This window comes from Geotrypetes seraphini, chromosome 9 (assembly GCF_902459505.1).
Source record: "Geotrypetes seraphini chromosome 9, aGeoSer1.1, whole genome shotgun sequence".
Taxonomy (NCBI): Eukaryota; Metazoa; Chordata; class Amphibia; order Gymnophiona; family Dermophiidae; genus Geotrypetes; species Geotrypetes seraphini.
Genome location: NC_047092.1, coordinates 62,357,855 through 62,479,750, shown reverse-complemented (window position 1 = coordinate 62,479,750; position 121,896 = coordinate 62,357,855). Strand labels below are relative to the sequence as shown.

Below are 121,896 nucleotides of genomic sequence, written 5' to 3'. Positions count from 1 at the left end.
AATGCAGAGTAATGCATTTGGGGATTAATAATCGGAAGTAACCGTATATGCTGGGAGGAGAGAAGCTGATTGCATGGACAGGGAGAGGGACCTTGGGGTGATAGTGTCTGAAGATCTAAAGGCGAAAAAACATTGTGACAAGGCAGTGGCTGCTGCCAGAAGGATGCTGGGCTGTATAAAGAGAGGTGTAGCCAGTAGAAGGAATAATAATAATAGCAGCTTATATACCGCAATACCGTGAAGTTCTATGCGGTTTACAAAGATTAAGCAAAGGTACAAATTGATTGAATTTAAGAGGGGAGGAAGAAAGAGGGTTAATAGGACAGGAAATCCATTTTTGAGGAGAGAGTGATCAATAGAACAAGTTAATCGCTATAGAGGGGAGAGAGAAGAGAGGATCAGTTGTCTAGATACTTTAGGAACAGGTGTGTTTTCAGACGTTTCCTAAATTCCTCATAAGTAGTGGGCGAAAGCAATTGTTCTAGGTCTTTACCCCATGATGCTGCTTGGTGCGAGAGAAGATGTTCATGGTGTTTTTTCAGTTTACAACCTCTCACTGGGGGGAAACGAAGTTGGAATGTGAGCTTCTCTTGTGTCTGTTGGCTGAGAAGACGAAAAGGTCAGTTATATATTTAGGGGCAAGTCCGTGTAGTGCTTTGAAGCAGAAGCAGGCAAATTTAAACTTTACGCGCGCCTCCATTGGCAGCCAATGCAGTTGCTGGTAGTAGGGTGTCACGTGGTCAAACTTCCTCAGCCCATAGATCAGTTTGACCGCTGCATTTTGCATCAATTGTAAACGCTGCATGCTCTTTTGGGAAATTGCTAAATAGGCGATGTTACAGTAGTCAAGTAGACTCAGTACAAGGGATTGGACTAGGGTTTTGAATGCCACTGTATCGAAATAAACTTTAATGGATCTGAGTTTCCAGAGAGTGAAAAATCCCTTTCTGATCAAGGAGTCCACCTGGTCTCTCATGGTTAGGCACTGATCCAAAGTTACACCTAGTATCTTTATGGTAGGTTGGATAGGGTAATTAAGAATATTGATACATAGTGGTGATTTGGTGTCAAGCGGATGTGGCGAAGCAACGAAGAAAGTTGTCTTTTCTGAATTAAGTTTGAGCCTAAAGGTTGTCATCCAGTGCTCCATCACGTTTATGGCTTTTGAAGCTTTAGGAATAGTTTCAGAGATAGAATTAACGAATGGGATGATGATCGTAAAATCATCCGCATAACTAAATAGTTTTATCCCTAACTGGGTTAGCTGCGTGCCTAGTGAGGACAGGTAGACGTTGAAGAGCAATGGAGATAGCGGAGACCCTTGTGGCACACCGGATGGATTGCTCCAGGTATCTGAAAGTTCATAATTAAAATGTACTTGATAAGTGCGGGACATAAGGAAGCCTCAGAACCAATTCAGCACCTCGTCCCTGATACCAATGGCGTCTAGGCATTGCAGCAGTTTCCCGTGGTCTACTAGATCAAAGGCAGAACTCATATCGAATTGCATAAACAGGGCATTAAGGCCCTTACTAAACAGTAGGCGCAGATTGTCTAAAATAGCCGCAATTACTTTCTCAGTACTGAATAATGGTCTAAAACCGGATTGAGTTTCATGTAGGAGAGAGAACTGATCCAGATAATCCATCAGTTGGGTGTGTACCAATCCCTCCATAATTTTTACAATAAACGGAATGGATACTACTTCTCTGTAGTTGGATATTATAGCTGAAGATTCTTTTCGATTTTTTATAATTGGCGTTATTATTATGTGACCATTATTAGAGAGGAACTTCCCAGTTTTTAGGTTATGAGCCAAATATTGCATCAACGATAGTTTAAATACTAAAGGTGCCGCTTTCATGATTTCTGGAGGGCATGAGTCCAGAAAGCAATAGGATTTAGAGTATTTGTTATATAGTCTGTTGTAATTGTTCCACTCTAAATCTTGAAAGGAGCTCCAGATCATGTCTGCCGGTGTATCATTTCCTTGGGTGATAGGTATCGGATGATCACTAGAGTCGTTTGTTGAACAATGAATTCTAAGGTTTTTAATTTTCGAATTGAAGTGTAGTGCTAAGTCATTTGCAGAGGGTAACTTAGAGTTGTGTGTGGGTGTGGTGTAGCGAGCGGTGTCAAATAAATTTGTGATCAGGTTGAATAGCTCTTTTGTATTGATTCCTTGTGAACCATTACAAGATGAGTTGATTTTAATTGAGTAGAATGCTTTACGTTTGTCTTTTATCATTTGTTTGTAGATTTTTATGTTAGCTCTCTATTTGTTACGGTCTGTTAGTTCTCCTGTTTTTTTCCAAGTTCTTTCTAGTCGTCTAGCTAGTTGTTTCAGTTTTAGAAGTTCAGTGTCAAACCATTTGTTATATTTATTTGCATTGCTTTTGCTATTGCGTATAGGGGCGATTTTATCTAAAATGGATGTGCTGGTTGTCATCCAGTGATCCCAGAAATCGATTCCTTCTTCTATCGCTGATTGCAATTCATATTGTGAACAGAAATCTATTGGATTAATATAGCCTCTGGTGTGATGTTTTCTTTTTATTATTGGGCGTGTTTTAGATTTAGAATAAGACCAGATTAGCTTGAAATAATAAGTAAAATGATCAGACCAGATATCATGATACCAGGTGCCTTTACGTATAGAGATGGCAGGGTTTGGGATGTCCTTTGTGGACATGGCTACCATATCTAGCTGATGGCCTTTTTCATGTGTTTGTGTGGGTAAAGGGAGGTTGTAAAAGAAAGCAGACAGTTGATTCTCCCCAGCGGACTGCGGGGGGGGGGGGGGGGAGCGAAGCTCAGACACCCGGCAGGATCGGGTTGATGGGCTCCCGATAGTGGTGGCTGGTCCCTCTGCTTGTTTTTAAAAGAAGAAGGTGTTGATGCCCCTGTACAGGTCATTGGTAAGGCCCCACTTGGAGTATTGTGTTCAGTTTTGGAGCCTGTATCTGGCAAAGGACATAAGAAGACTTGAAGCGGTCCAGAGGAGGGTGACGAAAATGAAAGGAGGCTTGCGCCAGAAGACGTATGAGGAGAGACTGGAAGCCCTAAATATGTATACCCTAGAGGAAAGGAGAGACAGGGGACTTATGATTCAGACGTTCAAATACTTGAAGGGTATTAACGTAGAACATAATCTTTTCAAGAGAAAGGAAAATGGTAAAACCAGAGGACATAATTTGAGGTTGAGGGGTGGTAGATTCAAAGGCAATGTTAGGAAATTCTACTTTACGGAGAGGGTGGTGGATGCCTGGCATGCGCTCCCGAGAAAGGTGGTGGAGAGTAAAACTGTGACTGAGTTCAAAGAAGCATGGGATGAACACAAAGGATCTAGAATCAGAAAATAATATTAAAAATTGAACTAAGGCCAGTACTGGGCAGACTTGCACAGTCTGTGTCTGTATATTGCCATTTGGTGAAGGATGGGCTGGGGAGGGCTTCAATGGCTGGGAGGGTGTAGATGGACTGGAGTAGATTTTAACGGAGATTTCGGCAGTAGGAACCCAAGCAAAGTACTGGGTAGAGCTTTGGATTCTTGCCCAGAAATAGCTAAGAAGAAAAAATTAAAAAATTTAAATTGAATCAGGTTGGGCAGACTGGATGGACCATTCGGGTCTTTATCTGCCGTCATCTACTATGTTACTTCTTCCTTACTACCACTTTTGTGGAGAGGGACCACATCTGCCCTTCTCCAGTCCTCCAGTACCACTCCCAACTCTAGAGAAGCATTGAAAAGGAGTTCCTTCAGTATCCTTGGATATACACCATCCAGCTCCATTGCTTTGGCCACCTTTGGTTTAGCTAGCTCCTTACGAACATTATCCTCTGAAAATTGATCAGGTTCTAGCACACCTCCAACCTTATTTGCATTTGTCTTCTGCGGTCCCACTCTGGCACTTCAGTTATGCTACTGAACTGAGCATATGTGGGAGTGTCAACGTTGGTGGCTGAAGCATGCCATCAACTTTCTCACTACTCAAGCAGCACAGAGGAGGCTCAGGCAACAGACTGCTCCAGCTGGCAAGGTTTGGGCATGCCTGCCAGCCACTCCACAGGTGGCACAATTCTGGAGGGGACCCAGGCCCTGGTGACTATGCTACTACTACTACTGTACTGTGTGACATACTTAACACACATTCATTTTAATTAATGTTATGTTATGCACGTCATTTGAGTTAAACCCATGCTCAACACTGTTACTGCACTGCTCTCTGCCAGTTACTGTGTGGCTGAGCTGGTGGCAGCTTTCCACATCAGCCCCTAAATGAGCTTTGTAAATATTAGGGGGTGTTTGGCACCCACTGGCATTCACAGAGCCAGTTCCTATGATAACGTGAAATATCCATTATTAATGCATTTTATCTCAAGGCCATCCTTCAGGGTTGGCGTGATCACTGAAGGACTCGCCCCCACAATAGCCAGGCAGCTTGCAACTCACCACAGAATCTCTGAAAAGGAAGGACTTATGTTAAGAATCTGCCTGGGCCTTTTCATTAATACTTAGGGACCAAGGGTGCAGTGGCGTACCTACATATGCAACACCCGGGCCCATCATTTTTTGACGGTGTCAAGTCAAAACCGCGGAAGACAAAGGCATGCGCCGACAACTGAGCGCAGCGCAGAGGTGCGCGCTGAAGAAAATAACTGTTTTTAGGGGCTCCGACGGGGGTGTGTGTGGGGGAATCCTCTCACTTTACTTTATACAGATCGTGCCGCGTTGTGGGGGGCTTGGGGGGTTGTAACCCCCCACATTTTACTGAAAACTTCACTTTTTCCCTAAAAACAGGGAAAAAGTTAAGTTTACAGAATAATGAATAAATAATCTTTTTTCTACCTTTGTCTTCTCTGGTTTCTGCTTTCCTCATCTTCTTGTTACTCTCTTCCTTCCATCCACTGTCTGCTGTCTCTCTGCCCCTATATGGCATCCTCTCTCCTTCTATGCCCCTTACAGAAACTGTATGCCCCCCCTTCCATCTCTCCTTTCACCCCCATTGGTCTGGCATCTCTCTCCTATACCTCTCCTCTGCGATCACTTTCCCTATTTCCCTCATTTTCCTTTTCAATTTATTTTCTGCATCTGTCTAGATTACGTTCTTACTATCCTGTCATCAATTTCCTTTTTTACTGTCTACCTGCAGCTTGCCACCTCTTTCCCTCACCCCTCCAGTAGTTCGCTAACTCAATCCTTTCCCCCCCACCACCACCATGTGCCCTCTTTTTATTTATCCCCTCCTTCCATCATGTGCCCTCTTTCTCTACCCCTTCCATCTAGTACCTTCTCTCTTCTGTCCACTTCCATCCAGCATAGGCACCCCTCTACCCTCCCTATTACCATCCAATATCTGCCCTTTCTCTCTCCATCCACTCCTCTTCAATTAGCATCTACCTCGTCTCTCCCTTCCCCCCACTTCCGTCAACATCTGCTCCCCTTTCTTTCCCTCCAATCCAATTCCATCCAGTATCCTTCCCCACAGTGGCATACCAAGGGGGGGGCGGTCCGCCCCGGGTGCACAGCTGGCCACCCACCGGGGAATAGCCTGCTGCCAGAGAAAGGCTTCCACTGCCGTCATCGGGAACAAGCCGGCCGAGTTCTCCCTTCTTTTCCCTGCAGGGCCAACCAACTCTCGCCGCCCGACGTCAATTCTGACGTCGGAGAGGACATTCTGGGCCAGCCAATAGCTGCCTGGCTGGCCCGGAACGTCCTCTCCGACTTTAGAATTGATGTCGGGCAGCAAAGAGTTGGTCGGCCCCGCGGGGAAGAGAAGCAGGCGAACTTGGAGCGGGCCTGTTCCCGATGGCAGCAGTGGCAGCCTATTCCCCAGCGGCAGTGGCAGCATTTTCCCAATGGCAGTGGCATAGGGGAGGGGAGGGAGAAAGAAAGAAATGGGGGGACGACGACGACAGGGAGCCAGAAAGAAAGGGGGCAGGATGAAACAAAGAAAAAGAAAAAATGGGGCACGGAGAGAGAGAGAGAGAAAGACAGAGAGAAAGAAAGGTGGCATGGAGAGAGAAAGAAAGAAGGGGGCAGGGTGAAAAAGAAAGAAATGGGGCACGGAGAGAGAGAGAGAAAGACAGACATACAGAAAGAAAGGGGGCATGGAGAGAGAAAGAAAGAAGGGGCAGGATGAAAGAAAGAAAAAGTTGGGGGAGGGAATGAGGTCTGGTGGAGAGGAAGCATTCAGGAGGCTGAAAGGGAAGAAATATTGGATGCACAGTCAGAAGAATAAAGTGCAAACAGAGACTGATGAAATTACCAAAAAATGTAGGAAAAATGATTTTATTTTCAATTTAGTGATCAAAATGTGTCCGTTTTGAGAATTGATATATGCTGTCTATATTTTGCACTATGGCCCCCTTTTACTAAACCGCAATAGCGTTTTTTAGCGCAGGGAGCCTATAAGCATTGAGAGCAGTGTGGGGCATTCAGCGCAGCTCCCTGCGCTAAAAACCGCTATTGCAATTTAGTAAAAAGGGAGGGGGTATATTTGTCTATTTTTGTATAGTTGTTACTGAGGTAACATTGCATAAAGTCATCTGCCTTGACCTCTTTGAAAACCCGCGGAATATAAATGATAATTAACATTTTCTCTACGTACAGTGTGCCTTGTGTTTTTAAAATTTTATTGTTGGTAGATCATTTTGACGGCCACGAAGATAAGGGGGAGGGAGGGAGGGAGGGAAGCTGCTGAAAGACATCTAGTAATCCTTGCAGGCTTGACTGTGCAGGGAATTATTTTTGTAAAATCATGTTTTGTTATGTGACTGGCATTATTTAGACTTTAATTTTTATGAATGAATAGAATGAAAATGATATAAAATTACTTGCTTGTTTTTATGTGCGTGCGCTGAAGGAAAGTGGAGAGAGAGTGGGCTGAGGACGCTGAAAGGAAATGGGGAAGAGAGAGTGGGGAGAAGACGCTGATTTATAAATTGACAATTGTACAGAATATTGTTTCTTTTTATACTTTAATATAATAAGTTCAATATAAAACAATTCAAGGCTTGTGTGGATGGAATCAGGTGGTTTGCGGGGATGGGGACCGAGCTTACGGGGATTAGTCCAATAAAATGGTATTTTCTTATTTCTCATTATTTGTTTTATTTTTATTTGTTAATTTTTTTCAAATTTACATCTACTGTCTTTATATTTTGCACAGTATTAGAGGGCATGTATTACTGTTTTTGTGGTGTTGTAGTGTTGCATTGTATGCAGAGTCTGGTTTCTTGGCGGTTCAGTTTAACTTTTGTCTACATATTTCTATTTTTAGTTTGTGTGATTATTCCATATTGGGCAAGGGTGTATCTGTCTGTGTGTATGAAAGGGACATGGCTTTCTGATAGCATTGACTGTACAGGATTAATTGACTGTACAGGATCTGGCTTGTTTAGTTTTACAATGTATGTGTTGGTGTTCTAGTGCTCACTGCAGTGTCTCTCTCCCCTTTCCCTGCACACCAATTCCATCAGTACCATGCTTCCATACCACCCTGCCCCCTTTCTCTCCCTCCACCACTCTTCCATCCCAGCAGTCCTGCTCCCTTCATGCAGCAAGGGCCCGCTGATGACTGTAGCTGCTGGTGTACCTCCTCTGACCTACTTGTTCTGGAGTAGAGTCGGCAGCTACTGCTGAGGTGCAAGGAAGGTCCCGCGATGTCTGCCCGGTCCACCCCTTCCGACCTAACTTACTGCTTCCAGAGACAGACCTAGTCATCGCGGGACCTTCCTGCACCTCAGCTGCGGCTGCCGACTCTACTCCAGAGCAAGTACATCAGAGGGGGCAGCCGCGCCGAGGTGCAGGTCCTGTTGCACAATAGGGCAGGAAGTTCCGGACCTGGCTGGCTAACAACCTCCCCCCCCCCCAAGAGCGTGCACCCGGGCGATCCGCCCCCTCCCTCCCTCCCTTGGTACGCCACAGCAAGGGTCAGTTTTAGTATGCAATGAAAAACAGTGCTGTGCCTACAGAAAAAAAAGCCCTGTCCATTACCATACCTTGTTTGATCTCTTTTCTTCTTTCTCCATTACATACTATATCGTGTTTTAACGCAGAGAGATCAGTTAGATTTCTTAAACTTCCTCTTCACCTACGATTCTAGTATGAAAAACTAAAAAGCCATCCACGTACCTCTGCGCTTCATCTCGCTCTCCTCCAATTCCACTCCCCCTTTTCTCCTGGGACGCCGGAGAGCTGTTGCTGTTCACTTGGCGGCCACGAGCGTGTGTAGGGTAGTTTTACTACAGCGATACAGCTGTTGGAGCGGAGCTAGGCCTCTCTTGTAGTAAACCGATCTAGGGCCGGCGCGCGCTTTTTCGCTGGGCGGCTGCAACTATTTGCGTCTCGCACCGCTCCCGCCTGCCCAGTCCGAGCCCAGGGCGACCAGCCAGTGGCTAGTCGGACATGCGGCGCCGGGTGCGGCTGGTGCTGCTGTGTTTCGTCTGTGGTTTCTGCTCTCTGCTTTACGCTTTCTCTCAGCTCTCAGACTCCTTGGAGGAGAGGGAAAGTGGCATCAAGACGCCGCGGTCCACAGCTGCTCTTAGGTCGGGGCGGCGAGCTAGAAAAGGAGCAGGAAGTGTAGGCCTTGGAGAACGGCGTCAGTCGAGCAGGTAAATCAAACTTTATCATTTGATTGATCTTCACCATTGGATGGGGCGGCTCTTACACCCGCGCGGTTGTATTGGGAACAGCCGAGTTAAAGATGTTGTTAAAAAGAAATGGTAAACTTTCTCCCTTATCCTTTTAATCTTTATTTTAACGTTCAAAAACTTCTCTTTCCTTGAACTGGGCTTCTTTCCCCATTGCGCTTAAAATATTGGACACAGGAGGAGGATTTAGTATCCTGCATAATTAGATTACCTCTGTTTCAATATAGGGGTTAACTCTGTATAACTCTAATCCTGAGATCAGGGATGAAGTAGTATGATTACTGCACAGCAGTTTGCTTGGATGATCTTACCAAAGGTTATTTTTTTAGTTCCTTTTGTATGTATGCTACTAAATGAACAAAAATCTATGATGCTTTCAAAAGATAAAGCCAAAATGTTTGGTTGAATGGCTTTTTAAATTATTACTGAGAAGCTTTTTTGCTGACCTGTAGTTATTTACTATTTCAGTAGACGTGACAGTCCTTGAGGGAAAGAAAGCAGATATGATCATACAGGTAGTAGGGCCAAGTGAATATTTCATTTGTTGCCTGCTACTATTTAAAAAAAAAAATGGCTTTATACCAGAAATAACTGAGCAACATCTGCAGTAATTAGTAACAGCTTGTCAAGGTATAGGACTTTGGAAAAGTCTACCTTGTTTGGTGGTGTAGCTGTTTTCTGTCAACAAGCAGGATTGAATTAGGAACACAAGTGAATGCTGTCACTGGGACAGAGCAGCTCTCCTGGGGGCTAATGCTCGAAATTACTACTGATGTTAACTTGCAGTTAGTGCTGGGTTTGCACACATACTAATTTGCAGAGAATGCTCAAAATGGTTTCAGTATGGGTGTTGAAACAGTTACCGCAGACTGCATTTAGATCAGCGGTCTCAAACTCAAACCCTTTACAGGACCACATTTTGGATTAGTAGGTCATTGGAGGACTGCAGAAAAAATAGTTAATGTCTTATTAAAGAAATGACAACTTTGCATGAGGTAAAACTTGTTATAGTTTATAAATCTTTCCTTAATTGCTTCTGATAATTTCAGCTATACACAGCTGAAAGCAGTGCAACATGCAGAAAGTGAAGTTTAGATAGTTTTTCACTTTCTGTATGTTACACTGTGTATAGCTGAAATTATCAGAAGCAATTAAGGAAAGACTTATAAACTATTTTTTTTACCTCATGCAAAATTGTGATTTAGATTCTAAAATTATCAACTGTAAGAGACAAGATTTTGGTGTAGTCCTCTAGGTTTTTTTGTAGAGGGGAGAATCAATATCCGACTTGTGCCTGGAAAACTTGTGCCTTAAGTGTCCGGTGGTCACGTCTGCACCCGTCTTCAACTCTCACCTCCTCCAGCACGAGATTATGTACACACGCACAAGCTGCATTGCCTCCAATGGTTACCTTAAGTTCTGGAAAGTTGCCCGCCTCACTGCTGTAACCTCATGCAAGTGCTTTCCTGCGTCTGTACACGATTGTCCTCTCCGCTGCACCTCATAATTGAGTACAGACGCAGGAAAGCGGTTGCATGAGGTTACAGCAGTGAGGCGGACAACATTCCAGAACGTAAGGTAATCACTGGAGGCAGTGCAGCTTGTGCGTGTGTACATAATCTTGTGCTGGAGGAAGTGAGAGCTGAAGGCGGTTGCGAACACGACCACCGGACACTTAAGGCACAAGTTTTCCATAAAGAATCTTTATAATACCGAGGGTCTCCAAAGAGTACCTGGCGGGCCGCATGCAGCCCGTGGGCCACGAGTTTGTAACCACTGATTTAGATGTATTGGTGGCAATAGTGGTCATTTTTCTTCCCCTGGCTACTGTTTTTTCTAAATGATTGGTGGTGCTAACTCTCTTCCCATCCCTTTCCCTCCTCCCCTCCCAGCAGCATCTCTCCTTCTTCTCACTTCCCTCCTCCCTCTATCCAACATTAACTCTCTTCCCATCCCTTTCCCTCCTCCCCTCCCAGCAGCATCTCTCCTTCTAACTCTCTCCAAGTCCAGTAACAGCTCTCCCTTTATCCAGCAGCTTCCCTGCCTCCTACAGTGGCTGTCTCCCCTTCCAGCAGCTCTCAGTACTTGACTGCAGGAAGTTGCCGGTAAATCACTGCCCTGGCAAATAGGAGAGCTGGTGGGAGGGGAGACAGCCACTGTGAAGGCTCCCCAGGATCTTGCTCGCACATGCTGACCATCTTCCTCCACCTGCACCTGAATCTGCAGCTCTCTCCGTTCTAATCGCAACTTCCCCGCGGCCCTCTTCAGCAACTTGGCAGGGGTGGCGATCAAGACAGGCTGCCGACGTTGGGACCTTCACTCTCTGAGTCCCGCCTATTTTGTTTCAACTTCCTGTTTCCGAACAGGCAAGACTCACAGAGGGAAGGCCCCGACATCGGCAGCCTGTCTTGATCGCCTGAGGCTGGGAGGAACATTAGTCAGCAGGAACCACAGTCGGGAGGAGCCGCAGTCGGCAGGAAATTTAACTGCCGACTTGATCTCGCCGGCCCTGCATGGACCGGCAGAAATTTTCTGCGGACCAGCGGTTGAAGAATTGTGCACTAGAACACCAACACACACATTGCCCTTTCCATCCAGTGTCCGCCTTCTCTCTTCCTTACGGCATCTTCCCTCTTTTTATGTCCCTTCAATAAACTATATATCCTGTGCCCTTTCTCTCCTTTGTACATGTTTCATTTCAGCTTCATCCCTTCTCCATTTTTCTGTCTCCACCCCCTCCCCTATGCTCTGTCATCTCTCTCTTCTCCTTTCCTTCCTTCCTTCCCACTCCACCCCATGATCTGGCATCTCTATCAAATTCTCTTCCTTCCCCCCCATGCCCTGGCTCTCTCTCCTCTCCTATCTCTTTCTCATTGCTCTGGCACCTCCTCTCCTTCCTTTCCCCTGTGGTCTGGCATTTGTCTCTTTAGTTTCCCTTCCCTCCCCTTGCCCTGGCATCTCTCCCATCTCCCCTCCATAACTGGTAAACTTTTCAACTGCCTAAATTGACAAAACTAGAGAAACTTTTGAGTAAAATGCATGATACTTTTTGTGAGTTAGATCCCATCCCGTCACAATGGCTATCGTGCTCTAGATATAGGCTATTGGCTTTGGCTTTAAATATGATACATAACAGTTTAAATAAGGGTGAGGTCCCAGTATGCTGGAAAAAGGCAGTTATTAAACCTATTTTGTTTAATAGGTCAATTTCAAATCTTTGCTTTTTAGTAAAACTGACAGCAGATAGTTTTAGAGCAATTGGTCTCTTATATAGAGTCAACAAAGGTTCTAAATCCAAGACAGGCAGGATTTCAAACTATACACAGCAGGTTTCCTTAGTGAAGTTCACTCTATCTTGAATCACGGGAACTTCACAATGGTAATATTTTTAGATCTAAGCTCAGCATTTGATCTAGTTGACCATGAACTTCTATTGAGATTGCTCCATGAAATAGGTTTAATAGGAGTGGTTTGGGATTGGTTTGCAGCCTTTCTCCGGGATCGTACTTTTAAAGTGATAGCTTATTGGACTGTGGGGTACCACAAGGCTCAGCCCTTTCACCTATTCTGTTTAATATATTTTTGAATCCTCTTGCAAGATGAAGTCAGGAATTAGGAATCAGTACATATATCTATGCAGATGATATTTTGTTGGTATATGATTTATCCCCTTCAGCATTGGATCTGAGCCCTCTTTTGGATGGTTTGGATAGGATAGAAGAATGGTTGGGGGGAACATGTACTAGTATTGAATATGTCAAAAACAGTAGCATGTTGTATTTCCGGTGACAAGGTAACACCACAACTACGTAAATCTTTCACTACACCATCAGCATGTAGAGATAGTTTTAAGTATTTGGGAATTATAATTGACTGTCATTTGAATTTTGAGAAGCAGATTTCATCTACAGTTGCGAAGGATTTGGGGCATTAAGACAACTTAGAGCTATTCGAGATTTCCTGGATGAGAAATCGTTACATAGTTTAATCCATGCTTTTGTTCTATCTAAATTAGATTATGGCAACTTGGTATATGCGGGAATAACAGTAGGGCAACTGAAATGTTTACAAACGGTACAAAATGTGGCAATTCGGCTGTTAGGTTGCACACACGTCTTTGATCATGTAACTCCATTTTATTTGAAATTCCATTGGTTACCAATGGAATTTAGAATTAAATTTAAAATCCTGATGCTGGCACATAGGGCATTATTTGAGTTACAAGCATTAAGGGCTCCTTTTACTAAGCTGCGATAGCAGTTTTAGCGCACGCTTAGCATGCACAGAATTGCTGCACACACTAGACACTAACGCCAGCATTGAGCAGGCATTAGTTTTAGTCGCGTAGTGTGGTTTTAGCGTGGACTAATTTTCTGCACGTGCTAAAAGCGCAGCTTAGTAAAAGAGGGGGTATATCTCTTTAATCTAGTGTTATTTTACACACCTAGTCGCTTGTTGAGATCTTTAAATGACAATAGAGTAGCTGTTCCCCATATTTCAAAGGCTCACCTTGCCTCAACCAGAAATGGGTAGCAAAAATAATGTGAAATAATCACTCAATTGTAGATAATCCAATGTATGTAAGTGTATACAACTGATAACCGAGTTATATGCTCAGAGAAATGGAGGTGATAACAGGGATACCCCAACACTACCACCTCACCGCCCAATCATCGCATAGTTCGTACAGTTGATTTTGGAACTTGTCACTGTTATAGATGTATATTTCAGTGCTCAAGGCTACTACTTTTCAAATAAGTAAACATTATATTGTTAGTTTGCAGTTTCAGACTAACAATATAATGTTTACTTATTTGAAAAGTAGTAGCCGTGAGCAATGAAATATACATCTATAACAGTGACAAGTTCCAAAATCAACTGTACAAACTATGCAATGATTGGGCGGTGAGGTGGTAGTGTTGGGGTATCCCTGTTATCACCTCCATTTCTCTGAGCATATAACTTGGTTATCAGTTGTATACACTTACATACATTGGATTATCTACAATTGAGTGATTATTTCACATTATTTTTGCTACTCATTCTAATCACTCTACTCTCGATTTTTTAGAGCGGTGTTTTGCCCCATTGTTGTTTATTTGACTCAACCAGAAATGGTGCATTTTTCTACATGGTTCCAATATTGTGGAACAATTTACCAGAGTTAAGAAAGGAAAAATCATTTCAAAATTTTAAGAGACATCTAAAAGCACTTTTTTTTTTTTTCAAATGGCTTTCCCGAATTGAATAATGGAATGGGGATCGCAGTCTGCCTTAATTTGTATTAATTTGTACTGATTCGTGTTGATTTGGGTTTATTTATTTCATATAACAGTTTTAGTGGATATGTTTTAGAAATGTTAATTTCTTTGATGTTCTCAAGCTCTGCCAGTGACAGATCTGTGAAATGTGCTATGCCAGTAGTTGTATTAAGACCTGCACTAAAGTATGACTGTTTGCTATCAGGCCACTCCAGAGACTTTTCTATCTCTTAAATTTGTTTTATTTTATTTTTTATTTTTTATCTTCTTTCATTCTTTCTATTTTCTATCTCTTTGATTTTTGATCTTGGAAATGTATTATATGTTGTTATTACATATTTTTAGTTTATCAGGTACTTCAGCTAGATTGTGAACCTTTGGAACAAAAAGGGTAGTTTTTCTCAAGTACCTAATTTTATTTTAGTTTGACACATTGTAAACTGCTTAGGTCAGTAAAATGCAGGAGCGGTATATCAAATCTTAAATAAACATAAACACTCCAAGACAACCTGCTTCACTGATGGTACCAGCTGTTCAGCCATCAGTATCGGTGCCTTTTTTTAGGGAGAAACTTGATGAGTTCTTCCAGAGAGAGCTCGGTAATATATTCAAATTGTACTGCATGTCGGTGCTAGCATCGACTCCCTTGGTACTGGCCCAGCCTGAACATAGCGTTACAAGGCCTCAAGGTACTGCTGTCAGCTATCCATTGGATAATCAAATTCCTCAGGGATCTCCTGTGAGACATCTTCATTCTTCTTCTAGACGATGCTCAAGACATTGATGTTCTTGCTTGTCTCACCAACGCTCTTCTTCGAAGCATCATTCCTCTACTTTGAAGCACCGACATTCTTCAGAACCTAGAGGAAAATCTCCTTTAGAGAGACTTTATTTTACTAGATACATTAGACAGCTGGTCAAAGCCCTACCTGTCAAATTGGAAGCTGACAATGGTCACAAGGCGGAGTACTTGGAGACCTTAGACTATGATGAACCTCCCAAAGAACTCCTCAAGTTACCATTATATGGCATTCTTAAAGAGATATTTCTCAAAAATTGGAAAACACCTTTAACAATTATAGTGGCTCCAAGAAAACTTGATTCCTCATACAGAATCATTTATTGTCCAGCCAATTGCTGCCTGGCTGGCCCGGAACCTTCTCTCCGATGTCAGAATTGTGAGTTGCTGCATGCGCCCTGGCCTGTCCCTGTGTGGAGTTTCTGCTAGATGTTGCTGATGGAGAGTTTCGGCTCTGGCGAGGTGGCAGGGTCGGCTTCAGGGGTGGGGTGTAGCAGGTGTGCAGACGGAGGTAGGGAGGGATCCCCGGTGGCAGTGGCTTCAGCGGGGGCAGGCAGGGATCCCGGCCAGCGGTCAGGTCGTGTACCCCCAAGGGTATGCGTACCGCATGTTGAGAAACACTGATCTATAGGACCAGTTAGCCAACATTCCATGCTTAGGAGATGAGTTTTTCGGTGACTCCATCGAGGCAGCTACACAAAAGTTAACTCTGCATGAAACAAGTTGGAATTCTTTGGTCAGAACAAAAACTAAACCTAAAACAAAAACTAAAACTAAGATAAGCAACCAAACCTTCTTATTTCTATCAAAGGCGATATACTACTAAACCTTCTGTTCCTAGATCGCCACTACAAAAGAAACAAAAGCAACAGTAGTCTCAGAAAGCTCAGATAGCAGCTCCTCAGAAGCCTAGTCAGTCATTTTGACGCGCTTCTTGAGAACATAGCTGCTGTTCCCATATCTGAACCTCTTCCTTATCCAATTGGAGGTCGTTTGCAAATCTACCATCAACGTTGTATTCTTATAACAACCGACTTGTGGGTTCTCAAAATCATCAAGGAGGGTTACACTCTTCATTTTCTCACCATTCCTCTAGATCAGAGGTACCCACACTTTTTTGGCTTGCGAGCTACTTTTAAAATGACCTAGTCAAAATGATCTACCAACAATAAAATTTTAAAAAACACAAAGCACACTGTACGCAGAGAAAATGTTAATTATCATTTGTATTCGGGGTTTTTTTCAGAGATCAAAATATGCAGTGTCACCTCCGTAACAACTATATAAAAATAGACAAATATATGCACTGAATGCCCCTTGCAGCTCCCAACGCTCATAGGCTCCCTGTGCTAAAAACTACTTTTGTGGTTTAGTAAAAGGGGAGGGGGCCATAGTGCAAAATATATCAATTCTCAAAACGGACACATTTTGATCACTAAGTTGAAAATAAAACCATTTTTCCGACCTTTTTGTCTAGTGATTTCATGAGTCTCTGGTTGCACTTCCTTTTTCTGTAAATCCAATATTTCTTTCTTTCTGCTCCCTCCCCTTTTCTTTCTGCCTTTCTTTCTTTCTCTCTCCCCCTGTCCCCCTCTTTATTTCTGCCTTTCTTTCTCTCTCCCCTTGCCTGCCTGTCTTTCTTTCTCTCGCCCTCCTGCCCCCCCCCCAAGCCATCGCGCCAATTTCTCCACTTCCCTGATTCTTTCCCTAACCCCCCAAGCCACCACGCTGACTTCTCCCTGCTTCCCCGAGCCAAGCCTGGCACGTACAAGTGCTGGGCCCACAAGCCTTCACCTCCGATGTCAATTCTAACGTCGGAGAGGAAGTTCCAGGCCAGCCAAGCAGCGATTACCTGGCCCAGAACTTCCTCTCCGACATCAGAATTGACATCGGAGGTGAAGTCTTGTGGGTTCAGTGCTTGTACGCGCCTGGCCTGGCTCGGGGAGGCAGGAAGAAAAAGATCGCAAAGGCAACGCGATCGACTCATGTTGCCTTTGTGATCTAGTGGTTGATTACGATCGACCATTTGGGCACCCCTGCTCTAGATCATCCTTCAAGAGAGTTCTCTTTAAACCCGCAGCAAATAACTCTCCACGTTACAAGGCTTCAAAGAAGGTTTGGATAGGTTCCTAGAGGATAAAGGAATTGAGGGGTACAGATAGGAGTAGCGGTAGGTTATAGGGATAGTCTGGGACCATTGCTCAGGCAATGGGCCTGATGGGCTGCCGCGGGAGCGGACCACTGGGCGAGATGGACCTCTGGTCTGCCTCAGCGGAGGCAACTTCTTATGTTCTTATGTTCTTCTTCAGGAAATAGAGGCTCTGCTTCTACTAAATGCCATAGAGGTAGTTCCACCCCCCCCCCCTTCTCAGAGAAATCAGGGGTTCTACTCCAGGTATTTTCTCATCCCAAAGAAGACGGGAGTTCTACATCCAATTCTCGACCGCCGAGACCTAAACAAGTTCCTATTCAAAGAAAAGTTTTGAATATTATCCCTTGGAACTCTATACCCATTATTGGATCAAAATGATTGGCTATGCTCTTTAGATCTAAAAGAAGCCTACACCCATGTCCCAATTCATCTGACTTACAGAAACATAGAAACATAGAAACATAGAAATAGACGGCAGATAAGGGCCACGGCCCATCTAGTCTGCCCACCTTAATGACCCACCCCTACCTTTCTCTGTGAAGAGAACCCACGTGACGATCCCATTTGGTCTTAAAATCCGGCACGCAGCTGGCCTCAATCACCTGAAGTGGAAGACCATTCCAGCGATCCACCACTCTTTCAGTGAAAAAGTATTTTCTGGTGTCACCGTGCAGCTTCCCTCCTCTGATTTTCCACGGATGCCCTCTTGTAGTCGTGGGACCTTTGAAAAAGAAGATATCTTCTTCCACCTTGATGCGGCCCGTGAGATATTTGAACGTCTCGATCATGTCTCCCCTCTCTCTGCGTTCCTCGAGTGAGTATAGCCGCAACTTATCCAGCCGTTCCTCGTATGGGAGGTCCTTGAGTCCTGAGACCATCCGGGTGGCCATTCGCTGGACCGACTCTAGTCTCAGCACATCTTTCCGGTAATGAGGCCTCCAGAATTGTACACAATATTCCAGATGGGGTCTCACCATGGATCTATACAATGGCATAATGACTTCAGGCTTATGGTTGACGAAACCCCTACGTATACACCCTATGATTTGTCTAGCCTTAGATGAAGCCTGCTCCACTTGATTGGCAGTCTTCATGTCTTCACTGATGATCACCCCTAAGTCCCGTTCTGCTACAGTCCTTGCTAGGATCTCGCCATTAAGGGTGTAACTTCTGCATGGGTTTTGGTTGCCAAGGTGCATGACCTTGCATTTTTTGGCATTGAAACCTAGTTGCCAGATCCTAGACCAGCGCTCCAATAGGAGTAGGTCGTGCGTCATATTGTCGGACATTGAGTTTTTGATCGTTACACTCCTTTCTACTACATTGCATAGCTTGGCGTCATCTGCAAATAACGTTATTTTACCTCGAAGCCCTTCTGCTAAGTCTCTTATAAAGATATTGAACAGGATCGGGCCCAAGACCGATCCCTGCGGCACTCCACTGATCACCTCTGTCATTTCAGAGGGGGTGCCATTCACCACCACTCGCTGAAGCCTGCCTCCAAGCCAGTTCTCAACCCATTTTGTCAAAGTGTCACCCAATCCTATAGAACTCATTTTGTTCAACAGCCTGCGGTGTGGTACGCTATCGAAAGCTTTGCTGAAGTCTAAGTATACGATGTCCAGGGGCTCCCCAACATCCAGCTTCCTCGTCACCCAGTCAAAGAAGCTGATCAGGTTGGATTGGCAGGATCTCCCCATAGTAAATCCATGTTGACGGGGATCCCGTAGATTCTCCTCGTTCATGATCGTATCCAATTGATGTTTGATTAGAGTTTCCATCAGCTTGCTCACTATTGATGTGAGACTCACCGGTCTATAGTTTGCAGCCTCCATTTTGCAACCTTTTTTATGGAGTGGAATGACGTTAGCCGTTTTCCAGTCCAACGGGACTATACCTGTACTAAGGGAGAGATTGAAGAGCGCGGATAGTGGTTCCGCCAAGACATCACTCAATTCCCTGAGCACCCTGGGGTGCAGGTTGTCTGGCCCCATCGCTTTGTTAACCTTGAGTTTAGACAGCTCACAGTAGACACTGCCTGGCGTAAACTCGAAGCTACTAAACGGGTCTACTGAACAATCCCTCGTCTGTAGCAGAGGGCCAGATCCCGGCTCCTCGCGGGTGAAGACCGAGCAGAAGTATTCGTTTAAAAGTTTAGCCTTTTCCGAGTCCTCTTCTACATAGTTCCTGTCTGGTTTCCTAAGGCGTACTATCCCGCCTGTGTTTCTGTTTCTGTCGCTAATATACCTGAAGAAGGATTTATCGCCCTTCTTGATGTTCTTTGCTAACGTCTCCTCGTTTCGGAATTTGGCCTCTCTAACTGCTGTTTTGACGGCTCTTGCCTTGACCAGGTAGTCTTCTCTCGAGTCCTGGTTCCCTGATTGTTTGTAAGAAATGAACGCTCTTTTCTTTTCTTTTATGAGGCCCGAGATCTCCACAGAGAACCACTGTGGCCTATTGTTCCTTCGCCGTTTACTTACTGATTTTATATATCGGTTGGTTGCCTCCTGTATGGTATTTTTCAGAGCTGACCACATTTCTTCTACGTTATCTGTTACCGCTTGGTTTTGTAGCGCTTGATGGATGAATTCCCCCATGTCCTCGAAGTTGGCGTCCTTGAAGCTTAGGACCTTGGTCAATGTGTTAGCTTTGGCGAACCCCTTTTTGAGATTGAACCATACCATATTGTGGTCACTGGAGGCCAATGCCTCGCCCACTGAGACCTCTGTGACACTCTCGCCATTTGTAAGTAACAGGTCCAGTATTGCCTGCTTCCTTGTTGGCTCCAGTACCAGTTGTTTCAGTCTTGCTCCCTTTATAGAGTTCAATAGCCTCCTGCTGCTGCTGGATGCAGAGGAAAGTGTGTTCCAATCCACACCAGGCATATTGAAGTCACCTAACAGTACTGTATCCCCACGCAAGGTGATATTCTCTATGTCTCCGATCAATTCCATATCCAGGTCCTCCTGTTGATTTGGGGGTCTGTATATTACGCCAAGATACAGGCATTTGTCTTTCCCCCTGGCCAAATTTACCCAAAGGGATTCCCCTGTGTACCTGACATCTGCAATTCTGGTGACTTTAATGTCATCTTTAGTATATAGTGCTACACCTCCTCCCATTTTGCCCTCCCTGTCCCGGCGAAGTAAATTGTAGCCTGGTATGACCATGTCCCACCCGTGGGAGTCCGTGAGCCAGGTCTCAGATATCGCCACCACATCCAGGTCAGCGTTCCTCATTTCAGTCTCTAATTCTAGGATCTTGTTGCCCAAACTGTGGGCGTTGACGTACATGGCTTTCCATGTCGCATGTTCGCTTTTAATGCTAGTTTTATTGTGAGTATCTACCCCAGACACAGAAATGTGTGTACTCTGTGGGGGAATTCCCGCTTGAGCTATTTGGACTCTTTTGGTACAATTTGCAAGGTGTGTACCCTCCCTAGACCCCAAATCACAACATGTACCCACCCCAGTCTTGGAAATGTGTGTACTCGCCCTAGTCCTGAACCCAGGATTTCTGTGTCCACTTACCCCAGTCTCCAAAAAGTGTTGGCAGCCTAGCTCGCCAGGTGGGTTGATTGAGCCTGTACCCTCCCCCAACTTACCTAGTTTAAAGCCCTGTGAAGTAGGTGGGCTAGTCGGTGTCCAAGGACGTTTTTCCCTCTTCTTGTCAGGTGTAGCCCGTCTGATCCCTGTAGTCCCTGCAGCGTCTCTCCATGGTGCAGAAACCCGAAGTTCATCTCCCTGCACCATCCTCGCAGCCAGTCATTAGCCCTCTGGATGCGCTCATCTCTGGCTCTACCTTTGCCCCTCACTGGAAGGATCGAGGAGAAGACCACCTGCGCTTCCATCCTCCTCAGCCTCTCACCCAGGGCTCTAAAGTCTTCTTGTATGCTCTCATGGGTGTTCCTTGCAGTGTCATTAGTTCCAATGTGGATGAGAAGCATAGGGAAGTGGTCCTGGGGCTTTATGAGTCTGTCCAGGCAAGCGGTTACATCCCGAATCTTAGCCCCCAGCAGACAGCAAACCTCTCTTGATTGTAAGTCTGATCTGCAGATTGGTCCCTCGGTGCCTCTCAGTAGCGAATCCCCTACCACCACCACTCTGCGCTTCTTAGGGGTGGGACGACCTGTTGTCTCCGGAACTGGGGCCTTCTGCTGAACAACACCCTGTACCTCGTTGTCAGATACTTCCTGGAGTAGCTGGAATCTGTTCTTCAAGGTGATTTGCGGGGTCGATGTAGAACAGCCCTGTATGTGAGAGAAAGAAACAGAAGATGAAGAATGTTTTCTGTGTTTTCCTGTGGAGGAAGTTACGAGCTGCCAGGAGTCAGCGTCTTCAGTCTCCTCCTGTATTCCGGTGGTTGGTCTCAAGGTAGCAGGGTTGGTTGCTGGCTTAGTTGCTTTGGGTGTTGTGGGTATGGATTCCTGATTGGTGATCTGGGATAGCTCTTGGATGACTCCGTCGATGAAGGTCTCGTCGTCACGAATGCTTCGTAGGCGCTGGACCTCCTCTCTCAGGTTCCTTAGCTCCTGCAAAAGGCTGTCATCTAGCTGCTCCATTGCTTCCGTCTGTGTGGAGACTGTAGACAACTTTGTGGGGGGGGTGGGGATGGCCTCGGTCTGTACAGAGACCTCTGCATTTCGTCCTGGTTTCCCCTCTGTCTGAACGAGTGCCGTAGCCACCCCCTGGATACCCTCGGTGACTGGACAGCCTGACTTGATTGAAGTCTTGTTGCTTCTGGTCCTTCCTGCCATGATTAATAAAAAAAAAAAGATTATTTTATAATTAACTATATAATTTTATTCTAATTTTTTTTTTTTTTTTTTTTTTTATATTTACTGTTAGGATGGGGGTTGATAGTTTTATATTAGATAGTGTGGAGGTTAGAGGGATAGAGGTAGTCAGTTAGTTATTGGTCAGATAGTGTTAAAGTTTGAGGGATAGAGGTAGTCAGTTAATTGTTTGTTAAGGCTGCCTGTTTACCAGTGGACTAGAAGGGGCTGCCTGATTGAAAGATATGAGGATAGAGTGGTCTGCCTGGTTAAAAGTTTGAGGATAGAGTGACTGGTGATGTCTGCCTGGTTAGTGTGAAAGTTTTGGGTGCTTACTGATTAGGTAGAGAGTTAAAGGATTTGGTGTAGGTTGGAAGTTAGACTGAGGTTAATTGGTTGATTAGCTACTTGTAGAAGTTGAACTACCGACTAAGTTAAACTACAGACTTATTTAAAAGTTCCTCCTTGAGGCCCTTCTTGAGGCTCTTCGCGAAGGCGATCTCGCTAAGGCGAGCGCCTTTGCCGCTCGCCTTCGCCGCGCGCCAAACGGCTGTGCGCCGTTGACTCGACCCCTTTTATGGGGGAGATCGGCTGTGACGTCGGGGGGTGGGCGGAGCTACCACCCGCCTCGTCCTGCTCCCTTTGCCGCTTCTCTGCTCCTTATTACTGCCTCCTCCGACTTCCTTCTAACTTCTCCTGCCTTCCGCTCCCCTTAACTGCCTCCTCTGCCTCTCCGATTCACTTTCTCCTGCCTCGCCGCTGTGTCAGCCCTCTCAGCCCCTGCAGCTGCTGGAAACAAGCACACTCACAGCACCTCCGATTCTCCTCAACTCCTCCACGTGCTTGCCCAACAGTTCCCCTCTGGCTGGCTCAGCGTTTCTGAGATTTTGAATTGCCTACCAACACTTTCAATACAAAATTCTGCCTTTCAGCTTAGGCTCCTCTCCAAGTGTGTTCACCAAATTCCTTGTAGTAGTGGCAGCAACTTTAAGGGATCATGGACTTCAAGTTTTTCCCTATCTCAATGACTGACTCATAAAAAACGCCTTCCCTTGGGGTGCTCTCAGTAACACAGTCCACAATCCTGTTTCTTCAACAGTTAGGGTACGAAGTCAACCTTCTAAAATCTCAACTTCAACCCCCTCAAACTCTACGGTTCATCGGAGCCCTGCTCGATACCGTTCAACTCAGGGTGTTCCTACCTCAACCAAGACACGATAACCTAATTCAGTTGTGTAGTCAAGTATACCATCTTTTGTCCATCTCAGCCAGACAAATCATGAGACTATTGGGCCATATGGCGTTTAAGGTCCACGTTACCCCCTTAGCAAGACTTCATCTCAGAACAGCTCAGTGGTCTCTGGCGTCTCAATGGTCTCAAGCTTTCAATCCATTCTCACAGAGCATTACAATCACATCATCGCTTGGTCAATCTCTTCAGTGGTGGATGAATTTGTCAAATCTTTTCAAAGGTTTGCTGTTTCAAACTCTTCCACATCAGAAAGTCCTGACCACAGACTCGTCCATGTATGCTTGCGGAGTTCACCTGGACAGTCTCCGAACGCAAGGTCACTAGTTTGCGCAAGAACAGAAGCTCCACATAAACCTCTTGGAACTCGGAGCGATTCACAATGCTCTGAAGACTTTTCAACACAATATATCTGATCAAATCGTCCTGGTCTGTAGGGACAATCAAATCACAATATATTACATAAACAAGCAAGAAGAGATGAGTTCTCGCACTCTGCCAGGAAGCAGAGTAGATTTGGACCTGGGCAATTGCTGAAAACATATATATCAAAGCTGTTTATGTTCAAGGAACACAAAATACACTCGCTGACAAACTCAGCAGATATCTTTGACCGCATGAGTGAACTCTCTACTTCAGAAGTCTTGCGTCAGATATTTTCTCTTTGGAGGACTCCTCAGATAGACCTATTTGCATCCCCCAGCAATCACAAACTGCCTCAATTTTGTTCCAGGCAATACTCTCCTCAGCGTCTGAACATAAGAACATAAGAACTGCCATCTCCGGATCAGACCTTCGGTCCATCAAGTCCGGCGATCCGCACACGCGGAGGCCCTGCCAGGTGTACACCTGGCGTAATTTATAGTCCACCATATCTTTATATGCCTCTCTTAAGGAGATATGCATCTAGTTTGCTCTTGAAGCCTAGGACGGTCGATTCCGCAATAATCTCCTCTTGGAGGGCATTCCAGGTGTCAACCACTCTCTGAGTGAAGCAGAACTTCCTGATATTAGTCCTGAACCTGTCCCCCCTTAGCTTCATTACATGTCCTCTAGTCCGTGTCAAATTGGACAATGTAAATAATCTTCTCTGCTCTATTTTGTCGATTCCTTTCAGTATTTTGAAGGTCTCGATCATATCCCCACGCAGTCTCCTTTTCTCAAGGGAGAACAATCCTAGTGTTATAAGTCTATCCTCGTATTCCAGTTTCTCCATACCCTTCACCAGTTTTGTTGCTCGTCTCTGCACCCTCTCCAGCAGTTTTATATCCTTCTTTAGGTAGGGAGACCAATGTTGGACGCAGTATTCCAAGTGTGGTCTGACCATTGCCCTATAAAGCGGCATTATAACTTTCTCCGATCTACTTGAGATTCCTTTCTTTATCATGCCCAACATTCTATTTGCCTTCTTTGCCGCTGCTGCGCATTGTGCCAACGGCTTCAGGGTCCTATCTATCAGTACACCCAGGTCCTTTTCTTGTTCACTCTTCCCCAGAGTTGCACCTGACATTGTATACTCGTATTCCTTATTCTTATTGCCTAAATGCATTACCTTGCATTTCTCCCCATTGAACTTCATCTGCCATTTCTCCGCCCATGTTTCTAACCGACACAAGTCGCTCTGGAGTTCCTCTCTATCCTCCTGCGATCTGATTGCCCGGCATAGTTTTGTATCGTCTGCAAACTTGATAATCTCACTGGATGTTCCTTCCTCCAGGTCATTGATATAAATATTAAAAAGGATCGGCCCAAGTACCGAACCCTGGGGTACACCACTAGTCACTTTCTCCCAGTCGGAGAACTTCCCATTTGGAGGCAGATGCCTTCCTCCTGGATTGGATGGGTAAGCTCCTTTATGCTTTCCCTCTGATTCCTCTCATTCTCAAAACACTGGTCAAGCTCAAGCAAGAATCGGCTACTATGATCCTCGGTGGGCCAGACAACCGAGGTACTCCCTTCTACTTCAACTCAAGGTCAAGATCCAATAACCCTGCAGATCTTTCCATCTCTTCTAACTCGGAGTCAAGCGTCTCTTTTACATCCCAATTTACAGTCATTGCACCTGACAACTTGGTACCGCCACCCAGACTTCAACAGAAGCTGATCTCTCTAATTCAGTTAGGTTCATTTTAGAAACATCCAGAAAACCTTCTACATAGCAGTTCTACCAACAGAAATGGACATAGTTTTTAGCGTGGTGTGATCTTCATCAAGATGCTTCATCTTCCTCCATACCTTCAGTGTTGGAATACCTTCTGCACTTATCCAACTCAGGTCTTAAAACCACTTTTCTAGCAGGCCAGGGCCAAGGACAATTGACGGAGGCTGTGTTGTTGGCTTGCATCGGTGGAGCCTGCCTGGATGGTGTGCAGTGGATTGGTGACAGCTCAGATGACCTTCCGTGGCATGCCTTTTCTTCCTGGTTTCTTTGTCTTCTGCTCATGGCCCAGATTGCAAACGTTGATTCCTTCTCTGTGTCAATCCTTCCTTGCAGATGTGGAGTTCTATTAGACCGGATTGATAATTAGATTTAGCACCAGATTGGAATTTATTTTGCTCAATTTCCAATCTCTTAAACTTATTTGTATATTTTAATTTTATTCTTTTTATTTCTTTTATCTTTATCTTTTTTTATTATTTGAATTGTACCTTTCCCTCACAATTCTTGGAATTTTGTAATATCTTTTCTATTTTAATAATTGTTCAGCTAGATTGTGAGCCTTCAGGACAGATGGGGAAGTTCTAATTACCTGCATTTTATTGTAAACTTCTTAGATCTGTAATATGCTTAAACGGTATATCAAATGTTAATAAAGTATAAATATAAACTTGAGTCAGAGTTCACCTTAGTGCTATCAGTGCTTTTCATATTCAAGTCAACAATAAATTATTTGCAGTTCATCCTCTTGTTTCCAGATTTATGAAAAGTCTTTTTAACGTCAAACCTCCTCTTAAACCGCCTCCAGTAGTTTGGGATCTTAATGTGGTTCTCTCCAGATTAATGAAACCTCCATTTGAAGCAGTGCCTTCTGCTCATCTTAAATATCTCACTTGGAAAGTGATATTTTTAATCTCCATCACTTCTGTACATCGAGTGAGTGAGCTTCAAGCGTTAGGAGTGGACCCACCTTTTATAGTGTTTCACCATGATAAAGTTGTTCTCTGCACTCATCCAAAATTCTTACCAAAAGTGGTTACGGAATTTCGTTTGAATCAATCAATTGTGCTTCCAGTTTTCTTTCCGAAGCCTCATACTCATCCTGGAGAAGCAGCTCTTCATACCTTTGACTGCAAATGAGCATTAGCTTATTACTTACAAAGGACTCAGTCTCACAGGACATCTACTCAACTGTTCATCTCCTTTGATCCCAACAGATTGGGCTGCCCAGTAACCAAGAGAACTATTTCCACATGGCTTGCGGCCTTTATTTCCTTCTGCTATGCTCAGACTGGGCTGCAGCTTGGGGGGCATGTAACGGCACATAAAGTCCGATCAATGGCAGCTTTAGTTGCATTCTTGCGTTCCACTCCCATTGATGAAATCTGCAAGCTACTTGGCCCTTAGTTCACACTTTCACGTCTCACTGCTGTCTGGAATCATATTCCAGATGAGAAGGGTGCTTTGGCCAAGCAGTTTTACAAAGTTAATTTTCTTAAAGGCCAACACTCCCTCCTTCCCTCTGTAGTAAGCTAGGGAGTCCCATATGTGAGAATATGCTGCCTGCTTGTCCTAAGACAGGGGTGTCAAACTCAATCACATAAGGGACCGAAATCTAAAACATAGGCTAAATCGCAGGCCAAATTTTTTATTAAAATACTTAGGGGTCCTTTTATTAAAATATGCTAATTGATTTAGCATGCGCTAAAGATTAGTACACACTAAATGTGCACCTTAATAAAAGGGCCTCTTAGTCTTAGTAGAAGTATAGGGTTACAACCTCTCCAACCCCACGCTGACTTTGTGATGTAAACAAAATAAATAAAAAATACTTTTCCTCTCTCTTTTAGGTCCTAGTTCACGCTTGCTGTCTAATACCAGCTCTGGCAGATTACACATTTCAAATCTGACATATTGTAATCACAAAACAGAAAATAAAAATTACCTTTTGTTGTCTGGTCTTTATTCAAATCATATTGGTCCCAGGTTCTGGTTGTCTTCTGATAAGTCGCTTGCCAGGGTCTTCTGCCCATTCGTCATTTCTTTCTTTCTCCATGCTAACTATCCATCTTCCATCTCTGTTCTCCCCTTCCGTTTCCCTTCCCTCCCCCGGAGGTCTGGCATCTTTCCTTTTTTTCGTCAACATCCCCGCAGCTGCAACGATGGACCCCACCATCCCTATATCCACCATCTCTTCTCAACTACCTTTTCATCCAGCATCTCTCCCTCCTTCCCCACCACCCAGGGTCCACATCTCTCCCTTTCTCTTCCCAACTACCCTCCTATCCAGTATCTCTATCCCCTCTTCCACACCATCCCATTGTCCACCATCTCTCTCCCTCTCCTCTGTTTTTAGACCCATTATTTTTCCCTTCCCCCAACCCTCAGTCCGGCATATGCATGTCTCTTTGGACCCCTCCTTCTCTCCCTCCGTGTACTTCTATGCCAGGGCCTACCCCCGACGACCTGCATGGCCGGTCGGCTGTAGCGTTCCTAGCAGGCTGCCTTTGGCCTCCACAGCACGTTTCCATCTGCTGCAGTCCTGTCCCTCCTCTGACATTCAGGACCACAGCAGGCTGCTTTGAAGGTGCAGGCTGCTTTGAAGGTGAGACCGGGAAGCCAGTTGAGAGATGGAGGGAGGGAAGGAACAGGGTATTTTCTCATGGACTAAATTTATTTACCCTGCGCGCCAAATTTGGCACGCGGGCCTGAGTTTGACACTCCTGTCCTAGGATAAAGCACAGTTACTTACCGTAACAGGTGTTATCCGGAGACAGCAGGCAGATATTCTCACAACTCTCCCATCTCCCCTGAATGGCTTCTTAGCTTGCTAACGGAACTGAGGTGTTGTAAACCTCTACGGGTGGGAAGGCAGTTGCGCATGCATAGTGCACGCAGTTGCAGAGTTTCTTAAAACTTAAAGTGACAGTTCACTTTTCATACTGTCCATACTGAGCTCCGTGGATTACGTCACCCATATGGAGATTATCTGCCTGCTGTCTCCAGATAGCAGCTGTTATGGTAAGTAACTGTGCTTTATTTTACCAATAAAGTTTGATAAATACAAGTATAACAGCTGAGTTTGCTCCAACAATCCACTGATTACTTACATTCAAATAGAGATCACTAGGCATGCACACTAGTCATAGGTATAATGTCTCCGGTGATTACATTCACACGATAACAGAAAACAAACTGTTTTACAAGTCATAAACATCAAAACAGTAATGCCAAGATATGAGCATATTACCCCATATCTCTGACTACTGCATTGGCTACCAGTTGTATTTAGAATCCAATATAAAGCAATTATGCTATGACATCAATTTCATATGGCATGATTTCCGAATTTTTAAGAGTTTGATGTCTGGTTACCAACCATCAAGATCATTACACTCTGAAAATTCAGCATTGATGAAAACAAAGGCCAAGCCCAAGTATGTAGAAACGAATTCTATGACCTTTTCATGTGCAGGAGTAACTGTGAAATGGCCTTGTTGGTCAAATTCTGAAATGTAGTGATAGGAGTTCATTCAGGAAACTACTGAAAATGCAATTATTTGGTGATGCATTTCTTTGAGCATTTAACCTATTGTAAGGATTGAATCTTTCTGCTTTTGTTTTTATTTGTTCTGTCCTGTTTCAATATTTTATGTATGTAACCTTATTGTAAACCTTTTTGGAATAAAACGGTATAGAAATTTTAAAAATAAAAAAGCTTATTTTTGGATCTGAGACCAAAACTCAAAGCTCTGGGAGCGCAATATGGCCTGTTTTACCCAACCAGAATGCGAGTTACTTTATAAAATGTCATGAAAAATTATAACAACCCAGCACTATTGCAGAAATTATTACAATCGGTCTGTGCATGTGCCTTGATTTATGCAATAACATGTAATATGTGCATTGTTTGGGGCTGATTTGGCTTCTAATTGCATATATGTTCTGAAGTATAGAGAGGTTCTGTCTTATTCCTCTGCATGCACGTGACCTCGATTATACAGTATATTTGTTCATGGTGTTTATTGTACTGGCTCAGCATCTTCTATCTTTTAAAAGAAAGAAAATCCTTCTCTATCTTAAAAAAATACAATCAGCCTTTAAATAGATATAGAGAAATAGACTGCTACAGAACAAAGATCTCCAGATAAGTTCTATTGTATTCACGCAGTACTGTTTGAAAATATATATTCTTCTGTGCGTGTACCCGTTAGGAGGGTTCATACTTTAGTAGCTAACTGTAGCTATTAAGAGATTGGCTTATGTAGTGAAATCCGAAGTATCATCCTGTTGATGAAGATGTGAAAAGTCATAAGAACATAAAAATATCCTTACTGGGTCAGACCAATGGTCTGTCAATCCCAGTAGCCCATTCTCAAGGTGGCCAATCTAGTTCACTAGTACCTCGGCCAAAACCCAAGGAGTAGCACTATTCCATGCTACCGATACAGGGCAAGCAGTCTATTTGAAAATATGAAAGACTGATGAAAGATATTTATGTGTGGAGTTTTTTTCAAACCAGTGATAATACAGACGGCTTAGGGTACAGTGTAGTCCTGGCTGTCTGTGTATGAGGTTTGTTTTTCTCAACATTTTGTATTTTTAATTTATTGTTATTTTTAGGGGATTTTTTGGTATGGATGACTGAGCTTACCGGCAGAGCTTATTCACAGTGTGTTTTTTTTTTCTTCTTTTTTTGTGTTGCTTTCTACAAGAAACACATCTTAGGGCTCTGTGGTGTAAACAAAATAAATATTATAATCACAAAACAGAAAATAAAAATCTGATGACTTCTGGTATATTGGATATATCCTCTTCTGTAAATACAGATGTCAGTGATGGCTTTGTCCTTCTTTAGTACTCCCTTTATTCCATGGTCATCTAATGGCTCCACTGCTTCCTTTGCTGGTCGTTTCCCCTTAATATATTGAAAGAACGGCTTAAAGTTTTTGTCCTCCTTGGCTATTTTTTCCTTTTTTTTTTTTTTTTTTTTTTTTTTGTTTTTTTTTTTTTTTAGTTCAATAAATTTTATTCAGTATTTTAAAAAATACAAGGAGCAATTCAAATACATAAAAGTAGTATAACATTTTGCATTAATATACAGTTAATTATAAAGGCCCATATTATTAAGAAAAGCTCAGAGTTGTTTTTGGATTTGTTTGTGGTGATGTATGACAATAGAAAGTGAAATAGGACAAAGTAAAAATTGAAAGAGAGAGGAAAAAAGAAGAGAGAAAGAAAAAAAAATATATATATATATAATTTTTAAAGAGAGGAGAAGACAGGAGTGTCTACATAGTAGAATGTACATATGAATCTAAAAATGACCAGGGTGATTTTTTGTTTTTCCAATTCATGGATTTATGGAGTGAAATTTTATTTTCATATGCATATGATTCAAATCTGTGGTACATACATAGAGAGTTCCACCAAAAAGTATAATCTAATAACGAAGATGATTTCCAATTTTTCAGAATATGCATGAGAGCAGTCACAAACATGGTATCAATAAGTTTAGGAGGACAATTTGATTGTGCGAACAGGGGTGTTGGCTATTTTTTCCATATAGTCTCTTTTGGCCCCTCTTACTGCCTTATGGCACTTGTTTGATGTTGTTTGTGCTTTCCAGTTTTCGTCCGTTTTTGTACTTTTCCATTCCTTAAACAAAGTCTTCTTGTCTCTGATTGCTTCCTTCACTGCTACAGTGAGCCATGCCGGTTCCTTGTTCTTCTTCCTCTTGGAACCCTTGTTGATACGTGGTATATATAGATTTTGCACCTCTGTGACTGTGTCCTTGAAAAGGGACCATGCTTGCTCTAGTGTATTTATAATGCTTATCCTCTTCCTAATCTTCTTCCTAACCATGACTCTAATCCCTTCGTAGTTTCCTTTCGGAGGTTCAGTGTCGATTTTTTGTTCCTGTGTCTAGGTTGAAGTAGATCATGTTGTGATCACTGTTTCCTAGCGTCCCTTCTACTTCTGTACTTTGTGCCGGTCTTCGTAGTCCATTTAGAATTAAGTCTAGAATTGCTTTTCCTCTCGTATTTTCCATAACAAGTTGTTCCAGGAAGCAATCACCTTCAGGATCCAGGAACTTGGTTCCTCTACTGCACCTGGAGTTGCCTAGATTCCAATCTATCTCTGGATAATTGAAGTCGCCCATGATAACTGTGTTGCCTTCCTTGCAATCGTGTTTAATCTTGTCTGTCATGTCTCCATCACTCTCTTCAGACTGCCCTGGGGGTCGGTAGTAGATGCCGATCTGTGTATCTGTTCCATTTGTTCCCGGTATTTTGGCCCATAGAGACTCTACCTTATTGTTTGTTTACCTTATTGTTCGTTTATGGCCTGTTCTCTCTGGTAGACTCAATTCCCTCTTTTATGTATAGGGCAATACCCCCACCTTTTTGTCCTACTCTGTCTCTGCGGTATAGCTTGTATCCCGGTATTACAGTGTCCCAGACACTGTCCTCGTTCCACCATGTTTCCATGATGCCGATGATGTCTAGGTTATCTTTCTGTGCCATAGCTTCCAATTCCCCCATTTTATTCCTTAGGCTCCTTGCGTTTGTGTACATACACTTCAGTTTTGCGGCCTGTTACTCTCTTCTGTCTCCCTCGCTTCTGTCCCTTTTTATCCGTTGAGATTTCTATCTTGCCTATGATCCGATGAGTCTTCCCTGCAATCTTCTTGCATGGTATCCCCTGGGTATATCGTTTCCCGACCCATCGACTCTTGGTCGACTGTTGGTTTTCCCCTTATTCTTAGTTTAAAAACTTCTCAATTTCTCGATTGATGTTGCTTATAAGTAGCCTCGTTCCGTCTCTGCTGAGTCCATCATTCCTGTATAGCTTGCACTTCCCCCAGAACATCGTCCAGTTGCGCTCGAAGTGGAATCCTTCTTCCTCACACCAGCGTCTCATCCATGCGTTGCAGTTCCGTCTGCCTCTTCCCTTCAGCTCTGGGCACCGGCAAGATCTCCTAGAATGCTACCATCGGTGTTCTGATCTTCAGCTTCCTTCCTAGCATCTGGAACTGGTCTTTCAGTGTTTCCCTGCTGTAGTTCCTGTTGCGCATGTCGTTTGTCCCAACGTGGATCACCACCTCCATATCTCCCCCTTCCGTACTGTCAATGATCCTGTCGATGCGGCTCACTATATCCTCTACCTTGGCTCCTGGTAGGCAGGTCACCAGTCAATCCTGTCTTACTCCTGCTATGTGGTTCTCAACTTAGAACATAAGAACATAAGAATTGCCATCTCCAGATCAGACCCTGGGTCCATCAAGTCCGGTGATCCGCACACACGAAGGCCCCGCCAGGTGTACCCTGGCATAGTTTTAGTCCCCTTATCACTGTATGCTTCTCAAGGGAGATGTGCATCTAATTTACCCTTACCCGTATCACTCTATGCCATTCTTAAGGAGATGTGCATCTAGTTTACCCTTAAATCCTAGAACAGTGGATTCTGCAATTACTTCCTCTGGGAGAGCATTCCAGGTGTCCATCACTCGCTGCGTGAAATAGAACTTCCTGATATTCGTCCTGAACCTGTCCCCCCTCAGCTTCAGTCTATGTCCTCTTGTCCGTGTCACATTAGACATTGTAAATAACTGCTTTCCCTGCTCCATTTTGTCAAATCCTTTCAGTATTTTGTCAGATGATGGAGTCTCCCATGACGATTGCTGTCTTCTCTATCTTCTCTTGTCTCTCTAGCTGTAGGTCCATGTCCTTGGTGTATGTCCATCTCTCTAGCCGCAGGTCTGTGTCCTCGGTGCACTTCCATCTTTCCTCCTCCCAGCGTTGGCCTGCACTGGACTCATCTTCCTGTGGGTTTCCCCTCCCCCCCCACTGTTTCCAGGTCCTGCTGCTGTGTCATCTAGTCCTTCCTTGTGTTTGTCCTCCAGGTGGTCGTCACTCTCTTTGGGTGTATCTTGGCAGTTCCTCTGTTGTTGGTGATGTTCCAAAGCCTCTCTGTATGCCTCCTTCTTCTTCAATGTTCCTCTCTTTCATGAAGTTCTCTGCCTTATTCTTCAATGTTTCTCTCTTTCATGAAGTTTTCAGCTTCTCTGATCTCCTCCTCAACTGCTCAAAGTGCTTCTAGTTCTAGTACTCTGCCCTCTAGTAGCCAGACTTGCTTCTTCAGGCCCTCCAGTTCCTTGCATCGAGTGCATACATAAGACTGCCTCCCAGAGGGGAGGTAGTTATAAATATGACAAACGGTGCAGAAAACTGGTTAGCTCAACATCCTGCTTCTATCTGCTGCTTCCATTGCTGTCTGCTTGCCGGTCTGTTGTCTGAAGTGACTTCTCCTTATTTCCTGGGTCTTCTGTGCTTCTTGTTCTTCCCTATATGCCTTCTACCACTGCATGTAGTGTCCTGGTGCTGATACTGTGCAGTCCCTCTCCTAATTATATACCTGCTACCCCTGCTTCTGTTGTGTATGTCCTCTGCATCTGCTGTGTTTGTCCTCCGTGACTGCTGTGTTTATTTATTTATCTGCTGTTTGTGTCTGTCCTGTTGCCCTTGTGGTACTTGCCTGTGTAGGTGGCCTTCCCTGGTGTTTCCTCAGTGCCGTGACTTGTCCCTTAAGGCCCTTCGCAAAGGCGCTATCACTAAGGCTGAGTGCCGTTAGCCACTCCCCTTTGTAAGGGGAGCTCTGGATCAGCTGCCGATGATGTCGGAGGGGTGGGCGGAGCTACCTTTTGCTGCTGCCCCTCACTTGCTACTGCTTTCCCCTTGACTCCTCTTCTCTCTGGCTGACTTTCTCCTGCTCGCCTGCCTCCTCTTCACAGCCAACTCTCTCCTGCCTATAACAAGACTCATCTCTTTGATTTTGACGGTGGGGCTTGGCTTCCCCTACTTTATGCCATGTCGCATCAGTATTATGAGTTGTTGTAGGGGGCTTGTGGTTCCGAGTCTCTTTTTTAGGCAAGTCCTTACAGCCTAGATCTAAGACCTTCCATGCCTCAGCAGATGATCGTGCTTGTTCCGTACGGCATGCAACCGTAATAGATATTCCAAATAGAAAAAGCCATCTATATCGCAAATTGGCCTTCTGTAGATATCGAGTTACTTCCGCCATCTCTTTCCGTTTCAGCAATGTTGTCCTAGATTCAAAGAACTGCTTTGGTATGTCCCATCTGTCCAGAATGACACACCTATTGCACTAGAAAGAAAAATTAGGTTCTTATCTCAGTAATCTTTCTTGTAAATAGGTGTGTCATTTTGGAACCCCGTCTGGTCAGTCTTTCAATAAGCCTGCTTACTAGCGCTGCCCGATTCGGGGAAAAATTTTTCGATTTGATTCGATTTGGCCTGATGAATTGATTTTTTTGACTCGATTCAATTTGTTTTTCCTGCACAACCAGGCTTTTTTTTTTTTTTTAAATGTCCTGGCGGGTTTATTTTCAGCCTTTCCACCCACCCCACTCCCCTTTTCCTTCTTCTTCTCCAACCCTACACTGGCACTGTGGTGTAAACAAGATAAACAAAAAAACTTTTCCTCTCTGTTAGGTCCTAGCTCAGGCTCACTGTCTAACACCAACTCTGGCAGGATACACATTTCAAATTTGACATATTGTAATAAAATAGAAAATAAAATTACCAGTATCCTTTTTTTTTTTTTCTTCCACTGCCATATTCAGCATTTGTTTCTTTCCCACTGTCTATCATCTCTTTCTCTCCCTGCCTTGTGCCCTGTGTTAAACCTCTCTGTTCCCCTCCATGCAGCATCTTTCCTTTCCTCACCTCCATTATGATGTGCAACATTTCTTTCTCTCTCCCCATGCACCATATCGCCTTGCCCTCCACCCTACATACAATATTTCTCCCTCTCTCTTTTCCATGCATGTCTCCCTCCCTCCACCATTTGCAGGATTTCTCTCTCTCACCCCTTTCTACCTCTTCTCTCTCTTCCTCTCCTCTATCCCAACAATTCTTCCTCTCCTCTATCCCAACAATTCTTCCTCTCTCCCCCCAAGTGCAGCATCTTTCCTCCCCTCCCATCCCCCTGAGCAGCAACTTTCCTCCAATCTCACCCATTCTCCTGTGTAGCAGCTTTCCATTCCTCCCACCCTTGCATACCCCTGTGCAGCAGCACCCCATTGACCAACAGTGAGACCTGACATACCTTTGAGGCCTCCTGAAGCAGTTGCAGCGGTGGCAGTGGATAGTCAACAGCAGCATTGCTCTGAATCTGGTACTTGTGGTCTACCCCGCTAGGGCATCTCTCTGCTGCGACATCAGTGACATGGCAGAGGGAAGGCCCAGGTGGGGCAGGCCGTGAGCAGCCCAATCAGAATGATGCCGCTGCTGACCGTTCACCACCGCATCTACTTTAGAAGGCCTTGGAGGTATCTCAGGTCTCACCGGGGTGGGTGGGGGGTGTTGGTCACTGAATCGATGAGTCTGATTTTCTCAGACAACAAATTGATTCATAAGAACATAAGAACATAAGAAGTTGCCTCCGCTGAGGCAGACCAGAGGTCCATCTCGCCCAGCGGTCCGCTCCCGCGGCGGCCCATCAGGCCCATTGCCTGAGCAATGGTCCCAGATTATCCCTATAACCTACCGCTACTCTTATCTGTACCCTTCAATTCCTTTATCCTCTAGGAACCTATCCAAACCTTCTTTGAAGCCTTGTAACATGCTCCGGCCTATCACAGCCTCCGGAAGCGCGTTCCATGTGTCCACCACCCTCTGGGTGAAAAAGAACTTTCTGGCATTTGTTTTAAACCTGTCTCCTTTTAATTTTTCCGAGTGCCCCCTTGTACTTGTGGTTCCCCGTAATCTGAAAAATCTGTCCCTGTCTACTTTTTCTATACCCTTCAGGATCTTGAAGGTTTCTATCATGTCTCCTCTAAGTCTCCGCTTTTCCAGGGAGAACAGCCCCAGCTTTTTCAGTCTGTCAGTATATGAGAGGTTTTCCATACCTCTTATCAGTTTAGTTGCTCTTCTCTGGACTCCCTCAAGTACCGCCATGTCCTTTTTGAGGTACGGCGACCAATATTGGACACAGTACTCCAGATGCGGTCGCACCATTGCACGATACAGTGGCAGGATGACCTCCTTTGTCCTGGTCGTGATACCCTTCTTAATGATACCCAACATTTTGTTTGCTTTTCTTGAGGCTGTGGCACACTGTGCCGACGCCTTTAAAGACGTGTCCACCATCACTCCCAGGTCTCTTTCAAGGTTACTTACCCCTAGCAGTGATCCTCCCATTTTGTAGCTGAACATCGGGTTCTTTTTCCCTACATGCATGACCTTGCATTTCCCTACATTAAAGTTCATTTGCCATTTTTTGGCCCATTCTTCTAGCGTCGTTAGGTCCCTTTGCAGATCTTCGCAGTCTTCCATGGTTTCAACCCTGCGGTAGAGTTTGGTGTCATCCGCAAATTTAATAACTTCGCAATTTGTTCCCGCCTCCAGGTCATTAATAAATATATTGAACAGGAGCGGTCCCAGCACCGACCCCTGCGGAACTCCGCTCGTGACCCCATGCCAGTCTGAGTAATGGCCCTTCACTCCAACCCTCTGTTTCCTGTCTGCCAGCCAGTTTTTGATCCATCGGTGGACCTCCCCTTGCACCCCGTGTCTCCACAGCTTTTTAAGCAGTCTTTCGTGCGGTACCTTGTCAAAGGCTTTTTGAAAGTCAAGGTAAATGATGTCAATGGATTCCCCTTTATTCAAATCAATTCACTGCTTACTGTCTCAAACAAGAATGTCAGAATGTCAGTTCTCAGAATGAGGTCTTTCCTGTTAGTCTGACTTTAAGAAAAGGAAGAAGTGTAAGGACTCAAAAAGTGCTGGGGTATGTAGAGCTCCATAAATGTTTCTGATGATTGATATTCTCCCTTCATAAATTATTGTTCTATGTAGTTTGTTATTAATATTTTTCATATACTTGCTACAGATCAAAATAGAACGCATCTGTGTTTTCAGGGATTTCTTCGTGCCCTCTGTTCTTATATCTTTATAGGGGCTATTGCCTGCTTTGGTACAGACTGAAGGGGGCAGCATAGTACTCTGGATAAGGAGGAGGAGTTGAAAACTATGATTGATATCTTCTGCACAGCTTGCGAATTCAGACTGAATACAAATCCGGCAAGAATGACACATCTATCTACAAGAAAGAAGATTATCGAGGTAAGAACCTTATCTTGCTATTAGTGTCAAAGGCTGACTGAAAGCCTTGTGTTTGTGGCTAGAGGATTAGCTGAGTAGGATGCAATATTTATTTGTCTATCTGCAGAAATTTTAACTGGTCTTATTGCAAGATAAAGATACTATGACACAACAGAAATTAATCCCTTATCTTTTAAAATTTAATTAATTTTGGACAATATTTTGAAGAGCCATGATGCATAGTTTCATTCCGTGTGCCACATAGTTGTAAGTGTATGGAGATACACTTAGGGCTCCTTTTACGAAGGTGCACTAGCGGTTTTAGCGCACGCTACAATTCCCCACGCGCTAGACTCTAACGCCTCCATAGAGCTGGCGTTAGTATTTTCCATGTAGTGCAGGGTTAGCACGCGCTAAAAACGCTAGCGCACCTTCGTAAAAGGAGCCCTTAAATTCACTAAAATATTTGAAAAAGGATTGTAATTTGTCTCTCACTCTGTCAGGTTTAAAGATCTCTCTATGTCTAACTGGAATCCATATTGGATGCTGCCCTCTGATGTTTGTGGAATGAACTACTTTTGGGAAACTGCATTTAGGTAGGCTCTAATATTAAGTGACATACTGATTTATTTGTAGCAGCCTAGACAGGTGCAGGAATTAGAATTTGGGATCTTTTCACTAACTGGAAGATAGCACTTTTTAGAGCTGACAAGGGATAAGTAAATAGGGATAGCTAAGTTTAGGAAATAGCATTGTTGACCTCACTAGAAAGGTCATCTTAAAGAGTTATTAAAATCTATATTCTTTTTTGTTGTTGTTAGAGTAATTTTTATTAAATATATACCAGATTAAAAATTTTTTAAATTTGGAAATGTTTTCCTTTTTCTGGTATATGTAGGTACTTTCTCTTCTTAAGTTCAAAAGTTTTTATTAGTTTTTTAGTAAGGTACTTTCTCTTCTAACTTTAATTTTTTTTGGGGGAGGGGGTGCAATGGAGGAAGAAACTGGAGTAAAGAGAGGGAATAACATGTTTTTATTGTATAAAATTCTTACATAGCAGGCATATTAGAAATTTTTTAAAAAGTTAGGTCTACAAAGTCGATATATTTACATTGTAATAGAACAACAATGTTACAATGTCTGGGTGACAAGATGGTGGATGTAGCCAGAAGGATACTGGGCTGTATAGAAAGATAACAGGCAGAAGAAAGGAGGTGTTGATGCCCTGTACAGGTTGTTGGTGAGGCCCCAACTGGAGTACTGTGTTCAGTTTTGGAGGCCATATCTGGCTAAGGATGTAAAAATTCTTGAAGCAGTCCAGAGAAAAGCAACAAAAATGGTACAGGATTTGCGCCAAAAGATTCACAAGAAGAGATTGGAAGACCTACATATGTATACTCAGGAGGGACATGGGAGATATGAGTCATTTAAATACTTGAAAGATATTAATATAGAAACAAATCTTTTCCAAATAAAGGAAAATGATAAAACTAGAGGGCATGAATTGAGATTACAATGTGGCAGACTTAGGAGTAATGTTAGGAAATTCTTTTCCATAGAGAGGGTAGTAGATGCCTGGAATGCTTTCCTGAGGGAGGTGGTGGAGATGAAAACGATGACGAAATTTTAAAACAGCGTGGTAAGTACACAAAGGATCTCTAATTAGAAAAGGTGTAAAACAAACTAAGGTCAGTACTGGGCAATCCTGCACGTTCTGTGTCCCATATATGGTGATTTGGTTTAAGATGAGCTGGAGAGGGCTTTGATAGACGCTCCAGTGACAGGATGGTTAGGATAGGCTGGAGTTGGCTTCAATGGCAACTTCTGCAGTGGGAGCCTACTACTACTTCTGCAGTAGGAACCTACTACTACTTCTATTAATTATTTCACTGGGCGGTCTTCTATGGTCTATTGCCCAGAAATATTAAAGAAAAGACAATTTAACCATGAATATACTGTATAATGAATGTGACTATTGGGCAGACTGGATGGACTATTCAGGTCTTTTATCTGCTGTCATTTAGTATGTTACTATGGGGTCCTTTTACTAAGATGCGATAGCGGTTTTAGCACGTGCTGAATTGCCGTGCACGCTAGAACTTAACGCCAACATTGAGCTGGCGATAGTTCTAGCCACGTAGTGCGGGTTTAGCGCACGCTAAAATCCTGAAAGCGCTAAAAACGCTATCGCAGCTTAGTAAAAGGAGCCCTATGTATTTTTTTGTCTTATTCATTTGTTGCTTTTGTATAGCATTGAGATTAGAGCAGCATATATAGATAATCTTACAGATAAACATGATAGAACTGTAAAGGAGTTCCCTCTTCAGTTTTGTGGAGCTCATAAATCTGGAGGCTTTGATGGCTCTGCTCTTGTCATTCCTAAAGCCTATTTTTTATCCTGGGATCTTAGAATTTAAACATGGTGTCTTGTCTAAACTAAGGACTGTGCTGCTTAGTTGAGCTTAGTAAAGTATCCTTTGTCTAAAGGTGCCCTTGCTGCTTATTTTTGTTAACTAAAATTGGGAAGCATGTTTGTGGTTTATGTGAAAACTGATACTTTTATATGTGATATAGGGATTGGTTATTTGCTTTTGAAATAGTATGAGGAGTAGGGATACTCAATGAAACTAGCAGTTGCAGTTTTAGAACCAAATTTAAGGAAGGAAGTACAATGATACTTTGGAATTTGTTACAGGGTGATATGGGCAAAGCATGTAGTAAAACTGAGTTTAAAAGTTTTAGACTAGTTTCTTGAGGACATTGTCCATTAAGTATTAGCCGGCTTTGGTGTTTATCTTTGGTTTAAAAAAAGAAAAATGCATGAGTAAATTAGCTTGCATGTATTTTACTGAGTTGGAGTTAGACTGCTTCTGGAATTCTGATGTAGTGCAAGAGGACCTCTTGGAGGAGAGATCTCTTAGCTTACCATCTGACTCCCCCCCCCCCCACACACACACACACACACACTGCTGGAGAGGTGGATGTCTTCTCTAGAGGAGCTCTCCTTTGTTTTTCTTTTTTTTATGGAAGTGGCTAAGGCCTTTCCATTTTAGTGGGAGGATGAGAATGAGTCGGGGTTGAAATATTGGATGTCTTTGATTATGATTCTCTTCTTAAGGAAGCTGTAATAGTACCCATTCACAACATCCTGATGAAGAATTAGGTGATCCACTCTGCATGTTGTACCTAAGAAGATAGACATCTTTTATGTTTAGGATCCAGATAGACATCTTCTATGTTTAGAATCCAGAAGGCTCTTGGATTTGAGAAGCCTTAGCTTCCACACCATTCCATGGCTCTCAAATGGGCCTGAAGTAGAGAATGACATGGGGATGAGTACCTATGGGTAACCATGGGACTTGGACAGAGCCCACAGGACAGGGACAAACATTGTCCCCATGTCATTCTCTAAAAATTTGAGAAATAGTATCAATATGTAAAGACTCAACACATCTTAGACAATTGACAAATGAATTCAATGATTGAAAAAACCCAAAAACTGCAGAAGCTGCTTTTGGATTTAAATGAACTGTTCAGTGTTCTCCCCAGAAATTTTTTCCAGCCGTGTGGTATGAAAAAGTAGCCGGGTGGGGCGAGACGGGACGGGGAAATTTGGAGGTGGGGAAAATTAAATGTGCACTATTTTTATTAGTTAATTATTTTCCAATGCTCATTATGACTTCCTTTTTTAAGGTTTGACACATGTGCCAGAATATTTTTATTAAATTTAAGAAGTATCCAATTCTAGAAGTGAATAATTATATATTTGCCCTCTTTCAAATTGTATAGAGCAGGGTTGTCCAACCTTTTGGCTTCCCTGGGCTGCATTGTCTAAAAATTTTTTTTCTGGGGTCGCACAAATGTGCAAATGCTGCAGCAAGACAGAGGAGGGAGCCAGCAAGACAGTAAACACCCGGAGGCAGCAGAGGAAAATAATGCATCGCCCTCGACCGGGGCCGCACAAAATACTTCACGGGGCCACAGGTTGGACACCCCTGGTATAGAGGTTTAAAAAAGGGAAATATGTTAATGAAGTTATTAGGTTCAATCTAGCCATTTATTTCTGCATTAATTTAAACAACTTAAAAAAAAAGATAACTATAGCTCATCCAGTCATACAAGAAACAGCTCTACAACACCTCTAATAATGTTTTGATCACTAGATTCCTTCCTGAGGTTCACTGAGGATATGAAATAGATGCGATCCCCACTTCCAGACTTCTTCCACATAATTTATGGAGAGGTGTTGCTGAGCCTTGAAGGAGACCTGTGTGATTGCACTACAGCAAAATAAAAAAGTAGCAGATAAAGATCATAGTGAGAGCTAGGGCAAAACAGTTTAGGTAAAGATGCAGATAATAATTAGGAATGTATTAAAAATATTTTATTTTTATTTGCTTATAATGTCATTTGAAAGCTGCTTGATGTTAATACAACTTTAATTCTTTATAGTGGGGGACGGGGGGACACAACACTTACGTCAACAGTAAAGTTAGAATAGGGTCATTAAATCCAGTGGTGTACCTAGTATATGACAGCCAGTGCTGATCAGTTTTTAACAACCCCCTCCTCTATATAAAAAAGTTATTTTTAGTAATAATCCATGAGTCGCACAACAAGGGTGTACCTAGGAAAAGGCAGCATCTTAAACACTGCAGTGAGCACTAGAACACCAACACACGGATTGTAAAACTAAACAAGCCAGATCCTGTACAGTCAATTGATCCTGTACAGTCGATGCTAACAGAAAACCATGTCCTTTTCATATACACAGAACACAGATACACCCTCGCCCAATATGGAATAATCACAAAATAAAAATAGAAATATGTAGACAAAAGTAAAACTGAACCGCCAAGAAACCAGACGCTGCATACAATGCAACATCACAAAGACACATGTCCCCTAATACTGTGCAAAATATAAAGACAGTAGATGTAAATTTAAAAACTGATACATAACAATCACCACTTTACAAATTAACAAATAGAAATAAAACAAATAACAAGAAATAAGAAAATACCATTTTATTGGACTAATCCATTTTTCAATTAGCTTTCAGAGGCCAAATCTTTCTTCAAGACAGTACAGTATATTGCTGTTATGGTATCCTGTCCTGACCTGAAGAAAGGGGTTTAGTCCCCCCCAAATTACCTTATTTCCATTTTCTATTTAAAGACTTTTATCAATAGTTACAACGCTACTTGATTCTACGCAAAGCAACAAAAAATATTTCTTTCTACCTTTTGTCATTTCTGCTTTAATCATCTCTTCACATTCTTCTTTCTATTCAGCGTTTGTCCTCTCTCTCCCTTCAATGCAACATCTACCCTCTCTCTTTGCCCCTTCCACCCAGCCTCTGCCCCTCTCTCTCTAACCCTCTCTGCCCTTTCCATCAATATGGCATCTTCCATCTTTCTGTGTCCCTTCAAGAAACTGTATATCCTGTACCGTTTCTCTCTTTTGTACATGATTCATTTCAGCTTCACCCGCTATCCATTTTTTTTGTCTCTACCCTCTCCCCTATGCTCTGGCATCTCTCTCTTCTCCTTTCCTTCCCACTCCACCCCATGGTCTGGCATCTCTATCTCCTTCTGTTCCCTCCTCCCATGCCCTGGCATCTCTCTCCTCTCCTTCCATCTCCCCCACCCCCTCCATTATCTGGCATCTCTACTCTTTCCTTTCTCTCCATCCTTCCTTTCCCCTGGTCTAGCATCGGTCTCCTTAACCCCCCCTCCATATGCCCCCTCCATATGCCCTGACATCTCTCTCTCCCCTTCCATGGTCATCTCCTTTCCTTTACATCCCTCCCATGGTCTTGGCATCTCTCTTTCCTCTCCTCTACCTTCCCTGGTCTTCCTCCCCCCCTAAATTGGGTGCAGCAGCACAGCATTTCTCTTCCCCCCCATCAGCAGATTCACTACAGGCTAAGGCGGGAGATAGAGCACGGAGGGAAGCTTACAACATGGTGTTCTTGCTTGCTTCGGGCCTTCCTCGCTGCCGTGTCCTGCCTCCACAGATGGCAGCGAAGAGGGCCCAAAGCAAGCAAGAACACCAAGTTGTAAGCTTCCCTCCCTGCCCTATCTCCCGCCTTAGCCTGTAGTGAATCTATGTCTTGGACCTGCTTTATTCCTCTTAGGCACCTTCTCCCTCTTTTTCCATGTGCCAGTAGCAGTTACTTAAGCATGCTGCTAGCTTCTGCCTCTCCTCTTTCTGATTGGCTCTCCTGCACAAAGTGAAACTAATGTCCTGCAGAAACAGATCTGCAAGCAATGGCCAGCCTGTCTTGCGGGATGAGCGGCAGAACAAAAGCAAACACGACATCGGGGTTCTTCCTGTTTAACGCACTTGGTCATAATGAGCCTGCAGCCCCTGCCTCCAACAGCGACTGTAAAAAACGACCTGCAGTAGGAAAATTTTTTTTATAAAAAGTAAAGCTGAAAACCCATTTGCTGGCGCTTTAAAAAAAAAAAAAAGGATGAGGTGAATTTGCGACCAATATGACAGCCGGGCACTCACCTAAATTAGCTGGGCGGAGCGCCCGGCTAAAAGGTGCTAAGACCTTCAATTAAAACATATCAGGTTGGATATATTTTTTTAAAATTTGCTTTCTACCAATAATATAAGGGAGAGCCTTGGCCAAGCGTAAAGCCAATAACTTAAGTTTTTCATCCACATTAATCAAAGAAATAGACCTATAGTTTGAAACCAATGTTGGATCTTTATTTGGCTTCAGCAAAACTATAGTTAAAGATTCAATCCCTATGGCTAAACTCTAAGATTCAAATAGGCGGGTCTGGGATCTTCTGGAAGCATTGGATGCAGGCAAGCATTCGTACATTACCGTATTTTCGCGGATATAACGCGCGCGTTATACGTGATTTTACGTACCGCGCATACCCCTCGCGCGGTATATGCCTGAGCGCGGTATACAAAAGTTTTTAAACATAGTTCCCACCCCGCCCGACGCCCGATTCACCCCCCCAGCAGGACCGCTCGCACCCCCACCCCGAACGACCGCTCGCACGCGCTCCCACCCGCACCCGCATCCACGATCGGAGCAAGAGGGAGCCCAAGCCCTCTTGCCCGGCCGACTCCCCGACGTCCGATACATCCCCCCCCCGGCAGGACCACTCGCACCCTCACCCCGAAGGACCGCCGACTCCCCAACAATATCGGGCCAGGAGGGAGCCCAAACCCTCCTGGCCACGGCGACCCCCTAACCCCACCCCGCACTACATTACGGGCAGGAGGGATCCCAGGCCCTCCTGCCCTCGACGCAAACCCCCTCCCCCCAACGACCGCCCCCCCCCCAAGAACCTCCGCCCGTCCCCCAGCCGACCCGCGACCCCCCTGGCCGACCCCCACGACACCCCCACCCGCCTTCCCCGTACTTTGTGTAGTTGGGCCAGAAGGGAGCCCAAACCCTCCTGGCCACGGCGACCCCCTAACCCCACCCCGCACTACATTACGGGCAGGAGGGATCCCAGGCCCTCCTGCCCTCGACGCAAACCCCCCTCCCTCCAACGACCGCCCCCCCCCAAGAACCTCCGACCGACCCGCGACCCCCCTGGCCGACCCCCCCACCCCCCTTCCCCGTACCTTTGGAAGTTGGCCGGACAGACGGGAGCCAAACCCGCCTGTCCGGCAGGCAGCCAACGAAGGAATGAGGCCGGATTGGCCCATCCGTCCTAAAGCTCCGCCTACTGGTGGGGCCTAAGGCGCGTGGGCCAATCAGAATAGGCCCTGGAGCCTTAGGTCCCACCTGGGGGCGCGGCCTGAGACACATGGTCGGGTTTGGCCCATGTGCCTCAGGCCGCGCCCCCAGGTGGGACCTAAGGCTCCAGGGCCTATTCTGATTGGCCCACGCGCCTTAGGCCCCACCAGTAGGCGGAGCTTTAGGACGGATGGGCCAATCCGGCCTCATTCCTTCGTTGGCTGCCTGCCGGACAGGCGGGTTTGGCTCCCGTCTGTCCGGCCAACTTCCAAAGGTACGGGGAAGGGGGGTGGGGGGGTCGGCCAGGGGGGTCGCGGGTCGGTCGGAGGTTCTTGGGGGGGGGGCGGTCGTTGGAGGGAGGGGGGTTTGCGTCGAGGGCAGGAGGGCCTGGGATCCCTCCTGCCCGTAATGTAGTGCGGGGTGGGGTTAGGGGGTCGCCGTGGCCAGGAGGGTTTGGGCTCCCTTCTGGCCCAACTACACAAAGTACGGGGAAGGCGGGTGGGGGTGTCGTGGGGGTCGGCCAGGGGGGTCGCGGGTCGGCTGGGGGACGGGCGGAGGTTCTTGGGGGGGGGCGGTCGTTGGGGGGAGGGGGTTTGCGTCGAGGGCAGGAGGGCCTGGGATCCCTCCTGCCCGTAATGTAGTGCGGGGTGGGGTTAGGGGGTCGCCGTGGCCAGGAGGATTTGGGCTCCCTCCTGGCCCAATATTGTCGGGGAGTCGGCGGTCCTTCGGGGTGGGGGTGCGAGTGGTCCTGCCGAGGGGGGAGAAGAATCGGACGTCGAGGGGGGGCATCAGGCTTTCAGGATGGGGACAGGACTTCAAGGGGGGACAGGCAGACCTTCAAGGGGGGACAGGACTTCAAGGGGGACAGGCACGGAGAGGCGGGGCAGTGCACCGAAAGTCAGGGCGGGTGAACGGTGAGTCGGGGCAACCAGAGGAGAGTCGGGGAGGGCGAAAGGAGAATCGGGGTGGCCAGAGGAGAGTCGGGGAGAGCGAAAGGAGAGTCGGGGTGGCCAGAGGAGAGTCGGGCAGCATGCGCGTTATATGCCTGAGCGCGGTATAGAAAAGTTTTTGTACATATCATCGTGATTTCTGCGCGCTATACCCCTGTGCGCATTTTACAATGGTGCGCGTTATATCCGCGAAAATACGGTAGATGATGTTATATCTAAGGCAGTGGTCTCAAACTCAAACCCTTTGCAGGGCCACATTTTGGATTTGTAGGTACTTGGAGGGCCTCAGAAAAAAAATAGTTAATGTCTTATTAAAGAAATGACAATTTTGCATGAGGTAAAACTCTTTATTTTATTTAATTCAATTTCTATCCCATCCTCCCAGTAGCTCAGAATGGGTTACAAGGTTTATAGTTTATAAATCTTTCCTTTTGGCTAAGTCCTAATAATAATATTGTAATTTATAGCTAGAGACATAGGATCAAGAAACTTTTATTTTGCTTTTGTGATTATGATAAACATACTGAGGGCCTCAAAATAGTACCTGGTGGGCCGCATGTGGCCCCCGGGCCACGAGTTTGAGACCACTGATCTAAGGGGAAACTGCTGGATTTTTCACGACTGCAACAATCATTTGGTATTTCAAAATCTCAAAATTATAGATGGTTGAAGTTGAAGCAGGCCATTCAGAGTGGGTTCCCTAACTGGCAGAATTTCAAAAATCATTATAGCTTGCAAGTCCTATGCTTCCAGACAGATTTGCTGGGGCATCAGGCCACCCGGTGGTATAAATTAATATCTGAACTCTTGAATAAGAAACCAAAAAATGGCCTTAGAGACATTTGGAGCATGGAGATAAAGCAGTATATTTCTGCATCTCAATGGCCATGAATTTGCATTTGGAGGATGAAATGTACAGCGTCAGCATCTGAGACAAACATGGTTTTTTTCTATTACATAGATCTTTTTGGAACCCTGTTAGGTTATATAAATTGGACAATTCTAAGTCTAATAGATGCTGGCATTGTCATCTGGACATAGGGACACTGGATCATCTGTTGTTCTATTGTCCTTTGATACTCAGCTTCTGGAAGTCAATATGGGGACAGATTAACCTCATATTGGAATCAACTATCCCTTTGACGTATGAGGCAATTATACCGTATTTGCCGGCGTATAAGACGACTGGGCGTATAAGACGACCCCCCAACTTTTAGTTAAAATATAGAGTTTTGTTATATACTCGCCGTATAAGACTACCCCTTCTTCCGCATACCTTCTCTACCGCCCCGGGTGCAGCACAGCCGGCCAGGTCCCCTTACTTTTGTGGCACTTCCCCGACCGACCAACAACAGCATTAGAGAGCTGCACGGGGACGCCCCTAGGGTCGCGGGGATCCTGTGGGGACGCCCCCTAGGGTTGCGGGGATCCCATGCGGACGCCTCCGAGGGTCGCGGGACTCCTGCGGGGCTGGATGCTCAGTCTTCTGGATGTACGCGGCTCTTCTTCTCCCTACCTTCTCTGCTTGCAGCACAGAGCCGAACGGAAGTCTTCCCGACGTCAGCGCTGACGTCGGAGGGGAGGGAGGGCTTAAACAAAGCTTAAACAAAGCCCTCCCTCCCTCCGACGTCAGCGCGGACGTCGGGAAGACTTCCGTTCGGCTCTGTGCTGCAAGCAGAGAAGATAGGGAGAAGAAGAGTAGCCTCGCGGTACTAAGAGAGAGGGGCGGCCGCCCCGCCCCGGTTGCAGCACAGCCGGCCAGGTTCCCTTACTTTTGTGGCACTTCCCCGACCGACCGATAACAGGCCGGGTCCGACAATCCTCCCTGCCCTGTAGCCGCGAATCTAAATTACCTTCTTACAGCAGCTGTAAGAAGGTAATTTAGATTCGCGGTTAAGGGCAGGGAGGTTTGTCGGACCCGGGCTGTTGTCGGTCGGTCGGGGAAGTGCCACAAAAGTAAGGGAACCTGGCCGGCTGTGCATGCAACAAGGGCATGTAAACAGTACCCGGCGTATAAGACGACCCCCGACTTTGGGGAGGATTTTAAGGTACAGTACTAAAAAGTCGTCTTATACGCCGGCAAATACGGTATGTGGTACTTTGCTGCATTTCAAGCTTCCTATGGATCATTACAAAGGCAGGCTTTTCCTTATTATGACAGGAATAGCAATGTAAATGATAACACGCAATTGGAATAATTGTGACCGCCTCAATTTAGCGTTTTGGGCTAGTTTATGTTTAGGCTATAAATATGAAAAGATGAATGCGGAAATGTTGAGGAATAACAGTATTTAAATTGATATGGGGACCATTGACATCCTTTGTTAATTCAATATAATTGTCTTTATTTAATATCTGTCTATTTCTATGCATATCCAGGGTGGGGTGGTGGTGGTGGGGGATATTTTGTTGGTTTATTTTTTGATTGTGCTGTTGAAAGGGTAGGGTGTGATATTTTTTTTTGTATTATTATTGATGGAATTTAAGTGCTTATGTTGATTATTAATGTTTATAAAATTCATGGCACTTGTATTAGTTTTGAAAATTAATAAAGATTTATTTAAAAAAAAAGTTTGCTTTCTATTTAGCAGTTTTCTTTATTGACATTACAGGTATTCCATCAGCATAAAACCCACTGAGAAAATGCATCTGGCTGTGGTTGCTTGTGGAGAACGACTAGAGGAGACTGTTACAATGTTAAAATCCGCAATTATTTTTAGCATCAAATGTCTACATTTTCACATATTTGCAGAAGATCAACTGCACAAAAGCTTTAAGGACATAGTAAGTATTTAGGATTGGCACCACAATTCATAATCGTGTTAAAGGATTAAAATTGCCTATGACGTCATTGTTTATAATTGCCATCACAAGGTTAGGCTTGCATATGTAACAGTTCAAGATAAATAGGGCTGAACTTTGGCTTTAGCTAATCAAAGATTTAAGGGTTGATATTCAAAAGGGTTTAACAAGATAGGAGAGACCCCTGCCTGGTTAAGGCCTGTTAAGCTAGCCAGCCGCCAATATTCAGCAGCATTTAACTAGGTAGTGCCACTGAATATTACTGCTAACTGTCTAGATTAGGGGTGGGCAGGGGGTGCAATTAAGACAGAGTGCCAACTTAGCTGATTAGCAGCATTATTCAGTCTGCTAACTGGCTAAGGGCTAGATTCACTATGGCCATGGATCGGATCCGATCTGTGGCCGGGGGGGATGAGGGGGGGGCGGGGGCTGATTCACGAAGCACGATCAGAATCACGCCCCCAACTGACTGCAAGGATTGCTCTCCAGCGATCCCGATGCATGCGCAGACCATCTTCTTTGCCTGCGCTTGCTCTCCTGCCCTCCTTGTTCGAAGCTGCCTCCTGTATGTAAAATCCTGTGCTACACCCATCTGTTCTAGCTAGTTCATTTGTCTTGCCTGCTTATAAATTTAAAAAAAAAACCTGCATGTAAAACTTGTTTGATTCCTTCAGGTAATGTCTGAATGCATCTGCTCATGACCCTTTGGGTGATACGACGCTCGTGAATACTGCAGAGACTACCGGTAGCGCTTGCCACCCTCCCCCTTGCCTTTCCACTGGCTCAGCTGACTGTTGTCTGCAGCGCTCGCTCTCCCCTTCCCCCCTTCGCCGTGGTGCAGCCTCGCTTCAAACCCGTGGGTTAAAACCATGGGCTCACACTGCAGGGAAGAGTGGCAGAGAGCAGGAGAGTCCGGGCAGCAGGGAACAGGAGAGGTGAACACTTGTCGCATTGAAGCTGAGTGAAAAAAAACTGGCAGGACACTATTGGAAAGTACTGTAGAGCCGTGGCAGGAGAGTCGGCAGGGATGTAAGCGACTGGTCCTCAGCAGTCGTTTCTTTTTGGATTGGCCAGCCCAATCGATGTTCCTGCTTGAGTTTAGTGAATTGCGTCCTTCCTACTTTGCGTGCTGTTTCCCCTCATTTGCATGCACGGATTGGAGGTTGATCAGCCAGGAGGTTAGTGAATCGGGTTGGAGAAAAATAGGATCGCAAAGTGGTTGTAAAGTGGTCGGGACACAATCGGTGTCCTTAGGGAATCTAGCCCAAAGTGCATAAAGTTAGAACAGCAAAACAAGTGTCCTGACTTTATGTACTGAGCTGGTGCCCTAACTTCTGAGTCAGCAGATATACTGGAATATTCAATGTTGGGAGTTTCACATTCCTTGGCATTGAATATCTAGGGTTAAATCAAATGATGGCTGAGAACGGTTTGCAAGCCACTTAACATTGCAGACAGAATAGTACCCCATAAGTTAAAAGTTTATAGAATAAATTTCCTAATGTGCATTAACACCGTTGATGTGTTATTAGTAAATAAGTCCCGGGCCTGTGGTAAATGTTTGTTGATGCATGTTAGTGCATCTTAGTAATTCTAGCCCTATATTTATTTTTGGCAAATTGTATACTTTAAAAATGTAAGTGGACATGTTTGTAGCACTTTTATTCAGTAAAAAACAAACTCTTCTCTTTTATGATAGTAGTCTTTATCAGCTAAAAAAAAGTATTTGCATGAATTATCCTATGCTCAAAAAATGCACATACTGTATACTTAAATGGGAGAACATTACTCATTTGTGTAGCTTTTGTTTAGCATGTAATTGTGCACCATTGCAATCACGAATTATAGAGCTGACTCTGACCCACTCCCTGCTCCCTCCTGCCTCCCGCACTCCTCCACAACCTACTTAGAACTGACTCTGACCCATCCCCAGCTCCCTCCAGGACCCTTCCACAACTTATTTTTGAAAGTCTCGTGGTCTAGCGGTGAAACAGGACAGGAGCGATCTTTGTCCGCTCCTGCCCTGTGCAGAGCCACAAACAAAACTGGCAGCTATTTTTGTTTGCGACTCTGCACAGGGCAGGAGCATACAAAGATCGCTCCTGTTCTGTTTCACCACTAGACCACCAGGCTTTCAAAAATAATTTGTGGAAGGGTCCGGGAGGGAACAGGGGGGTGGGTCAGAGTTGTCTCTAATTTTAAAAAAGTAAGTCCATGAGGGGGTTATCTCCCCAACACATACAAATAATCGAAGTCAGGAGTGCCGAACCCACGAATATTGAGGGAGAAGTGTATTGTTCTAACAATTTGTGGACTTGATGCATGCCTTTTTTTGTAATAATTTTTTATATTATATTTTCTTCTAGATTTCTGCTGGGTCAAACCTGTGGTCCATCGTGCCCAGCAGTCCACTCACACGGCGGCCCTGTGGTCAAAGACCAGCGCCCTAACTGAGACTAACTCTACTTACGTACATTCTGGTTCAGTAGGAACTTGTCTAACTTTGGCTTGAATCCCTAGGGCAGTGGTTCTTAACCTTGTTAGAGGTACTGAACCCCACCAGTTTCATATGCGTGTTCACCGAACCCTTCTTTATTGGAAAAATAAAATATGATTTTTACAAATTCAAAACATAGGTATACAGTGAGGGAAAAAATAATATCAATTTTGAAAACAAAAAAATTCTCCTATATTTCGAATAATAATAACATAATAATGAAATTTACTGCAAATCAGTGTGACTTCTGCTGTTGCCTCTCAGAGACCAGTTCAGAAATGCGCGGCTTTATCTTGGCAAGTGCCACTCTCATGTTATTTTCGCAACAAAGTCTGTTCCTTTTCTTCGTTTTTATGTCCAGCATCCTCGAAAAGGATTGCTCGCAAAGATATGTTGTAACAAACGGTATGAAAATTTCCAGAGCTTTCTTAGCAATAACAGGGTACGTTACAAATTGTTGACACCAAAACGTTGAGAGCGTTGTTGTTCTGAAGAGTTGCTGTTGAACCTGGCTCTGCTGAATTTCAATTATTTCATCGAGGTATTCATCATTGACATCTGTTGTCTCAACACTAAACGTGAACGGCTGTCTCTTGCTGGATATGACTCTCTTGTAGAGAAGTATCCGTCGAGAGACTTTGCAAGCTCATCTAAGTGTGTGGCAATAGTTTGCTTCAGTTCCGCAGGTACAGAAATGTCTCCGATTCCAGATACATCTTCGATCTTACTTACACAGTTGTCTAGAGGGGAAAGTTTGCGAAGTTATCGTTTTCTGTTCGTCGTTTCCATAATGGTAGCTTTTTTTGAAAAGCTTTCAGGTTTTTTTCCGCTTCGATGATGTTGACTCCACCACCCTGCATCTGCTTATTGAGATGATTGAGAGCTGCAAAGATATCAGCCATGTACGCTAAAATGAGAATGAACTCAGAATTTTTGAAGCAATCTGCATGACAATGTTGCTGCTCTTGCAAAAACAGAGCTAATTCCACACGCATGGCAAAAACACGATTCAGCACCTGTCCCCGGGATAACCACCGAACGTTAGAATGGTACAGAAGCACCTCGAATTCAGATCCCATTTCTTTACACAGCTTCTTGAAGATGCGGTGCTTCAGAGCATTATTTCGCACATAGTTCACGCATTCCACAACAATTTTTAAAACTTCTGCCAGTTTTGGAGGCAAGGATTTTGTTGCCAACGCATGCCTGTGCAGAATGCAATGCGTAACAATGATGTGTGGTGCATCGGCATTCACTAGCGCACCAAAACCGGACTTTCTTCTGAGCATGGCTGGAGCTCCGTCCGAACAAACTGCAGAAACCTTCCCTTCTTTCCTATTGTTTCCCATGTTTAATTACCCCTGTTGGTCTAATTAAAATATTATGTATTAGTGATTTCTTTAAAATCTCATTTTTATTTTTGTAAAACGCTTTGTAATTTGAAAAGCGTTTAATCAAATAATTTGAATAAACTTGAAACCATATCCCACAAAAGATTGTTGTCTTTGAAGAAGTCATCCACAAGTTTCTTCACATCAGTTGCCTTAGTTGTTGTTGTAAGAGGCTTACAAAATAAAAAAATCTTCCATTATCACGTCGTCTTTCACATAGCGCACAAATACTGCAAGCTGGCTTAGCTTGGAAACGTCTGTGGTCTCGTCGAGTTGAAGGCTGAATTTTGCCGGGTTTGAAATCAGATCTGCAACTACTTGAACCAAGATGTCTTTGCTCATGTCCTCTATTCTGTTGCTGATGATGTCATTTGAAAAAGGAATTTCAGATAACTGAACTTCAGCCGCTTTTCCCAGCATGATATTCGCCATCTTCAACACAGCTGGTTTTATGAGTGTTTCACCAATGGTGTGTGGTTTGCCCTGCTTTGCGATCAGGTAAGCAACTTCGTACGATGCTGTGAGGATCGGTTTGTTGATGGGTACAAAGCCGAGAACAGGCAGAGTAGCCTTTTCATCGAATCTTGCTCTCTTCACCTTGAATTCAGCGAGCATTGAGTTCTTGTATTTTCCATCTCCATGCAGCTTAAGGAAGTGTTCCCTTAGTTTTGCCGGAGCTAGACTAGAATTACTCAACTTGGCATTGCAAATCATGCAATTAGGATGCTGACTCCCATCACGTTCCGTTATACATGTGAATCCATATTGTACATATTCGTCCAACCACTTTCGTATTTTGCTCGACATAGTAAGGGATTAAAATATTAAGATAGGTATCACACGACGTACCATCACAACAGTTACAATTCGACTACTGTGCGCATCAAATCCCCTGCAGCACAAATAGGCCAATCGATGTTGCGTGATCACCTGCAGCCAATTATGGACAAGAGGGGCGTATCATCACGAATCATAAGCGCTTCGGTCACGTTCAATCATCTATCAGTTAAATCACAAATTTTGATCAGGAATTGATTGATGTATATAAGGCGTTAGTTACAGATTGATAGATCAAGAAACCGAGAACACGATCAGTCTTGATCAAAATCACTGAATAACTGATAGATGATTGAAGTGCTATATGAGTCGGAGGTGTGTTTTGACCTCCGCCGAACCCGCGAGACTGACTCACCGAACCCCTGGGGTTCGGTCGAACCCAGGTTAAGAACCACTGTCCTAGAGGAAAACACCCTCCAGGAATTCAAGACAAAGTTAGACAAGTTCCTGCTAAACCAGAATGTACGCAGGTAGGGCTAGTCTCAGGGCACTGGTCTTTGACCAGAGGGCTGCCGTGTGAGCGGACTGCTGGGCACGATGGACCACAGGTCTGACCCAGCAGTGGCAATTCTTATGTTCTTATGTTCAAACCTTGGATTGTAAAATCTAAATTATTAAAAAGAAAATTACCCCCCGCCCCCCATTTTCAAAACCGTGAAAACGGTTTCTAGCACAGGCTGGTACACTGAATGCTCTGCGCTGCTCCTGATGCTCATAGGAACTCTGAGTGTCAGGAGCAGCGCAGAGCATTCAGTGTGCCGGCCTATGCTAAAAACCGCTTTTGCGATTTTGTAAAAGGGGGAGGGGGTAAATTTTTCACTGTTCTGCTTATACTAATGATGTCATTGGTAGAATTCAGTTTTCTTTACCTCCATATGCTGGTAGGAAGGGATAGCACTTAGCCATGCAAAACAGTGTTGCTGAGTAAAGAAAATAATGTTATCCCATAAGTCATAATTTCTTGTGTGTATGTAATATATATGAGTGTCTGTATATATAATATGTAATTTTGTTCTTTATGTTCTTTAGCTTGACTACTGGCCATTTCCTGAAAAATTTAAATATACCTTATATCCAATAACTTTTCCATCTGAGAATGCGCTAGAATGGAAGAAACTTTTTAAACCCTGTGCATCACAAAGACTTTTCCTACCGGTAAGATGTTCTTTCTCACTTTTATTAAACAAATGAAATTCAATTACTTGAATAAATGGGTGTGTTATGTAGAATTACACCAGTATTTTTGTGGGTACCTTCACAGATAGGTCTTTGTCAGTATGAGATGGAAGAACCCCCAAGAAACTACTGTTTGGTGTGTGTTCTATTTTTTTCTTTATTTCCTTTGATACCTTATTAAGGCAAACTTAAAGACAAGATATATACAGTACGTCTATACTTTTAACCCAGGACAAGCAGGCGGCATATTCTCACAGATGGGCGACATCGTCCAAGGAGCGCGGTATGGGAAGTGGTAAAGTATACTGTCACTTTAAGCTTTTAGTGAAGCTTTGAGACTGTCTGCATCGCGCATGCTTGAGTACCTTCCAGCACACAAGGTCATCAGTTTTTTGCTTTCTGTGGAGTGAAGAAGACGTATCTGGACTTCGTCCAGTCAAGTTTGCTGTCCCGCTTTGATTTTTCTTTATTCTTACCACTATTTCCTTAGACCTCCTTTTATTAAACTGCACTAGCAGTTTTTAGCGCCAGGAGCCGCGCTGAATGGTTTGCACTGCTCCTGACGCTCATAGAAACTCTATGAGCATTGGGAGCAGTGCGGGCATTCAGCGCGGCTCCCCGCGCTAAAAACTGCTAGCGCAGTTTAATAAAAGGGGGTATTAGTGTCTATATGATGTTACTTTGTATCAGAATTTTTTTACATGTATCTAACTTTGAACCTGTTAACATTTTTCTGTCTTCAGCCTTACCGAGGATATCAACAGGTTTTCGGCAGAATTTTTACTCGACCCTCGGTTCCCACATGGTCATAAGAACAGTCTTACTGGGTTTCCAAGTTTATTAAAATTTTGTTATACCGCTAAATCAAGACCTCTAAGCGGTTTACAGTGCATTAAAAAGGATTACATAAAATAGACAAAGTAAAAAATATAAAATAAAACAGACGAGACTCGAAACAGGACAAAACGACAGAAACTTAACAGAGCAGGAACAAGAGGAATATGGGGAGAACTATATTATCAATAGGAAAGAAGAGAACAAGAAAAGGGAAATACAGTAGGAAGGGGAAACATAAGTACATTAAAAGAAAGACGAATCAAATACTTTAAAAAAGAAAAGAAAGGGAGAACTCGTCCTTATAAGGACGGTTAGAACCCGAAGGCATCTTTAAACAAGAATGTTTACAAGTTGATTTAAAATTCTTTAATGAGGAAGCTTCTCGTAAATGATTGGGAATAGGGTTCCACAGAGACGGAGCCTTTACTTAGAAGATATAAGATATGTATCTTAAAGATGGACCAATGGTCCAGTAGCCCATTCTCATAGTGGCCAATTCAGATCACCAATACCTGGCAAAAACCCAAAGAGTAATAACATTCCATGTTACCGATCCAGGGCAAGCAGTGGCTTGCCTCATGTCTTTCTCAATAACAGACTATGGACTTTTCCTCTAGGAAATTGTCCAAACCTGCATTGACACCGCATCAAGAGCATTGAGCATTGGGTTCCATGCATCACTTAGACTACTTCTTCATCAGTGCCTCAAGCATCAGGGGACATACCACATAAGAAAGCTAAGAAGCACAAGTCATAGCAATGCACATGTCAGCCTGACTGCAAGTCTCATTTCTGAAAACTTCAGTATAAGGGTGATTTTCCAATGTCTCCAATGTGAAGGAGAGTGTGGCATAGTGGTTAGAACTACAGCTTCGGCACCTTAAGGTTGTGGGTTCAAACCCCGCACTGCTCCTTGACCCTGGGTAAGTCACTTAATCCTCCACTGTTCCATCGGGACAGATTGGGAAAATGCTTGAATTACCTGTATGTAAACTGCTTTGAGTGTAGTTGTAAAACTACAAAAAAGCAGTATACAAGTCCTAATCCCCTTCCCTATCCCCCTCCTGTAAGAGTGATGACCTATTTGGAGAAAAATTGAGGAAGCTGCAGATAAATTTTTTTTAAAAAATACAGATACTATGTCAACTTTATATAAAGCATAGACCTCTCAGTGCTCCTCTTCATCTAGGAGATACATCTCTGTTTCTAGATGTTCTTATTACAACACTAAATGTCGCTACTATCGACCTTCTTCCTCTTCAACTAGACCTTCTACTCAGTGGTTCCGATCATGGCAAGAGATTGCAGAAATTGCTGTCTCAGTACCAAACCAAGCAGTCCTTTTGACTCCTTTCTAGACAGCATTGCTAACATTTTTCTGCCTCTTCCTCAAAATCTTCCCAGTGGAGGCAGACTACTCCATTTTCACCAGTGTTGGACTCTCATTATATCAAACTTGTGGGTTTGTAGGTAGTAGCTCAAGACTATGCCCAACGCTTACTAAGAATACCTCCAAACTACCCACGAAAAGAGTCAGTTTTCAGCTTCCTGTGGAAGACACTTCTTCTTCAAGAACTCTTGGCCCTTCTCCAGCTATATGAAATAGAACATGTTCCTCTGCAGGAGATATGCTGGGGGTTCTATTCCAAGTAGTTCCTGATACCAAAGAAGACCTCTGTTCAATTATAAATTTATCCTGTAAACTGTATATTATGTACAGTATATTGTTATTAGATCCCTAGTATGTGTCAAGTAGAATAAAACTTGTATTGAAAGACCTTGCTCTGTAACTGTGGCAAATTGTAACCTGTAATTTCTATACTATGTATATTGGTATTAAAGGGCTTTGAGGCTGTTGCCATGGCCCTAAGTCTTCTAGGCCACATGGACTCCACAGTACACATCACTCTATTTGCACATCTCCACCTGAGAATACTGCAGTGGGTACTTTCAACACAGTATCTCCAGCTACAGGAATCCTCTCTACTCAAACCCAAGTAATCTCACAATTCCAGTACTCTCTCCATTGGTGGATGATTCCTCCCAACCTTACTTGAAGTCTTCCCTTTTAGCCTCCCCCCATCAAATACTCCTTACCACAGATATGTTGAGGATAGGCTGAGGTGATCATCTAAGTGGTTTTCACACATTGCCCCAGGTACATTAGAGAGATTGTGAGCCCACCGGGAAAACTGTTTCAGTACCTGAATAAATGCTTGTAAACCATTCTGAGCTCCCCTGGGAGAACAGTATAGAAAATTGAATAAATAAATAATGAGTATAGTCCCCTCAAGAGCAAAGACTGCATATAATCCTCCCCAAATTTTGAGTAATACGCAACACTCTCAAGACATTAAGCAAGTAGTCCTTCAGCAAGTAGTCCTTATTCAAACTGGCAACCAAGTTGCCATGTTCTGTCTAAACAAACAAGGGAGTGATCGTCCAATGCTCCTGCCCCGTGCAGAGTTGTGATCAAAAATGGCTGCAGTATTGCAAGACTATGGAAACTCATGGCAGCCATTTTTGAGCGCTGCTCTGAATGGGGTAGGAACGAAGGAAGATCACTCCTGTCCCACTTCACTGCTGTCAGCATAGCTATTGCTAGCAAACAGCATTTTCAGTTGGCATAACTGTCAGCAAAGGCCTATGGGAAATTATCTGACTCTGGATGCAGAATTCTGTGCTCCTGCATAGAATTCACATACATTAATCATTCAGCCAGACTGGATTGTTTATCAAGAAGATAGGCTGCTTGAATGGGACAAAGAAGCCAGAGACTAGTCCCATCTACCATGCCTGCAAGTATCACACCCTCCTTATCAATTAAATTAACCATAGTTTCAAACAGTTTACAAATTCTAAACAGAAAGATACTGGGACATACAATAGTTTCTATACACAGAATAAGATTCCAAGCTATTAAAAGCCTCCTTTCTGCAACACATCTGCAGCTCTCGCTCTCTCTGTCTGTCCTTCTCTTTATCTATGGAACATGAAGCTTGGACCATCACCCCATCCCCCTTTTCTCTCTCTCTGCCTTTCCCTGGAACTTCAGGCTTCTAGGTCTCTCTTTTACTCTGAACTCTGTAAGGCAGGGAAACTGCGTTGCTCTCTCATTAATTGTAATGCTTAATTGTAATGCTTATAAATATTGCTTTTCTGTAAGACTATTTCTATAATATATTCTTTATGCAATCACCTCTGGCTGTGCCTCTTTGATTCTACTTCCTGGTGAATCTTCAGTGAGGGAACTGAACCTGGGACCTGGCGTGTGTAAGGGCGCCTCTCAAGTGACCCCACCAACCATATATTGTGGGGGCCACTAACAAACCTTACAACCGCTAGACCACCAGGCTTTAAAAGTAAGGTGTATAGAGGTCTAGGAGGCGGAGTGGTTTAGAGACTCACGAATAGCTGAATTCATGAATCCTAAACCCACGAATATGGAGGGGGAAGTATATGTATCTAGATTTTAAAATATGCTTTAAAAAATAGAGACATAGACATCTATATTTGTACCAGGACAGGTGTAAACATCTGCACCTGTAAGGTAGATGTAATTTCTACCACTTAATGTTAGAATTTTCTAAAATTTATAATATAAAGATAAGTAAGCACCTAATTATCCTCCAAAGATCTAGTTTGTCACGCTACTGACCATTTGATTTATCAGTATAATTAAATACTGGTCACAGATTTGTTTTGAGTTATGCATTAGAGTGGCAAGCAATTGACATAAAATCATTACTTAGCCCTAGAAACTGCCAGATGAGCACACTGCGGTTATATATAGACTAGTGGTTTTGTAGACTTAGATGCTTAAATTACATTGCAGCAAAATTGAAATCTATTATGAATGGTAAGATTAGTAATCTTAACAGAAGTAAAATAGAAAAACCACTGTAGAAATGCCACTTAATTAGTGATATAGTACTAAGAACATAAGCAATGCCTCTGCTGGGTTAGACCAGGGGTCTATCCTGCCCAGCAGTCGCTCATGCGGCGGTCCATCAGGTCCAGGACCTGTATTGTGATCTCTATCTATACCCTTCTATCCCTTTTTTCTTCAGGAATTCATCCAATCCTTTCTTGAGCCCTGATACTGTACCCTGTCCTATCACACCCTTTGGAAGCGCATTCCAGGCATCCACCACCCTTTGGGTGCAAGAACTTCCTAGCATTGGTTCTGAATCTGTCGCCTCTTAATTTTTCCGCATGCCCTCTCGTTCTTGTAGTTTCTGAAAGCTTGAAGAATCTGTCCCTCTCCACTTTCTCTATGCCCTTCATGATCTTGAAAGTCTCTATCATGTCCCCTCTAAGTCTCCGCTTTTCCAGGGAAAAGAATCCCAGGTTTCTCTAATCTTTCAGCATATGAAAGGTTTTCCATACCTCTTATCAATCGCGTCGCTCTTTTCTGAACCCTCTCGAGTATCGCCATATCGTTCTTAAGGTACGGCAACCAATATTGGACGCAGAACTCCAGATGCGGACGCACCATTGTCCGATACAATGGCAGGATGACCTATTTCGATCTTGTTGTAATGCCTTTTTTGATAATACCCAGCATTCTATTTGCCTTCTTAGAGGCCGCTGCGCACTGCCGACGGCTTCATTGTGTTGTCCACATGTTGGGCATGATTAAGAAGGGGATCACGAGTAGATGGAGGAGGTCATAATGCACTTTACAGAGCAATGGTCAGACCTCACTTGGAATACTGTGTCCAACACTGGTCTCCATACCTCAAGAAGGATATAACTCTGCTGGAGAGGGTGCAGAGACGAGCCACGAAACTAGTCAAAGGTATGGAGAATTTGAGCTACGAGGAACGTCTCAGAAAACTGGGTCTGTTCACCCTAGAGAAGAGAAGACTGCAAGGGGATTTGATAGAGACTTTTAAAATATTAGAAGGATTTGATAAAATAGACCAGGAAGAAGCATTGTTAACATTTTCGGAAGTCACACGGACACGGGGTCACAGCCTGAAGCTGAGTGGCAGCAGGTTCAGGACAAACGTCAGGAAGTTCTGTTTCTCACAGCGAGTGGTTGGAGCTTGGAATGCTCTCCCGGAGGAGGTTGTGGCGGAGACTACTGTTCTGGGTTTCAAGCGCAAGTTGGATGCACATCTTCTTGAAAACCATATTGAGGGATACGGGAAATCCGGGTTTCCCAAAAGGTGTACTTAAATGGGCCACCACGTGCGCGGATCGCCGGACAAGATGGACTTCGGTCTGATCCGGTGAAGGCATTTCTTATGTTCTTATGTACCCCCAATTCCTTTTCTTGGGTACTTTCACCCATTACTAGCCTTCCCATCGTATAGCTGTACTTCGGGTTTCTGTTTCCTACATGCAAGACTTTACATTTTTCTACATTAAACTTCATCTGCCATCTCATCGCCCACTCTAGCTTATTCAGGTCCTTTTGTAATTCCTCGCAGTTCTCTTTAGTCCCAACTCCACTAAATAGTTTGGTGTCGTCTGCAAATTTTATTACTTTGCACTTCATCCCTGTTTCTAGATCATTTATAAATATATTGAACAGCAGCGGTCTGAGTACCAACCCCTGCGGAACACCACTCGTGACCCTCATCCAGTCAGAGTAGTGGCCCTTCACTCCTACCCTTTGCTTCCTACCCACCAACCAATTTTTGATCCATCTATGAATGTCTCCTTCCACCCCATGGTTCTTCAGTTTCCGTAATAGGCGTTCATGGGGTACCTTGTCAAAGGCCTTTTGGAAATCCAAGTATACGATGTCTATGGGGTCCCCTTTGTTAATTCCTTTGAAGAAGAGCAATAAGTTCGTTAGGCACGATCTTCCCTTGCAGAAGCCGTGCTGGCTTGTTTTCATCAGTTTGTTTCTATCTAGATGTTCATCAATGCTTTTTTTTATCAGCGCTTCCGCCATCTTCCCCGGAACCGAGGTCAGACTTACCGGTCTGTAGTTCCCCGGGTCACCTCTCGATCCTTTTCTAAAGATAGGCATAACATTAGCCATACTCCAATCCTCCGGGATCACGCCTGTTTCAGGGATAGGTTACAAACCTGCTGTAGTAGTTCTGCTATTTCCTCCTTTAGTTCCTTCAAAACCCTAGGGTGGATTCCATCCGGGCCCGGAGATTTGTCACTTTTTAATCTATCTATCTGCTTATGTACGTCCTCGAGGCTTACCTCCATTGATGTTAATGTTTCTGCTTGATCTCCTGTGAATATTTTTTCAAGTTCCGGCACGTTGGATGTATCCTCTTTTGTAAATACTGACGAAAAGAACATGTTTAGTCTATCTGCCACTTCTTTTTCTTCCTTCACCACTCCTTTCCTATCTCCATCATCCAGTGGTCCCACCTCCTCCCTTGTCAGCTGCTTCCCTTTAACATATCTGAAGAACGGTTTGAAATTTCACACTTCCCTGGCTAGCTTCTCTTCATATTCTCTTTTTGTTCTTCTGACTATGAGGTGACATTTTTTTTTATGCTTCCTGTGCTCTTTCCAGTTCTCCCCGGTTTTGTCCTTTTTCCATATCCGGAATGAATATTTCTTGTCTCTTATCACTTTCTTCACTTCACAAAGCCGGGTCTTTTGTTTGGTTCTTTTTGCATCCTTTTCTAAATCTGGGGATATACAGATTTTGTGCCTCGCTCACATTGACCTTGAATAATGACCAGGCTTGCTCCACAGTCTGTGATTTCCTTGAGCTGTTCCTAAGTTTCTTTCTTACCATTACTCTCATCGCTTCGTAGTTTCCTTTCTTGAAGTTCAAAGTCATCGCTGTGGTTCTCTTCCCCTTCGATATTCCTACTTCAACCTTGAACTTGATCATATTGTGATCGCTGTTTCCCCACTACTTCCACTTCCTTTGCAGGTCCTCTTAGCCCATTAAGGATTAGGTCCAGAGTGGCATTCCCTCTCGTTGGTTCTCTGACAAGCTGTTCCATTAAGCAGTTCTGATTATCTTCCAGGAATCCGGTCTCCCTAGCACATTTTGAGTTTCCAAGACTCCAGTCTATCCCGGGATAGTTGAAGTCTCCCATAACAATCGTGTTACCGCTTTTGCATTCTCACCTCATCTTGGCTTTTATATCTTCATCGTTTGCTTCAGATTGCCCAGGTGGACGATAGTACAGGCCCATCTTTATCTCGGGCCCATTTCTTCCCGGTATTTTAACCCATAGTGATTCCAATTTGTCGGTCGTCGCCACTGTGTCTACTCTGGTCAAGTGTATGTTAACCTTTATGTATAGGGCTATTCCTCCTCCTTTTTGACCTGACCTGTCTTCGCGATAGAGTTTGTACCTCGGTAGTACTATGTCCCATTTGTTTTCTTCATTCCACCATGTTTCCTCAATGATGTCTAGGTTCTCTTTTTTGTCCATGACTTCTAATTCTCCCATTTTGTTAAGCTCCTTGCATTAGTATACATGCAGTTTAAGTCCTGTTGTTTTTTTTCTTCATTTTCATTTCCTGCGCTACATTCTTCTTATCATCCTCTTGATCTATCAACTCTTGTTTTTTGCCCATTGTGTCTTCTCAGCATTTTTCCCTCTCAGTATCTTCTCGGGATATCTTTTTCCGAATCATCGACACTTGGTCGACTGTCAGCTTTCCCCTTCTTCTTAGTTTAAAGCCTGCTCTATTCCTCTCCTGATGTTGTTTGCTAGAAGTCTTGTTCCCGCCGCACTCAGGTGTAGTCCATCTCTCCTGAAGAGCTTGTTCTTGCCCCAAAACGTTGTCCAGTTCCTCACGTAGTGGAACCCCTCTTCCTCACACCATCTCCTCATTCATGCATTTATTGATTGCAGTTCCGTCTGCCTCTTCACATCTGCCCTCGGTACTGGTAGGATCTCTGAAAACGCTATCTTCTGAGTCCTCAACTTCCTTCCCAGAATCTTGAACTGTTTGATCAGTGCATTCCTGCTGTAGTCTCTCCTGCTGACATCATTTGTCCCGATGTAGATCATTACTGTGGTCTCTTCCGTCTCTGCTCCTTCTAGGATCCTTTTAATTCTGTCGACGATGTCTTTTGTTCTTGCTCCTGGGAGGCAGGTCACTAGTCGATCCTCTCTCCCTCCTGCTATGTGGCTATCTACTTGCCTTAGGATTGAGTCTCCCACTAGGATCGCAGACTTTCCTCTTTTCAGTTTTCGCTCCGGCCGCAGGTCTGTGTCCTCAGTGTGCTTCACTGCATCCTCTTCTAGGCATCGGCAAGACCTTGCCTCCCCTTCCTGCGGGATACCTCTATGGGCTTCTTCTTCCTTGAAGTCGGATTGCTCCTGTTCTCCATTCCATGTGGGTGTATCTTCATCTTCCCTATGCTGTTCTTGTTCTTCCACCCTCCTGTAAGCCTCCTCAATAAACTTCTCGAGCTCCCTGACTTGTTCCTCGATGCGCCTCTCTCTCATAGGGTCTTTGGTTGTCCTGACTGGGTCCTCTGTGATGTATAGTCCCTCCAGTTCCTGAATCCTGTACTTCAGTCAACTAACTTCCTTTGACACCGACCGCACGCATACGACTGCCCCCCCTCCCCCCGAGGGGAGGTAATCGTACATATGCAGTACACTGGAAAGCTCATCCTCTGGATTCCTTCTGCTTCCATTGCTGTCCGCCTTTCTGAAGTGCTCTTTGTTATTGCGCTAGTACCATTTTTGCTTGTATGTGTGTATGTGTGTGTTTTCTCCTGTGCCTACTGTTTGCTACTTCCCTATTCCTGTTGGTGTTTCGTAAGTATGTATGCTCCCTCTGCGTGTACTGTGTGTTTGCTTTTTATACTTGTTTGGTTATTTAGTTGTTATTTGTTGTCGTCCTTACCTTGCTGTTCTTATTGTTCTTCCCTGGTGTCATTAGGTATACTGACTTGGCTCTTCGCAAAGGCGCTCTCGCTAAGGCGAGCGCCTTTGCCGTGCACCAAACGGCTGCACGCTGTTGGCTCCTCCCATTTTAAGGGGGAGTTCGGATGATGATCCTCCGATACGGTGGGGGTGGGCGGAGCTTACTCTCACCGCTGCCCCTGGCTTCCTGCTCCTCTTTGCCTCTTCTCCCGGCTCCTTTCTGGCTTTTACTTTCCTTTTCTGTCTCCCCCTTCTGCTTTCTTGCTTCTATTAGTTCTTCTAGCTCTGCACCGCGTGCACCCTGGCTCCCCCCCTTTTAAGGGGGAGTTCGGATGATGATCCTCTGATGCGGTTGGGGTGGGCGGAGCTTACTCTCGCCGCTGCCCCTGGCTTCCTGCTCCTCTTTGCCTCCTCTCCCGGCTCCTTTCTGGCTTTTACTTTCCTCTTCTGTCTCCCCCTTCTGCCTGCTTGCTTCTATTGTTCCTCTAGCTCTTCTAGCTCTGCACCGCATGCGCCCTGGCTCCTCCCCTTTTAAGGGGGAGTTCGGATGATGATCCTCCGACGCGGTGGGAGTGGGCAGAGCTTACTCTCGCCGCTGCTCCTGGCTTCCTGCTCCTCTTTGCCTCTTCTCCCGGATCCTTTCTGGCTTTTACTTTCCTCTTCTGTCTTCCCCTTCTGCCTGCTTGCTTCTATTAGTTCCTCTAGCTCTACTAGAGTTCCTATGAGCATTGGAGCAGTGCAGAACATTCAGTGCGCCGGCCAGCACTAAAAACCTGTTACGCAGTTTTGTAAAGAGGGAGTGGGTAAAGAAAGAAAGTGGATTTTACCAACAAGATTTTGACCCTTCTTTGAAACAGTAGTCTTTATGGTTATTCTATTACATCCCTTCTGGATTCCATATGCTAGGTGTTCAATCCCAACCCACAATCAGGAAGTTGCAGAAATCCAACATTTTTCTGAGCACATGCTTCACCCCCTTAGACTGAGAGCTAGAGCCATATACATTTTCAATTTCTGCAAGCAATCCGTGCAGAAGTCTTTTGAGTTGCTTCTTTTTCTTATTTTTTCACTTAAAGTTCCTCTTTTCGGAGGCTTTGGTACTTTGAGACCCCTTTTCGGTGGTTCCCTGTCATAGGAAAGAATGCAGTCCAGCGGAGACAGACTGCTGCTTCACAGAGAAACTTTGGTGGATCTGTGGAGCCAGCCTGCTGTGTGCCACCATTCTTGGACTCGGGGTCCATTCCCCTGGGAGTTTGCTTGCCCGCTGACCTTATCAGGGGTTTAAGCGCAGGCTGAATGCATCTGGAGTGAAACTCCCCCGGTTTCAGGGTGCAGGCTACATTTCCTGCCCCCGGTCGCATGGCAAGGATTCGTGGGGGCGGAGGTTACAGTCGGTGTCTGGCCTGCTAGCAGTTCAAAGATCTTCAAGTCTGGTCATTATGGAGCAGTTTCTGAGGCAGAAAATCTTTACCTCCATTCAGCTGGTGTGTGAAAGAGCTGACAAGCTGGCACTGCAGAACTGATTAACCCTCCATTATTTCCTATGGGAACTTTAGGGTGAATTGTTAAAATTTTAAAAAATCACTATTTTTAATATACAGATTTTGCTTACCGTATTTGTGCTGTTTTTGGTACAAATTTGCTGAGGTGGCCATCTTGGATTTTAATCCATCTGGTTTTCAAAGTTTTATTTCTTCCTCAAAACCCCTCGATTTGCTTAAAAATCTTTGGGATGGACTCCCCAGCCCCTAATCTGTTGAATGTGTGTCTTGGTTGCAGCAGATTGGCGCCGGATCTGTGACCATATCCTGCATACCACAGACTGCTGGAGGAGGGGGTGGGAGTTTTGGGCTTCGGTTCCTTCAGGTCCTCCAGGGCTGGGGAGCCAACCTGGGTCTACAGTTTTGGGGAAAATATCTCACCCAGAGACCTTTCTGGAGTTTGGCACCAAATGCCTGCGTTCCGAGTCCGGGGACTCTTTTGGCATGGTGTGAGTGCCTTAGCAGGACCCTGCAGTGCTCACAGTGTGAATTTTCAGTGAACCTTTTTTGGGCTCCTCTGAAAAATGTATTCTTTGGATCCAGCTTGTTGGATGCAGCCGCCAAGCGCATTGGTTTCTTCTAACCCAGTTGCACTAGTGGCAAAGGTCCTTTTTCAAGAGCCCTCACGTCTGGCTGTGGCAGAGCTCGATTGCATTATTCCATTAGGATATTATGCCGCTTTTGTCTCATGACACTGCTTTTATTTTTGATCCGGTTGATACCTTTGCTGGGACTAGTCCACACGGTCACCCTGAGATTCAGTTTTGGCTGAGGACCTCTCCGTCAACAGGCATTTTATGCATGGATTTGTCTACCCTTTTACTGCTGGGGTTCTGAAGAGCAAAAAAAAAAAAGAATCTCCTGTTTCCATCCTATCTACAGCTTCTAGGTCTGGTTACAAGACAATAGGATGCCCAAGTTGTTCTTTCTAGCTCATGTTTAACAGCAGATTTTTATTGTTCTTGTGCACTTTTATTTTAAACTTACTCTACCAGATAATGACCTATTATATTTGCTGAGATAAAGTCAAATTAAGAGCTGGATTCAGTAAGTAACACTCAATTTGGCACCATAAAAATTGTTACTAAGCACAATTCCCACGCCTAACTTAGGCATCAGACTTAATGCCTGCTGAAACCTAGTTTAAATGCTGGTGCCCAAGTTAGTACACTGAGGCTATATTCTATAATTATATGCACAATGTTTTGGAATGCCTCTGATACACAGATGGCCACACCTCCTTTAGAGTTAGGCATTGTGCCATATAACATTGTTTCTCAAGTCAATCCTGGAGTACCCCCTTGCCAGTAAGCCCACCAGTAAGTCAGTAAGGTTTTCAAGATGTCCACATTAATCTCTTTTTATATTATTTATTTATTTATTTCATTTTTCAATAACATATCAAGTATCCACTTGTACAGAAAGGTAAAGTCAAGCCAAAATCAAATGTAATACAATATGATACTAAACAGAAACTTAATAAAACATTTTTGAACTAAAAAAAAAAAAAAAAAATAATCTGCTATCTTAAAAGAAATATATATAAAGCTTAACTTTAACTCAAGTCCTCTAAATAAGGAAAGCAAGATGTAGAATCAGCGAGTATAATATACATTTCAAAATAAAATGAAGACTAAAGGTTGTATATGCTGAGAAGGTAATCAACAAACAATGAGTACTCAAATTCCTTCTCCTTTTTTCAGAGAAGCCATTGACAAAAAGGTTGTAAGTTGGCTAGGATCAAAGAATACATATTTTTGCATTTGATAAATTATCACACATTTACATGGGTGACGAAGAAAAAAGGTTGCCCCAAGAGCAATAACTCCTGGCTTTAACAACAGAAATTCACGTCGACGTTTCTGTGTTTCTCGTGACAGATCTGGAAACATTTGTATCTTATACCCAAGAAAAGCTTTCTGTTTATTTTTGAAGAAAAGTTTCAGTAGCCAATTTTTATCAGGTGATAAGGCCACTGTAAGCAAAAGTGTTGCAGACATTGCTACCTCCTGGTCTGAAAGTTCCAACACCTTGGAAATATTAAGCGACTGTTGAGCTTCTTCCATTAATTTTTCTTCCCTTTTAATAGGTAGATAATACACTTGAGTGAATGGCGGTATTAATTCCTCGGTAATTTCCAGGACTTCCTTTAGGTAACGTTTTAACATATCTATAGGGGTTACCTCCGCAATCCTGGGAAAGTTAATTAATCTAAGATTATTATTGCGAGAAAAGTTTTCTAGAGACTCCAATTTTCTCCTTAAGTTAGTATTATCTTTCACCAGTGTTTCAGTTATTTGTTTAGAAAGTTTAATTTCCTGGGAAGAATTCATTGTTGAAGTTTTTAAATCTTGCAAGTCAACTTTGATATTCTTAATTTCATTTTCTTGGGAAGATATCTTATGCTCCAACTGCAACAGTTGGGGCTTAACTGATTTAGATAGATCCGCTACAAGATCCCAAATTGCATCAAGTGTTACCTCTTGGGGCTTCTTTAATATAAAGATAGGTTCTTGTAAAGAAAAACTCTCACCAACCATTGTACCCTCCTGGGTATGACTCCTCTGCTCACGAGCAGTCCGCGGGGATGATGAAACCTCAGTTTCCACTGGAATCCCCTGAAACAACAGGGAATCCACATCCATGCTCCCCTCTTTGCTCCCAATGACCTCCGGGGAGAGTTCCTCACCGCCTTCCGATGGTTCCTCCACCCGCGGGGAGTTGGCGGTCTGAGGAGGAGGAGGAGGCACTCTGGCGTCGGGACTCAAGGTGGTGTCTGGGCCCATAGAGAACGCCTCCGTCTCGCCACGGTGTGTCTCCTGCGGGCGTGCCGACGCCCCCGCAATTCCCTGCATTCGTCGGAGAAGTTCATCCATTGAACCGAAGCCGGCTGGGCCCGAACGCCGTGAGGCTCCAACTGCGCTTCGGCCCCTCCGCTTCGGCATGCTAAACGGTAAGTTTCTTGAAGAAAAACAGAACAAGAAACGATATTGGTAGAGCTCTCTGCGACGAAGCTCTCAGCATTACAGTCCTTCCGCCATCTTGCCTCGAGAGCCACATCAATCTCATGCATATTCATTGTGGATATCCTGAAAACTTGACTGCCAAGGGGGTACTCCAGAACCGACATGGGAAGCATTGATATATAGAATAGTGCACAGCCATATGTGTGTGAAAATTTTAATGAATGCCAGTTAACATCAATTGGTTGTTGCACCTTATTATTGATAGTTAAGGACTCATTGCTCAGTTAATTTGTGCATGCACATATTTGAACATGCAAATCTGGGCTTCATTTATAGAATATTGGAGTAAATGTATAATAGCATAAGATCTTTGTTAACTTTAGTTTTTGAGTTGTTATTTTTTTTTCTTTTGTCAGCTAATTCTTAAAGATGTGGATTCTCTGTTATATGTGGATACCGACATTCTTTTCTTGCGACCTGTGGATGACATATGGGCTTTTCTGAGAAAATTTAATTCCACTCAAATTGCTGCAATGGCTCCAGAACATGAAGAGCCTCGTATTGGATGGTACAATCGTTTCGCTAGACATCCTTATTATGGAAAAACTGGAATTAATTCTGGAGTGATGTTAATGAATATGACACGTATGAGAAGAAAATATTTTAAGGTATAAAATGCATGAATATGTTTTTCTTCTGTTTTGTTATCCTCTTTCTATTTCATTTGTAGTGGGCTTTTTAATACATTTTCTTGTACAAGGGTATAGGAATCTGGACTCTAGGTTATTTACCACTGGTAGATGTCATCTACATCTTTCAACTCCACCTCCTTTCCCAGTAGGGTCATTCCACACCAACTGTGCAAATTTTCAGAATGATCCCCACTTTACCATCTCCAATTTCAATGAAACTTGGCACATAGATGCTCTGGCTTAAAAAAACTAAGTCCTGCAAAGTTTCAACCTCAAAAACATGAAATTCATGTAGTAAGAGGTGCTCTAAAATTTTTGTGCATGTCATGAAACAAATGAGCAACTTCAAAGACCTCCTGTACACAGAGTATTGTTAATATCAGCCTGAAATTTAATCTACATGTACTACTTTTTGTACTTAATAAGCTTTTAGAGTTTCAAAAGTCTAGGCTAAGTGCTCTTCAAATGCCTAAGTTGGCCAAAAACTCAATTCACTAATTTTTGGCTTCGTCTTTGGAGTGCCATAGGTTTGTAACAGATTTAAATGGTTTATTTTCGCTTGGTACACCTGCTCAACTACTGATTGTTATACATCTGTGAAAATTTCAAGGGCTGCTTTCTTTATTTGCAAAGATATTGCAAGTCAAACAGAGCAGCAAAAATATTAATAACAAATTTTACCCATTTTTGAAGCCTTGTATTTCACTTTGGTTCAAAAAGCATTGGATAGAGCAACTTTTTCTCTACTAGATATCAAATTTTCAGAACGGTGTTTTTTTTGTACAGAGAAGAAATTTGCAATTGAATTCTGGTTAGTCAAAGCAGCGTAACTTGAACTATTTGAAAGTATTAATGGTATTTGTCCTTGGAGAATTCTTCCTTTATTCAGGCTAAACTGTGGAAGAACAATATATCATATATAGTTTGCTGCTTATTTGTTTTAAAGCTTACTTGTGATGACATTGCATAATTATTACAGTGCTGAATCAAATCTGTAAAATAATTTATGAATAAAAGTAGCTGATTTTGTTTGCTGTTTTTGGTACTATGTGTTTCATGTTACACCATTGTTAGTGATATGAGTAAATTTGCTTGTGAATACCAGGCATGTTAGTAATGTAATCTTTTGCAATTGATGCTTGCACCATTGGCAAAATCAACGAATCACAATGTCATTTAATAGCCTATGGAGCAGAGACTAATAAAAGGCCTTCACACAAGTTATCAGAAATTATTGATTATTGATTGGGAGGGGGGTGCAGCTACCCTTCTTTGCTGTCTAGATCTGGCACAACATTTCTTACATTGTGCATGTCTATAGCCACTGTTTCTACCCATGTAGCAGAATGGTTAATGGGCTCCACATGCTCAACCCCTCTCCGCATTGTTTGGAAAGTAATGTGGGCTTACAACTTGTGGTGATTTGTCGCTTTTCAATCTATCTTTCTGTTGGAGGACATCCTCATGGCTCACCTCTATTGTTGACAGTTTTTCTTCTTGGTCTTCTTGGTCAGCTTAACCAATTAAAGCGAACAGCATAGAGCAAGCCTGGTCTCTATACAAGGGCACAACATATGTGCAAGAAGCGCAACATATGTACATCCCTAGATTTAGAAAAGGGTGCAAAAAAACCTGAACAAAAGACCCCGCATGGATAAACAATGAAGTGAAGAAAGCGATAGGAGACAAGAAAAAATCATTCCGGAAATGGAAAAAGGACCAAACTGGGGAGAACTGGAAGGAACACAGGAAATGCCAAAGAGAATGTCATCATGTGGTTAGGAGAGCGAAAAGGGAATACGAAGAGAGGCTAGCCAGGGAGGCAAAAAACTTCAAATCGTTCTTCAGATATGTTAAAGGGAAGCAACCGGCGAGGGAGGAAGTAGTACCGTTGGATGATGGAGACAGAAAGGGAGTGATAAAGGAGGAAAAAGAGGTAGCCGACAGGTTAAACAATTTCTTCTCGTCAGTCTTCACAAGCGAGGACACATCCAGTGTACCAGAACCCGACGTGATCTTCCATGGAGACCAAGAAGAAAAACTGTCAACAATAGAGGTGAGCCATAAGGATGTCCTCCAACAGATAGATAGATTGAAAAGCGACAAATCACCAGGCCCGGACGGTATTCACCCTAGGGTACTAAAAGAACTAAGAAATGAGATAGTGGGAATACTCCAACGAGTTTGCAACCTATCCTTGAAAACTGGCGAGATCCCGGAGGACTGGAAGATAGCAAATGTTACACCTATCTTTAAAAAGGGGTCAAGAGGAGACCCGGGAAACTATAGGCCGGTAAGTTTGACATCGGTTCCGGGCAAGATGGTATAAGCACTGATAAAGGACAGCATCTGTGAGCACATCGAAAAAAATGGGCTGATGAAAGCGAGCCAACATGGCTTCTGCAAGGGAAGATCGTGCCAAACAAACTTACTGCACTTCTTTGAGGAGTGGAAGGGGACTTACACAGATGAGTCAAACACTGGTTGGCAGGCAGAAGGCAGAGGGTTGGAGTGAAGGGTCACTACTCGGGCTGGAGGAGGGTCACGAGCGGAGTTCCACAGGGGTCGGTACTCGGACCGCTGCTGTTCAATGTATTTATTAATGACCTGGAAACGGGGACGAAGTGTGAAGTTATAAAATTTGCAGATGACACTAAACTCTGTAGAAGAGTTAGAACTGCGGAAGAGTGAGGATCTACAAAGGGACCTGAACAAACTGGAGGAGTGGGCAATTAAATGGCAGATGAACTTCAATGTAGGGAAATGCAAGGTCATGCATATAGGGAGAAAGAACCCGATGTTCAGCTACCAAATGGGGGGATTAGTATTAGAGGGAAGTAACCTTGAAAGAGATTTGGGTGTACTGGTGGACACAACAACGAAGTCAACGGCACAATGCGCAGCAGCCGCGAAGAAGGCAAACAGAATGTTGGATATTATTAAGAAGGGTATTACTACCAGAACGAAAGAAGTCATCCTGCTGTTGTATCGGGCAATGGTGCACCCGCACCTGGAGTACTGTGTTCAGTATTGGTCACCGTACCTTAAGAAGGATATGGCAATACTTGAGAGGGTCCAGAGGAGAGCGACACGAATGATTAAGGGTATGGAAAACCTTTCATACACTGAAAGATTGGAGAGACTGGGGCTCTTCTCCCTGGAAAAGCAGAGACTCAGAGGAGACATGATAGAGACCTACAAGATCATGAAGGGCATAGAGAGAGTAGAGAGGGACAGATTCTTCAAACTTTCAAAACATAAAAGAACAAGAGGGCATTCGGAAAAGTTGGAAGGGGACAGATTCAAAACGAATGCTAGGAAGTTTTTCTTTACCCAGTGTGTGGTGGACACCTGGAATGCACTTCCAGAGGGCGTAATAGGACAGAGTAGAGTACTAGAGTTCAAGAAAGGATTGGACAATTTCCTGCTGGAAAAAGGGATAGAGGGGTATAGATAGAGGGCTACTGCACAGGTCCTGGACCTATTGGGGCCGCCGCGTGAGCGGACTGCTGGGCACGATGGACCTCAGCTCTGACCCAGTGGAGGCATTTCTTATGTTCTTATGTTCTTTTTCATCAGCCCCCTTTTTTTCCCAGTAACCACTTTGAATACTGACCCCTGAGAGTTTATAGCAGCAATTTCCAAAGTCAGGTTCCATCCCAAAACAGGCCTTGAAATTTTCATAGATGAATATTAATCAATAGATGAGCAGGTGTACCAAGCAAGAAGTTACTACTTAAATTTGTTACAAATCTATGACACCCCAAAGATGAAGCCAAAAATTAGCAAATTGAATTTTTGGCCAACTTTGCCATTGAGGTATCAGAAGAGCGCTTAACCTAGTCTTTTAAAACTCTAAAAGCTTATACAAAAAGTTGCACCAGTAGACCACATTTCAGGCTAATATTAGCAATACTCTGTATACAGGAGGCCCTTGAAGTTGCCCATTTGTTTCGTACGACACACACAAATATTTTAAGGCCTCTACTTAGGCACCTCTTACTACATGAATTTCAGGTTTTAGGGGTTGAAACTTTGCATGGCTTTGTGCCATAAGTTAGGGTACCTGCATACCAAGTTTCATTAAAATTGAAGATGGTAAGGTGGGGACCACTTGTACATTTGACATGGACTGACCCAGTAGGCTATACTGCCACCTTCATTTTTTCCTTCTGAAAACAAATTGAGAAGGAGTTTTTCTGATCTGCTCTGCTTAATTTTATTATTTTCAGGATTATTTTCTTTGAGGCTTCAGTGCCAAGAGGACCCTTTTATTTGGGGCAGCTCTACCTGGGAGAAGACACAGACTCCCTGAGAGCAGTCTGCAGGGCAACCCTGTCTAGCTAGCCTGCATGAATGGATTTGGAGCTCAGGGTCTGTTCCCCTTGAAACTATCTTGCTTCCTGATTTATCAGGGGCTTCAGTGCAGGCTGTTTGGTCCCGTGTTAAGCCCTTTTGGACTTTGAGGGTACTGGCTGCATTTCTCCTCCCCCCATCATGGCATGCAGTTTCATGGGGGTCTGAGGTTTCAGTCCAGTTGACCTGAAGAGCAAGAATTTTGGACATGTGGAATCCATTCTGAGGCAGAAAGTCTACTTCAGTCTTTTCAGCTACAGTGAGAGCTGACACAGGCAGGCACCAATAAGGCATAGTGAGTACAGGCTATTGTAGCCCATGGGGAAAATCAGGGGGGTGGGGGGGTGCTGAATTGCCCTAATTTGAGAGTTTCTAGGGCCAGAGGCAGGGTCTACATCCAAAAAATTCCTTCTCTGAATTTTTTGAAGTTCAGGGTAGCTCCCTGAACCGTTTTTGGCATGAGATCGCTGTCGTGGTGACCATCTTAGATTTTCTCGACCAGCCAGCCCCTATCTGGGGGAGCTCAGCCCCTGACATGGTATCATTGTGATTTCTTAGAGGCTGGGGAGAAGTGAGAGCCCGAGGCCTGTTGTCTCCTGCCTCCACTGGACCTCTGATATGATCCCTAAAAGGACCACTTTGTCACTTGCTGCAGAAGAAGGTACTCTTTGAGAACCTCAAAAATTACCCCTTTCTTGATCCCGAACTACTCGAGGTCAGCTGTCAGTTAAGGCTTTGGGTCGATAGTCCGCAATGCTTGCCATCAGGTCATCTAGACCCTTGTCAAATTGCATCTGCCCCTTAAAAGGGAGCCTGCTCAGCATGGCTTTAGAAGCAGAATTTCTTGCTCACTGTCTGATCCAGAACATCCATTGAGTGGAGATTGTATAGGTCGACACCTTGCTCATAACTCTGATGAGATCATACAAAGCATCTGCTATATAATTCACTTCAGGTAGGAGCATTTGGGGGTCCCCATCCTCCCCTGGACTGATGCTTGAGACAGTCGTATGTGGTTAGCATGTGCTACAAAGGAAGACGCTGCTGCTGCTTTAATCCCTAAGGTTAAAGCTTCAAATTGCCTCTTGTGAAGCAAGTCCACTTTACGGTCCTGCGAATCCTTTAATCACATCACACTCACTAGGCAGGGAGGTGCGTTTGGTGACCTGTGCCACCAAGAAATCCACCTTCAGCTGAACAAATAGCTGCTGGAAATCCAAAGTCATCGGGTAAAGCTTGGTCATAGCCCTAGCCACCTGTTGGTACCCCTTTGGAGATTTTCAGTGGCCCATGACCAACTTAGTGATGTCTGGATGCGAGGGAAAGCACGCTGACTGAACAACAGATCTACTCATAACTGATCATTGAAATAAAGGAGCTGGAGGATCTTCCAGCTTCAGTTCTCTCAGCAAGGCAGAAATAATGCTGGAAAGTGCAGAGTCTTTGAAATGCTGGCATACCATAGGGTCATCCCCATGATCCAGGGCCATTGCCACTTCTAGACAGCCACTCTCCTGCACCGAGCCAGACTCTGCCAGAGAAACTTCATCCTGGGACAATAGTGGCATGGAATTGGACTTTCCATCCTTCCAGTCTGTCAGACTGAACCTCATGGTCCAAGCTTCTGTCCTCAAATGGTTGAGGCGCTTGCCAAGGGAAGTTCCCCTGTGTCATCGCCTCTGGTGCGCTGCAAGCAGATGCTGAGGACCCTCAGCAGTTCAAATAGGTGTTCAAAGTTCAAGTTTTATTAAAATTTGATTCAATCGCTTATCAAATTTCTAAGCAATGTACAGAGATTAAAAATGGGTACAAAATTTTAAATGAACATACAAGCATACTGAATAATTACAAAATATAAATACAGTCAGACTGATTGAAACAAAAAGGGAAGGAAAGGGGGGAAATACTTTTGTGTTAGGATAGAAGAACATTTAAGGCAGAAACAACAAGGTAGGGGACAAAAAAATAGGGAATCATAGAATGAATGGAAGTTGAAATTCCTATCTATTTTTTGTTATAGATTGATAGTATCCATAAATAAAAGGCTTTTCGATTTGCCTTTGAACCGGTTCACATAAGGCTCACAAAATTTGGGGTAAAGCCTTGTACTAGGGTCCTCGAGGACATTGGCAGGGACCCCCCCCACCCCGCCAGTCTTCCTGGGCACCGCAGCCCCCACATGTCTGTGCTTGGCTAGTGCACCTTTGGAGGGCTGTAGAAAGGGTCTCTTCCCCTGTGAATGTACCTCCTGTGGATCTCCATCCCTGGAGGACTTGGGGAAGCAGAGTCCAAGGCTCCCACCCCTTTCTTGTGCGCTCTGCAGCACAAAGGATATGGATGCTGCTCGACTGGCCATCCTTCGTGAACCTGGCATGATATTGGGGTAAAAAGGCCAGAGGAGTCCAACTGTTGATTTTAGACAGATGAAGGTTTTAGAAAAAAAGATCATTTAAAATCCAGGATGGTAGCCACTAGGAAAATCTCACCAAAAATGGCCTATGGAGACCTCCTTGATGGACAAAAAAAAAAAAGGAAAGGGGTTTTAGAGGAGGGGGACCTAGGTTCTGGTTGCAGAAACCTTCAAAATCGACTTTTGAAGAAACACCACCACTGATTTTCCTCGTAGGCTATAATATCCCTGCTCACTTTGCCATGTGGTACCTGCCTGCTTCAGCAACGGAACTCAACTGGAACAAATGGAGAAGAGATTTGCCTCACAGATTTGCTGGACGAACCTGGTCTTCGGGCTGCCAGTTGGACCGAGATTGCACTGAACCTCAATCTAGTCGCACAGCAGAAAGGACCATGCAGCTGGCCCACTATTAATCTTGGCTGAGAAGCAGTCCAAACAACCTGCGCTGTAGCTCCTGACTAAATCAAGGATAGCAGCTATGCAGGGGATGGCCTCTGAACTATAAAAAAATATCAGCAGGCTGACTAGCTAGGTGTCCCTGAGGGGCTGATCCTACTAAGAGCAGACTTCCATGACATGAGGCTGCATCTTCTTCCAGGCAGAGGTCCCATCAAGTGGAAACCTCTGGGTACTGAGCCTCCACAAATACTGAGAAAAAAAATACCCAAAAATAATAAAACCGTAGAGCAGATCAGAAACACTTTAAGCAACTTGTTTACAGAAAACAAACTGAGGGGACAGTAGGTGGAGGTGGAGTTGAAAACGTGATTGTCAGTTTTCTGCACTCTAAGTATAAATCAGATTTTTAAAAATACACCACTTATAATGTAAAGGAAAAAATTATGTGCATATTGCCTTAATCTATATTGAAAGATTAGGTTCTTAGTTCAATAACCTTTCTGGAAAAGTCTGCACTCTAGGTTATTTACTCCTAGTCGCGAATTGATTGCAGAAGGATGTCTCTATATCTTCAAATTCTGCTTCTTTCCCCAGTGGGCTGTACAGCCACCTTCATTTTATACCATAGCGATCGATCATCACTATAATAGAAGAAATCAAAAGGAGGAAAACAGGGAAACCTCCCCAATACATTTGCTCTGTAACAATGTAAATGTAAACCCAAATTTGTCGAAAAGCCAGTGATATCTAGTACAAACAGGAAACAGAAAAAGAGAAGAGAGGGTGTGGAAACTCCCGCTACCAGTCAGTTCTGCTCACAAGCAGTGTTCTCCCCAGAAATTTTTTCCAGCCGGGTAGCATTTCTCTCCTCTCCTATCTCTCCCTCTCCCTCCTTGCTCTGGCACCTCCTCTCCTTCCTTTCTCTCCCTCCCTCCTTCCTTTCTTTCCCCTGTCTATTTCCCCCTTCCCCTTCCATATGCCCTGACATCTCTCTCACCCCCTCCATGGTCTGGTATCTTCTTTCCTTTCCCTCCCTCCCATGATTTTGGCATCTCTTTCTCTTCTCCTTGGTCTTCCTTCTCCCTTCTTCCCTCTCTCTCCCCAATTGGGTGCAGGAGCAGCAGCATTTCTCTCCCCCTCCCATTGGGTGCAACAGCATTCTCTTCCCCCCCCCTATTGGGTGCAGCAGTAGCATTTCTCTCCCCCTCCAATTGGCCACAGTGCAGCATTTATCCCCCCCCCAGTGCAGCACTCACAATTCGCTACAGACTAAGACGGGAGATAGGGAAGTGACAAGGGAAGCCGCTGCTGTTGCTTGCTTCGTGCCTTCCTCGCTGCTGGGTTCTGCCTTTGTGGAAACAGAAAGTAGGCGAGACCCAGCAGTGAAGAAGGCCCGAAGCAAGCAAGAGCAGCAAGTTGTAAGCTTCCCTCCCTGCCCTAGCTCTCCCACCTTAGCCTGTAGCGAATTAAACCCATGCTCCAGGGCTATAAAGGTAACATTGTGCTTGAAGGCTTCCTTTCTTTTCCCTCCCCCCCTCGGGATGTAACTTTCAGTTTCGGAGGGGAATAAGGGAAGCCGGCACGCATAGTATTACCGTTAGAACCTTAGAGCATGGGTTCAAGTTGCTTGCTGGCACTTTAAAAAAAAAAATCAGGCTGAAGCGGGAGTCGAACATTGAACTTCCACAGACTGTTCAGGCTGTGCTGAGTCTGGCCATTTCCTCTGTGTTCATGGGTTGTGATAAACAACCACCAATCACATTGAAAGCACACTCCACTAGAGAAGTTGCTGCTTCATGGATGTAAACTAGGGCTCTCTCACCTGAGGAGATTTGTAGAGCGGCCACATGGTCTACCCTACATACCTTCACCAGGTGGGCGTAGCAGCTGGGGAAGACGCCGCCGCTTATGGGGCCTCCATCTTAAAGGCTGGCACAGCTGGCTGACCCTAAACTTGTGGACTGCTTTTGTACGTCCGTACCTTTCAGGACCACTAGACTCATTACAATAGAAAGAAAAATTAGGTTTTTACCTCTGTAATCTTCTTTCTTGTAGGTGTGTCGAGTGTTCCTGAAGCTCCACCCTGTGTATGGCCTTTACTTGCCTTCTCCCTTAGGATCAATTTGGATTTGATGAATTTTTGTCTCAGAGCAACTGAGAGTTAAAAAAAATAAATAGCAAAAAAAGATGATGCATAGATAATTCATCATGACCATACAGTCTGGTTTTAGTCTCTGCTTGTCAACAGGTCATGCAAATAGCTATGAGCTCTATACATGACTGGTGCTAGTTGCACAAGTTTGGATGTTATAATGTTATTTCCTATGTTTGTTACACAGCAGAACAAAATTGTAATGTTGGGGATTTTCCCCATTTTCCTCCTTCCTGTTATGTTACAGTGCTACTCGATTGCTTTTGTTCAAACTGAGAGGGCAGGAACAGTTCCCTGGGAAGGAGGTGGAGTTGGAAAACATGATTGACAGTTTTCTGCAAGCTGGCTCAGATACAAGACCCTGGCGTTCAGAACCACTAGATACATCTACAAGAAAGAATATTACCGAGGTAAGAACCTAATCTTTCTATTTGTTCAAATATAATATATACACATACACACACATATACTTAGACTTTGTATATATATTTATGGTATAATATAACATTTTCATGTGTGTGTATGTGTATATAATATATAAAGATTTTCAGATTGTGAAAATAGACCTGAATAGGGTGAGTTTCACATATTCATTAAATACTGTTTCTTACTTTATAGAATGATATGACCACTGCACAGCTACGATGGGGAGAGTTATTGATGCCCTTGCTTAAAAAATACAAGCTAAACATTACTTGGGGGGATCAAGATTTACTAAATATAATGTTTTTTTACAATCCAGGTAAGGCTTTTTATTAGTTTGAATATATTTTTAATATATTAAAAATCTGAGAAAGACAAACCAGTTTACAAAAATAGTATAAGAGACTATTTTTATGCGTTTTCAGGAATCCAATGTATAGCTAACTCTTAAATCAAGTTTTTGAACTTTATAGAATTTTTTTACTTCACATGAACATTACAAAATAGAAATTTTTATTCATATGAAATTTTCTAAGGGTGTCAATGTATATTCATCTCCAATACATATTTTTTAAAAACAAATTTTAAAGGGTAAAGTTCTTGAATTAAAATGTGCTTGTATTGACAAGCAGGATGAACTGACTGACTGACTGATATTCTCCAATAGCTAAGACAGATTAGCTCTCTGAGTTCATATATAGCTTAAAAGCTTCTGGATATGTGCAACCGTTCTCATATATTGCCATCCTCTACAATAATACCTAGGGCTTTTTTGTGCTGGTACATGCTAGTACAGTGTACCGGCACCTTTTATACCCGCAGTTCTGTGTTCATCAGCATCTCTCCCTCCTCTCTTCTATCTTGCGGTCCTCTAGAAGCATTGTCGACTACATCCAGTAAACTACACGACTACCTGCTGCCAGTGCTTTTCTCTACTGTTGCCTCACCTCCTTTGACACAACTTTCTGTAGGTGAGGCAGCATCAGAGAGAAGCCCTGTTTCTGGATGCCCATGACTCATTGCTTTTGGAGGACTAGGGGCAGGGGGATGTCAGACATGAAGGGATAGATGTCATTTAGATTGGTATGAGGAGAGATCATGATGCCAGACATGGGGGGAGGAAGAAACCAGACCCATGGTGATGGGAGGCCAGAGGAAGAAACGCCAAACTTGTAGGTTGGGAGGGGGAGAACCCAGACCCATTGGTGGACAAAGGAAGAAATTAGCTGCCATTCTATGGTTTTTCTTTGGCAAAAGGTTGGCAACACTAGAGTACAGGTACCTTGCAGCTCCCCATTTACCTTTCAGCTTATTTTCTTTCGCACATCACCAGCAATGTTATAGAGAAAGTAGCCTCTGTTGGTCCCAGAATTAATCTTTCTATGAAACACTGCTTCTGCTGCTGCTGTGCAAAAGAAACAAGAAGAAAAGGTAAACCGGGGAGGGGGGGGGAAGGTTTGAGAGGGAGAGGAAGCGCCAACCCAGGTAGGGGAGGTAGTGTTTTAAAAGCTAGAAAAGAGAATGGGGGGATATCTGAGATGGGCTTGGGGGTGTTTAGATACAGAAGAGAAAATGGAGGTCAATAACTGAGCTGGGCACAGGAGGGAAGGGGAGAGACATGCTGAATAATGGGAGGAAGAGGAGATAGGAAGAGATGTTGGAATGGTAGAGGGGCAATAGGGAAGTGATGGATTTAAGACCTAGGACCCTGAAGGGGAGGGAGGGAGGATGGGAATATGCTGGACAGTGGGAGATTGGAAGATAAAAGGGTTATCCCAGGACATATTCTTAACGCATGGGTGACGTCACCGACGGAGCCCCGGTACGGACATTTTTCACTAGAAAGTTCTAGTTGGCCGCACCGCGCATGCGCGAATGCCTTCCCGCCCGACGGAGGAGTGCGTGGTCCCCAGTTTCTTCGTTTCCGCGGAGCGAAGAAGACGCATGTGGTTTCAACGGCCGTTGAAAACTTCCTTTTTGCCTTCCCGCTCGCGTTATTTTCTTGTTTTTTCTCTTTTTCCCTTCGGGTTTCTTTTTCCGTTCTAAATAGTAAAAAAAAAACTTTGTTTTTTCTTTATTTTTCAGGCCGGCCCCGGCGGGGCCTGTTGCCATCATACAAGCCTCCGGCTTTGATTTTGCGGAGGCCGTGTTTCCCTTCATGCTCCCTCAACCGGGCTTTAAGAAGTGCCAGTGGTGTGCACGCCCGATCTCTCTCACTGACCCACACAATTGGTGCCTACAGTGTTTGGGTCCAGAGCATCGGGCTGACACCTGCACCCGCTGTGCCACTCTTAAGAAACGCACCTTAAAAAATCGGCAGATCCAGCAGAACATCCTTTTCGGTACCGGATCTGCTATGGAAACTGCCGCGACGTCGACGGTACCGCAAAAGACGGCACCGACCACTTTGACGCCACCCGATCCTTCCTCGGGGTCGCTGGCACCAGGTAAGCCGGCTAAGAAGCCTTCCACCTCCCTTGAGCGCCCACCTGCCACAGTGGCGACGCCGGTCCTCCCGGCCTCACGCCGACCCCGCTAACGCTCCGCCCCGATCTCGGTGAGTGCCTCATCATCGGCCTCCTCATCGCCGGGGCGTGGAGCAGCACCTATGGAACCGAAAAAGAAAAAAGCGGTACTGGTGCCACCCCTGGATGACCACATCGCGGCCATACTCCAAGACAAATTGCAGGAACAGCTGCAGCAACAACTCCAGCACCTGCTACCGACCCTATTGGCACCACTTCTTTCGGTACCAGACCGGCCCGAGCCTCGCACCATCCCACCGGTGTCCACCCCCTCGGTGCCACTCAACACTTCCATGCCAATCCTCTCGGCTGAACCACTCCGTTCTCGTCCTGTGGTACAGACCCGCTCTGAGGTCGATCCTCCTCGGGACCAGGAAGGGCACCGGTCTCCCCGGGACCCAGAATGGCACCGCTCTTCCCGGGACCGGGGTCAACACCGGTCTTCCTCTCCCGGTACCGTCTCCATGCGCTCTGGCAAGTCTCTTTCTAAGACCCGCCACACCGAGCCTTCCACCCCGACATCGCGGCGTGCGCACACTGATATCAGGGACCCGGACTTATGGGAAGAATCCCCACCCGGTACCGAGGAGGACGCATCATCCACAGACGAGGAACCCTCAGTGCCCGATATCACTTCCAAGCCTGAGCAATCCTCTTTCACCAAATTCCTCAGGGAGATGTCGGCGGCTCTTTCTATTCCTTTAGAGTCCGACTCCAAAAAGTCCCAGGCCTTTCTGGATGCCTTAGACTTTGAACAACCTCTCAAAGAGTTCCTCAAGTTACCCGTCCATGACATACTGCGGGAAACTTTTTATAAAAATTGGGAAAATCCACTCACTGTCCCCGGAGCTCCTCGTAAGCTTGACAGCCTATACAGGGTCATCCCAATTCCGGGTTTTGACAAACCTCAATTGCCCCATGAGTCTCTTTTAGTTGAGTCTACATTAAAGAAAACTCAGGGCTCCAGTGTTTATGCCTCCACCCCTCCTGGCAGAGAAGGCAAAACGATGGATAAGTTTGGCAAACGCCTTTATCAAAATGCCATGCTAGCCAACAGGGCGAATAATTACACATTTCACTTCTCATTTTATATGAAGTATCTCGTACAACAACTATCCGCCCTACAAAAATACATCCCTGAACGCAAAGTTCCACTCTTTCAACAACAAATTTCCAGCCTCCTTCAACTGCGGAAATTCATGGTGCGCTCTATTTATGATTCTTTTGAGCTGACCTCCCGAGCGTCTGCCATAGCTGTTGCCATGCGACGTCTGGCCTGGTTGAGGGTATCTGATCTTGACATCAACCACCAAGACCGCCTAGCTAACGCACCCTGTCTTGTGGATGAACTTTTTGGGGAGTCCCTGGATTCGACCACCCAGAAGCTCTCAGCACATGAGACCAGATGGGACACTCTGATAAAACCTAAAAAGAAGGCTCCACCTGCTCGTCCTTATAGACCACAGTCCTCTTACCAGCGCAGGTTCTTGGCCAGGCCTCTCAACCCGCCCCAACAGCAGCCTCGCAGACCTCGTCAACAACAACACACTCAGGCTCGCTCTCAATCTCACCAACCTGCCAAGCCTCTTCCTCCGTCAAAACCATCTCAACCCTTTTGACTCCTTTCTCCAGGGCATAGCCAGTCTTCCACCATCATTACCTCTTCCTCAGCCAATCGGAGGACGTCTCCAACTCTTCCTCAACCGTTGGGAGGTCATCACATCAGACCTGTGGGTCCTCAACATCATCCGCCACGGCTACTCTCTCAACTTCCAGACTCTTCCACCAGACAACCCTCCTATAGAGTCTGCGTCCCACTCCTCCCAGTCCCTTCTCCTCCTAAGGAAGGTCCAATCCCTCCTTCTCCTCAATGCCATCGAAGAGGTTCCCACAGACCAAAGGGGTCAGGGATTCTACTCCCGCTACTTCCTGGTTCCCAAGAAGACAGGAGACCTTCGTCCCATCCTCGATCTCCGGGACCTCAACAAGTGTCTGGTCAAGGAAAAGTTCAGAATGCTCTCCCTGGCCACGCTTTATCCTCTTCTCTCTCAACACAACTGGCTATGTTCCCTGGACCTCAAAGAGGCCTACACTCACATTCCAATCCATCTGAATTCACGTCGCTACCTCCGATTTCAGATACAGCACCGCCACTATCAGTACAAAGTGCTACCCTTTGGCCTCGCATCATCGCCCAGGGTGTTCACCAAGTGTCTTATTGTGGTGGCGGCCTTTCTCAGGTCTCACAACCTCCAGGTGTTCCCCTACTTGGACGATTGGTTGGTAAAAGCACCTACGTCTCCACTTGTGCTACAAGCCACTCAGTACACCATCTCCTTCCTCCATCTCCTGGGGTTCGAGATCAACTACCCCAAGTCGCATCTGCTTCCCACACAGCGACTTCAGTTCATTGGAGCCGTTCTCGACACCACTCTCATGATGGCGTTTCTCCCCTCCGACCGCCAACGGACCCTGCTCCACCTCTGCCGCCAGGTCCATTCCAGCTCGGCAGATGATGGTCCTCCTGGGCCACATGGCCTCGACGGTCCATGTGCTTCCTCTGGCGCGACTCCACCTCAGGACACCTCAATGGACTCTAGCCAACCAATGGTCACAGACCACCGATCCTCTTTCTCATCCCATCTCTGTGACATCGTCTCTTCAGCAATCTCTTCAATGGTGGTTGAACTCATCCAATCTTTCCAGGGGTCTACTCTTTCATCTACCCCCTCACTCCATGATCATAACCACAGATGCCTCCCCCTATGCATGGGGAGCTCACCTGGGAGAACTTCGCACTCAGGGACTCTGGACCCCTCAGGAGCGTCAACATCACATCAATTTCCTGGAACTCAGGGCCATGTTCTATGCCCTCAAGGCCTTCCAGCACCTTCTCTACCCTCAGGTTCTTCTCCTGTGCACAGACAACCAAGTCGCCATGTACTACATAAACAAGCAAGGCGGCACCGGGATCTCCCCTACTCTGTCAGGAGGCCATCCGCATCTGGACCTGGGCCACGGCCCGCAGTCTCTTCCTCAAGGCTGTCTATATCCAGGGCGAACAGAACTCCCTGGCCGACAATCTCAGCCGCATCCTTCAACCTCACGAGTGGACTCTGGATCCCCCCACACTCCGCTCCATCTTTGCTCTGTGGGGCACCCCTCAGGTGGACCTCTTTGCAACTCCTCACAACCATCAGCTGCCCCAGTTCTGTTCCAGACTCTTCTCTCCTCATCGTCTGGCCCCGGATGCATTCCTGCTCGACTGGACGGATCGGTTCCTCTATGCCTTTCCTCCACTGCCTCTGATGTTGCGGACGTTATTCAAACTCCGCAGGGACAAAGCCACCATAATTCTCATCGCCCCTCGGTGGCCTCGCCAACACTGGTTCTCCCTCCTACTCCAGCTCAGCTCCAGGGAGCCCATTCCTCTTCCTGTGTTTCCTACTCTACTTACACAGCAGCATCAGTCTCTACTGCATCCCAATCTGTCCTCGCTCCACCTGACAGCTTGGTTTCTCTCGGGCTGACCTCTCCAGAGAATCTATCTCAGCCTGTCCGTCATATTCTGGATGCCTCAAGGAAACCGGCCACCCTCCAATGTTACCATCAGAAGTGGACCCGGTTCTCCTCTTGGTGTCTGCTTCATCATCACGATCCCACCTCATTGGCGGTGGAAACTGTACTGGACTATTTGCTCTCTCTCTCCGACGCTGGCCTCAAGTCGACCTCAATCAGAGTCCACCTCAGTGCCATCACTGCGTTTCATGAGCCTATCCTCGGAAAACCTCTTACGGCTCATCCCCTGGTTTCCCGGTTCATGAGAGGCCTCTTCAATGTCAAACCACATCTGAAGCCTCCTCCAGTCGTCTGGGACCTGAATGTGGTTTTATCAGCACTCATGAAACCTCCGTTTGAGCCTCTTGCCACAACTTCACTCAAATTTCTTACATGGAAGGTGCTTTTCCTCATTGCCATCACCTCTGCCAGGAGGGTTAGTGAGCTGCATGCACTGGTTGCCGACCCACCTTTCACTGTTTTTCACCATGACAAGGTGGTTCTGCGTACCCATCCTAAATTCCTTCCCAAGGAATATTACTACGGTAATATTTTCCTTCCTCATCACAGAGATTTTCTCAGAGTTCCAGGGATCGGTATAGGGGCTACGGGAGCTCTCAGCCTGCTGCTGCCCAACCTGCCCATAAGTCACAATGACGCCAGGGAGCCAAGGGCTTTTGGAGTTTCTGCCAGCCTGGATGTGCATTACAGCAGACCAGTGGGTCTTGGAAATTATTCAATCAGCCTACAAGCTGGAATTTGCCCAGCCCCTGTCAGACTGGTTCATGTCTTCTCCTGCTTGGAGACTGGACAAAGTGCGCAAAGTCCAGGCTACTGTTCAGAGCTTGTGGGCTATTTGAGCAATAGAGCCAGAGCCAAATGAACTTTCGGGCTCAAGACAGATACTCTGTTTACTTTATCGTTCTATCTTACAGAGTTGTATTTGCACATTCCCATTTTTCCAGACCACAGCAAGTTCCTGTGGTTTCATGTGCTGGATCAGCATTATCAGTTTTCGGCCATGCCCTTTGGGCTGGTGACAGCGCCCTGGACCTTCACCAAAGTGATTGTGGTAGTAGCGGCTCATCTGAGGAAGATGGGGTGGAGAGAGTGCTCCGCGTACTGGAAGACTTGGGCTAGATTGTCAACTTCCGGAAGAGCCATCTGATGCCTATGCAGTCACTGGAATACCTGGGATTTCTTTTCGATATGACGGCAGATTTTGGAGCTATTGAAGATGGCGGCCCCTTCTGCATAGGATTACTTACAAGTTCTGGTTCCATGGTTGCCATGCTGGATGTGGTTCCCTGGGTGAGGGCGCACATGTGTTCTCTTCATAGAAACATGATGGCAGATAAAGGCCAAATGGCCCATCTAGCCTGCCCATCCGCAGTAACCATTATCTCTTTTTCTCTGAGAGATCTCACATGCCTATCCCAGGCCCTCTTGAATTCAGACACGATCTCTGTTTCTACCACCTCTTCCGGGAGACTGTTCCATGCATCTGCCACCCTTTCTGTAAAAAAGTATTTCCTCAGATTACTCTGGAGCCTATCACCTCTTAACTTCATCCTATGTCTTCTCATTGCAGAGTTTCCTTTCAAATGAAAGAAACTCGACTCATGCCATATCCCCCCTCTCCTGCCTTTCCTCCAAAGTATACAGATTGAGATCTTTAAGTCTGTCCCCATACGCCTTATCACGAAGACCACACATCATTTTAGTAGCCTTCCTCTGGATCAACTCCATCCTTTTTATATCTTTTTGAAGGTGCGGCCTCCACAATTGTACACAATATTCTAAATGAGGTCTCACCAGAGTTTTATACAGAAGAATCAATACCTCCTTTTTCCTACTGGCAATACCTCTTCCTATGCAACCTAGCTTTCATCATCACCTTTTCAACCTGTTTGGCAACCTTAAGGTCATCACATACAATCACACCCAAGTCCCTCTCTTCCGTTATGCACATAAGCTCTTCACCCCCTAAACTACCATTTCCTCTGTTTTTTGCTGTCCAAACGCCTCGCTCTCGCTGGGCGCCCCACTGAAATGCCTTAGAGATGAAACTGTCGTGGACGCTGGAGGCATGACCTGGTGACTTTGACATCAGTCACTCTCCGTTACACATTGTCTCCTTGATTGTGGTAACCATGGATGGCAGCCTTCGAGGCTGGAAAGCTCAATGTGATCGTCCCCTTAAAGGCTGTTGGACTCCGTCACAGAGGAAGTGGTCGATCAACCGGCTAGAGCTCTGGGCCATTCATCTAGCCTTGAAAGAATTACAGAGGACTCTGAAGGGACAGGCAGTCTGGGTCTTTTCCGACAATGCAATGGCAGTGGTCTATGTCAATCATCAAGGAGGAACCAAGAGCTCTCCCTTGGCTCAGGAGGCATAAGAACATAAGCAATGCCTCCGCTGGGTCAGACCTGAGGTCCATCGTGCCCAGCAGCCCGCTCGACTTCTTTTCCTAGGGGTGGAACGTCATTTGCTGGCACTGACAGCAGTGCATGTGGCCAGAGTGGACAACATTTGAGCAGACTTCCTCAGCCGTCAGACTCTGGATCTAGGTGAGTGGACCCTACCACAGCAGGCGTTTCGGGCGATCATGTGGCGCTGGTGGCAGTTCCGCTTCAAACTCATCGCCTCAGTGCGAAACAAGAAGACTGCATGCTTCTTCAGTCGCAGATGCATAAGAACATAAGAAGTTGCCTCCGCTGAGGCAGACCAGAGGTCCATCTCGCCCAGCGGTCCGCTCCCGCGGCGGCCCATCAGGTCCATTGCCTGAGCAGTGGTCCCTGACTATTTATATAACCTACCTCTACTCCTATCCCTATAACCCACGTCTATTCTTATCTGTACCCCTCAATCCCTTTGTCCTCTAGGAGCCTATCCAAACCTTCTTTGAAGCCCTGTAATGTGCTCCTGCCTATCACAGCCTCCGGGAGCGCGTTCCATGTATCCACCACCCTCTGGGTGAAAAAGAACTTCCTAGCATTTGTTCTAAACCTGTCCCCTTTCAATTTCTCCGAGTGCTCCCTTGTACTTGTGGTTCCCCATAATTTGAAAAATCTGTCCCTGTCTACTTTTTCTATGCCCTTCAGGATCTTGAAGGTTTCTATCATGTCTCCTCTAAGTCTCTGCTTCTCTAGGGAGAAAAGCCCCAGTTTTTTCAGTCTGTCAGTGTATGAGAGGTTTTCCATACCCTTTATCAGCTTAGTTGCTCTTCTCTGGACTCCCTCAAGTACCGCCATGTCCTTCTTCAGGTACGGTGACCAGTACTGCGAGCCTGGAAGCGAGCGACTCTATGCTCTAGTGCAACTATGGCCTCCATATGTTCTTCTATATGTATTTATGCCTTGGCCAATGATCGGCCGGGTCTTTTGGAGGATTGCAACTCATCTTGGCTCTGTCATTCTGGTGGCACACAACTGGCCTCAAAGACTGTTGTATGTGAATCTGATGCGGCTGCGTGTGGATTGCAGTCTGAACCTGAGCATCCATCTGGAACTTCTCACTTAAGGCCCAGTAGCCATGGAGGATATGGGTCACTTTGCTCTTATGGCTTGGTTCTTGAGTGCACAGCCTTAGAACATAGAGACTATTCAGAGCCTGTGATAGTTACACTTCTCAAGTCTAAGAAATCTTCCATGGTGCCGGCCTGAAGGGAAATGGGGAAGACAGAGTGGGGAGAAGACGCTGAAAGGAAATGGGGAAGACAGAGTGGGAAGAAGACGCTGAAAGGAAATGGAGAAGACAGAGTGGGGAGAAGACACTGAAAAGAAATGGGGAAGATAGAGTGGGGAGAAGACACTGAAAAGAAATGGGGAAGATAGAGTGGGGAGAAGACACTGAAAGGAAATGGGGAAGACAGAGTGGGAAGAAGAAGCTGAAAGGAAATGGGGAAGACAGAATGGGGAGAAGAAGCTGAAAGGAAATGGAGAAGACAGAATAGGGGGAATACAGAGTGGGGAGAAGATACTGAAAGGAAATGGGGAAGACAGAGTGGGGGAAGACAGTGGGAGAAGACGCTGAAAGAAAATGGGGAAGACAGAGTAGGGGAGAAAACGCTGAAAGGAAATGGGGAACACAGAGTGGGGAGAAGCTGCTGAAAGGAAATGGGGAAAACAGAGTGGGGAGAAGACACTGAAAGGACATGAGGAAGACAGAGTGGGGAGAAGACGCTGAAAGGACATGCGGAAGACAGAGTGGGCAGAAGACACTAAAGGGAAATGGGGAAGACAGATTTGGGAGAAGACGCTGAAGGGCAATGGGGAAGACAGAGTGGGCATAAGACGCTGAAGGGAAATGGAAGGAAGACACTGAAGGGAAATGGGGAACAGAGAGTGGGGAGAAGACGCTGAAGGGAAATGGGGAAGAGAGAGTGGGGAGAAGACGCTGAAGGGAAATGGGGAAGAGAGAGTGGGGAGAAGACGCTGAAGGGAAATGGGGAAGAGAGGGTGGGGAAAAATGCTGAAGGGAAATGGGGAACAGAGAGTGGGGAGAAGACGCTGAAGGGAAATGGGAATGACAGAGTGGGGAGAAGACACTGGAAGGGAAGAAGACAGAGATGCCAGACTATGGGGGAGCAGAGGGAAGAAGATGGGTGCCAGACCAATTGGGGGGTTAGGGTGAAAGGAGAGGCATAGTAACAGAGCAAATGGAAGACGCAGAGAGAAGACAGACAGTGGGTGGAAGGAATTGAATGAGAAGATGAGGGAAGCAGAAACTAGACAACAAAGGTAGAAAAAATATTTTCTATTTATTTATTTATTTATTTTTGCTTTAGGATAAAGTAGTATACTAGTTGTGTTTATAAAAATTTATACTTATTATGAAAGGGAATTATAATGGCAAAAAGGGTGATAAAAATAACACTATTAAGCACGTATTATACAGTGTGGATATTTTGTATATATAAAGAGATTATGGGTGATTATTTAAAGCAGTATAAAAATTTATAAACAAAGCCTTGCCAGTTGAACATCTCTTTCTCTAGTTCAGCAGCCAGAACTTTGATTTATAAGGAAGGAATAAGCTAAATATTGCAGTACTGAGGCTTGTATGGATGCTGCAGGGACAGTAGTTGCAGGGACGGGGTGGGGACAGTGGTCTTGGGGACGGGACAGGGACGGTGGTTGCGGGGACGGGGACAAATTTTTTCCGCGTGTCATTCTGTAGTCTAGAACAGGAGTGTCAAACTCAATCACATTAAGGGACTGAAATCCAAAACACAGGCTAAGTCGCAGACCAGACCCCGCCCATTCTCCACCCCAGACCCCGCCCACATAATAATACTAATTATAACACCATTTTTTTCCATTCATTTTTCATATATACACACACAATATAATCTTATTAACACATAATGGTAATGGTTAACCACAAAATTAAACTATACAAAACACACTGTTAAGCTTCTCAACATTCATTCCTACCAGAACACAGATAACCTCTATGCAAATACGGGACCAAAAACTAAAAGTACTAATATATATTTTTAAAACACCCTAAGATTCAAGATTCTGCATGCAGTACAACCCCCAGAGAAAAAGAAACAAATGTATTTCTTCCTGAGCAGTGCAAAAGATAGCAGATTAGAAAGCTCAAAATTGACACAATTCAAACACTAACTTGAAAATAAAACCATTCCCCCTACCTTTGTTGTCTCCCTCTCTTCATGCTATGCCTCCCTGTGGCGGGTGTCTAACCTTCTGGCCGGCTCCAACCTGGCTGTTTTATGTGGCCCGCGATACGATGCCCCCTGTTGTCATCTTGTGGCTGGCTCCCTCCTCCTTACAGCCTAGTGTGCACGGAGCCGCGTGCAGTGGCTCCTTGTGCGTCCTGCACCTGAACCGTAAGCCTTCTCTCTGACATTGCAACGTCAGAGGGAATGCTTCTGGATAAGGTGTGGGATGCGCGAGTTGCCGACTCCGTGCACATGATGGCTGTGAGGAGGAGGGAGCCGGACACAAGGTAAAACTGGGAGCATCGGACCACAGGCCACATAAAATGACCTGGTGGGCCGGATTTGGCCCACGGGCCTTGAGTTTGACACCTGTGGTCTAGAATGTCTTACCTATCTATTGGAAAAGAGCTTACCAGGGTAAGTATATAATCTCTTTATTTTTATAGTAAGGAGTTAATGGGATTTGATATACTGCTTTTTTATGAGACAATATTGCACTATATAGGAGGAAATGTGAGGGGGTGCTTTATGGTTGTGGGCAAGTCACTCAGTCCTCCATAGCCCCAGGTATGTTAGCTAGATTGTGAGCCCACCGGGACAGATAGGGAAAATGCTTGAGTACCTGATTGTAAAACCGCTTAGATAACCTTGATAGGCGGTATATAAAATCCTAATAAACTTGAAACTTGAAACTTGCAAATAATCACAATTAATCCTGCGATTAAAAAATTTAAATGGATGTACAACCCTAATCAAAATATTTGAAAAATTTTTGTGACAGTGTATGAACAATAAGTAAATTAAGTTTGATTGGTTTAGAACTTGTGTCTTAAAACATATTTCTTTTACTTGATAGATAGTCTATTTATTTTCCCCTGTCAATGGAATTATCGTCCTGATCACTGCATTTATGGCAGCAACTGTCAGGAAGCAGAAGAAGAAGGAATTTCTATTCTCCATGGGAATCGGGGAGTTTATCACGATGATAAACAACCAGTGTTCAGAGCTATTTATGAAGTGCTACAAAACGTAAGCAATTCTGTGTATAGTATCTTGTAAGTGTAGCTAGCTGTTCTATCTTTTTTTCATACTTGAGGGAAATTTTCAAATGATTGGCTGACTATAGCCCCTCCCAAGCAAGCACTCGGGGAGGACAGCAGAATCATCTCTCCATCCCCCATCTCTCTTGTAGTCCACATCCAGGCATTTCCCCTGCTGTCTCTGACTGGCTGATTGTAGCCCCGAGTGCTTGCTTGGGAGGAGCTACAGTCAGCCAGTTAGAGGCAGAGATGGGGATGGCTGACTGTAGCCCCTCCCAAACAAGCACTCAGGTGACCATGCTGGATGTTATCTCTTGGGCGAGATTGCACATGCGTCCTCTTGCTTTCCCGCTGGGCACCCCACCCAGATGCCTTGCAGATGTGTCTGCTATGGACTTTGGAGGCCTGAGCAAGCAAGAACGGGTGGCTTCGTCCTCAATTGCTCTGCAAGGGTTTTCCGTTACACATTGCCTCCTAGACTGGGTGATGACAGATGCCAGCCTTCGGGGCTAGGGAGCGCACTGCAATCGTCATTCTCTTAAGGGCTGTTGAAATCCAACCCTTTCATGCTGGCTAGTAATTCTTTTGAGCATATTTTTTGTTTTCCTGAAGCAGTAATCGAAACGTGACATGTCGGAACCATTAAATAGATAAGTGCTTCTTCTATTTTCAACAGTTGTTTAGAGACTAAGAATCACACAGCAGTGCACATTGAGAAACTGTATAAGCTAAAAAGTGTGGAGGATCATGCAATGATTGGATGGTGAGGTGGTTGGGGGTTTGACCTCCGTTTGCCCGTCCAGGTCTCTGAGCACAAACCTACTACAGTGAACCCTCAATTTTCCGGACCTCGGTTATCCAGAGTTCGGATTTACCAGACCCCATAATTGTCACCATGAACTTCCAGGCAAGAAGGCCGAGCATGCACACTCTCTCTCAAACAGCTCTTTCTGTTTCCAGCAGCGAATTAAGATGAAGCACAGTCATGGATAAAAAACGAAAACACACAAATTTGAGTATAAAACAAAAGTTGGATCTCATTGAGAAAGTTGAATCAGGCGTATCTGTGGTGCGAGTTTGTGAGGAATATAGTATCAAAAAGCAAAAGAAAAGCTGGAAAAATTTGCTTTGTCTAGCGATGTGGATTATAACATTTGGCCGAGAAAAAATCTTAAAATGACACGAGAATCTTAGCTGGAAGAGGCTGTAATAAAGTGGTACGTTCAGTAACATTCTTGTGGTGTAAATATGCGGGGAGTTGAATTGCAATCTGCAGCAAAGACATTAGCTAAACACATGAACATTGAAATAAAAATTAGTGATGGGTGGTTGTAGAGATTTCACAAGAGACATGAACAAACAGACTTACGGATGAGACCAGTTTGTTTTGGCATTCACTGCCAGAAAATACCCAAGCTTCTAAAACAGAAAGAACTGTTTTCGGCAGCAAATTAAGCAAAGAACGAATCTCCGCCCTACTTTGTGCAAACGCTGATGGTTCTCATAAATTAGAACTGATTGCTGTCAAATCTTGTCGCCCAAGAGCGTTGAAAGACTTCATGAATAAATTACCCGCAATTTACTACAATTATAAAAAAGCTTGGTTTACATCAAGTATTTTTATGGCATGTTTTTTTTAAACATTTTGTGCCAGAAGTTAAGAGGTTCCAAGTGGAAAAATTATCCATACCAGCAGAAAACATCAAAGCATTGTTAATACTTGACAACGCACCAGCACATTCATCTGAAAAAATTTTGTGTGGTCAGGATGGGAAAATTAAATGAATGTTTCTTCCCCAAAATACATCTATTCTCCAGCCTATGGACTAGAAAGTTATTTTGGCAACCAAGAGGATATACAAGAAAACATTTTTGCAAGAAGTTATGGTGGTGTTGGAAGACAAAACCGAAGAATGAAACGTCAGAGGGGAACACACTTTGCAAAATCTTTAAAAATGTAACATATAATTTTGCATCCGCTTGGAAGGTGGTGAAGTGTGAAACATTAGCGAACGGGTGGAATAAACTTCTAAATAACATCGAGAGTGAAATGCAGTTCAATGGATTTTAAGTTGAAGATTTTTACACAACGATGAAAAATGCAGGAGAAAATAATACAACAGAAGAAGCGCTACTAGAATGGCTGGAAGAAGACGAGGGTGATCCTAGTTATCAAATTATGTCAGAGTGAGATAGCTGAAGAAGTTATGAACCAAAAAATGACAGATGATGAGAACGATGAAGAAGAGCCTACAATAAAAATAATGAAACTGAGTCAAGTAAGAAGTCATTTAGATGACGTGGTTTTCGTTTATTGACTCTTCGTCAGAACCCAAGTTGCAACAATATTATTCTCATTTCCAAAATTTCAGAGAAGTTATAATTAATAAATAACAATGTTCCAAAAGGCAAGTGACATTAGAAACTTTTTTCAGCCAATACGAGAATAAACGGCTAAACCTGACCCATTGTTTGCTGCAAAACAATGATTTTGAATTTTTTTAATTTGTTTATAAATAAAAGTATACTTTTGCAACATATATTGTCTTTGTCGTAGTTTATTGTGTCTTTTTGCATCTGTTTAGCATACATTCGGATTTTCTGGACATTCATATATAACATACACCCCCTCCCCCCGAGCAGTCCGTTAAATCGAGGGTTCACTGCACTTGCAAAGCTTTTGATTGATTAAAAAAAAGTATATATCTGATGATTATGGGAAGTTCTTTGTGATATCATATATTGAGTGTTTTACTTCCTTTTTTGATACCCTTTTTGGTATTTTTTCTCCACATTTATTTTGATTTCTGACCTTCTGCTGGGTCTCGGCAGAAAAGGGGTGTGCAGAAGCAAGGATTTGAAGAAGTAACTTAGCTCACTGCATGGTCAGGCACTTGTGTGGAGTGCCCTGCTCCAACCTACCTTTTACACTGGGACTAGGTCCTTCTGCCTGCAAATGGGTACTGAGGCAGCTTGGTGAGGCGGTTGTGTGGAGCATCCTGCTCCTACCTAGCTTTCTGGGACCGAGTCCTTCTGCCTGCAAATGGGTACTGAGGCAGCTTGGTGAGGCGGTTGTGTGGAGCATCCTGCTCCTACCTAGCTTTCTGGGACCGAGTCCTTCTGCCTGCAAATGGTTCCTGAGGTAGCATGGTGAGGTGCTTGCAGTGCCACTGGGACATTAGTCCCCATCTGTGCAGAATTTTGCACAGACTTGTTGTCACCAGCACTCCTAGTCCTGCTCCTGACTTGACAACTCCCCTCCCCCCATATGCATCTGGCCTCCAATCGGACCCCCTCCCTGTATGGAGCCAGAGTCCCCACCCGCGGACCCTCCCAAAGCAGCAGCGACAGTCGACCAGCATAGGCAGTGCTGTAAACTGAGACCCCTATTGATGGGCCGTTTTTGTTTGGCCCAAAGATCTTGGTTTATATTTGAGTATATATGGTATTTCTCTAGAATTCCTGTTCCAATATGGCTGATTTTCAAACTTGGTGCGTCTTTTCACGGGTTTTCCTTCAAGCCAAATTACATTACATTACATTAGGGACTTCTATTCCGCATATATTTGGTTCCTTTCTTTTAAATTTTTAGAGGCTTATTTTGACCCTAGATGGACAGACATTCTTGACTTCTTATGTATAAATCCTTTCCAGCAAACAAGGGGTTCAAAAGAATAAACAAAAATAAAGCAAAAACTTCCTATATTGTTTTATTGCCACTGGGAAGTCAAACGTGCCAAATGGAACAAATTCAAAATTAATAGTCCAAAATTAATAGAGGTCCTCAGTATTCACTCCTCTTTAATCAGGGCAAGCCTGTAATAAGAGTCGTGAGCCAATGTTACCCAACGGGGTACTCAAGCGTGAAAAATCCTCGGACCTTGTACACACAGTGAGAAATACAGTGAAAAACAATACTAAAGCCCTCTTTTACAAAGGCGCACTATCGTTTTAGCGTGGATTTAGCGCGCACTAAATCAACGCATGCGCTAACCGCTAATGCGTCCATAGGATAACATGCATGCGTTAGCATTTAATGCGTGTTTAACACGCGCTAATAAGCTTCGCACACCTTTGTAAAAGAGGGGGTAAGTGCTCAACATTGCAACTTAGATTTGTTTTTTCTTTTAAACAATACCAAAATCACTCCCAATGTGCAATAGTGAAATTGAAAAGCATACGATGAGATCAAACCCGCACTCCTGGTCCTGCTCCTGACCTGACAACTCCCCTCCCCCCACCTGGGTCTAGCCTCCAATCAGACCCCCATCCCTGTATGGAACCAGAGAATAAAACATTTGGTAGATAGCTGCATGAAAAATGTGATATTGTTGGACCTTATAGATTCAACTGTGCATATAACATCCTTAGCTCATCTTAATATTGAGATAAATCCAGGTGACCAAAAGTACACTTAGGGCCTGATTCTATAAATGGCACCTAAATCAGGCGCCTAGGGAAACAGTGCCTACTGCATGTCACGGGCCGTATCGAGGTGGAAGAGGATCTCTTTTTCCTTAAAGGACCCACGGCAACAAGAGGGCATCCATTGAAAATCAGGGGTGGGAAATTTCAAGGCGACACCAGAAAATATTTCTTCACCAAAAGGGTGGTTGACCGCTGGAATAATCTTCCACAACAGTTAATTGAGGCCAGCAGCGTGCCAGATTTTAAGAAAAGATGGGATTGGCATGTGGGATCTCTTCATAGAGGTAGGTAGGGGATGGGCCATTAGTGTGGGCAGACTAGATGGGCCGTAGCCCTTTTCTGCCGTCATTTTCTATGTTTCTAATCAAATTTAGGCAATAACAAAAATTGGAGAGAAAATCACCAATATTGTATTAGAGGTAATAATGTCCCCAAAACACCTTAGTATGAACACCTCTACTAAAATAACACTTTTAGATCAGTCCTCTCAAAACTATTACATGCTATAATAAATGATGTGGAATGTGCTCAGAAACCCAGAGATAGAGGTGTAGATTTATCCTCTTCTGCCTCCTCAGGCTAGTGATGTATTCATTGCACATATAAATTTTTCAAATTTCAATCATAAATCAAAAATAACTTAGTAGGTTGAGGGTCCTGACATGAACCATGTTTCGATAGCTTCTACCAAATTTAAGTGTCATTTATGGAATCTCGCCTACCGACGCCTCAATCAAGTTATAGTTTTCCTGTCCTAAAATATTGGTGCCTAATGCTTTCCATGTCCCTAACCATGCCTACAAAGCCATGGAATAGAGGGAAATATACACAGGTGGATAGGTAAATGGCTGGAAAACAGAAAGCAGAGAGTGGGCATAAATGGGAAGTTCTCAGACTGGGAGAAAGTGACTAGTGGTGTGCCCCAGGGCTCGGTTCTTGGGCCGATCCTATTTAATATTTACATCAATGACCTGGAAGAAGGAGTATCCAGTGAGATCATTAAGTTTGCAGACGACACAAAGCTATGCCGGGCAATCAGATCGCAGGAGGATAGCGAGGAACTCCAGAGCGACTTGTATCAGTTAGAGAAATGGGCAGAGCAATGGCAGATGAAGTTCAACGTGGAGAAATGCAAAGTAATGCATTTAGGTAGTAAGAATAAGGAACACGAGTATAGAATGTCAGGCGCAACTCTGGGTAAGAGCGAACAAGAAAAGGACCTGGGTGTACTGATAGATAGGACCCTGAAGCCGTCGGCACAATGCGCGGCAGCGGTAAAGAAAGCAAACAGAATGTTAGGCATGATAAAAAAAGAAATCACGAGTAGATCGGAGAAAGTCATAATGCCGCTTTATAGAGCAATGGTCAGACCACACTTGGAATACTGTGTCCAACATTGGTCTCCCAACCTAAAGAAGGATATAAAACTGCTGGAGAGGGTGCAGAGACGAGCAACGAAGCTAATAAGAGGTATGGAGAGCTTGGAATATGAGGAAAGACTCAAGAAACTGGGACTGTTCTCCCTTGAGAAGAGGAGGCTGCGAGGGGACATGATCGAGACGTTCAAAATGCTGAAAGGCATCGATAAAATAGAGCAGGAAAATAAATTATTTACATTGTCCAACGCGACACGGACAAGAGGACATGGTTTGAAGCTAAGGGGGGACAAGTCCAGGACAAATGCCAGGAAGTTCTGCTTTACACAGCGAGTGGTAGACGCCTGGAATGCTCTCCCAAAGGAGGTTATTAAGGAATCCACTGTGCTAAGATTCAAAGGCAAATTAGATGCACATCTCCTTACGAGAGGCATAGAGGGATATGGGTGACTAAAACTACATCAGGTGTATACCTGACTGGGCCTCCGCGTGTGCGGATCGCCGGACTCGATGGACCATGGGTCTGATCCGGAGATGGCAGTTCTTATGTTCTTATGCCTACTTTTCATGTAGGCACCTCACAGATTTCATCACTGAATTTTAAATCTAATCGGTTTAAATTAGTTTTTAATGTTTTTTCAATTATCCTGCCAATTATGCTAATTTAAAAAATGTAAGTTCTGTTCAGAAATTGACTATGTGCCACTGATCTAGGCATCATTTATAGAATCAAGCCCATAATGGTTTCAGTTCAATTGGACCCTATAAGCAGTCATCCAACTTGCCCATTGGCTCAGGGACACTACGGTGTGTCCTAGGGGCTGATGCAATCAAACCAGGCTACAGGTATCTCCTTCCAAATTCTTCCAGCTTAAATTGTCCTAACCACAAAACTGAGTTGGGGAGCTGATGTAGAGGGGCTCCACACCGAGGGCATCTGGTATGCTTTTGGAAAAGCGTAGCCAGCTAAACTTCTAGATGTAAAGGTGATTTGGAATGCTCTTAAAGACTTTCAGAGATCATTTGTTCAAGAAAATCATTCTAATTCAGATAGGTAGTCATGCAGGGGAGAACAGGGTCAAACCTGATGCATTGGGAAACTGCCAGAAAAGATAACCTGTATTTGTTTGGTTCACTGTGCTAGTAAGCTCTTCAAGGTTAGAGAGCTTTCTTATCCCAGGACAAGCAGGCAGCATATTCTTAACACATGGGTGACGTCACCGACGGAGCCCTCGGTACGGACCTTTTTAACTAGAAGTTTCTAGTTGGCCGCACCGCGCGTGCGCGAGTGCCTTCCCGCCCGACGGAGGAGTGCGTGGTCCCCAGTTTCTTCGTTTCCGCGGAGCGAAGAAGACGCGTGTGTTTTTTCAACGGCCGTTGAAACCACTTTTTTGCCTTCCCGCTCGCGCTTTTTTCCTTATTTTTTCTTTCTTTACCTTCGGGTTTCTTTTTTCTTTGATTTGCAAAAAAAAAAAAAACTTTGCTTTTTCCCTTTTTCTTTCGTTTTGCCCCGGCGGGGCCTGTTGCCAGTATACAGGCCTCGGGCTTCGATTTTGCGGAGGCTATCTTCCCCTTCATGCCCCCGCAGGTCGGTTTTAAGAAGTGCCAGCGGTGTGCACGCCCGATCTCCTTAACTGACCCACACAATTGGTGTTTGCAGTGTCTGGGTCCGGAGCATCGGGCGGATTCCTGCACCCGCTGTGCCACTCTTAAAAAGAGAACTCTTAAAAACCGAAGAATCCAACAAACTCTTCTCTTCGGTACCGAGTCGGCGATGGACTCCTCACCTTCAACAGCGGTACCTCAGAAATCGGCACCGTCGACCTCGACACCGACCGACCCCGCATCGGCGCCGCTGGCGCCAGGTAAGCCGGCTAAGAAGCCTTCCTCTTCCCTCGAGCGCCCTCCAGCTACGGTGGCGACACCGTCCTTACCGGCATCGCACCGGTCCCGCAAACGCTCCGCCCCGATCTCGGTGAGTGCCTCATCATCGGCCTCCTCATCGCCGGGGCGTGGAGCGGCATCTAAGGAACCGAAGAAAAAGAAAGCGGTTCCGATGCCACCCCTCGATGACCGTATCTCGGCCATCTTAAAGGCTCAACTCCAGGAGCAGTTGAAGAAACAACTCGAACAACTGCTACCCACTATCCTGGCACCGCTCCTTCCGGTACCAGACCGGCCCGAGCCCCGTACCGAGCCCCCGGTGTCCACCCCTTCGGTACCGGTGAACACCTCCATGCCGATCCTTTCGGCCCAACAACTTCATGGCGATCCAGTGGTTCATTCTCAGGCCACATTGGATCCTCCTCGGCACCAGGCGATACGGCACTCTTCTCGGGACCGAGATAGACGCCGGTCGTCCTCCCCTGGTACCGTTTCGGTGCGCTCTGGAAAGTCTTTGTCCAAGACTCGCCATACCGCTCCCTCCACCCCGGTGTCTCGACATGCACCAGAGGTCAGGGACCCTGACTTATGGGAGGACACTCCTCTCGGTACCGAGGAGGATCCCTCCTCATCTGATGAGGAACCATCGGCACCCGATGCCACCTCCAAACCAGAGCAGTCCTCTTTTTCTAAATTTCTGAGAGAAATGTCTGCTGCCCTGTCACTTCCTCTAGAATCTGACTCAAAAAAGTCTCAGGCCTTTCTAGAGGCCTTAGACTTTGAGCAACCTCCTAAGGAGTTCCTCAAGCTTCCCGTGCATGACATCCTACGGGAAACATTCTATAAAAACTTGGAAAATCCCCTCACGGTACCGGGAGCCCCCCGTAAACTGGACAACCTTTACCGTGTCATTCCTATTCCTGGATTCGACAAATCTCAATTGCCCCATGAGTCCCTTCTGGTGGAATCCACCTTAAAAAAGACTCAGGGCTCCAGTGTCTATGCCTCTACCCCTCCTGGCAGAGAAGGTAAGACCATGGACAAGTTTGGCAAGAGGCTTTACCAGAATGCCATGCTTGCCAACAGGGCAAACAACTATTCCTTCCATTTTTCTTTCTATCTGAAACATTTGGTCCAACAACTGTCTGCCCTCCAGAAGTACCTTCCTGAGCGCAAGGTCCCGTTATTCCAACAACACATCTCTGGTCTTCTCCAGATGCGAAAATATATGGTCCGCTCAATATACGACTCCTTCGAGCTCACCTCTCGGGCCTCTGCCATGGCCGTAGCCATGCGTCGATTAGCCTGGCTCAGAGTCTCCGACCTGGACATCAATCACCAGGATCGTTTGGCCAACGCCCCCTGTCTCGGGGATGAACTCTTTGGAGAGTCACTGGATTCTACCACCCAGAAACTCTCGGCCCATGAGACCAGGTGGGACACCCTAATCAAGCCGAAGAAGAAGGCTCCGCCTGCTCGACCCTATCGGCCTCAATCATCTTACCAGCGGAGGTTCTCAGCCAGGCCACTCAATCCGCCTCCTCAACAATCTCGGCGACCCCGTCAACAGCAGCACCATGCCCAGGCTCGATCTCAGGCCACTCAACCCTCTAAGCCTTCTCAGCCTGCTAAACAATCTCAGCCCTTTTGACTCTTCTCTCCAGGGCATAGCCAGTCATCCACCCTCGCTGCCTCTTCCACAGCCTATAGGGGGTCGTCTCACCATTTTCTCAAGCCGTTGGGAAGTCATCACGTCAGACCAGTGGGTCCTCAACATCATCCGCCACGGCTACTCTCTCAACTTCCAGACTCTTCCACCGGACAACCTTCCCGTAGAGTCTGCTTCTCACTCCTCTCAAACCCCCCTCCTCCTGAGGGAGGTTCAATCCCTCCTCCTTCTCAATGCCATCGAAGAAGTACCTCCAGATCAAAGGGGTCAGGGATTCTACTCCCGCTACTTCCTTGTACCCAAAAAGATGGGAGACCTCCGTCCCATTCTCGATCTCAGGGACCTCAACAAGTGTCTGGTCAAGGAAAAGTTCAGGATGCTCTCCCTTGCCACACTTTACCCTCTTCTTTCTCAACACGACTGGCTATGTTCCCTGGACCTCAAAGAGGCCTACACTCACATCTCCATCCATCAGAACTCTCGCCGCTACCTGCGGTTCCAGGTATTACACCACCACTACCAGTACAAAGTACTACCATTTGGCCTAGCTTCCTCCCCCAGAGTCTTCACCAAATGCCTGATAGTGGTGGCGGCCTTCCTCAGGTCTCACAACCTCCAGGTGTTCCCCTACTTGGACGATTGGTTGGTGAAAGCACCTTCATCTCAACTCGTGCTACAAGCTACTCATCACACCATCTCTCTCCTCCACCTCCTGGGGTTCGAGATCAACTACCCCAAGTCGCATCTGCTTCCCACCCAGCGACTTCAATTCATCGGAGCAGTCCTGGACACCACGCTGATGAGGGCCTTTCTCCCCTCAGATCGCAAGCAGACCCTGCTCCATCTCTGCCGTCAGGTGCTCATGCATCCCTCCATTCCTGCCCGACAGATGATGGTCCTCCTGGGTCACATGGCCTCGACGGTGCATGTCCTTCCTCTGGCGCGACTCCACCTCAGGACACCTCAATGGACTCTCGCCAACCAATGGTCACAGACTACAGATCTTCTTTCTCATCCCATCTCTGTGACATCATCTCTTCAGCAATCTCTCCAATGGTGGTTGAACTCCTCAAATCTTTCCAGGGGTCTACTCTTTCATCTGCCCCCTCACTCTATGATCATCACCACCGCTACGTCCCCCTACGCATGGGGAGCTCACCTGGGCGACCTGCGCACCCAGGGACTTTGGACCCCACAGGAGCGTCGTCACCACATAAATTTCCTGGAACTCAGAGCCATGTTCTACGCCCTCAAGGCTTTCCAACATCTTCTCTGTCCTCAAGTCCTCCTCCTGTGCACAGACAATCAAGTCGCCATGTACTACATAAACAAGCAGGGCGGCACCGGATCTCGCCCCCTTTGTTTGGAGGCTCTGCGCATCTGGACCTGGGCCACGGACCGCAATCTCTTCCTCAGGGCGGTCTATATCCAGGGCGAACAGAACTCTCTGGCCGACAATCTCAGCCGCATCCTTCAACCTCACGAGTGGACGTTGGACCCTCCGACTCTGCTCTCCATCTTTGCTCGATGGGGCACTCCGCAGGTGGACCTCTTTGCAGCACCTCACAACCATCAGCTGCCCCAATTCTGTTCCAGACTCTTTTCTCCTCACCGTCTGGCACCGGATGCATTCCTGCTCGACTGGAGGGATCGGTTCCTCTATGCCTTCCCTCCACTTCCTCTGATGTTGCGGACCTTGTCCAAACTCCGCAAGGACAACGCCACCATGATTCTCATCGCCCCTCGGTGGCCTCGTCAACACTGGTTCTCCCTCCTGCTCCAGCTCAGCTCCAGGGAGCCCATTCCTCTTCCTGTGTTTCCTACTCTACTTACACAGCAACATCAGTCTCTACTGCATCCCAATCTGTCTTCCCTCCACCTGACAGCTTGGTTTCTCTCGGGCTGACCTCTCCGGAGAATCTATCTCAACCGGTCCGCCTCATTTTGGACGCCTCCAGGAAACCGGCCACTCTCCAATGTTACCATCAGAAGTGGACCAGATTCTCCTCGTGGTGTCTCCGGCATCATCAAGAACCCACCTCTTTGGCGGTGGAAACTGTCTTGGAATATTTGCTCTCGCTGTCCAACGCTGGCCTCAAAACCACCTCCATCAGAGTCCACCTCAGTGCCATCACTGCGTTTCACGAGCCTATTCTCGGAAAACCCCTCACGGCTCATCCTCTGGTTTCCAGATTTATGAGAGGGCTCTTCAACATCAAACCGCCTCTCAAGCCTCCTCCTGTCGTCTGGGATCTGAACGTGGTTCTCTCAGCTCTCATGAAACCTCCGTTTGAGCCTCTTGCCACAACTTCACTCAGGCTGCTTACCTGGAAGGTGCTTTTCCTAATTGCCATCACCTCTGCCAGGAGGGTTAGCGAACTGCATGCACTGGTTGCCGACCCACCTTTCACTGTTTTCCACCATGACAAGGTTGTTCTGCGTACCCACCCTAAATTCCTTCCCAAGGTGGTCTCAGCTTTTCACCTCAACCAGTCCATTGTGCTACCCGTCTTCTTCCCTAAGCCTCACTCGCATCCTGGGGAACAGGCGTTGCACACGCTAGATTGTAAGCGTGCCCTTGCTTACTATCTTGATCGTACCAGAGCTCACCGAACAGCCCCTCAGCTCTTTTTGTCTTTCGACCCCAACCGTTTGGGTCATCCTGTCTCCAAACGGACACTTTCCAATTGGCTTGCTGCCTGTATTGCTTTCTGCTACGCTCGGGCCGGTCTCTCACTGGAAGGAACTGTCACGGCCCACAGAGTCCGAGCTATGGCTGCTTCTGTAGCTTTCCTCCGCTCCACGCCCATCGAGGAAATCTGCAAGGCGGCCACTTGGTCCTCAGTTCACACGTTCACTACTCACTACTGTCTGGATGCGTTCTCCAGACGGAATGGACACTTCGGCCAATCTGTGTTAAAAAATTTATTTTCCTAATGGCCAACCATCCCACCTCCCTCTTTGTTAGCTTGGAGGTCACCCATGTGTTAAGAATATGCTGCCTGCTTGTCCTGGGATAAAGCACAGTTACTTACCGTAACAGGTGTTATCCAGGGACAGCAGGCAGATATTCTTACGTCCCACCCACCTCCCCGGGTTGGCTTCTTAGCTGGCTTATCCTAACTGGGGACCACGCACTCCTCCGTCGGGCGGGAAGGCACTCGCGCACGCGCGGTGCGGCCAACTAGAAACTTCTAGTTAAAAAGGTCCGTACCGAGGGCTCCGTCGGTGACGTCACCCATGTGTTAAGAATATCTGCCTGCTGTCCCTGGATAACACCTGTTACGGTAAGTAACTGTGCTTTACTGCTGTCCTGAGAACATCTATTACAGGTACGCAATTTTGTCACCATTTAAAGTTTGAAACCTTCATAACCACTGAGCTATCAAATTCAAGAAATAATATTTTAAAACTGAATGCGCCAGATTCTAGACACAAAGGGGTGCCTTCTGTAATAATTTTTTGCATTGCAAGTAGGTACATACAGTTAACTTTGAATCTACTTTTGAGGCAGAAAATTGGACTCTGCTGTTTTAGTGGCTTTTTAAATTTTTATTTGATTTCCCAATTTGACACTGTAATGAGCCACTGAATCCATAAAAAAGCAAAAAATTTTCTTTTGTTACCAGAGCCTAGAAGCATATTGAAAGGATTATTAAGGAAGGGACTGCACAATTTCTGAATGCTTACACATTACCTTTAAATATTCCTTTCACTTTTGGAAGCCAAAGCTGACTTCTACTGTAATTTTCATTTTAAGAATTATTTTGATCTCTTCAGTTTATTATTCTTTTATTTATTTAATGCAATTATTTGCAGTTTCAGCTAAGCAGATCTATTGCTTTTTTTTCAGACTACAGATAAAACTATATAATCAACATTTTATTACTAATAGGCCTATGGAAGAGTTGTAAAATTTAGCAGATGCTTATTGTAATATAGGAAACTCCCTTGTACATAACCTTCAAAAATCAATGCAATATTTTAATGGTGCTTTATTACTAGTTGTCATATAGAAATAAAAATGAGAGTACTTTGGGGAGCCTGGGACTATGCTGTACAGAAAGAAAATATGTTCCCATAAAAATGTAGTTCCTTTGTTTCCTTTGAGCATTGTCAAAAAAAATTGCTGAAAAGAAATTCTCTGCTGCATTTTATTTATGCCAACTATTGTTTATGAATGTGTCAGGAAAAGCACATAAACCAGAGCTGATCTGATGGTTATAAGCCAAATGGAATTACTCTACTTTGAAATGTTTGTTTTGCATGTGATTTTTCTCAAAGAAATGTTTTACAATGCAAGATAAAATGCAGAGTTAATATACCTTTACACTGTATCTTAAAACATGGCACAAGCACTATCATCGTTCAATTAAGGGGAATTACTCTGACATCAGCTGATGCTACAGTGTGCTGTTCATACTTTTGGTTCACCTTTCTTCGGTATGAATTGTAATCATGAGCAGAGCTGCGTTTATATTTAGATAATTATACATTTTAGAATAGAGCTGAGAAACAGAAATTGTGTGATTATGCTAGCAGCCTTTGAAGTATGTTAGGTCTGTAGATCTTGATTTTAATTTGGTTATGTAACTATGTCAGCTCATATTCTACAAGGCAAAAATTGGATGTGCTCTTTTATTATGTCCCTAACTATACTAAGTGCAAGTATGGAACTGAAATAATAAGGATGTACTATTAATAAGTGGAATAATACTGATTGTTTCCAAATCAGATTTAATACCATCTGTCCACAGTTTTTATTGGCCTTCTGACACCAGTTAACTATCTTTATGGAGTTCCTTTAGTTTACTGAAGGTAAAATAATCTCACAGGAGTCTTCATAGTACAGTAGTTACTATTTATAGAGAGTATTATTGATCCCTTGTAACTTATTGTTTTGTTACTGATTCTTTCCATAGCATTCATTTGGAGATGATTTGGTCCATTCCTTGTTGCACCCTTTAGAGCAAAAACTGCAAAAGACGGCACACACATACTGTGGAAGGATACATCAAGTATTCATAAAGCGGCTGACTAAAAGCATTAAAAACCATTATGGCACAAGATCTAAAGGAATATAAAATTTATTTTGCAAAGGAGACAATAAAAATTCTTGAATATTTGATAAAAACAAACCCGTGTACAGAACAGATGCGTGAAAAAATGCTTCTGCAAAAAAATATTTCTCTTCAATTAATTGCATACGGATGAAGACAGTATTTTGCGGTATATCAGAAATGAAGAAAGGCTTTATGTTTTGAAGAATAAGATGAAAAGTTTCAGAAGAGGGGCAATTTTCCTATCCTTGATGCTAGTATTAAATCTTTTCATACTTGGTGAAGATGTTACTGGATTTGTAACCCAGTAGAGTTTTTCTTATTATTCAATTTGTTTATGCTTAGTGAAGAAACGAGACATGGACCAGGAGCTTTACATCTCATATATAATGTTAGCACTATTGAGCTGTGAATGTAGCAATAAGTACACTTCGCACTAACCTCACTTTAAAGGTGAGAGCAAGGTTGTTTACAATAACAGAAAATATTTTGTTCTTATTTTTGAGATGTGATATAACAATAGACAATCTGTCTTTGCCTTTTAGGGGTTATTGTATTTTTATATTGTTTGACAATCATGTTATAAATTTCAGATCTTTAGAAAACTTCACATTTTTACAGAAAATATGCAACCAATGAAATAGTGATAGAAATAGGATATAGTTCCTCTTTGTATAAGTGTGTGCCACTGTTAAAACTCACATGCCAAAAGTTTCAGTGAACCTCTTTTAAAGTTGGGCTATGTGATTATTTTTATTACTTTGTATAATTTTGATCCAACCATAGTACAGTATATATATTTTTTACTAACTCCAGAATTATAAAACATTTCAACACCAATTTAAAAGCCCTTTTACTAAAGGCCATTAAGCCCCTAGGACTGGATTCTGCAAACAGCGGCTACATTGATGGCCGCCGCCTAAAAAATGCAGCCAATTACGTGTCAAACACATATGGCGTCATTTTCAGAATTGTGGTTACAGTTAAACATAGGCACCAGTAATGTAATCCAGGGTTTTGACTTTAGGTGCCTCCGTAGGTGCGATTATGGCATCCATTGGCGCCTATATTTTTTTCATGACATTTTAATTGGTTTTAAATGATGTGGTCAATTGCTGCGCCGATTAACACCAATTAAAACTATTGAGTTAGACCAGTGTTCTTCAACCTTTTTACACCTATGGAACAGCAGAAATAAAAGAATTATTTTGTGGACCGGCATCGGTCCTCAGACCGGCAGTTGAAGAACACTGGTCTAAGTCGTGGGCCAGTCTCCATCCCAGACCCTGCCCCCATAGTCCTAATTGTAACACTATTTTTTCCATTTATTTTTCATATATACACACAATATAATCTTATTAACAAGGTATTGATCGCACCGCAGACCGGCAGTTGAAGAACACAGTTTTGGGCCTGATGCACATCCGGCAGGAAATTTCTGTGGACCGGCACCGGTCCATGGACCGGTGGTTGAAGAACACTGAGTTAGACGACGGTAGGGCGCTTACCACCGTCTACCTTACGATGTCGTTTAGAGAATTTGGGCCTTAATGCATAAGCACTGGGAATACACTTCTCTCTTGTTATTCGCGGGGGATACGGGCAGAGCCGGACCGCGAATGGCGAAAAACCGCGATTATCAGGCTCTGACCCACCCCCACCTCCCTGCCACCTTCCCGGCCTTACCTGGTGGTCTAGAGGGCTTTCGGGGCAGGAGTGATCTTCCTACGCTCCAACCCCGTGCAGATCGCCATGAGGAAATGGCTGCTGTGAGTTCCCATAGTCTCTCGAGACCACCAGGTAAGGCCGGGAAGGTGGCAGGGAGGTAAAAAATATGTTTTTTTTTATTTTCCCCCTCCCCAGAAAAAAATTGCGATTATGTGAAATCGCGAGTGCAGAAACCACGAATGGGGAGGGGGAAGTGTATAGGCCTTCAAAACCCTGGCCTATATTACTGGCACCTATTTTTAGATGTGATTCTGCAAATGATGCTGTAGCTTAATTGACACATACTTGACATTATTTTTTAAGGAAGCCGCCAATGTAGGCACCGTTTGCAGAATCCACCCATTAGTGTGCAGCAACCCATACATTAACTGAATCTTTAGAAGTATTTTTGAGAGATGGTGGAGAGTAGGTATACCTGTTATCTGCCTAGCACATTATGATTAGCGCTTGTTAACTAGATACTGCAGAATTAACGTGGGAGCACTTAGCACCTCCTAAATAGGAGGCACTAAACGTTCCCAAGATTTTTTTATTTTTGCAGATACTGGGAGGTAATGAGAATATTAGCGCAAGACCTGCAAATAAAATAAATATATAAATAAAGCAAGCTCCCCAAAATACTGTGTTAAATCTGGTCTTAGCATGTGAGAAAGTTCTATATTAAGCCCAGATTTTATTGTACTTTAAAATAGTGCTCAAATTTTCTAGCATCTACAAAAAAAACCCCTTTCTGAATATAAAGACCTAGAGTTCCATTTAAATATATGTACTTTTTTATTTTCAAAAACAAGCACTTAAGCTTGGAGCAGAATTGTTCACCAAGATATGTGCTTGTTTTTGGAAATGAGAAATGGATTTAAATGGATTTGTAAACTTCTAATAGCTTGTATTCAGAAAGGTTGGGGGGGGTTGTTTTTTTAACAGATGTTAGACAACTTGAGCACTATTTTAATGGTGCTGTTTTTATTTTTCTGACACCATTAGTCACTTTGGGGTCCTTTTTGCTAAAGTATGGTAAAATCTGGGCTTGATTTAGGACTTTCTTGCATGCTAAGCTAAGGTTTAACATGGTACCTTTTTTAGGGCTTTTTCTAACATCTGCAAAAAAACAAAACAGAAACCTTTTCTTAATACATAGTACTAGAGATAATGCTAAATTTACCCCAGGAATGGATAATGTGACTTTTGTTCACTGGGAGCAACTGGAGATTATGTACATAGGTAGTGTTTTTGTGATAGATAGCTCCCTCAAGACATTAACACAGCTACAGTGGATGGATGCTAATGGATTGAGTATGTATTTTGCATATCAGCACATTATATCCATTCTCTAGGAGTGTCTAAACGTCAAATCCCCATAGAGTATAAGTTGAGGGAACTGTTCTTAATGGATCAGGAGGTTCATTTAACAATTTCAGGGTTACACAAACCTCGACAGCTATTACAGGGCCAGGAAGACTATACTTTCCTGCAACAAGCATGGGAAAAAGAGCTGGGCTACCTTCTGAATTCATTGCATACCTTCTGGAATTCACGGAGCAGGACTTAGGGAATGTCATTTGGCCACAAACGTGAGTATATAAAGCATACCTTTTGGATTTGCCATTATGTAACACACACAAGTAATAGAGCTGAAGGTGCTCTGACATGCTTTTTGAACTTGTCAGGTTATACGATTATTTTGAGAAAAACTGTTGAGCTATCTAAGCTATTTGTTAGGAATCTGTATAACAAATACCTTAGAGTTAATATGTGATCAACTGTCTTGTAGGGAACAAATGTATATGCCAGCTGTCCTGTAGGGAAAAAAATGTATACTCCAAAAGTGGGTGATGCTTGAAGTTCCTTCATATTGGCAATGGAGAAATCAATTTCATATCTTAATGCTATGGGAGATTAGGGAAGCGCATATCGCTTTTAAACACAGGAAGTGTTTTCTTGTAATTTGATCTCTTTATATCCAATTGCTGTTGCTCCCAAGAGTTCGTAGTTTGGTTTTGAATAAACTGAAATTAGAAAGCTTTTTCTCCTTTACGGTTACTGAGCTGGGTCATTGTGTTCTCTGGACTCAATAGCGTTGTAAGGAGTGGGAGTGGGGAGGGGAAAGGGAGTTTGATAAGATTCATTGGGGACTGGGGTGGGGAGGCTAATTGGAAAGGACAAGTGGATAGAAGAGTATGGCCGCTTTTCCTCTGTTGTTGAGTTTACTTAATCAAATGAGAAATTTTGTTAATTGTGGCTTTTTGAGACTTGGCACTGTTTCTAAGTCATATATACTGTTATAATGAGCTAAATATAAAATACAATGGGGGTTGTAGGTCTGGGTTGGGGGAGAAGGTGTTGAGAATAAGTACTGAATGTATTTAGTAACATATAAAAAAAATGAGACATTGAACCATTTATTGTATTTTTCAGTAAAAATATTTAACATGGGACTTCTGGTTCTGAATGGAATACAGAACAGTATGACTTTCTAGCTCTAGAATACCCCTGTTGAAAAATGGCAATTAACATCAAGATTTTGTTGCTTTTTGGAAGAGATTGTGCTTCTAAAAGTGTAAATCCCATCCCTTTGGTGTTAGTGCCAATCTTGCTTTCCGGATGGCTACAAATTCGACAAAAAACAAGACCCCGCGCTACGTCAGGGGAAGCCAAGATGGCGGACATGGATGCTTCAGCATCCCTGACACCTAACTCCAAATGGACAGTGGAGATCATGGCAGAAGTCTGGGCAGCAGTTGAACATACCTTGGGGAAGGAATTGCAGCTTATTTTAGACAAATTGGATAATATGGAACACTGGTTCACTGTACTAGCGATGGATTTCCAATCAAATTAGAATCAGGTGGGCACACTTGAGTATAGTGTTTCCGCCATCGAGATCAGGAGGCTGCAGATCCAAAAACACACTGAAAGAACTCAAAGATAAGATGGATGACCTAGAGAACAGGACCCATAGAAATAATCTAAGACTCATGAGTCTTTCTGAATCAATCTTGAACAAGGACCTTTGTAGCTTTCTGGAAAAATGGCTTATCAGCTCACTACACATAGGCAGATTGCTGGGGCCTTTAAGAATTGAACAAGCACATTGCCTGTGTCAGAAATGATACAACAATGCATGTCCAAGAGTGGTAATTATGAAACTTAAACTATGCCCACCAGGTGGATATCTTGCAGTCTCTAAGATCAGGGAAAACCCTGGAATATGAGAATTCAAAAATACTTTTCTTTCAAAACTACTCCAACAAAATATTGCAGGCCTGAAAAACTTTCACCCCTATTTGCTCTCGCTTAATAGACCATCATATCAGATTTAATCTGCTTTGTCCAGCATGCCTAAAAATATCACACAAAGGAATTGCATCCTTTTTTGACAAGACAAGTGAGGCGCTTATATTTGTGACTAAAATCATGCAGGACAAATGAGCACCGACTTCTGTTGGGTTTCCCTGTGGAGTATGTTTTGATATCACACATCTGAACAAGTCTCTTAGATCTATGGACATTGGATGACCCTATCAGAGTGATGAACTACAACAGCAGATACATCTGTCTGGACATTTCCTTTGGGTTGCACTACATGGATTGCCATGATTCCTAGTTATTGAGCCTCCACCACCTGGTTTGGAGTCAGTTTATTGCTGTTTGCATGTTACAGTGCTGCTAGAGGACTATTACAACCAACAGAGAATAACCCATGATCACCAAATAACAAGGGACTATGCAGTCCCTAGCAGCGAAAATAAGACTGTATCAAAGTATTGGCCATAGTTCTTCAATATTTACTATTATTTTCTGATTCTAGATCCTCTGTGTTCATCCCATGCTTTTTTGAACTCCGTCACTGCTTTCCTTTCCACCACCTCTCTCGGGAGCGTATTTCAGGTATCCACCACCTTACATTACTCTTGAGTCTCCCAACCCTCAGCCTCAAATTATGCCCTCTGGTTTTACCATTTTTCTTTCTCTGGAAAAGATTTTGTTCTACTTTAATATCTTTCAAGTACTTAAACATCTGAATCATATCTCCCCTTTACCTCCTTTCCTCTAGGGTATACATATTCAGGGCTTCCAGTCTCTCCTCATAGATCTTTTGGTGCAAACCTTCTATCATTTAAGTCAATCTCCTCTGGACCGCTTCATGCCTTCTTATGTCCTTCGCCAGATATGATCTCCAAAACTGAACTCAATACTCCAAGTGGGGCCTCACCAACGACCTGTACAGGGGCATCAACACCTTCTTTCTTCTACTGGTTACGCCTCTCTGTAAACAGCCCAGCATCCTTCTGGCAACAGCCACTGCCTTGTCGCACTGTTTTTTCGCCTTTACATCTTCGGACACTATCACCCCAAGATCCCTCTCCCCCTCCGTGCATATCAGCTTCTCCCCTCCCAGCATATACGGTTCCTTCTGATTATTAATCTCCAAATGCATTACTCTGCATTTCTTTGCATTGAATTTTAGTTGCCAGATATTAGACCATCGTGTTTGGTTGAATGAGGGACAACTCATAATATGAATATGGACTGAGATAAAATTAACAATTTTTCGCTGCTGGAATATGCAATATACTGGTAGAGACTAAGCGGGACTCACATGTAGCTAAATTGATTGGAAGTACCGACCTTACCAATTATAATGCCAGGGGGTAAAGGAACCTCTCGAAGTTGCATTTTAGAGTGCCACCTAGGAAATGGCAGATGGGATTTGGGATTTACTGGGGTGAGATGGGAGGGAAAAGAGTTGGATAGATATTATACTTGTAAATAATGATTTAGCAATGCGAACACATATCCTTCAACAAAAGTGCCAATAGCAAAGTGAAATAGCTAGAACCTCTATTTGGGTAGAGGCTGGAACACCGTCCCCCCAAAGGAAGTGCTTTTCATTCTCCAATCAATGATGCCTTTTAAGTTAGTTATTTGGAACATTGGAAGCATACATTTCCCAGTAAAACATTATAAAGTTTTAAGGGTGTTAAATAACCTGAAAGTATCAGTGGCTTTCCTCCAAGAAACCCATATGTATAATCTTGGATATAGTAAGCTAGCCAGATGATGGTTACAATTTTATTTTGAATCCCCTGCTAAAGGGAGGAAAGGAGGGGGGAGTGATAGTATTGATAAAAAAAAGTTAGAAGTTAGCTGATGGCTTGGTTTCTGACATGGAACAAACTAAGCAGAGTAGGCTGACAAGGGAAACCATATACTGTACTATACTGTAAGAATTAAAGTCTGAATACCTTAGTAAACAGCATAAATTCTTTTCAGCCCCTGAGGTGAGGAGGGCCTTATGGAAGAAGGGAGCCTACTTGAAGCATCTTCTGGATATTCTGATATGGGCTTCCCCACTCCCACCTTAGGTACCTTTTCAAAATTGTTCAAAATGATTTGAACTTCTGCCATTGTCAGTAAGTGGTATGCTTCTTCTGAGTCAGAAGTTTGGATGTGCTGTGTTTATGGATAGTGCCATTTTGTTTTTCAAACAAAATGGTTAGCATCCATATGACAGAGAGGAGAAATGTCATTGCTCATGTTACCCTTGATAAGGAAGAAGTGGTACTCTGTTATATTTTTCTCTCAATCATTTTGACAAAAGATTTTACTCTCGCTTGCTGAATGATCTCTGGAATTTTGGGACGTTACCCTTATTAATAGGAGGGGATTTCAACAAAGCATTTGATCCAAATATGGATAGATCCAAACAGACAGGGGGAGGATCCGCTGGGGCTTTGAAAGGCCTGTTGATGATATGCATGGCTCTGAACATGGTGGAAATGTGTTGTACCTTACACCCCTTGGAACACGTTTATACTCATTCAGGGTGCATGCCACCATGTCCAGAATAGATTATCTGCTGTTGTCCCGCTCTCATTTTGCTGGGGTGTGAGACTCCCATATAGGCCCCATAGAGGTGTCAGACCATATATGGGTGAAAATGACTCTCCAAACCACAATGACAATTTCTGATTAAATTGTATAGAGATTGTCAATTCTATGATTATATAGGACAGAAATTGAAAGAAGATGTGGATTCTGAAAACATGCAAATAAACCGATACTTTTCTGGGAGATAGCGAAAGCCATATTGTGGAGGGAAATATTAGCATACTCTAGCTATCCAGAGAGAAAGAACTTATGAGATTGGGAGACTGGTTATAGATTTCTGGCATCAACTGGTTATAGATTTCTGGCATTGGTATAGGAAATATAAAAATCTACATTTGAATACATGCTTTTCAGAGACCCTGCAAGCACTTAATGAACTCGTATATCAATCAGCACAAAAATCAGTAGGTTATTGTAGTTATCATTTATACAAATATGTAAATAAAAGTAGTAAAATTTTGGCCAACTTAGAGCACAGGTTGGATAAAAATAACCACATTATGTGATAGAGCTGGTACAATAGTGATAAAGAAATCATGTCATGAGAGAATTCTTTATTCATCTTTATTCAGAACACATATCTACTCCTTTGTACAGTGATACTTATTTCTCAAGTATAATTAATCTGATCAGGATTTCTTTATTGAACTTCTCCAGAATAGGTTCAAGGCAATTTACAATATAGGAGGCTCATGCAACATCATGGGGAAAAGTTGCATCACATAGAAGGAGAAGGTAGAACTGTCATAAAAGGGAGAGAGTTCCAAAAAGCAAAACATTGTGTTGGAGAGTTACATTGTTGTTAGCAAGGAAGCAGTTACAATACATTAAGGATGAGGCTTATGCAACAACATAGGGAAAAGTTACATCAAATGGAAGGGGGGGAAGAACTACAATAGGTAGAAGTGTCAGAGTACTGTTGAGGGAGGCTACATTGTTGCAAGAGGGGAGACAGTTACATTATCTGGAGAGATTGCAGAGGCACTGAGTTAAATGAATTTATCAAATAATTAAGTTTTCAATCTTTTCCTGAAGGCGTGGTAATTCTGTTCAGTCCTTATGAGTGATGGAAAGATGTTCCAGGTTCTCGTAATGATATTTGTGAAGAGAGCATTGACTATCTGCTTGTATTTCACTCCCTTGGAGGTGAGGATGATCAGCTGGTGGGTGTTGCTTATCCTGGTTGAGAGGAAGAGGGAGGTGGAAAATAGGTGGATTATCTGCTCTGGTGAATTGGCAGTTAGTGCATGGTGTACAGTGCAGGAAAGTTTAAACAGGATCTGGGCATTTACTGGCAGCCAGTGAAGCTCACGGTAGTATGGAGAGACGGAGTCATACTTCTTTAAGTCAAAAATTAGTTTGATTGCTCTGTTCTGGATCAATTGTTCTGGATCAATTGGAGTTTGTACATTTGGGATGAGGTTACGCCTATGTAGAGGGAATTGCAGTGGTTGAGCTGTGCTAGAACTAACATCTGTACTATAATTGTGCAAAGTTTGATCAGCCTTAGTTGCTTTAAGCTTTAAGAAGTTATTTTTTTTTCCAGATGGATATTTGAGGCCCATAAGAAAGTGTAAAGTCAAGCAGTATACCAAGCACCTTGGAGGTCTTCTCAACATTTAGTGTTGCACCAGAGGGCAGGGTTAGGCTTGTGGGTGCTGACTCAATTGATACATCAAGACCAAGACCTTTTAAATGTCCCAGTCAAACCAGGGGAGGTGTGTTGTGCCATACAGCATAAAGCACTTGATCCTGACAGCTATAGGGGAGAATTGTATAAAATTCTTATAGAAGAGATCAACTCCTTTGGCAGCGGCCTTTAACGAAGTGGTAGACCAAGACTCTATCGGGTACCCTCATGGGTGTGCAAATAATAATGCTTTTGAAACTGGGAAAGAGTCCTTAGGGGCTAGAATGCCTCTTCCTGACGTGAAATAATACCTTAGGGATCTCCTAAGGTATCATATCACATGTCAGGAAGAAGCACCTGAATGGAAGCTGCTGTGGCTCAATGGGTAAAAGCCCTGTTCTCATCTTTCAAATGTCATAGGTTTGATTCCTAACCATGGTCAGCTCCCCAACACATATTCCTATTAATGGCATTCTACCTTCCAGGAAATTAAGTTTATCTATGCAATATATATATATATATATATATATATATGACCCTTGCTTGTTTAATGCAGCTCTTTCAATACTTTGCACTTTGTAGCACTCTTTACTAAGAAAAAAAGAAGCTTTTTAAATAAGCAATATAAAGATACCTTTGTTATGAGCTGTGCTTGTTAATGGATCTTTTCCTATAATTAGCAAATACCATTGCTGTTTGCCCACAAAAATAGAAGATTTTGCATACAATATATCTGTATTCATGTGCCCTGTTTATGTGGTGCATTATTAACCCCTCTTCTACGAAACTGCGCTAGCGGTTTTTAGTGCAGAGAGAGCACAGAGAGCCACACTGAATGGCCCGCTCTGCTTCTGATGCTCATTGAGTTCCTATGAGAGTCAGGAGCAGCGTGGACCATTCAGCGTGGCTCCCCGCGCTAGAAACTGCTAGCGCAGTTTCGTGGAAGAGAGCGTAAATGTATTTTGAGCTTAATAAAGCAAAAATAAAAACCCCATAAATCTGTTTAACAGAACGCATTGGAGACGTCCAAAGCCCTCCTAATTCCTGTCCACCTAACTCATGCCTATCAATTTCCCAAACCACGCTCAAAAGTAAACCTGCTTTTCAATTGCCTACAATTTAGACATTAGGTAGATGCACTCGGGCACCCAGAAATATACTAATTGCACTAGAGATGTCCACATTGAAGCCTCTTCCATGCCACACCCAAACCTACTTTTTAGGTACAGCTTTTTCGAAGTAAATGAAGGAAAATTTTGTTGTTTACCTGCAATTACATCATTTTCTTTTCCAGAGATTTAAAAAAAAAAAAAAAAATTTGACATCGATATGTGAACATTTCTTAAGAAAGAACTGAATATTTCATGGGATGTCCTAATTTTTCACATGACTATATTCACAAAAAACTGGTCGGAAGGGCATTCTATTCTACGAATGAAGTCACAAGAGATTCTGTATTGTTTATTGCATTGTTTAATAAAAACATATTACATAAAAATATTTAACATAAATATACTTTCATGTTCAAAAACAAGCACTTAGCTTGAAAGTAGATGTGTTCACTGAGAAAATGTGTTTGGTTTTGGAAATGAGAAATATATTTAAATGGACTTATTAACTTCAGAGAGGTGGGGGGGGGTTGTTTGCAGATGCTGGAAAATTTGAGCACCATTTTAATAGTGCTGCTATTATTTTCTGGTGCCATTGAGTAACTCAGTTTGGGGCCCTTAAGTGTAGTAAAATCTGGGCTTGATATAGGACTTTCCTGCAATCTGTGCCTAGTTTTAAGACAGCACTTTTTAAAGGCTTTTTCTATCATCTGCAAATTAAGAAACCCCCCCCCCAAAAAAAAAAAAAAAACTTCCTGAATACAAAGTACTAGAAGTCTGCTTAAATATACTTAACATAAGACCATGACCAGTAGCCATATTATCAGACCAATGGTTCATCTAGCCTAGTATCTAGTTTGCAGGACACAAATACCCAGCAGAAACCCAAATAATAGCAATATTCTGTGCTACTGACTCAGGGCAAGCAGTGGCTTCCCCCATGTCTGCCTTAATAGGGGACTAAGGACTTTTCATCCAGGAACTTGTCCAAACTGTTTTTAAACCCAGCTACACTAACCACTATTATAACATCTTCTGGCAATGAGTTCCACATCTTAACTATTGTTGAGTGAAAAAGATATTCATTGAGTGTCTCCTAGACTTTGTAATTTTTGAAAGCGTGAAAATTTGATTCACTTCTATCCGTTCTACATCACCAAGGTTTTGTAGACTTCAATCATATGCCCCTCTCAGCCTTTTCCATATTTATCTTCCCATTCCTAATAATTCCTAGTATCCTGTTTTTTGGGCTGCCGCTGCACACTGGGCAGAAGATTTCAGCATATTGTCTACAATGACATCTAGATCTTTTTCTTGGATATTGACACCTAAGGCAAACCTTAGCATCAGGTAACTATGATTTAGATCAGGGGTGCCCACACTTTTTGGGCTTGCGAGCTACTTTTAAAATGACCAAGTCAAAATGATCTACCAACAATAAAAATGCTAAACATATATATATTTATATATATATATATATATATATATATATATATATACACACACACCGAGTGTACTTTGTATTTATGTTCAAATATTTTTTTATTATACAGCCCCCCTCCCCCGAAGGCCTGACCCCCCCTGAAGGTCTGCACATTCCCCCTCAAAGGTTGACTCCCCCCCCTGAAGGCCTGCACTACCCCTTGAAGGACTGCACTCCCCCCCCCCCGAAGGCCTACCCTCCCCACATCCATTTACCTAATTCCAGCAGGGAGCAGTCTGCAGAGAGGATCGCTGGTACTTTAGCGATCCTTGCAGGTTGCCATAGGCCTCAGGAGCTGTCTTCCCTCTGCCCCAAGCCTGTCTCTGACTTAGAGGAGGGGCAGGACCACGGCAGAGGGAAAACAGCTCCTGAGGCCTATGGCAACCTGTAAGAATTGCTAAAGTACCACCGGCCGTCTCCCATTCGTCCCCTTTGGAGATCCCCACAGGAATAAGGAAGTTAAACATAGTAACATAGTAGATGACGGCAGATAAAGACCCGAATGGTCCATCCAGTCTGCCCAACCTGATTCAATTTAAATTTTTTTTTTTTTTTTTTTTTTCTTCTTAGCTATTTCTGGGCGAGAATCCAAAGCTTTACCCGGTACTGTGCTTGGGTTCCAACTGCCGAAATCTCTGTTAAGACTTACTCCAGCCCATCTACATCCTCCCAGCCATTGAAGCCCTCCCCTGCCCATCCTCCTCCAAACGGCCATACATAGACGCAGACCGTACAAGTCTGCCCAGTAACTGGCCTAGTTCAATCTTTAATATTATTTTCTGATTCTAAATCTTCTGTGTTCATCCCACGCTTCTTTGAACTCAGTCACAGTTTTACTCTCCACCACCTCTCTCGGGAGCGCATTCCAGGCATCCACCACCCTCTCCGTAAAGTAGAATTTCCTAACATTGCCCCTGAATCTACCACCCCTCAACCTCAAATTATGTCCTTTGGTTTTACCATTTTCCTTTCTCTGGAAAAGATTTTGTTCTACGTTAATACCCTTTAAGTATTTGAACGTCTGAATCATATCTCCCCTGTCTCTCCTTTCCTCTAGGGTATACATATTCAGGGCTTCCAGTCTCTCCTCATACGTCTTCTGGCGCAAGCCTCCTATCATTTTCGTCGCCCTCCTCTGGACCGCCTCAAGTCTTCTTACGTCTTTCGCCAGATACAGTCTCCAAAACTGAACACAATACTCCAAGTGGGGCCTCACCAATGACCTGTACAGGGGCATCAACACCTTCTTTCTTCTACTGACTACGCCTCTCTTTATACAGCCCAGAATCCTTCTGGCAGCAGCCACTGCCTTCTCACACTGTTTTTTCGCCTTTAGATCTTCGGACACTATCACCCCAAGGTTCCTCTCCCCGTCCGTGCATATCAGCTTCTCTCCTCCCAGCATATACGGTTCCTTCCTATTATTAATCCCCAAATCACTAGTGGAGCGAAGGAATTCTGTAGAGGTAATATTAGTGAAGGTGGATGTTTCTGTGTTACATGTCGCAGTCTTCCTGAGCCTACTGTGACCCATTTATTCCTGGGCTGTTTTATTCTTTGAGGTAGAGGTGGTAAGTTGGTATGATTTTGTGGAGTGATGGAAGCTGCTTTAATTGTATTCAATTCCTGTTTAAGTTTGCAGAGCTCCTCCTTAATACTGGCAAGTTGAAGACAGATGGGGCAAGCCTTAAGCCTCCAAATAGTATGTCTTGGAATTAAAGCACCACAGTGATTACATAGAATAAAGGTCATCTTGATTGGTTGTGAAGTGACTTGATTTGAGTAGTCCTGATTATATGGGTCTCTATAAATGAATAGTGGTCCCTGGGGTTGGTGGGACTATAAGTAATCACCGCTAAATTACCGTGGATTTATCTGGCTCCCAAAATCCACAAAAGATTGCATAAACCACCCGGGAGACCTATCATATCATCAATAAATTCTATCCTCGAACCCCTCTCAAAATATGTCGATCATTTTTTGAAACCTATAGTCATCCAAGGTAGTTCTTATATAAAAGATACCAACCAGTTTTTGCTGTGGTTACAGTCGATTGATTTACTAGGTAAATCTACAATTTTGGTAACACTAGACGTAGTGTCACTATACACGTCTCTTCCCCAAGATAAATGTTTGAATGTAGTACGAGATGCATTGGAGGCTCGTGCTCGTCCCCATCAGAGCCCGACTGGGTTTATTATAGAGTTACTTGAGTTAGCCTTAACAAGAAATTTTTTCACTGATGGGCAGAAGTTATACTTACAAACAAAAGGGGTGGCCATGGGGGCCACATGTGCTCCCTCCGTGGCTAACCTGTATATGAAAAATTATGAAGAAACCTTTTTGTCATCCCATCAGTGGAACCAGTATATTGCTGGATGGAAAAGATACATAGATGACATATTCATGGTTTGGCAAGTCCCTCAAGATCATCTGTTTGAGTTTGTAGAGTGGCTCAATAGTAGAGATGGTAATATTCAATTTACCTACAATTCATCGAGTCTGGGGATTAACTTTTTAGACACATGGGTTAGTATAGTAGGGAGTCATCTTGAATCCAAGTTATATACCAAACCGACGGATGTTACGAGTCTGTTACAATACGATAGTTGTCACCCTATGGCTCTCAAGAATAGTTTACCTTTGGCTCAATTTTTACGGTTCAGGCGAGTATGCACTCACACATCTGATTTTAAATCATCAGCCAACAGGTTAACCAAGAATTTAAAGAATAGAGGGTACCCAGGTAGGGTGATCAAGAAATCTTACCGTAGAGCTAAATACAACCATCCAGAATGGCTCTTACAACCGTCAGAGGTGTCTAACCCTGGTAATTTCCCACGCCAAGAGAATTGTAGTGAACTTAACACGGAGAAGGAGGTTCAAACATTTATACTGAGACACAATGCTGAATCTGAATGTATAGCCACAATTATTCGTAATCATTGGAGGATAGTGCAAGGTAGCCCTTGTTTTGAAAATTCCCAGTTACGATTAACTTACACTAGAGGTAGGAACCTTAGGGAACATCTCAGATATAAACCAGACTCCGAGCAGAGATCCAGGAGTAGGGGGTTGCACTCAAAATGTAGTGGATGTCAGATCTGTCCATTAACTATACAAGGGAGTGTGTTTGAAAATCCAAGGAACCGTAAACAGTACCAGCTACGTTATATGACTACATGCAAATCTGATAATGTTGTTTACATTATATTGTGTCCCTGTCAGAAAATCTATGTAGGGAAAACAACTAGACAATTTAACATCCGCATGGCGGAACATAAATCCTGCTTAAATCATCGCAGGAAGGAAGCTCCGTTAGTAGCTCATTGTATACAGCATAATCATGAGTTTAACCAACTGAAATGTATGATAATAGATCGAATTGAGGTTTCGGTAAGGGGAGGGGATAGGGGTAAAAAGTTGTTACAAACAGAACAAAGGTGGATTGATCGCTTAGGAAGTCTTCAACCCCGGGGGCTAAATATAGCCATTAATTGACAAACCTTTTTCTAAGTAAACAGTATGTTAAGAAGGGGGTAAAAGATTTTTTAGTCCCGTCCATAGTGAGGAGATGTGAGAAAGGATTACAGCAGTCAAGTTTGAACATGACAGATGACGTAAAGATAATTAGGTGGAGGTTGAGCGGATTTCAGTTTGAAATTTCGCTGCCG

General features: G+C 44.2%; 1 protein-coding gene across 4 annotated transcripts; it reads left to right on the top strand.

Moving 5' to 3' along the window:
* Nucleotides 1-7,957: 7,957 nt before the first annotated feature.
* GXYLT1 (glucoside xylosyltransferase 1) lies at nt 7,958-107,220 on the top strand. Of its 4 annotated transcripts, none has more exons than XM_033959274.1 (8): nt 7,958-8,616; nt 37,680-37,772; nt 48,456-48,627; nt 54,400-54,525; nt 69,132-69,383; nt 79,346-79,469; nt 91,780-91,952; nt 106,243-107,220. In XM_033959274.1, exons 1-8 carry the CDS (start codon nt 8,411-8,413, stop codon nt 106,402-106,404), a joined length of 1,308 nt encoding a protein of 435 aa, XP_033815165.1. In that variant the 5' UTR covers nt 7,958-8,410; the 3' UTR covers nt 106,405-107,220. The 4 variants fall into 4 exon arrangements, with proteins under 4 accessions (XP_033815165.1, XP_033815166.1, XP_033815168.1 ...); XM_033959276.1 differs by lacking the exon at nt 7,958-8,616 and adding an exon at nt 8,642-8,727; XM_033959275.1 differs by lacking the exon at nt 37,680-37,772 and having other exon boundaries at nt 7,960-8,616.
* The last annotated feature ends 14,676 nt before the right edge of the window (nt 107,221-121,896 follow it).

What these genes read in the sequence shown, in the direction of transcription:
- GXYLT1 (XM_033959274.1), top strand. Translation starts at nt 8,411, where the DNA reads ATGCGGCGCCGGGTGCGGCTGGTGCTGCTGTGTTTCGTCTGTGGTTTC. An exon ending in CACAAAGACTTTTCCTACCG is followed by an intron (nt 54,526 to 69,131) that starts GTAAGATGTTCT and finishes TTCTTTTGTCAG; the next exon opens with CTAATTCTTAAAGATGTGGA. An exon ending in TGAGAAGAAAATATTTTAAG is followed by an intron (nt 69,384 to 79,345) that starts GTATAAAATGCA and finishes CTTACTTTATAG; the next exon opens with AATGATATGACCACTGCACA.